The 144179-nt window shown below is 43.4% G+C and overlaps 2 protein-coding genes, 1 long non-coding RNA gene and 2 other non-coding genes across 9 annotated transcripts; 3 read left to right on the forward strand and 2 right to left on the reverse strand.

Annotated features, from left to right (window-relative positions):
* Nucleotides 1-25519: 25519 nt before the first annotated feature.
* On the reverse strand, nucleotides 25520-101118 carry USP12 (ubiquitin specific peptidase 12). Of its 4 annotated transcripts, XM_073340484.1 has the most exons (9): nucleotides 100851-101118; nucleotides 85238-85318; nucleotides 72723-72936; nucleotides 65359-65588; nucleotides 40622-40698; nucleotides 40247-40330; nucleotides 34460-34657; nucleotides 32672-32750; nucleotides 25520-28292 (listed from the first exon to the last, which is right to left on the reverse strand). In XM_073340484.1, the coding sequence occupies exons 1-9, from the start codon at nucleotides 100896-100898 to the stop codon at nucleotides 28191-28193; spliced, it is 1113 nt and encodes a 370-aa protein (XP_073196585.1). In that variant the 5' UTR covers nucleotides 100899-101118; the 3' UTR covers nucleotides 25520-28190. The 4 variants fall into 4 exon arrangements, with proteins under 4 accessions (XP_073196585.1, XP_073196594.1, XP_073196601.1 ...); XM_073340493.1 differs by lacking the exon at nucleotides 85238-85318; XM_073340500.1 differs by lacking the exon at nucleotides 34460-34657.
* Nucleotides 101119-116094: 14976 nt separating this feature from the next.
* Nucleotides 116095-128348, reverse strand: LOC140910181 (uncharacterized). Its single transcript, XR_012158447.1, has 2 exons — nucleotides 128097-128348; nucleotides 116095-116394 (listed from the first exon to the last, which is right to left on the reverse strand). It is a non-coding gene; the product is annotated as an uncharacterized lncRNA (long non-coding RNA).
* A 202-nt stretch (nucleotides 128349-128550) lies between these two features.
* On the forward strand, nucleotides 128551-133403 carry RPL21 (ribosomal protein L21). 2 transcript variants are annotated; one of them, XM_073340530.1, is made up of 6 exons: nucleotides 128551-128611; nucleotides 129515-129593; nucleotides 130263-130324; nucleotides 131318-131430; nucleotides 132343-132493; nucleotides 133276-133403. In XM_073340530.1, exons 2-6 carry the CDS (start codon nucleotides 129527-129529, stop codon nucleotides 133363-133365), a joined length of 483 nt encoding a protein of 160 aa, XP_073196631.1. In that variant the 5' UTR covers nucleotides 128551-128611; nucleotides 129515-129526; the 3' UTR covers nucleotides 133366-133403. The 2 variants fall into 2 exon arrangements, with proteins under 2 accessions (XP_073196631.1, XP_073196641.1); XM_073340540.1 differs by having other exon boundaries at nucleotides 128580-128656.
* Nucleotides 131042-131118, forward strand: LOC140905690 (small nucleolar RNA SNORD102). The gene has a single exon (XR_012156929.1). It is a non-coding gene; the product is annotated as a small nucleolar RNA SNORD102 (small nucleolar RNA).
* On the forward strand, nucleotides 131492-131624 carry LOC140905644 (small nucleolar RNA SNORA27). The gene has a single exon (XR_012156890.1). It is a non-coding gene; the product is annotated as a small nucleolar RNA SNORA27 (small nucleolar RNA).
* Nucleotides 133404-144179: the final 10776 nt, after the last annotated feature.

Raw genomic sequence — 144179 nt, forward strand, 5'->3', positions numbered from 1 at the left:
AGGCCTTCTTGAATGCCTTCAGAGCTCCTCATAGGCTTTTCTCTTTCAATAATACCCTGATTTAACAACCAACTGCTCTAATCAAAATAAAGTCCTCGGAGTCCAAATTTCATCCTTCCCAGCCCTACCTGACTGGACTTTTTTTCTTCACTGGAGTCTGCTCCAGCCCTGAGCTCTCCACCTTGGAGCTGGAGTTGTAATTTAGGCCAGCTAGAGTTTCCAGTTTACTAATTGCACAAAACTGAACACACCTGCCCTGCCCCCTGCTCCGCCCCTTCCCTGAGGCCCTGCCCCTGCTCACTCCATCCTCCGTCTCTTGCTCTCCCCCACCCTCACTCACTTTCACCAGGCTGGGGCAGAGGTGCGGGAGGTGGGTGAGGGCTCCGGCTGTGGGGTATGGGCTCTGGGGTGGGGCTAGGGGGTTGGGGTGCAGGCTCTGGGTAGGGCCAGAAATGAGGGTTCAGGACTGGGGCAGGGGTGCGAGGGGGGGGTCAGGACTCCAGCTGGGGGTGCAGGCTTTGGGGTGGGACTGGGGATGAGGGGCTCAAGGCTGGGGTTGGGGTGTTGGGGGTGTGTGGGCTCTGGGAAGGAGTTTGAGTGCAGGAAGGAACTCTGGGCTGGGGCAGGGATTAGGGTGTAGGAGAGAGTTTAGGGAGGAGGGTCCTGGCCCCACTTCCCACGGCTCCCAAGAAGTAGCTGCCAGGTCCCTGCAGCCCCTAGACACATGGGCTGTGAGGGAGGCTCCACATGCTGCCCTCACGCCTGCAGCCCCCATTGGTCGCGGTTTCCTGGCCAATGGGAGCTGTGGAGCCAGCACTAGGGGCAGGGGCAACACGCAGAGGCTTCCTGGCCACCCATGGACCTAGGAGCTGCAAGGACCTGGCGGCCGCTTCCAGCTGAACTCTGGGTTCCTGCTGCGCCACCAACTGGACTTTTAACAGCCCAGTCGGCGCAACCAACCAGAGCCACCAGGCTCCCTTTTTGACCAGGTGTTCCGGTCGAAAAATGGACCTCTGGCAACCCTAAGGCCAGCTGTAAGACAGCGAGTTTTTCAGCTGGCTCTTTCCCCCAGTTAGCTATTTCACCCTCAGGCTAGGAGCTTCAGCAGACAGACCATCTCCTGCCACTGTCCCCTTTGTTCTGAGGGAAGACACAGAGTTTGTCCCAATTTGCTGAGAGGGGAGCCCTACCCCACCTACTCTACAAGGCTCCTGCGTCCAGGCCCTTAAAGAAACAGGAGACTGGGGTTTCCCCAAGCCTTTAATAGTCCCCTTAGAGCTACCTTCCTCTCTCCCACCACCTAGCTCTGCCTTTCCTAGGTCTTCATCCACTCTTCATAGTCCCAGGACTCAAAAAGGACATACCACAGAACAGCTGTTGACTGACCCCTGGCCTGTACTATTTTTAAGGGGACAGACCCTCTTACAGGTATATATTGCTAGCGTTTGATACTTTAAATATGCTTTATGGAGATTGTTCAACCAGGGGCATGGGAAGTGGAGAAGATTCAGAAGACAGATGGAAAACACATGTGCAGTTACACCCAGGATAAATTTGGCCCAATGTCTTTAGCCATACACTAATAATGTCCCACATGGGACCCAACTGTTTACACAATTTCCTGCCCTTCCATAGAGATTCAAGAGCTCTGTCCCCCAACCACCACCTAGGGGGGAAAGATGCTGATTCGTGCTCCCGTTCCTTTATTGGGGTTTTAGGCAGAGAGCAGGGATAGATTCCCAAGTATTCACTTTGGCACACACTTGCCAGAATGGTACTTGCTGTGATTAAAGAGCACTATATTCCTATTACTTGCTTTTAGTGCTGAAGCTGGGAAGTAAACTTCAGGCACTCATATATTTTTGCCCATTTATTATGAACAGAACATTGGAATGCTAAACAAAATACTTATATGTTTTATGTATCAAGCATTTGAATGTTATTAAAAGTAAATTAATTTTCAACACCTCCCACCCCCAATACCTATATTCTCTAATAGATTTAGGGTGAAATCCTGGCCCATTGGCAGTAGCAAAACTCCCATTGATGTCAGTCGGACCAGGATTTTACCCTGTATCAAGGATCCAATCCTGCAAGATGCTGAATGCCATCATCTCCCAAGGAAATGGGGGGTGAGAGTGCTCAGCACTTCACTGGAGGAGGGGCTAAGCACTTTGTAGGATTGAGCACTACGCAGCATTTGTACCATTTTCTTTTTTTTAGCATAATCCATTAGATATGGACTGTTTAAACTGCTGCATGTAGAGAATCTCTGCACCGCTCCTGCCATCCACCAGTCTTGATTGACTGTCTAGACCCTAACTACAGCATACCTAACACTGCCTGCGGGTATAAGCTGTTTTCATTCATCAGAGAACAACAAAGTCAACTTTTCCTGGTAGGGCTCTGATGACTCATCCTATATTTGGTGGTATAGCAAGCATAGGTATTGTTCTGTGCCCAACACTGTTGGTGATGACCATATAATTAATTTCGGTGACATGAGAAATTCATTAATGTAAGAGATTTTTGACTAAAAGCTTTGGATGACAGCAGGTTTGACATTATAATGCATTTCACAGCAGTATAATGAGAATATGCTATAGTTTCCACAGAATGAGTAATTTACTAGAAAGTAAAATTTGTTTTAAAAAAATGTGGCCAAAACTTTCAAACGTGTGTGTCTAAAGTTAAGCTTCTAAATCTGTGTTGAGGCACCTAAAGTAAAGTGACTGGGTTTCCAGAGGTGTTGAAAACCTTTAACTCCCACTGATTTTAGTGGCATCTATGTTTCTCAGCACTTCTGGAAAAACAATCAGGCAACTTTTATCTAAGTGCCTCGATCTGAATTTAAAACCTAACTTTAGGTACACAGCTTTGAAAAATTTTTACTCTATGTTTTTAAATTGAAAAACATGCTACATGTTTAAACGTAACAGTTATGGGTAGGAATACTTCCATTTTTAGAGATATTAAGACTTTGCAAACTGTTAGCGTATCTCCATTCAACATATCTTGCTAGAAAATGTCAGAATGGTTTTGTTTTTCTTACCCACATCTTAGAAACACCCAAGACATTTTAGAACTGTAGAAATTGTACTACAACTACATAGCCTCAAGATAACTATTAGCAGAGTCAGTGATTTAACCTGTAATCTTCTAGTCATCCACAGTGGACCAATTTGCTAAATAAAACTGTATGCTATTGTCACAGCTGACTTCTAATCTCCAGATCTTCCTTACTATAAATACATTTTAAAAATAACAGCAATAACATGGGCTCAAGATCAACATAATCAGACTTAAAGAAAATGAGTACTTGTGGCACCTTAGAGACTAACCAGTTTATTTGAGCATAAGCTTTCGTGAGCTACAGCTCACTTCATCAGACTTAGAACTTTAATTCAATTTAGATCTTCATATTCCCCTCTGATCATATTTCAGTAACACATTAATTAAACTAAAAAACAATTCTTGACCTTTCTGAAAAGTAAATCTATATCTCCTCTTAAACGGTCACTAACAAGCCATGTTTTCCGTTTATCTTTGTTGAAAACACCAGTATGAACCCAATGGACATTGAACCTATCATGTCTGTCTCCTCACTTCCATTTCCTCCCTATACCTCCTGAAGAATTCTCAGGTGTATAACAGAATCTCACTTTTCCAAACCTTTCTGGTTCTTCAGCTGGAATAGTTTTTGTTTTGGAATGAAAGGTAGTCACTGCCTCAGCAATTTTAACAACTTTTTTTCAGAATGGGGAAAATATTCTATTTGCCACATTACTCTTTATTGATTTGAAGGGTGAAGAGCATATATATTGTAAAAATAACAGAGTAAGCCAGCTGTTCACATGCACTGAATCACCATCACCAGGATGATGTTCAAGAGGTGCTGTTTCTTAAGGATCCAATGGGAGCACTTTAAAATATTGTTTGTTCATTCACAAATCAGTACTTGTGGAAATGGTATACTTTCAGTGCTCCCGGGGCCTAAATGAAAGAATTCCAATTTTTGTGAACTATAGATGGCTCTAAGTGTTAGCTCCAGTCAGCCCCTGAAAATTATCATCTGTTTTATGCAGATCAGCTGAAATGTCACTGGGTTACTAAAAGCAACACGTTGTGCAGGGCAAAGCCATATTTGCCCATTTTTTTCCTACATCCAAGCTGCCAAAGGAACTTTGCAAAGTGGCACATATCAAAGCTACATTACTGTGCACTGAGACTAGAGTATTTTCCATAACTTTGTGTTTAAAAACAAAACTTTTTCTATCTGTGAAACAAACAATGCAGCAATAGATGATCCATGATATCATCATGTAGGGAGGGAATTTCTTAGACTTTCAAGTTTCAGAGTAGCAGCCGTGTTAGTCTGTATCCGCAAAAAGAATAGGAGGACTTGTGGCACCTTAGAGACTAACAAATTTATGAGAGCATAAGCTTTCGTGGGCTACAGCTCACTTCATTGGATGCATAGAATGGAACATATAGTAAGAAGAAATATATATACATACAAATAAGTTGGAAGCTGCCATATCAAACTGTGAGAGGCTAATTAGTTAAGATGAGCTATTACCAGCAGGAGAAAAAAACTAATAAAAATAATTTTAAAAAATAGCTCATCCTAACTAATCAGCCTCTCACAGTTTGTATGGCAGCTTCCAACTTATCTGTATGTATATGTATTTCTTCTTACTATATATTACATTATATGCATACGATGAAGTGGGCTGTAGCCCACGAAAGCTTATGCTCTAATGAATTCGTTAGTCTCTAAGGTGCCACAAGTCCTCCTGATTATTTTTTTTTTTTTTTAGACTTTCAAGTGACCAGTTTGGGTGAGTGTTTGGTTTTGTTTTTTGTTTTTAAATTAGCCAAATACTGTTTTTATTGCTAATTATGTATTGACCAGGCTGTGGAATTAAGGCTGTCTCTCTGTTATGTATCTGGACTTGGTACTGTGATGAGAACCCCAAGAGACATCTCTACCCACCCTAGTGCTTCCACAGCATAGTGCAGCCATTGACTTTAACAGCCTGTGAGCAATTTCCATTACAGTGTTGTTGCTGTAGCAGGGTAGTGTAGAAATGCTATACAAGACTTACTATACCTGTGCACTGTCCTCCTTTTTCGGCGGTATATTTGGATCCAGCAGTGAAGGAGATACAGCTATGTTTAAATCAGCTCCCCCTTATCTGTGGTGCCTTTGTTTCTGTTTGTTGCCAGAATAACCAACTGAAGTGAGGCTGTGCACTGAACACTGTGTGCTCAACCACTTAGAGGGACAGGACACTACATTAGGGATCTAATGTTGATCCTGGGAGCCCTGCCCAAACCCTGAGAGAACTCACTGGGCAAAGCAGAGGTGTTGTCAGTATTAATATTTATATAAATATTGACTGCATACCAGAAGGTGCTCGCCACCTGTGCCTTGGCATGATATTAGCTCAACCTGTGTGCACCCTGTCCGTGAGGTGGAACGTAGGTCTGATGTTGATGCCACTCCTCTCCTTAAAGAAATTATTCCTACTGATATTTTGAATGGCCATGTATCTATTAGATATGACAAGTCGGGGGGCGGGGGGAGGGGAAAGTTGGCCCTTCTAGTAACATTAGGGTTGTGCTTAATGCATTCTTTAAGCCATAGATAGCACCAGCAGCAAACTACATTTAAAAAAATTGAAGCTGGTGCTAATAAAGTTTATTGGGTCCCGACAGATAATACTTAGTCCTGCCATGAGTGTAGGGGACTCAACCAGATGACCTCTCGAGGTCCCCAGTTCTATGATTCTATGGTACGGGCACTAAACTCTAACTGAGGCCATTTCAGTTGATGATTGCTCTTTGTACTCATAAACTATTGCTTAATATCACCAATCTCTCACTGTGCTTCCCCTATCAGAGTACTAGACCCCAGTGCACTGATATAATGTATTCCAGAAGAGGAGGGAGCTGAGGTAACACGTCTTGACTATTGCATGGCCCCAGCAGGCTCAAAGGGTATGTCCTCACTACCCGCCGGATCGGTGGGCAGCGATCGATCCAGCGGGGATCGATTTATTGCGCCTAGTCTAGACACGATAAATCGACCCCCGACTGCTCTCCTGTCAACTGTTCTCCAGCGCCGTGAGCGGCGCTGTCAGAGTCGACGGGGGAGCGGCAGCAGTCGACTCACCGCAGTGGAGGCACCACGGTAAGTCGATCTAAGTACATAACTGCGTAACTTAGATCGATTCCCTCCCCACTATCCCCCCAGTGTAAACCAGGGCTAAGTAATGACAGCTAAAGCCCAACACCTTGGTTTCAAAGAGACCTTTAACCAATGTTCCTCTCCATTTGTTATCCTGTTGATCAATGCATAAGAGAACGCTAGTATTAATATAACAAAGGAGTCCCAGTTAATGCACAAATACTGTCAGCAAAACATTTCTGGGGCAGAGGCTGATGGTCCAGTTGAAAAGGAGAAATGGGTCTTGGATTTTTGCATAGAAGTGTTTGGCTCTTAAGAGGAACAGCAGTAAGGTATTAAAGTGTTGCAATGCAAGGGCAATTTCAACTTCTATTAGCAAAGTATACTGCACAAATAATTAATATATAGGTTTCTTAATTAAAGTAAGTATAATTAGCAACTATGACAGCCCCAGAAGACCTGAGGAAGAGGCCTGCGTAGCTCAACAGCTTGTCTCTTTCACCAACAGAAGTTGGTCCAATAGAAGATATTACCTCATCTATCTTGTCTCTCGAAAACCTCAGAAAGTCAGAGAGTTGTTGGGTGAGCTGTTCATAACATTAACCAACCGTCCCCCAGGCAAAATTGCTAAGTGCACAAATAGCATGCCACAAGAAGAAACCTTAAGGATCAAAGCAGAGCAATGAATGAGTGCAATATAAAGAATGGCATATTCACTGATGGAGAATATGCATTGAATGATGGTATCAGTGGCACCTGCTGCACACCAATGGAATGGAAGAAAAACAGGCATAAGCTTTTATCTCATTTCTACTTTAGATGGTACAAAACTACTTTACAGCATCAATAATGGAATCAAAACAACTAGACAGAAATGCAACAGCTTTTTATATGCATTCGTATATATTTAGGCCAAATTCAAACAGGAGTGCAACTCATCTGACTTCAGTGGAGCTATTGGCATGCATGCTTCATTCAGGGATGACAGACAACTGTCTAAGTTCATGGCAGCTTTTCTTCGCAACTGATTTACCTTCTGAGATTTATAATAACCCTAGTGCCATGGGGTTGGGTTATTCAGAACTCTGTTCTGGAAATCATTCCCCACCTCGCTGTAGTAAAGCCCAAATTTTTCGTTCTTCACGGGTCTTTGTAAGCCAATTGTTTTCTCAGACACTTTCCCTTTGCTGGAAAGAATTTCCAAATTTGAGATTGAATTGTGCGGTGAGAGTGACTTAATGTCTATATCCTGTAAATGATAGTTATCAAGAACATGTTTTCTCCCAAAGTCTTCAGTGAGAAAAAAAAACATTCAATTTCTTTTGATGCATTTTGATTTGTGATTTTTTTTTTAATGCAGTGGTATTAACATTAGGATAGTCCATTGCTGGGGCATCTGGGCACATGAACACAAGTCAACAGTACAGATTGCCCACACCGGAGAGCACAAAAGGCTCCTCAATTTCATAGGCTTCCCATTATTTCTGGAAAATTTGAGCAGTCTTCTCTCTCTAAAAATAAAACCAGCTGGGATATTGAAAGCTGAGGCCTGGGCTACACTAGTGGGGGGGGTGGGGTTTCGAACTAAGATACACAACTTCAGCTATGCTATTCACGTAGCTGAAGTCGAAGTATCTTCATTCAACTTACCTGGCCGGCCTCATGGCGGTGAGTTGACCGCGGTGGCTCCCCCATCGACTCCGCTTACTCCTCCTGCCGAGGTGGAGTACAGGCGTCAATTCGGGGATTGATTTATTGCATCTAGATGAGAAAAATGAGGATTATAAACATTTACCACATTTGACTAAAACCAATCTTTTGGTAGCTCACATTCTCAATTTTGGAAATTCAGCCCTTTTGGGAGACAGTACATTATTCATTGAAGCATAAAATTATCAAGTCACTGTATTTATATCTAGATTCTTCTAGATGGTCCCTATTGTATTCCACTAAGGGTTATTTGCATGTGCCATGCGTCCAGAGCCAGAGCTTTTGAAAGTAGTAGCGTCCCTTGGTCTGTGCATGCTCCCTTGTCTTGCCTCATGGTTTTGTCCAAGGTGATAAAGAGTGGGGCAGACCAACTGTGCCCTCAGTTCCTTCTCACCACCTCACGGCCTCTTCATTTCTCTCATCTCTTGTGATGCACGTCTACAGACTGAGAAAAAATATTTTTATTCCTGTACACAGTTAATGTTTTTGTAGTCGTTTTAGTATAAGTAGCAGTTTTTAGGGTTTTAAGGACTTTGGGGTGCCGTTTTCACTGGTCAACCACCCTCCCACTACCCAGGCCTGGATATTGGATTATGCTGAAGATGCCAGGGTTCAAGATCTGCATTTCCTGCCCTCACAAGTTCTTGGTCAGTGACTAGCACTAACACTGTCTTCACTGCTTGTGGGGGGAAGATACGTCACATCTAGGTTCAGTATCTGTCTCTCCTTTGCTGCCCGTACACAGGAAGGCTGCGCTTTCTGCCTCAGGAAGCACGTCATGGAGGTAGCTGTACTAGGGTGTGGGAGGAGTCAAAGACACCGGGGCATCCAGGGAAGAAGAGGATAATTGCTCGAGATCCAGCGGTACCATTGGAGTCGGGTTCAGTGGTGTGTCATCTAATGGCATATCTGAATACCTGCTGGGTGACAGTTTTCATAGATTCATAGATATTTAGGCCAGAAGGGACCATTATGATCATCTAGTCTGACCTCCTGCACAATGCAGGCCACAGAATTTCACCCACCACTCCTAAAAAAGACCTCACACCTATATCTATGCTATTGAAGTCCTCAAATTGTAGTTTGAAGACCTCAAGGAGCAGAGAATCCTCCAGCAAGTGACCCGTGCCCCATGCTACAGAGGAAGGCGAAAAACCTCCAGGGCCTTCCAATCTGCCCTGGAGGAAAATTCCTTCCCGACCCCAAATATGGCGATCAGCTAAACCCTGAGCATATGGGCAAGATTCATCAGCCAGATACTACAGAAAATTCTTTCCCGGGTAACTTGGATCTTACCCCATCTAAAAACCCATCACAGGCCATTGGGCCTATTTACCATGAATATTTAATTACCAAAACCATGTTATCCCATCATACCATCTCCTCCATAAACTTATCGAGTTTAATCTTAAAGCAAGATAGATCTTTTGCCCCCACTACTTCCCTCGGAAGGCTATTCCAAAACTTCACTCCTCTGATGGTTAGAAACCTTAGTCTAATTTCTAATCTAAATTTCCTAGTGGCCAGTTTATATCCATTTGTTCTTGTGTCCACATTGGTACTGAGTTTAAATAATTCCTCTCCCTCTCTGGTATTTATCCCTCTGATATATTTATAGAGAGCAATCATATCTCCCCTCAACCTTCTTTTAGTTAGGCTAACCAAGCCAAGCTCCCTGAGTCTCCTTTCATAAGACAAGTTTTCCATTCCTCGGATCATCCTAGTAGCCCTTCTCTGTACCTGTTCCAGTTTGAATTCATCCTTCTTAAACATGGGAGACCAGAACTGCACACAGTATTCCAGGTGAGGTCTCACCAGTGCCTTATATAACGGTACTAAAACCTCCTTATCTCTACTGGAAATACCTCTCCTGATGCATCCCAAGACGACATTAGCTTTTTTCACAGCCATATCACATTGGCAGCTCATAGTCATCCTATGATCAACCAATACTCCAAGGTCCTTTTCCTCCTCCGTTACTTCTAGTTGATGCGTCCCTAGCTTATAACTAAAATTCTTGTTATTAATCCCTAAATGCATGACCTTACACTTCTCACTATTAAATTTCATCCTATTCCTATTACTCCAGTTTACAAGGTCATCCAGATCCTCCTGTAGGGTATCCCTGTCCTTCTCTAAATTAGCAATACCTCCCAGCTTTGTATCATCTGCAAACTTTATTAGCACACTCCCACTTTTTGTGCCCAGGTCAGTAATAAAAAGATTAAAGAAGATTGGTCCCAAAACTGATCCTTGAGGAACTCCACTGGTAACCTCCCTCCAACTTGACAGTTCACCTTTCAGTAGGACCCGTTGTAGTCTCCCCTTTAACCAATTCCCTATCCACCTTTCAATTTTCCTATTGATGCCCATCTTATCCAATTTAACTAATAATTCCCCATGTGGCACAGTATCAAACGCCTTACTAAAATCTAAGTAAATTAGATCCACTGCGTTTCCTTTATCTAAAAAATCTGTTACTCTCTCAAAGAAGGAGATCAGGTTGGTTTGGCACGATCTACCTTTTGTAAAACCATGTTGTATTTTGTCCCATTTACCATTGACTTCAATGTCCTTAACTACCTTCTCCTTCAAAATTTTTTCCAAGACCTTGCATACTACAGATGTCAAACTAACAGGCCTATAATTACTTGGATCACAGTTGGAGTGGGAGAGAAAAGAGATCCCTCACAGGAAGAGTGGGAAGGTTCTGACAGTGGGTACTGCGGCCATGAACCCCAGTACAGCTATCCCAGTGCTTCCTGAGGCAGAAAGCCCAGCCTTCCTGTGTACGGGCAGCAAAGGAGAGACAGATACTGAACCTAGATGTGACGTATCTTCCCCCCACAAGCAGTGAAGACAGTGTTAGTGCTAGTCACTGACCAAGAACAGAGTTCTGAATAACCCAACCCCATGGCACTAGGGTTATTATAAATCTCAGAAGGTAAATCAGTTGCGAAGAAAAGCTGCCATGAACTTAGACAGTTGTCTGTCATCCCTGAATGAAGCATGCATGCCAATAGCTCCACTGAAGTCAGATGAGTTGCACTCCTGTTTGAATTTGGCCTAAATATATACGAATGCATATAAAAAGCTGTTGCATTTCTGTCTAGTTGTTTTGATTCCATTATTGATGCTGTAAAGTAGTTTTGTACCATCTAAAGTAGAAATGAGATAAAAGCTTATGCCTGTTTTTCTTCCATTCCATTGGTGTGCAGCAGGTGCCACTGATACCATCATTCAATGCATATTCTCCATCAGTGAATATGCCATTCTTTATATTGCACTCATTCATTGCTCTGCTTTGATCCTTAAGGTTTCTTCTTGTGGCATGCTATTTGTGCACTTAGCAATTTTGCCTGGGGGACGGTTGGTTAATGTTATGAACAGCTCACCCAACAACTCTCTGACTTTCTGAGGTTTTCGAGAGACAAGATAGATGAGGTAATATCTTCTATTGGACCAACTTCTGTTGGTGAAAGAGACAAGCTGTTGAGCTACGCAGACCTCTTCCTCAGGTCTTCTGGGGCTGTCATAGTTGCTAATTATACTTACTTTAATTAAGAAACCTATATATTAATTATTTGTGCAGTATACTTTGCTAATAGAAGTTGAAATTGCCCTTGCATTGCAACACTTTAATACCTTACTGCTGTTCCTCTTAAGAGCCAAACACTTCTATGCAAAAATCCAAGACCCATTTCTCCTTTTCAACTGGACCATCAGCCTCTGCCCCAGAAATGTTTTGCTGACAGTATTTGTGCATTAACTGGGACTCCTTTGTTATATTAATACTAGCGTTCTCTTATGCATTGATCAACAGGATAACAAATGGAGAGGAACATTGGTTAAAGGTCTCTTTGAAACCAAGGTGTTGGGCTTTAGCTGTCATTACTTAGCCCTGGTTTACACTGGGGGGATAGTGGGGAGGGAATCGATCTAAGTTACGCAGTTATGTACTTAGATCGACTTACCGTGGTGCCTCCACTGCGGTGAGTCGACTGCTGCCGCTCCCCCGTCGACTCTGACAGCGCCGCTCACGGCGCTGGAGAACAGTTGACAGGAGAGCAGTCGGGGGTCGATTTATCGTGTCTAGACTAGGCGCAATAAATCGATCCCCGCTGGATCGATCGCTGCCCACCGATCCGGCGGGTAGTGAGGACATACCCTTTGAGCCTGCTGGGGCCATGCAATAGTCAAGACGTGTTACCTCAGCTCCCTCCTCTTCTGGAATACATTATATCAGTGCACTGGGGTCTAGTACTCTGATAGGGGAAGCACAGTGAGAGATTGGTGATATTAAGCAATAGTTTATGAGTACAAAGAGCAATCATCAACTGAAATGGCCTCAGTTAGAGTTTAGTGCCCGTACCATAGAATCATAGAACTGGGGACCTCGAGAGGTCATCTGGTTGAGTCCCCTACACTCATGGCAGGACTAAGTATTATCTGTCGGGACCCAATAAACTTTATTAGCACCAGCTTCAATTTTTTTAAATGTAGTTTGCTGCTGGTGCTATCTATGGCTTAAAGAATGCATTAAGCACAACCCTAATGTTACTAGAAGGGCCAACTTTCCCCTCCCCCCGCCCCCCGACTTGTCATATCTAATAGATACATGGCCATTCAAAATATCAGTAGGAATAATTTCTTTAAGGAGAGGAGTGGCATCAACATCAGACCTACGTTCCACCTCACGGACAGGGTGCACACAGGTTGAGCTAATATCATGCCAAGGCACAGGTGGCGAGCACCTTCTGGTATGCAGTCAATATTTATATAAATATTAATACTGACAACACCTCTGCTTTGCCCAGTGAGTTCTCTCAGGGTTTGGGCAGGGCTCCCAGGATCAACATTAGATCCCTAATGTAGTGTCCTGTCCCTCTAAGTGGTTGAGCACACAGTGTTCAGTGCACAGCCTCACTTCAGTTGGTTATTCTGGCAACAAACAGAAACAAAGGCACCACAGATAAGGGGGAGCTGATTTAAACATAGCTGTATCTCCTTCACTGCTGGATCCAAATATACCGCCGAAAAAGGAGGACAGTGCACAGGTATAGTAAGTCTTGTATAGCATTTCTACACTACCCTGCTACAGCAACAACACTGTAATGGAAATTGCTCACAGGCTGTTAAAGTCAATGGCTGCACTATGCTGTGGAAGCACTAGGGTGGGTAGAGATGTCTCTTGGGGTTCTCATCACAGTACCAAGTCCAGATACATCATGTCCTCATCATGGTGGACAACACTACCACCGTCTACTACATCAACAGGCAGGTGGGCTCGAGGTCTCCCATGCTCTGTGCAGAGGTGATTTGCCTTTGGGATTGGTGGATCACCCAGAAGATCCTGTTGTCAGCGGCGTACCTTCCCAGAATTCAAATAATCACATAATTATAGACTTCCTCGGCAGAAAGTTTGTGACTGATCATGAAAGGGAGCTTCATGGCACTACAGTATCCTTCCAGGCCAACAGCAAGTGCACCGAGTACTACTCCAGGGGTGGTCTTGGAGTCCTTTCCCAGGGCGATGCGCTAGTCCTTCACTGGTTGGATCAGTTCAATTATACCTTTCCTCCCGTACAGCTCCTGACACAATTCCTGCAGAAGTTCAGGCAGGCTTGAGCAATGGTCATTCTGATTGCCCCCTTCTGGCCTTGAAAGTTTTGGTTTCCCCTGCTCCTGCCTCTCCTGGAACTGCTCACACAACATGGCAGACAGATCTGGCATCCCAATCCCCGGACTCTTCACCTCTGAGCTTGGTTTTTGGATGGGCATCTTTGTTAAAGTTCATCAGCAGTGCAGGGCATTCTCTTGAGTAGCCAGGAGTCCATGAGATGCTCCTATGGGGCCAAGTGGATGCATTTCACTTCTTGGTCCCAGTGCAGGAGTCTTGCCTCTGAGGACCCTATTCTGGACTATCTCCTCTCTCTGAAGATGTCTGGCCTCGCTCTCAGCTCAGTCAAGGTGCACATGGCTGCTATCAGTGCACATGGCTGCTATTCCACCCTCCAGAGGAAGGGTACTTTGTCTTTACTCATCCACTGACTTCTGGGTTTTTATATAACCTTCAGTGGAATACAGATAGGGACCACACATCCCAAAGAACGTCTAGTTACAGGTAAGTAACCTCCCCTTCCCAGGCTCTGCTTAATTTTTCATAAACTATTTTTTAGTCAAATGTATATTACTTTCCACATAGGACCCTACAATGAAGAAAGTGAGTAGGACAGAAGTATGGAAGCTACAATTTTTCATCAAATTCACCAAACAAAAGAGAAATTAATGGAAAGCTTAAGTGATGTGTATATATACACTGCCTCCACCCCCATTCAATTATTCTTTGTTTCCTGAAATAAAACAGCTTCCAAACATAGAGGTATTAGACAGCATCTATTTTGTTAAAAGTAACAGAAAATTACAAAAATGAAAAATATCTGTTACTAACTATGGTCAGTTACTTAGCCCTGGTCTACACTAGGAGTTGAGGTCGAATTTAGCAGCATTAAATCGATTTAACCCTGCACCCGTCCACACGACGAAGCCCTTTTTTTCAACTTAAAGGGCTCTTAAAATCGATTTCCTTACTCCACCCCTGACAAAGGGATTAGCGCTGAAATCGGCCTTGCCAGGTCGAATTTGGGGTACTGTGGACGCAATTAGACGGTACTGGGCTCCGGGAGCTAACCCAGAGTGCTCCATTGTGACTGCTCTGGACAGCACTCTCAACTCAGATGCACTAGCCAGATAGACAGGAAAAGGCCCGCCAACTTTCGAATTTCAATTTCCTGTTTGGCCTGCGTGGCAAGCTGCAGGTGACCATGCAGAGCTTATCAGCAGAGGTGACCATGATGGAGTCCCAGAATTGCAAAAGGGCTCCAGCATTGACCGAACGGGAGGTATGGGATCTGATCGCTGTATGGGGAGAGGAATCCGTGTTATCAGAACTATGTTCCAGTTTTAAAATGCCAAAACATTTGTCAAAATCTCCCAGAGCATGAAGGACAGAGGCCATAACAGGGACCCGAAAAAGTGCCACGTGAAACTTAAGGAGCTGAGGCAAGCCTACCAGAAAACCAGAGAAGCAAACGGCCGCTCTGGGTCAGAGCCCAAAACATGCCGCTTCTATGATGAGCTGCATGCCATTTTAGGGGGTTCAGCCACCACTACCCCAGCCGTGTTCTTTGACTCCTTCAATGGAGATGGAGGCAACACAGAAGCAGGTTTTGGGGACGAGGAAGATGATGATGATGAGGTTGTAGATAGCTCACAGCAAGCAAGTGGAGAAACCGGTTTTCCCGACAGCCAGGAACTGTTTATCACCCTGGACCTGGAGCCAGTACCCCCCGAAGCCACCCAAGGCTGCCTCCCGGACCTGCCAGGCAGAGAAGGGACCTCTGGTGAGTGTACCTTTTAAATACTATACATGGTATAAAAGCAAGCATGTTTAATGATTAATTTGCCCTGGCATTTGTGGCTCTCCTGGATGTACTCCCACAGCCTTTGCAAAAGGTTTCTGGGGAGGGCAGCCTTATTCCATCCACCATGGTAGGACACTTTACCACTCCAGGCCAGTAGCACATACTCGGGAATCATTGTACAACAAAGCATTGCAGTGTATGTTTGCTGGCATTCAAACAACATCTGTTCTTTATCTCTCTGTGTTATCCTCAGGAAAGTGATATCATTCATGGTCACCTGGTTGAAATAGGGTGCTTTTCTTAAGGGGACATTCAGAGGTGCCCATTCCTGCTGAGCTGTTTGCCTGTGGCTGAACAGAAATGTTCCCCGCTGTTAGCCACGGGGAGGGGCTAGCCACACGCTGGGGGGAGGCAAAATGTGACCTTGGAATGAAAGCACATGTTCTATGTATGTAATGTTAACAGTAAGGTTTACCGTGAAAGAGTGTGCCCATTGTTCTAGAAAATGTGTCTTTTTAAATACCACTGTCCCTTTTTTTTTTCTCCACCAGCTGCATGTGTTTCAAGGATCACAGGATCTTCTCCTTCCCAGAGGCTAGCGAAGATCAGACGGCAAAAAAAATGCACTGGCGATGAAATGTTCGCTGAGCTCATGCTGTCCTCCCACACTGACAGAGCACAGACGAATGCGTGGAGGCAAACAATGTCAGAGTGCAGGAAAGCACAATATGACCGGGAGGAGAGGTGGTGGGCTGAAGAGAGTAAGTGGCGGGCTGAAGAGAGGGCTGAAGCTGAAAGGTGGCGGCAGCGTGATGAGAGGAGGCAGGATTCAATGCTGAGGCTGCTGGAGGATCAAACTAATATGCTCCAGCGTATGGTTGAGCTGCAGGAAAGGCAGCAGGAGCACAGACCGCAGCTACAGCCCCTGTGTAACCAACCGCCCTCCTCCCCAAATTCCATAGCCTCCTCACCCAGACGCCCAAGAACGCGGTGGGGGGGCCTCCGGCCACCCAGACACTCCACCCCAGAGGGTTGCCCAAGGAACAGAAGGCTGGCATACAATAAGTTTTAAACTTTTAAAGTGCTGTGTGGCCTTGTCCTTCCCTCCTCCACCACCCCTCCTGGCGCTCCTCTCCTCCACCGCCCCTCCTGGGCTACCTTGGTAGTCATCCCCCTATTTGTGTGATGAATTAATAAAGAATGCATATATGTGAAGCAACAATGACTTTATTGCCTCTGCAAGCAGTGATTGAAGGGAGGAAGGTTAGCTTACAGGGGCGGGGGATTTCATCAAGGAGAAACAAACAGAACTTTCACACCGTAGCCTGGCCAGTCATGAAACTGGTTTTCAAAGCTTCTCTGATGCACACAGCGCCCTCCTGTGCTCTTCTAACCGCCCTGGTGTCTGGCTGCACGTAACCAGCAGCCAGGCGATTTGCCTCGATCTCCCACCTCGCCATGAACGTCTCCCCCTTGCTCTCACAGATATTGTGGAGTGCACAGCAAGCAGTAATAACAGTGGGAATATTGGTTTAGCTGAGGTCTAAGCGAGTCAGTAAACTGCGCCAGTGCGCTTTTAAACATCCAAATGCACATTCTACCACCATTCTGCACTTGCTCAGCCTATAGTTGAACAGCTCCTGAGTATTGTCCAGGCTGCCTGCATATGGCTTCATGAGCCATGGCATTAAGGGGTAGGCTGGGTCCCCAAGGATAACTATAGGCATTTCAACATCCCCAATGGTTATTTTCTGGTCTGGGAATAAAGTCCCTTCCTGCAGCTTTTGAAACAGACCAGAGTTCCTGAAGATGCAAGCATCATGTACCTTTCCCGGCCATCCCAGATTGATGTTCGTGAAACGTCCTTTGTGATCCACCAGTGCTTGCAGCACTATTGAAAAGTACCTCTTGCGGTTTATGTACTCCGGTGCCAAGATAGGGATATGGGTTTCGTCTATTGCCCCACCACAGTTAGTGGATGGCTTTGCTGCAATGGGATTCCCTATGACCTGTACATTTCCCAGGGTCACTACCCTTGATATCAGCAGATCTTTGATTGCGTTGGCTACTTGCATCACAACAGCCCCCACAGTAGATTTGCCCACTCCAAATTGATTCCCGACTGACCGGTAGCTGTCTGGCGTTGCAAGCTTCCACAGGGCTATTGCCATTCGCTTCTCAACTGTGAGGGCTGCTCTCATCTTGGTATTTATGCACCTCAGGGCAGGGGAAAGCAAGTCACAAAGTTCCTTACGCATGTGAAAGTTTCGCAGCCACTGGGAATCGTCCCAGACCTGCAACACTATGCGGTCCCAGCAGCCTGTGCTTGTTTCCTGAGCCCAGAATTGTTTCCTGAGCCCAAGGCATGAACCTGCCCCATTAGCACCATGATGCCCACATTGCCAGGGCCCGTGCTTTGAGAGAAGTCTGTGTCCATGTCCTCATCACTCTCGTCACCGCGCTGACGTCACCTACTCGCCCGGTTTCGCTTTGCCAGGTTCTGGTGCTCCATATACTGCTGGATAATGCGTGTGGTGTTTAATGTGCTCCAATTGTCAAAGTGATCTGAGCGGGCTCCATGCTTGCCGTGGTATGGCGTCTGAACAGAAAAAAAGCGCAGAACGATTGTCTGCTGTTACCCTGACGGAGGGAGGGGCGACTGACAACATGGCTTACAGGGTTGGCTTAGGGAATTAAAATCAACAAAGGGGGTGGCTTTGCGAGAAACTGAATGGCCCCCTCAAGGATAGGACTCAAAACCTTAAGAATAGAATTCAAAGCTGGGTTTAGCAGGCCGTTGATTTCACAGAGGGAGGGAGGAGAAAATGAATACAAAACAAATCTGGTCTATTTCTTGTTTTGATCCACTTCATCTACCTTTATACATCTTGCTGGCAGCAGACTATGCAGTACGACCGCTAGCCATCGTAATCTCCTGGGTGCTCAGCAGAAGAAGGTGCAGTATGACTGCTGCCCATCATCTTCTACTGGCTGCTGATTAAAGACAGTGCACTGCTGGTAGGACTCAATTGCCATGAGACGAAACTTAAAAGGGAAATGACCTGGCTGAGTCATCCCATGTTTGCCCAGGTGCCCCTGACCTCATCGAGGTCGGTTAAAAGAGCACCCAGTCATACTGCACTGTCTGCTGCCAAAAGGCAATAAATTGCTGCTGTGTAGCAATGCAGTACCGTGTCTGCCAGCACCCAGGAGACACATGGTGACGGTTAGCTGAGCGGGCTCCATGCTTACCGTGGTATGGCGTCTGCACAGGTAACTCAAGAAAAAAGGTGCAAAACGATTGTCTGCCCTTGCTTTCACGGAAGGAGGGAGGGAAGGGGGGCCTGACGATATGTACCCAGAACCACCCGCGACAATGTTTTAGCCCCATCAGGCACTGGGATTTCCACCCAGAATTCAAATGGGCGGCGGAGACTGCAGGAACTGTGGGATAGCTACCCACAGTGCAACACTCCGAAAGTTGATGGTTGCCTCGGTACTGTGGACACACTCCGCCGACTACATGCACTTAGAGCATTTGTGTGGGGACACACACAATTGACTGTATAAAAACGCTTTCTACAAAACCGACTTCTATAAATTCGACCTAATTTCATAGTGTAGACATACCCTCAGACCTGATTAACCTAAAAATGGTTACATATCATCTGACTGATATTTGAATAATTTAAGGAGGTTTTGTTAGTTTTTTTCAAGGTGCATTTAGACATATTTCCAGTTGACTTTTGTAATTTTGTTAGAGTAAGAAACTGGAAGTCTATTTTTATGTAGATATTTTATTACTCTTAGTTTTGTGTATATATATTTTAAATAGCAAAATAAAAAAGCAAAAGCCAGACCTGTACAAATATTTTATAAATGCACAATAAATCCCTAGTGTTTTGTCCATATTTTATTTCTTTAGAACAGAAAATCTTAATACAAGAGACTCTTTCAAGCAAGCACTTAAATATACCTGCCAAACACCTATAAATCTATATCAAAAGTGCAACATTTTATAATTTAGAATAACACTGTTTTAATGTTAACCAATAATTGGCAAATTACTTACCTGTAATTATTCTCTGAAGTTAGTATGCTACACAGATCCCCACTCTTGGGTTACATGGCCTATAGCATAACATAAGAATGTTACTAAGATCTATATTTTTTTCACCAGGCTCTGTGTTTAAGACTCCCTATTGACATCAATAGTCCTGTGAACAAACAAGATAGATAATGCTCTTAACCTCTCCAGAGTTCTAGGAACCCCTTATGTGGGCAGCAACCACAAGCCATTAGAAGGAAAGTCAGGCTACACTGTGCTGGCACTTAAAAAGTGAGGCTCTCCTGTAATACACAGGAAGTAATCATTCTGCAATCTACTGCAAAGATTTAGCTGGAGCACATTTCAAAACTGTGGGGATGGCTCCAAGCAAACCTGATCATATTTAAGAATTTATTTGGATACAAGTTCTGACATGTTTTGGGGTGGGGTGGTGGATATGGAGATTACTTACCTGTAACTGGAGGTTCTTCAAAGAATTTGCAAGTAGCGTCCAATGGTGCACACCTGCATCCTCATGCGCCTTGTGCTTAGTACAAAGGGTAGACTGATGCCTCTCCAGTTCCTTCTCTACCACAAATCCAAATGTGATCTGAAGCAGAGAGGAAGGAGGGCAGGTAGTAGAATACATATAGGGACCACACATCTCAAACAACCTCCAGTTACAGGTAAGTAACCTCCATTTCTTCTTCAACTGCTGGTCCCTATAGCTATGTCTACACTTATGACAACATGAATAGACACTGCATTGCCAGCTAACATGGGTATAAACAGTGGTGTAGATGATGAGGCATGGCTTAGGCAATTAGAGTGCCTTTCACCTAAATTCTATATGCTCAAGTAGTGCCTCCCAATCTAAACTGCTATTTTTAGCAGTGTAGTGTCCTACTGCCTCCCCCCTGCCAGAGCCTTTCCTCACTGTAGTGAAAGGCTCTGGCAGCAGTAGAAGACTCTGGCAGCCCCCTCCTACCGGAGCCTTTCACTGCCATGATTTCGTTGGGGTTGGTCCTGCTTTGAGCAGGGAGTTGGATTAGATGACCTCCTAAGCTCTCTTCCAACCCTAATCTTCTATGATTCTACAATGTGTAACTACATACCACAGTGAAAAGTTTGAATGCAGCTGCCTTTTACTGCCGCAGGTAGCTATGCACATAGTGCCTATACTCTACATGCCATTGTAAGTGTAGACAAGGCCTATGTGTATTCCACATATGGGCAACTGATAAACAGTATTCAAAGAGGAGGAGGGTGTGAGGATGCAGGTGGTGCAGTTGTCTGTAACTGCTATTCCAACAGCTGTGTCTGTAGAAGAGGCTTGGACTAAACTGTAATGCTTCATAAATGTATGGATGGAACTCCAGGTTGCTGCCCTAAAAATGTTCAATGTAAGTACTTCTTGAAACGAAGATACTGAGTTTGTCTGTGCTCTAATGGAATTGGCCCACACCGCTTCAAGCGGAGGGAGATGCGCTTACTGATAACAAAGGGTAATACAGTAGAGGTCCACTTAGAGTCTTTGAGCAGATAAAGCTTGTCCCAGTGATCACTCTGTTACGGCAACAAATAATCTAGGCATTTTCATAATCGGTTTCATTCTTTGCAGGTAGAACACCAGACCGCATCTGAAGTTGAGGGAATGAAACCTTCTCTCCTTGCTGGAGGCAATAGTTTTTGGAAAAAATACTGATAAGTTCCCTCTAATTTTTTCCACCCATGTGCAGAATGAATTTTATGTGCACCAATATTGAGGTAACGTGCAGATGTGCACCACTAGTAGAAACAAAAAACCTAGATATATATTTTTGAAAAGTTACCACAGGGATAATTACACCAGCCAGGACAGGTTAAGCATTTTACAACTCACTACTCAAATAATTAAATTTAAACATGAGAAAAATAAAATTATGAAATATATAGACCAAACAACTAAAATAACAGCACTTTAAAAGAATTAAATTACAGAGAATATATGTGCATTGCAGGAAGTACCAAGTAAAAACAACACAAGTATGTCTTGGGAGGTGAGTGTGACACAGAGACTGTGTATGTATGTATGTGAGACAGAGTGTGTGTGTGTGCTGGCTCCTGGGGAAGTCTGAGAGACTGCACATTGTCCCTTTAAGCATAGCATCACTCATCAGACGGCTCGTTCACACTGCAGCATTTGTCAGCAGCTCCATCCTGCTCCTGAGCCCTGTCCCCCCACCTCCCACTCCACGGAGATGGGGTATATTGGTGGGAGGGAGGCAGGGGGAAGAGGACACCCTGACATCATTGCCCTTCCCCTGCTGCTCTGCACAGCAAGCGGGAGAGTTCCGGGAGCAGCTGGTCAGGGGCTCCAAGGCAGAAAGCAGGAGCAATGTGGCTGCAGAGCAGTGGGGGGAGGGGCACCTGAACACATTACTGGATTTGTGCAGCTCTGCTAATCAAGTGCACGGCCCTTGATTGACTCTTGGGTGACCATGCAGCTTAGAGGGAACACAGCTGGTAAGTGAATACATTGATTTTTGTGAAACTCAGAAATTACCTCAGGAATGAGTTTTGAACAGAGATGAAGGAAAAACTTCTCTTTGAGAAATGTAGTGTGTGGCCATGAGTGCTCCAAATTCTGGCTTCTGGCTGATGTGATGGCAATAAGGAAGGAGACCTTCATAGTCATGTGGGACATTGAGCACATGGGCAGAAGCTCAAAGGAAAGTCTGGTAAGTATTGAAAGCACAAGACTGAGATCCCATTGTGGTGTTGGCTTAATTACCGGTGTGAACATCCTTGTCACACCCTTTAAGAATATGGTAGTTCCTAGCTGAGTAAAAACACAAGAGTCCTCTGTTGGAGGGCGGAATGCACTGATAGCTGCTAAGTGGACTCATGACAAGCTAACAGAAGGGCCTGACATCTTGAGGGTGAGGAGGTAGTCTACAAAGGCAGCCAATACCTGCTATTTTGGGGAATACAACTGTTTTCTTTTGTGCCCAGTATAGAAATGTCTCCATTTAGCTAGATAGCATATTCTGATGGAGTCTTTTCTGCTTGTGACTGACGACAGTTTGAATGGTCTCTGGAGAGGAACATTCTAGATCTGATGTCCATCCAAATGGCAGTCTGTGAGGTAAAGAGGAAACTGGCTAGGATATCTGATCTCACTGTTCTCCTCAGTTAGCAGATCCAGAAATGGTTGGATGCTGATGGAGAACAAGTTGACATTTGTAGGAGGTGTGAAAACCAGAACTCTCTGGGCCAGGTGAGTGCAATGAGAATGACTTATGTTCGTTCATGACAAATCTTTTGTAGAACCTGTGGTACTAATAGAATGGGAAGGAAAGCATACCTCAGGTGGTCTGTCCAGGCTAGCTGAAGGACATTGCCCTGGGAGCCCTGACCTAGAGTTGCTCTAGAGTAGTGTAGATTGAACTTCTTGTTCGTCTGAGAGACAAAAAGGTCTCAAGAATACTGAGTGAAAATTTTGTTTGGGATTGAATTGTGCATCTCCCACACATAATCTCCTGAGACTGTCCACCAGAGTGTTTTGTGCACCTGAAATGTTTGTTGCCAAGATTGATGTTCCATATACACCAGGTCCATACAGAAGATAGTCGTCATGTTGTCTGACATTACATGGACATGTTGGGATGGTATTAATGTGGGAGGAATGCATTGCAAGCCAGTTGGACTGCCCATAATTTTGAGATTAATGTACATCCTGGCCTCCCAAAGAGATTGCGTGCTTTGTGCCGCATGACTGCCCAGTAGGCTCTCCAGTCTAAGAAAGATGTATCTGGGATTATGGTTGCATCAGGTGTCAGTGAACTGAAAGGGATTCAAGCACACACCTGTTCCAGGTTTGTCCCCCCCCGCAAGGCAAACTGTGAAATTGATGGGAATTGTCACCTTGTCACACAGCTGAACATAATTTGTTGGGGGAAGAGTCAACACGGTTTTTGTAAAGGGAAATCATGCCTCACCAATCTACTAGAATTCTTTGAGGGGGGTCAACAAGCACGTGGACAAGGGGGAATCCAGGGGATATAGTGTACTTAGATTTTCAGAAAGCCTTTGACAACATCCCTCACCAAAGGCTCTTAAGCAAAGTAAGCTGTCATGGGATAAGAGGGAAGGTCCTCATGGATTGGTAACTTGTTAAAAGTTCGGAAACAAAGGGTAGGAATAAATGGTCAGTATTCAGAATGGAGAGTGGTAAATAGTGGTGTACTAGGGTTGCCAACTGTCTAATCCAGGGATTGGCATCCTTTGGCACCCAGCCCGTCAGGGAAATCCGCTGGCAGGCCGGGACGGTTTGTTTACCTGCAGCATCCGCAGGGTCGGGCAGCACATACCTTGGCCCATGCCGCTTCCCGCAGCCCCCATTGGCCTGGAACAGCAAACCGCAGCCAGTAGGAGCTGCGATCGGCCGAACCTGTGGACACTGCAGGTAAACAAACCGTCCCGGCCTGCCAGCGGATTTCCCTGATGGGCCGCATGCCAAAGGTTGCCGATCCCTGCTCTAATCACACAAACACCCTTGCCCCGCCCCTGCCCGTTCTCCGAGGCCCCGCCCCACTCACTCTATCCCTCCGTCACTCATTCTCCCCCACCCTCACTCACTTTCACCAGGCAGGAGGTTGGGATACGGGAGAGGGTCTGAGCTCTGGGCTGGGGCCAAGGGGTTTGGTGTGGGAGGGGGCTCCGGACTGAGCCTGGGGCAGGGGGTTGGGGTGCAGGGTGGAGCTTTTACCCAAGATGGCATCCGTCTAAAAACAGGTATGACATCAGGGGAGGAGCTAGAAAGCTAGAAGCAGATTGGCTGAGAGGAGCTGACCTTGAGAGAGCAACTAGTTTATCAGGCTGAGACTATAGTGGGTTTTGGGTGTTTCTAGAAGAACAGGAGTAGTGAGACACCTCAGCTACCTTGCCAGCAGCAATGGCCACTACATCTGCAGCTCAAAGAGACCGCAGCTGTGCAAGCAACACTCCAGAGATCAGAAGGACCAAATTAGATGGTACAGAGGGAATTCGAACAGAAGTGTAAGTCTGATCTTCTTTTCTACCTATTTAAGAATGTATGGGTCTCTCTGTAAATAAAGCTGGATGCTTGCATCTTGAGTGAAATCTCCCCTATCCGTTCTACAACTGCTTGGCCAATGCTTACAGGATGTTAAATGTTTAGTTTTAAGTGTTAATGTTAGTGTTAAAGTAAATGTTTTATATTAGTCAGTGAAAATGATGATGGTTTCTCGTATGTGTATATAGACACAGCCTATGCCACGATGTATTAAGTATGGGGTTAGATTGTCGCACAGACTAAAAGTCTTTGTGTATATGGGCTCTTTATATGCATATTATATTGAAACTACTGCATTTCCTGTATGTATTAATTATCTTATGCGGTCTGTCTTATTTTGTTGTGCCACTTTAACTATAGGATTCTTTAAATGTAATTCTACGGCATTTTACTATGTTTTATGTATTCTTTTGTGCTTTATTAAATACAATGTAACCACTTTTTTAAAATAAATAATTCTTTTGTTTTCTAAGAATTACTGCTTGTGCATCTATCCTTGAGCCGAAGGCTGTATCCGTGTCCTTTCAGGGGTTAGCAAGACTAACTTGCTCTGGGGAGTCCTCTGTGGTTAAGAGACAAGTCCGTGCGTAACACCCTGGCAATTCCTTTAGGGCAGGCCAAAACCTTGTTATCCTTTGGTTAAATTAGACAAATTTGTGGGTAACATATTTGGCATCCTTTTTTATTGGTGGGCTTGAGGTGCTATTTTAAACCCTGAAGCTTGAAAGTTTTATTTCAAGGTCAAGGAGGGTACAGCACCCCTTATGGGATAAAAGGACGACTGACACCAAGCAGTAATATTTTTTTCTCTCTCTTCTTTCCCCCCCTTTTCTTTTTTTTTGACAAATACACATACACTCTCAATACACACAAGCACACACACAACTTCATTACATACACATACCTGCTTGCATATCTGGCAGCCGTGCGCAGGTCTGAAAGGCAAGTAGGACCTGTCACTTAAAGCAGGAAATTCTAGACATTTTTACAAGTTTTGAGAACATTACAAAAGCACCAGAGGCCATGTGACTCAACAGTAGGGATATACAAAGAATACAGTACTTACCTTCAGAGAACATATTTTATTATTTAATAGACGTTTTTGCTCCAATATACAAAATAGGGGACCTGTCATCCCAATTAACATTTACATAGTTACACAGAAATCATTTCCATCATTTACAAGTGAAGATTCTTCTCACACTCCCCATTGCAATTACAATCAAGAGATAATCCTCTAATGCTTTTTATATTGGTCAGTTACATTTTGTATTTCCTCTGCCTGTAGTTTCTGGTATCAATTTTACCAAGAATTTACTTATATTTTTCAGTTGCACTAGAAGTGAAATTAAATGCATCATTTGGAACCACTATCTCAAAAAACCCTATCCAAAATAAATCACCATTTTATAAAAATATGTTGCAGGAGTAAAGCAAAATATCCTGTGGCTACCAGTGAAACAAAAATGCTTTAAATTTTGTTACTGTATAAAATATGTTTAGCAACTCAGCTTGGCTTTTAACTACATACATTTTTAAAAACTGTAAAATGACTGAGCAAACTTTTATCAGTTAACAAAAACTAATGCGACAATGGTTTTACAAAGCTGTACATTTAATGCAAGGGACTTCATCTTTCTGGCATGTATTATGGTCCAACTGATTCACCCCTCACTCTTTTCCCACTGAAACCTGGAAAATTTAGGTTCTAAAATAATTTGGTATAAGCCCTTAAAAATATCTAATCCATTATATTTTTTATGTCTCTCCCAAAATATTTGTGATGCTTTTCTTTGCAATGCTGGTAGTTTAGCCAAGCTACATAATTTATACAAAAGAATTTTAGCCAAACCAAGGTTTCAGAAACCTTGCATTTATAAAAGCAATCTGTTATAATATGACAAGAATTTTCTTTCATATATGTTAAATAGCCCAATTTACTTAGTGACCCTGTTCACCTATTCATTCAGTTGAACAAATCTTGAAGTCTTTTCCTGAGATAAAAATACAGGTAAGTAAATATATTAGTTATAGCAGCAGACAGGAGACATTCTTTTTAAAGGTTTCAACAGTATCAATAAAATAACCTTAGAAAATTACAATAAAGTAAAAATCACTATCTGAAATGGGATGACAAGGACATCCAAGACCTGATAGCCAGAATCTGAAATATGTATTCCATCATTTTCCAGAAATTACATTCAGCCACTGTCAGACAACAAACTAATGCATGGAAAAGTATCAAATCAAAACATTTCACATATTTCTTATTACATCTATTACTTGGTGGTGCTATTATTTAAATCTTAATGCTGTTTCATAAACCCAAAGCAAGGTAAACTTTAATTTCAGAAAATTCACCTCATATGACTTGAAAAAAATCTCAAAACACTGAACTCCTTTTACATTCCTAGATTATTTCATTTATTATCAACTTCATTTCATATTTAGAGAGTTTTTTGAAAGTCACCCGGCTCTTGGGAGTCTGAATGGATCAATTTTCTGAGAAGGGAATGATATTCTGAAAACTGCTTATTTTGATCCAGGTTTTTCTAACAAATTATTTAGAGTATGAACCCTTAATGAATAAAGAACAGTAAGGATTAGAGTACACCACCAGCATTTCACTATAGTAAGCATTCTTACAATCATCATTCAGACAGCTACAGGAAACATTTTACGGCTTGGCTTTTTCATCAGAGTAAAAACAGATTCATTGTTTAATTATTAAATTAAAATATGAAAGACATTGAGCCAGATACCAGTTCCTCCTGAAAGAGAGAATACAAAAGTGGTAAAACAGAAGGGGTAAAAGACATTTTATGCATTTTATTTAGAATCTGTCTTTCCTAAAAAAACCCATTTAAATGGAACAAGTAAATCTAATTCAAATATATATATAAAATTATGTTCAAGATTTGTTATGCTCAAAGACAATACATAGGACCCTAGTAGTTATAGTAATTCATAAATAAAAATAAACTATTATTGACCTCCCCATCTTTCTCCATAGGGAGATTAAAAGCCATAATTTTTACTGATTGTTCCCGACAGCATAGGTATATATTACTATAATGTCAGCTTCTTCAGAGAAGCAAAACATACTTGGCCTCCTTGACACTAGTTTATATTTTCTGTTAATCTATTACGGTCAAGAAGGCAACTGTGTTGTCCCAAGTATATTTGTTATTTATATATTAAAGAACCCAGGGGAAAAAAAAACCCGAAAAAACCTGTCCACCATATTCTTTCATAATTGAACACAGGCAAATTACTGCACAAAGAATTCTCTGTCTTTTCAAATAAAAAAATCAGTATAAAATACCAGATTTATATTGCTTCTACTGCACTGCCAGATTGTTGCAATTAGCCTTGAACCAAACCCCAGTGAAGTCAATGGGAGTCTTTCCATTGATTTTAAGGGGCCCTGACTCAGGACTTTAAAAAGAGAAAATGTGTTCACTGTTGGAAGGTTGTTCCTACAAGAGTGGCGGGTATCTCTCTTTTCTCTTTGCAGTTGTAGAAGAATTGTGTAGTCAGCATGATACCTGAGTAAATAAAATGAACTTGATATGAAGGGTTAAAAAAAAAAAAATCCAAACTTTCCTTTATTGTGTGCAAACTGCGCTACTGTCCCTGGAGCTCCCTGCATTCCATTTTTTAAATCAGTGCTTGCTCCATTCCATCATAGCCAGAGAAGAAACGAGGCATAAAATCTCTCTTCACCACAGTTCCTATTCAATCCCGAGACTGATAGAAGAGAATGTAACCAGACTCAGAGTTCTTTGAAATGTCTGATGTCAACCCATAGAATTCTTCAATAGCTTGTGCATCTATTTTCTACAGAAAACAAAATACAAACATTAATTGTAAAGGGAAAAAAATCTACAATGACAAATGTATATTCTATTAAATTATACTTTGTGAAACAATGACAAAATATTCTGGTCTCATCTGCTAATTACCTTTCTCGGGATAACCTACGTTATAGAAGGGTTATAAGGCTTTTAGGGTTTTTTTTTTTACTTCCAAATCTTCTTTCCTCCACAGCAGCCCATCTTCTGTCTAATTTAAGTAACTTGAACATCTAATACTAACAAATGGACTAAACATGAATACAACTTAATCATCATCTGATAGGTTCCTCACACAGAAAGGTGATTTATAATGGTAAAGATCTTTCCTGACGAGAGGATATAAAGGATATAAAGATCTTTTCTGATGAGGGGCCAAAACTCACCATGGGCTATGCACATATAAGAACTTACAATCAGCACTGAACTTATAAGTTGGACTAATCAGAATGTAATAAAGTAGACCAACTTAGACAGAGATGGGGGATGAGCATTAAGAGGAGAAAAGGGCACCTGGCTCTTTAAAAAATTATGAGCTACTAGGACGATAGACACTTAAATTGCAAGAAGAGCCTCTAGTTTGTGATATAGAGCAGGATGCAAAGAGCTGCCAGATGCTACCACCATCATGATGATTTTGGGGAACACAACAGAAATTGAAGCCAAATTAAAGGCAATAAAAGAACTCTTGATTCAGAACAAGCCACAGATATATTTCATACAGCAGGATTGTGGAAATAAGCACTCTTTTCCCTCAGATCAATTAGATTTAATCTAATCTTTTGCCTCCACTGATGTGATGACTAATTGGATCATTTCCATCTTGAAGCACCAAATACAGCTACTTAAGATCTAGTATCAGCCAGCCTTCTTTGGGAATGCAAACTCTAGTAAATTCCTGAAAAGCATTCTCGCTCCGGTTCTAGTGAGATACACTGATGTTTGAGAGGTTGCAAGGCCTGTCCTAGCACCATCCACTTTACTAGTGGGAGAGTGAACCTTTAACTCTGTTGCAGTATCTTAAAATCCACTGACTATCCTGTCAGGACAACTGACACCACTCATCAATCATCTTTGAGCCCCCCCAGGAAGAAGTCTTCAGTAGCCTGATTGGTTCTGGCAACTGAAAGGGAAGACTAACCTCTTGGTATCTCAGGCAAAACGTTCTTTTTCATTATGCAGTTCTTGCACATTGTAGAGAAAAATATGTACTACTAATACACCTTATAGGTTCTAAATGAACTCTATGAACTCAAGGAAGTGACTGGGGCATCACTGTGGGCAGTTCAATTAAGACCTCTATTGAGTGTAGCTATGGTTAAAAAAAAAAGCAATCAAGATGATAGGGTGCATAAGGAGAATAATGAAGTCATAAAACTATATAAATCAACACAATGGCCTCATATGAAATACTATATGCAATACAAGTTATACCATCTCAAAAAAAGGATATTGTAAAATTAGAGGGAGTTCAGAAGGCTGACAAGAATTATTTAGGTGCACAAGAAAACTCCTATAAGAGACAAAAGACTGGGACAGTTTACCTTAGAAAAGAAAGGAGACAAAATAAGAGGAGACGTGATAGAAGCATACAAAACATAAGAATGGCCATACTGGGTCAGACCGATGGTCCACCTAGCCCAATATCCTGTCTTCCAATAGTGGCCAGTGCCAATTGCTTCAGAGGGAATGAACAGAACAGGCAATCATGAAGTGATCCATCCCCGGCCATCCACTCCCAGCTTCTGGCAATCAGAGGCTAGCGACACCATCCCTGCCCATCCTGGCTAATAGCCATTGATGGACCTATCTCCATGAACATATCTAATTCTTTTTTGAACCCCATAATAGTTTTGGCCTTCACAACATCCTCTGGGAACAAGTACCACAGGTTGTGTGAAAAAGTACTTCCTTTTGTCATTTAAACCTGCTGTCTAATAATTTCACTGGATGACTCCTGGCGCTTGTGCTATGTGAAGGAGTAAATAACACTTCCTTATTCACTTTCTCCACACCATTCACAAATTTTATAGATTTTTATCACATTCCCCTTTTAGTAGTCTCTTTTCCAAGCTGAAATGTTCCAGTCTTTTTAATCTCTCCTCACACAGAAGCAGATTCGTATCCTTAATCATTTTTGTTGTATGAACAGAATAGAGAACGGACATTAGGAGCTTCTGTTGTCTCTGCCTCACAATGCAAGAATAAGGGACTATCCAATGAAACTAAAAGGTGGCAAAGTCAAAACTGATGACAGAAAAGACTTTTTCCACCCATTTAATTCGACTGTGGAACTCATTTACATAGGATGTTATTGAGGCCAAGGATTTAGCAGGATTTAAAGAGTTTATATGGATAACAATAATATCCAGAATTACTGGAGTTAACACTAACGAAAAGATTATTGGAAAGGAAATAAAACCTAATACTTCAACATTAAACCAATCTCCAGCTATTAGGGATTAGGATTAAACCTTCCTGAGGGGCAAGTGACTCTATATCTTTCTACTGTGGGATTTCTTGCACCTTTCTCTGAAGCATCTGGTAATGGCCACAGTCAAGAACAGGGTACTGGACTAGTTGGACCATGGCTCTGATCCAGTATGTCAACTCCGGCATCCCTAAAGGGCTTGGAGTAATGCTTGTCCAAAAAGTTTCTTGCCCTTAAAGAAAGCAGTAGTAAGCATCCATTTTATCTACCTCTCTACCTGCCATGTCTTTTGCCACAGGATCCACCAGTGACATTAATGACCAGAAGAGAAAAGCAGGATGACCTTATCCAAAAAGAAATTGTAAAAAAAGTAGGAAAACAAGCAAAGATTCATGCAGGCCTTTATCATCTGCCTGGAACACACTGATACTTCAGCAGCTGAGGGTTTGAAAACAAATGCCCAAGCACTTAAGACTACAAGAATATGGCAGAGTCAGCTGATGACACGCACATGGTTTTCAAGTCCTCGCTGCATCTCAAGTTGGACTCCAGTTTCCTGTCATACTACTATTTCTGGAACATTATGCTAGCCATTGAAGGGTTTACTTCTTCACTGACAAGAAGAATACTGTCAAAGTGCTTCCTAGCAGAATCAGTGCATTGCACTGGAGGTTGCATCGCTTTTGAGAGTGCAGTGTCAGAATCTGGATTCTTCCGTGATTCAATTTCCTTCGCTTTCCTTATGGAAAAGGAAACAGAAGGATTCACTTACGACTTAACATCTCTTCCTATGAGCCTTTTGATTCTAAGAATCACTCCACAGTAAATCCAAGACTGAAGACTCCACTTACACAGTGTATTAAAATCTTGTGGCAAAAAAATTATGCTCTGGTACAGGAGTTTCTCTTTCTTTATATGAACTACAGAGAGCCCTTTGGTGACATAACAGTACAGAGAGAGATGGTCCCAAAAGCTTCACAAGCTGGTTCCACACAGGGCTTGGGAAAGGGGAAAGCAGCATCCTTCAAAGAACCATCTCCCAAAAGCCTCCAATGAAGAAAGTTATATGATCTCTATCATAAGTCAAGGTAGGGATTAGAGAAGACAGTGTGGAATCTTAGTCTCCTTAAAGAAAACTTGGACAAGCAGGCCCTACTACTACCTGGCACTAACAACCAGGGTAATGGAGTTTAGATCAAGGGGTGATGGGAGAGAAGGAAAACAAATAAAAGAAGGATTGGCTGTCCCACCTGGCCTCATCAAAGGTTTAGTTAAGCAGACTCACTACAGAGGGATATATGACCATATTTTCCAATGTTATGTGACCTCCACTTTGGCCCTGGCATCTCTCATATGGGAAGAGTGGTTTTGTTTTAGAGAGTTTTCCCTCCCTGCCAGGAAAAGGTGAAGGTCACAGGTGGCAAAAGCAGCAAAAGAGATCTGCCATTAATCATCATGCTTGATTCAGAGTTGCAGAGTCTCAGGTACTTCTCTGAAAGACTCTAATCTACCCATAAGGTTGACATTGCAAAGAAGACTGCCATGGAGGATAGCCATAAAAACTTAGCAATTCCTTCGGGCAGAGTTACCTCTATCTAAGCTATGACTATTAGTCTCCCTAGCACAGATTTTTCTTCTTTTGGTAAAAAGCAATGCCTCTGGAAAGTGATCCAAAAAGATATACATTTTGAACAAACAGCTCTACTTTATCTTCCTCCAATAAATATCTAAACATGACTGTACTCAAAGAACAAGGATTGAATCTATCTAGTTTAGGAAAGAAAGGAAATGTAGCTGAAGATATTTCTTCAAAGTATCAGCACACTATTCCTTTTAATCTTTAAGTGATCATAAATGGGGTGTTGGGATGGCGGGGGCAGGGGGAGACTTTTGTTTAAAAGGAGTAAAAACACCAGGGTTACAGCAACACTTACCTCTACAATATCATCATCAAAGAGCAACCAAAAATCATGACTCTTCACTATTGCAATATAATGTCCTCGATTAGGGCCACTGTATTAAAAAAACAAAACAAAACATAGAACATTAACATTATGAATGTCTATTTTATTAAAGAGCTGCTTTTTTCCACAAGAAAAAACATTTAGTAAAAATTAAGCTGATTATTTGTATTTCTATTTGTATATTCATTCCCCTTTATGTTACCAAGGACATTTACATGAAAACAAGACATTAGTCATCATGACGCCAAATATTATACTAAACAGAGGCTTAAATAAGGAATAAGTAGGACAAGCTATGACAACATAAATGAGAGACTTTCATGCTAAGGCTTTATTGACAGAACTAGGGAAAAAAAATATAGAACATTTTTTATTTTAAAAAAAGGGGGGTGGCGGTTGAATGGGCGTGGGGGGGTGATCAAACTTTCCACACCAGATTGGATTCTGGGTGAGACCAATACCAAGAAGTTTCATACCAAAAACATAACTTTGAAGAATATTCAAAACCCATGACAATAGGGGAACTTGGAAGAGTCGTTCCATCAGTATTATTGATCTGTCTCTTATCTATAATGCTGTCCCAAATTTTATGTGAGGCAACAGAAGGTCATGGACTTGACCAGCCAGGATGGACAGAGGTTCAACTCAAAATGTGTAACCTGAAGCACGCTAGCACAGCCAGGACCTCAATGAGGCACACAAACTCAAGCAGAGACAATTGCGTATGCCTGTTCTCATAAGAAATTGCTTTGAAAGTAGACAGAGTTGGTTAAGATGAGTAATTTTATCCACAAAGCAATATGAAAACTCCTCATAGGAACAACTTGACCAATCAATACAATGCAGGCCACCTACAACAGTTCCACTGTGCAATACCTTGTAGATTAAGGCAGAGACAAAAACATTCTTTACCTTCTGAGCAGACACAGCAGAAGATGTTAAAACATGTCTCTAAGGTGCCACAAGTACTCCTTTTCTTTTTGCGAATACAGACTAACACGGTTGTTACTCTGAAAAAATGTCTTGCATCTCAAACAGTCAGGCTTGGAACTGAATTTGAACTATGAATACTCTAACAGTCTCCTTTCTCATTTGTCTATTGCAAATCATCTGTAAATCACACTGACTTATGAGATGAAAGGTCTGAGGAAGGGGACATCTAGAGGTCACTGAGTTGATGTTTGCAGACAAAAAGGTCCACCCAGGATTTTGTTACATTATTCTATCAACAAAACAGCACACTCCCTCAGAGCCAGCTAAAAACTGGCAGGTCCCATTAACCAATTAAGCAGATTAATAAAGCAGGAGCAGCATTGCCTTTACTGAATAATGGCACCCCAACCTCCAACCATAGGAGGCAATCTTATGGTAGATTTGTGATCGGTGTTCCATTTGGGGCTCCTGTGCTTGAAAAGTAAAATTAGAACACAAGTGCACAAACTTTAAGAATAGAATATACTTCTTAAACATCCATCCACTAACATAATACTTTGAACTTGAAAGCCGGGAGAAGAGATCAAATCAGCCTATTTAAAAAAATTGTACAAAACTGTTCTAGGAAAAATTCTGTTAAAATCTGAAGGTATCTTTTGTTGAAGAACTTACTTAACAAGGTCAAATACATTCTGCAATGTTTCCTTCTGTGCTACATACTTTCTTAAATCACTTTAGAGATTACTTAAATTAAGTGATACTGGATTTCTGTCACAATGTTAATAATGTCATACAAGAACCCCAATGTGACAAACTTCTTATTACCTCCCACAGTGAACTACTACAGCAACAAGGTCGTACATTCTGTCAGGATTGGTGGCATCTCCCGAAGTGTTAAAAAGTCTAAGTTCTAAAGGAAACACTACTCTATAAGAGAGTTTTGTATATCGATGTAGCTGATCCATGTATTTAAATCTCTTCAGATGGAGAGCTAGAATCATAGGCAGTTTTTTTACTTTCATCCTGAAATGATAAAATGAAATATATATCATATCTCAGATTCCAAGATTTCAAAATTTTAGGTTGACATTGTCAGAAATGAAAAAAACAGTCTTTTGAATACTATTAAAATACACTCAAGTATTAAAGATGCTCAGCTTGTCAGTTTCCTGAATTTTCTCTATTAAAACCACATGATCAGTCATCTTTTCTTCAGCATGTCTTAATGCTGCAACACCTAAACAATAAAACAAGTTATGAACAACTGCAGTAAGTTACACATGGAGATTAACCCTAAAAGAGAACTGCAAATGTGTGTTTGAAAAACATGTTAAATAAAAGCTTATGTTGTTTGGGGCATAAGGCACATAAGTAAAAGGGACATGCAGCACAGAAGTGAATCTAAATACACTTTCCCTCATCCTTCTTGTTTAGGTCCCTAAAAGCAAAACCCAACTCTTTCCTGATACTTCTATGCACAGACCAATTTGTTTTAGAACTACTGTGGAATCCAACTGGAATACAGAGTTATCCTCAAGGTAGAGGGAGTCAAGCTAAATGTTTTCATTTTAAAATATGTGGCTTATTTTTCAAAATATATATATGTAAAAATTAGTTTTATGTCTGCAAGGGACACAAATGTCAATATACTGCTATTTAACTGATGTAACCCCACCCAAACAAGTCAACACCGTACTCCAGAGAGTGCCATGATAGCATGATCTGCCTGTTACTTTGGAGGACAAAAAACAAGGCAGCAGCAGATGGAAAATACAATCCTAGATTCACCAATGTGTTCAATAACCCCCTTACCCTGTTTGAGCCATTCAGGACAGAATCTCAAATAATTTGCAGTGACTACAAAACTTTATCAGCTGACCACAGAAAGCCTGGTGGTGAGCTAACAGTTCTGCTTAATGTACAGTAAATTTACTCACTTAACTCACCTCATCCTCTCCCTCCCCACAAACATCCATTTGTCTAGCTCATCCATCACTGCATCTTGTCATAACCTATGCTATAAACTCTTTAAAGGCAGGAATTGTCTTTTTATTGCTTATTAGTAGGGCTCTGTGTCTGTCACGGAGGTCGCAGAAGTCACAGATTCCATGACTTTCCGTGACCTCCATGACTTCTGCAGCGGCCATTGTGGGTGGCCCAGGGACAGCCACACTGGCCACTGCTGGAGCAGCTCTGCAGCCAGCTGCACTGGCTGCTACTGGAGTGGCCCCAGGGCTGGTCCCGGGGACCGCCCGAACAGTGGCCAGTGCAACTGGCCTGGAGACTACCTGAGCAGCAGTCCCAGGGTGGCCAGAACAGCAGCAGGTGGGGCTGCCCTGGGGGCGGCCGGAGCAGGCACTGATCGGCAGCCCCTGACAGCTGGTGCGGCTGGCCCTGGGTCCCCACCCCACTCCATGCTTGAGCCCCGCGGCCTCCCAGCTAAGATTTAGTCAGGGGTATTTATAGTACAAGTCTGGACCATTGATTTTTGTTTATTGCCAGTGACCTGTCCATGATTTTTACTAAAAATACCTATAACTAAATCATAGCCTTACTTATTAGTACAGCACCAGCACAATGAGTCACGACCCTCAATTGGTGCCTCTTGACATTACTGCAATACAGATAAATCAATAAAAAACAAAAAGCTACCCAGGACTACAAAGAGACAACTTTAGGAAGACAGCCTTTGTGCACCACAACAGTGGCTTTCAACCTTTCCAGACTACTGTACCCCTTTCAGCAGTCTGATTTGTCTTGTGTACACCCAGGTTTCACCTCAATTAAAAAACTACTTGCTTACAAAATTAGACACAAAAATACAAAAGTGACACAGCACGTTATTACTGAATAATTGCTTACTTTCTAATTTTTACCATCAAATTATAAAATAAATCAACTGGAATATAAATGTACTTATATTTCAATGTATAGTATATAGAGCAGTATAAACAAGTCACTGTCTGTATGAAATTTTAGTTTGTACTAACTTCGCTAGTGCTTCTTAAGTAGCCTGTTGTAAAACTAGGCATATATCTAGAGAAGCTCATGTATCCCCTGGAAGACCACTGTGTACCCCAGGGATACGTGTACCCCTGGTTGAGAACCAGTGCACCACAATACTAAATCTCTGTTGTGCCAGCACTTAAAAAAATAAATTAAAAGTACCAGAGAAACACCTAATGCCTTCTGCAACCCTACTCAGTGAACATTTTGAATTTGGAATAAAATAAAAAGGAAAAAGTCTGAATCACCTCTAAGTCTCTGATGTATATCAGAACATTAGAATGAAGCTACATTAAAGAAAGGCATGAACAGTTTCAGAAAACACTCCAAAAGATGTACATCATAGTAAGTAGCATCTCCAAACTTCCATCCTCAGTGATATCCTCCCCCAAGTGGAACATTCTACAGCAGCACCACAGCAACTAATATACCACTATCTAAAAGTGCAGTTAATACACCACTACATAAAAGTACAACACAAACTCAGTACAACAAAAATATCCTGCCTCCTCCTCTTGTGCAAAGACATGAAGGGTCTCAGCTCTCCCTAAAATTCAGCCCATCATAGAATTCAAAAGCAGCACATGGATCAAAAATAAACTGTATAATTTCAAACAACCTCAAAAGCTAATCAGGGCAAAGATATGGAAAGTGTTGACTGTTGACCCTGACTTGATCTTGGAGGCTTCACAATCTTTGGGCTATGATTCCTTTGGTAAGCATGTTTAATGGAAGTTATGAAAGCTGTAAAAGCAAGTAGGAGAGCACACATAATTGGGTTATTAGGCTAAAATCTGCTGGGCCCAAGAAATAACCCAGGTCATAAATTCTGCACTCATTCTGAAAAGACACAGAAGTATCCACAAGAGGACAGCACACAGCAGTTATGTAAGAATGGAGTTTGCGGGGAGGCTTTAGCGATCTGGCTGCTATACAATAACTAGGCAGTTAAACTGTATTTATGTATAAGAATGATTAAGAAATGTGTGATGCAGTTAATTAATATTAATAATTAGGGGTTTGGCTAGGGACACCCAAAAGGCTACGCATGGATAATAGACCGGTATCAATCTTGTTATGGTCACATAAGGTGGTCGGTGTGGTTAGATATCCAACAGGATACAAAAAGTGGGATATAAAAGGCTCTGGTTCTGGTTCTAAGCTGCGCACTTGTGTGGCCGCCCAGGAGCAACCCAAGTGCCATGCACGTGATTAGCAGAGCTGCACATAGCGGTATGTGTTCAGGTGCCCCTCTCCCCACCTCTCTGCAGCCATGTTGCTCCTGCCCTCTGCCTTGGAGCCCCTGGCCAGCTGCTCCTGGGATCCTCCTGCTTGCTGTGCAGAGCAACGGGGCAGGGGGACGCTGATGTCAGGGTGTCCCCCTATCCCCTCTGCCATGTACCCCATCTCCGCAGAGCAGGGGAGAGAGGACAGGGCTCAAGAGCAGGAGAGCTCAGCCGCTGTGGTCTGAACCTTCTGGTGTGAGTGCCTTAAAGAGACAGTGCATGGTCTCTCAGACTGCCCCAGTAGCCAGCACACTCACTCTCTCTCACACACACACACTGTCTCTCCCCCTCCCCACGTACTCCATCTCCGCAGAGCTGGGGAGGGGACACAGGCTTCAGGAGCAGAAAAGCTGTTGGCAGCTGCTGCTCTGAGCTTTCTGATAAGTACCTTAAAGAAACAGCACATGGTCTCTCATAGACTTCCCCAACAGCCAGCGCACGCACACGCACACAGTGTCTCTTTCACACTCACCTCCCAACACATACTTGCGTTGTTGTTGTTACTTCTTGCTACTTCCTGCAATGCACATATAATCTCTGTAATTTTATTCTTTCAAAGTGCTGTTATTTTAGTTGTTTGATTGGTCTATGCATTTCATAATTTTATTTCTCTCTTATGCTTAAATTTAATTCTTTGAGTAGTGAGTTCTAGAATGCCTATCCTGTCCTGGCTTGTGTAACTACCCCTATGGTAACTTTAAAAATATATATATATACCTAGGTTTTTTTGTTTCTACTGATGGCACACATCCGCACATTACCTCAATATTGGTGCACATAAAATTCATTCCGCACATAGATGGAAAAAATTAGAGGGAACATTGCTCTGGTTCCCTATTTTTGGGTTCACTGGGTCCTCAAGATGCCTAAATCAGAATCCCTTCTGATGGGCTCCACTTATTATTCCTTCTATCTTTGTTTCCAATGGTCTCTATAAAGCTGAAAGTACGTACAAAGCACATTGTACTGGTCTTATACTTCTGTATAATGTTTTTTCTATTATTTCAGTTACAGTTGTCTGTATTAACTAAAGCTAAAGTTTCTGTGTGAGCTTCACTAACTTTCATTTTTAGTAGCTGCCTGAAAAAGAATCTGTGACAAATGTATGTTGCACCCCAATAAATAATCTTACAATTGTTAAGGCTAAAACAGTTTTTAGAAGTACGGATCAGGGTAGATGTTTAGCATTTTTGCCAAGTCCATATCAAATTCAGGAAATAAAATTAAAAATTCAGTCTTAACTTTGTGAGCCCAGTCTTCTTCAAATTAAAAACCATTCAGCATCCTCATGATTGTGCTTTCCTAATCTCCATAAAATTACAAGTGTCCTTTATGGAGAGACAAGAAACCAAATAGTTATTTGACCTCCATAATCTACTCTTAACTTGGCCAGATATTGGACCACTTCAGGAATATCCAAACTCTCAGTTGTCTTAACTTAAACAAGTGCTCTTTTCTTATCTTAACCGTGTTCAGATACAGTTAAGACTGATCGTCACACATAGTATCTTGAACACAAACTTCTCCGAAGATCTTGCTGTCTTAAGTATTCTATTTCTACTGAAACATGCACAAATAATTAGGGTAGTTCTTGAGACTGCAGCCACAGAAATTATCCTTAAAAGCAATCTTTTGACAACCAAAATATATACAGGACACACAAAACCAGATAGACAAGGTAGCCACAAACGGTCTTTCTCTGCAAGGAAAAATGTCAGTTCACACAAATCAAGCTTCTTTGGGGAAACAAATACTATGAAAGCTCATAATTTTAGGATTGTGAGGCCCCACTTTCACGGTCTGTATTCTAAAGAACTAACTTAATAAACCACACTTTAAAAAAATCAAAACATAATTTTTGTGATAAACTGACATGCCCACTTTTCAGAAACCCCTCACCAATCTTGACAGCAGTCTCTCTAGCACTCTCTCTCATCTTTATCAGTAGTTATGCTTGATGTTGAAATTCATCCCTGATAAAAGGGAAGTGACACTGGTTGGTTGAGGGAGCAACTAGAAGATATGGCAAGAATATCACTGGTCCCCATAACTGAGGTGTGTATCTGCAGTGCGCCATGGGCAGATACCCCAGTGTACAATCTACCACCATCTGGCACATTGCCTTTTGGAAAGTTTTGGCAATGCATGGTGGTGCAGAAACAAGTCATGCGGGGGTGACTGGGAGCAAGGGGTGAGCTTCTCAGGGTGCAACTATCTCTATCCCATAATGTCATCAGTATGCCATCATTTTCGCACCTTTTGAAAAAAATCATTAACAAGTTCCAAAAATGGAAATATATATTCTCTAAGTACACTATACCTTTTATGTGCTTCCTGTTTACTGCGACATTCTTCACAGTAATATTTGTATTCACTGCACAGAGTTTCTGTATTGCTGAAACCCCTGAATATAACAGAAAGGAAAATGCAAGATGTAGAAGAAACTACTCCTTGATTTTGAAATATGTACTGATTTTTAAACAAAACAAAAATCACACTGTTTTACATCATATGTTTACATGTCTCATTTTAAATAAACAGGGACAATAAGCATGTAAAATAAACATTTGGACTATCAAATTAACCTGAGATATTTTGCTTTACTTCCTCCATTTTCATCTTCATCAATTTATTATTAGTTAACATGGTGACAGATGAAAGACTAAAATGTATAAGCATTTGTTTGTGCATGTACCTTAAGCAGTGAGTAATTGATGTATTTTGCTCTACATCAACAGAAAGGTCTAAAAAATCTTCATCTTTGCTGCTTATCTGCAGGAAAAAAAAGACTGATTATTAAAATAAATCTGCAATAAATTATAACCAAAATTGATTGTAGTGATTAACCTCACCATTACTGACAATTTCCACTGCTGGATACTAGATCTTATCCTTGAACGAGAAGAAAAGAGGATGCATTCACCTCAATCTTCCTAATTTAAGTACATACTTAAGTCCTTTTGAAATCTAAGGTGTGGTAGACTTTTCCCTTCCTGATTTAGGATCAGGACAGAAGCTTGGAAAGTGGTACCGTGGTTAGGTGAAAGGGAGACAGGGATTTGGGCAAAAACTAAGGTAAGTGTTGAAGATCATCTTGTCACTAGGGAATAGCAAATACGGAGGACTAAAGGGAAGTACAAGAATTCTAATTTTCTTGGCCAACCTGATTGCTATCCAGAACTAATGTCAGAAGGCAGAACCACAAATCTACCAAATGGAAAATCTTGAAGGGAAGTTTGCACAACCCTAAGGGGACTAAGTACAGTTGCCATAGAACCAGTGAGGGGCTATCTGAAAGGAAGAGGAGAAGATTCCACTGTACACCACCGCTGCAAGACTGCTGAAGATTCTGAAGTGCAGAGCCTTTTATGTAAAGGGGCCTTCAATGGAAAATCTTCTGTAGAAAATCTAAGATGGGGGGATTCTGATTCTTCTCTTTCTAAAAAAAGCCTATCCTGTACCATGTGGAAAGTGCCACCTTCACCTCATTGTACCTCTTTCATTTTCTCTTTTTTGTGGGTGCAGCACGGTAAATAAGGAAGTATTATTTACTCCTTCTCATAACACAGGAACTAGGGAAATTAATTGGCAGCAGGTTTAAGACAAACAAAAGGAAGTACTTCTTCACACAACACACAGTTGTGTGCAGTCAATCTGTGTAACTCTTTGCCAGAGGATATTACGAAGGCCAAGACTATCACAGGGTTCAAAAAAGAACTAGATAAATTCATGGAGGATAGGTCCATCAATGGCTATTAGCCAGAATTGGCAGGGATGGTGACCCTATCCTCTGTCTGCCAGAAGCTGGGAATGAGTGATAGGGAATGGCTCACTTGATGATTACCTGTTCTGTTCATTCCCTCTGAAGCACCAGGCATTGGCCACTGTTGGAAGACAGGATATTGGGCTAGATGAACCTTTGGTCTGACTCAGTATGGCCGTTCTTATGGTCAGGGCACCTGGAGATGCTTTACCACTGCAGGAGTGCCCTGTTGTGGACCAATGCAAGAGATTTAATACACTTGGGTTCTAGGCATTACTGGACCCAAGATGGTTTCAGCATGAGGGCAGAGGGATTTATACCCCTTGGGAAAGCATCAGCAGGTCTAGGCAACACCTTCCCTTGGCCAGTCTGGGGAAATTAGGATTAAAGGAGTTACAGGATGACTAGTGCTCTTTAAGACAATCAACTGCCTATCAAGCTGACCAATACTGTCTCACTGTTTTCTTGTACTCCCAGATCTGTGTGTCTGTATTCATCTGTTGTCTCTTGTCTTATACTTAGACTGTAATCTCTTTGGGGCAAAAACAGTTTTTTTTGTTCTGTGTTTGTACAACACCTAGCACAATGCGGTGCTGCTCCATGACTAGGGCTCTTAAGTGCTACAGTAATACAAAATAATATTATTATTAATATGACCAGGAAGGGAGGAAATGTATGAGCCAAGGAAAATTCCTTGGAACAGTAAAGCATTCCTTTAGCTAGTGTTTCTATGTCCAGATACATTTAAAAAAAGGAGAGAGTTTGTCATGGAAATATATTGCCAACAGGTCAACAATGGAGATACACAATTTCTTGAGGATTTGCTGGAATATCTCTGCCTTTAGTGACCACTCCCCTGGAAGAAACTTTATCAGATCAGCAAGTTCACTGTGCATTTAAGGTGACCCAGATTAAATACGGCTCTACTGAAAGCAGAACTGCAAAAGAGGCAGACTCCCTAAGCAGAGTGGGTTTTTTCATGTCATACTGCTGATTCAAGTATGCAACTATTGCTGTGTGTGCCTCACTTTATGAGGGTGTATTTTCCTTGAATTAACCTTCTGAACACCAAGAAATGCTAACCCAATTACATTAGGTGTTTTTGTGCTGTGCGGAGAAGGCATCCTTGTGTGCTCCCTATCCCAAGAAGCTCATGACCAATGCTATGTGTATTCTGGCTGGGACAAGAGGAGGGATAGTATCAGGCTGCCTTATCTCCTGCAGAATCAAGAAACCTTGAAGTATGTGGAGATGTAGATGAGAACCCTAATCCACACTGAAGCAAATGTGAATAATAGTGAAGCGACAAAGGAGTGTGAAGGGAATTATCTAACAGATGTATTCTTCCTTCAAACCCATAGGATCGGCCAAGGCATACTGGCCTAGATGTCCATGACTCTGAGGTGGTACACCTTCCATAAGGATAAGTTACTCACCATGTAGTAACTTCAGTTCAAGATGTGCTGTCCCTTTGTGTAGTGCACTTCTGGGTTGCACATGTGCTCCATACACCCAGGACTGGAGATTTTTCCTTAGCACTGTCTGCCTGATCCATATTCATGTGCCACCACTCTCCTTGCACTCTGCATTTAGGGGATAAAGGAGGCTGCCAGACCACCAGCAACTTTGTTCCTTCACTACCGTCAGTCCCCGGTAGGGGGAACCAGGCAGTGGGGAATGAGGGCAGGCAGTACACTAGACCATGGGTCTCAAACACGTATGCAGCCCACGGAGTTATTTCCTGCCGCCCGCCATAGCTCCTCTCACCCCCCACCCCTGCACCTCCGAGTGCACCACATCCCCAGTCCTCTGCCTACCTCCCCGCACTTCCTGCTGCCAAACAGTTGTTTGGCAGCTCTTGGGGCTTTCCGGGAGGGAGGGGGGAGGAGCAGGGATGAGGCATGCTCAGGAGAGAAGGTGGAGAAGAGGCGGGGCTGGGGTGGGGATTTGGGGAAGGGGCTGGAATTGGGGCAGGGAGGGCAGTGGAGTTGGGGTGGGGACTCTGGGGAAGGGGTTGGAAGAGGCTGGGCTGGGGTGGGGCGAGGTGAGGCTGGACGCAGAGCTGGGGGCTTTTGTATCTTTGTATGAAAAGGTGTCAGTGATGTGGCTCTTGGGCCAATGTCCTCATGTGGCCCTCATGGTGATTTGAGTTTGAGATCCCTGGACTATGACATTTGAAGTAATTTCATCCTTTGCAGGTGAAAGGTAAGAGCCCTACACACATCTAGTAAGTGCCATGCCACCTCTTCCCTGCTAGAAAGAGGTTTACTATTAAAAATGGTAGCTGGATACTTTAGTTCATGTGAAAATCTGACACCACCTTAGGAATGAATTTCAGATGTAGTCTTATGGATACCTTGGCCTAGTGGAGAACTCTATCAGGGAGGTGCGGAGGGGTGGGAGTAGAAGAGGGAAGGAGGTATAAGCCATGAGCACTCCCTAGCTCTTAGACTCTGACATGATAGTGACCAAAAATGCTACCTTCATGGAGATACGTAGTAGAGAGCAGGATTCCTGGGGCTTGAACAGTGACTTAGTAAGGGCTGATAAAACAAGGTTCAAGTCCCAGGCTGGTACACATTTTGCCACCGGAGGGAAGTCTAGAATTACACCTTTCAGGAAGTGGGCAATGACTGGGTGGGAAAATACAGAGTAAGTGTACATCTATGCTGCACACTCTTCACGGCGGCATGTAGAATACATACACTATACCTCCCTAGCATGGGTATAAACAGCAATGTAGATGGTACTGCACTACTTTGGCATATAAAGACAGCCCTGAACCCTTAAAGTATGCACACTTTTCAGCCTTTTACACGCTGAAACAGTGGCTCCCATGTTTACACTGCTATTTTTAGCAGTATAGTTTCCTGCTGCCTCCTCATTGATACAGCTTTTCCCCATCACAGAGAGCTGCCAAAGCTCGTCCCCACCGCAGGGAAACACTCGGAAAGCAAGGAGGCAGTGGGGACACTGCTGGAAACTCTCCCTGCTACCTCTCCTTTGCTAGAGAGTCTTTCACTGACGCACGTAGCTATACACTACAGTGTGGATGCAGCCTGCCTTTACTTGTGCATGTAGCTACTCATATACAGCACGCTGTCACCAGTATAGCCTACGTGTCTACTAGTGGATGACAAGCACAGATGGCCTCCAGGTGTATCCTGAGAGACCCAAATGACAGCCCCGAAGATTTAAGTAGAAGAGGTAGTTCAGTACTCATTGATTCTTTGCTCAAAAGGAGGAAATTCCTTGTCTATTAAAACAACAAAATGCAAATCTTCTCCATTTTGATTTGTAACATTTCCCAGTATAGTCCCTTTCTACTGCTGCTCAGAATAGCTTGTACATCAGCTAAACAGGCCTTTTCTAACACTGACATCCAACCAAATACCATCCCCTCAGGTGAAGCATGGCTGATTTGGGTTGGTAAGTCCGTCCTTTGCCCTGGGTTAATACCCAGGGGGACGGCAGTGAGGAGGTCAGGAGGACAGTTGCAAAAGAATAGGGTACCAGAAATGATGGCCCCAACCTGATGCTATGAGGGTGACTTGCACCTTGTGCATTCTGATTTTCTTCAACACCTAAAATAATAAGGTAATTTGGAGGGGAACGCGTATTTCAGGGCTCCTGACCATTACATGAGAAAAACATCTCCCAGATCACCTGGCACTTGTTTACATGGGACATGAAGAGATCTGTGGATGCAAGATCCCACACCCATAGCACCTCCCACAAAGTTGGTTCATGCTGGTCCCATTCAAGTTCTGTGGAGAAATGTCTGCTTATAGAATCTATCAAAATGTTTTGGATTCCTGGCAGGTGGACAGCAGTCAGGATAATATACATGGGAATGCTATAGTTCCAAGGGCAACGGATCCACACAAAACTGAGGAGTGTGCTCCTCCTTGCTTGTTGATGCAATAGGCTGCCATCACATCCAATAACACCCAGATTAACTGGCCACAGATACGAGGGAGAATTGTTCGTAGGCTAGTCCAGCTGCTCTTAGCTCCAACACATTGATGTGAAGCACAGATTCCTGAGAAGACCATACAACTCAACCAACCTGTCCCTCCAAGCGTGTTCCCCAACCTAAAACGTGTGCATCTGTGGTTATAGTCTTTGCTGAAAGTGGGGAGTTGAACAGCACTACCACACATACTTTTCCTCTGTCCTCCCACCAACTACGGGAGGTTAAGACCCTTTTGGGAATCAGGACTAACAAGTCGAGACTGTGTTTGCCCAGAGTGTAAACAGTCCACAACCAGGCTTGCAGACATCAGAGATAAAGTTTTGCCAACAGGATAAGTACTTGTGTCCGTATGACCCAATAGCGCCAAGCAGGACCATGTGGATGCCCTGGGACTTGTCTAGCTTCACTGAACTAGTCAGATGATGGAGAGGAAGTGGTCGTGTAGTACGTATGCCCTGGTTGTAACAGCATCCAGCCTTGCTCTGATAAATTCTATCGATTGTGAGGTTTACAGGGTAGACATCTCCAGGTTAATTTTAAAACCCAACCTATCAGAGAACGTAGATGTTTGGTGGTTGCTTCTTGTGTTTCCTGGCAAGATTGTCCCTTTAGGAGCCAAATCATTTAAGTAAGGATAAACTGTCCCTCCTTCATTGATGAAAGTGAGCCGCTACTACTGACAGCACTTTGATCAACACTTCAGCACTGTCAAGAGTACAAAGACGAGAACGCTGTACCACTTTTGGCTGGCCACAAATCTCAGGAATTCCCTGGGTGCCCAATGAATGTCCATGTGAAAGTAGGCATCTTTGAAAATTAGGGCTGTAAAGAGATGGGATAATTGATGGCAGGGTCACCACTCTGAACTTTTGGTGGTGTATTAATTTGTTCAATTCCCTGAGAATGGGTTTCCATCCTCCTGCCTTTTGGGGGATAAGGAAGTACCCCAAGTAAAACCCCTTTCTCCTTGCTGTCGAAGGCACTAGTTCCAGTGCCCTCAAAAGCAACTCTACCTCTTACAGAAGCCTCCTCTCATGAAAAGTGTCCCAGAAAACAGATGGAGGTTGGGGAAGGAAGCAGACTGCTGGTGTATCCTAAGGAGATATCCTCTACTACCCAGCTTTCCATTGTGAATTCTGTCCAGACAGATAGGTAATGGGAAAGTTAGCCTTCAAAGGGAGGGGTAAAACCAGAGGGGATGTGTAGATATGGAGGGACAGTTGGTGTGTGCTTTTGAAGGTCCTGCCAAAACACCAATTTCCAATGGCCGTAGCTGTGAAGTAAAGGACAAGTGTCCCTGTGGTAGATGGTAAAATCATACTTGGCCATCAATGCTTGTCAATTTGACACACAAAACTGCAGGGAAACCAAGGATATGCCTTTTTCCGAAAGAGGTCAAGACTCTTTACTTCTTTCTTATGTGGCGTAGTCCTGGTTTGTCTCTGTCTGTTATGCTTGGCGGCCAATGACACTACCAACAAGTTGGGAGGAGGGAGAAAGAATAGGTACTCTGACCCTTTCACAGGTACAAAATGCCTGTTTTCAGCCCATAGGTATACTGGTGGGATCATGGTAAGCATCTGCCAAGTGTGCTACTAGTTTAGAGGGTCTTAATAGGGAGCACAACTCAGACTCATGCTATGCAAGATATCCAGCAGTTTGTGTGGTGCTTTCTGGACCTCTTCCATGGGGATTTGTAGCGACTCTGTCACCCTCTTAAGTAAGTCCTGGAAGGTCTTTGTGTAATCAGGATGTGGTGGTGAAGCTGGAATCACCGCCTTGTCTGGGGAAGAGGAGGGTAAGGTCACTAGTATAGAATCCTCCCGCTCCTGGTACTCTTCTCTTCTTCCTTATGCTGCTATAATTGCATGTCTTCAGGAGGCTGACAAAGCTCTTCCTTTTCTCTCAGGACCCTGGATCTCCTTTATCCTCTTGTTAGACAAGAGACCTTACCGGGCAGCAGTTTCACAGATCTTCCAGGCCCCAATACTACCATTGTGGGATCTCATACCTCCTTGGTGCAGGGCCTTGGTACAGAACAAGGTACCAGAAGGCATAGTGGGGTACTCTTTCATATAAGAGTAGTGAGATACCTTGGAGACACCCAATGTTCTGTCTGGGCTCAGTCCTCTCAAAGGACCCCTCAAGACACAGTCCAGAGTGGGTGTCTGTCATAGTTCTCTTGTGACTCTGAAGTTGTGAAGCTCAGATCCAGTGTGAGCACCCTGTTGTTAATAGTACCGTGTTTCAACAACTACTTTTACATGAGGATAGAGAGGAATACCATAGGGATACTGATACCAGCTGCCATTCTGGCATCACATGTTGGGGTCTGGAAAGGAGTGGAACATGTATTCCGAGAACACTGGAGTCGAGAAGTGAGCCAAAAATCTATGGAGTAGTTTCCATACCTCAAGCTAAAAGTAGATTTTTCAGTTAAACAATAAAAGGTTGTTTTAAGAGAAAGGATGGTCTTGTGGTTAAGGTAGTGGACTGAGTCTTTTGATACTTGGCTTCAGTTCTTGGCTCTGCCACTGAATTGCTGTGTGACTTGGGGCAAGTCACTTGATTTCTCTGTGCCTCACTTCCCCATCTGCAAAATACTTCTGTTCTCGAGCACCGTGGTGTTTGTTTGAACTGTTAGTTCTTTCGGGAGGAGCAGTCACTTATGTGTGTACAGTGTCTAGCACAGTAGCGCAAAAACTTGTACCTTCCACCAACAGAAATTGGTCCAATAAAAGATATTACCTCACCTCTCTTGTCTCTCTCAAAGTTCTATCATGCCAATGAGAAATTAACAGCTCAGCAAAGTCTAAAAATATTGTTTTCAGTTTTGTTCCCAAAATGCTGCCCAAATCAGACAAATTTAAAACAAATCTGCCCATCCCAATAACCAAAAGACAAACTCTTGAATACTACATTAAAATAAATAAATTTTGCTTTTGGCAAAGCTATCTTTTTACCAGAAAGAAGTCATGGGGGAAAAAATTAGTTCTAATACCCAGAAGTGAATTCAACATCTCTTATTACCCACATTATATAGTATATAACTGCTGAAAATCATGTGGTACATCCCAGTTAATTGAGCTGGAAGATGGACTTGTGGATCAATAACTTCCTTTAAAAGAAAGAAGGCAAAACACCCTAAAAAGTCAGGGATATGACTAGGATTACGCTACAACCCAGGGATCCCCCTCTGCTGCCCAAAAAGGCATTGTATGTTAGCATTATTCTCCAGCTATAATTAAGTTTTATCCAGAGCCCTAAAAACATGAGTCTCCCACCATACATTTTCTACCTCTACGCATTCCCTTCTACTTGCATAGTCCCCTATATATCTATGCATGCTACTTATTTGAGTGCCTAACAATCTAAGAAGAAAGTACTTACCTTGTGCAAGTAATGACAACTCTTTGAGATGTTTCAGAGGAACAGCCGTGTTAGTCTGTATTCGCAAAAAGAAAAGGAGTACTTGTGGCACCTTAGAGACTAACCAATTTATTTGAGCATGAGCTTTCGTGAGCTACAGCTCACTTCATCAGATGTTTACCGTGGAAACTGCAGCAGACTTTATATACACACAGAAATCATGAAACGATGTGTGTCCCCATGGGTGCTCCACTGTAGGTGTGCTTGCATCCCTGCACTGCTGATCATAGAACTTTGATAGTAGTGTCCGTTAAGCCCACACATGCACTGTTTGTCCTTGTGCCCCGCCACAAGACTAGCCACTGTAGGCAGGCTAACCCCCCTCAGTTCCTTCTCTACCAAAGTCACTGACAAGAACTCTGAGGTGGAGGGGAGGAGGGTAAGTTGTGGAGCACCTATAGGGACACACATCTCAAAGAACCACTGTTACTGCACAAGGTGAGTAACTTCTTCGAATAGTGTCCCTAAGCCCTGGTCTACACTAGGACTTTAGGTCGAATTTAGCAGCATTAAATCGATGTAAACCTGCACCCGTCCACACGATGAAGCCCTTTATTTCGACTTAAAGGGCTCTTAAAATCGATTTCCTTACTCCACCCCTGACAAGTGGATTACCACTTAAATCAGCCTTGCCAGCTCGAATTTGGGGTACTGTGGACACAATTCGACGGTATTGGCCTCCGGGAGCTATCCCAGAGTGCTCCATTGTGACCGCTCTGGACAGCACTCTCAACTCAGATACACTGGCCAGGTAGACAGGAAAAGAACCGCGAACTTTTGAATCTCACTTCCTGTTTGGCCTGTGTGGCAAGCTGCAGGTGACCATGCAGAGCTCATCAGCAGAGATGACCATGATGGAGTCCCAGAATCGCAAAAGAGCTCCAGCATGGACCGAACGGGAGGTACGGGATCCGATCGCTGTATGGGGAGAGGAATCCGTGCTATCAGAACTCCGTTCCAGTTTTCGAAATGCCAAAACCTTTGTCAAAATCTCCCAGGGCATGAAGGACGGAGGCCATAACAGGGACCCGAAGCAGTGCCGCGTGAAACTGAAGGAGCTGAGGCAAGCCTACCAGAAAACCAGAGAGGCGAACGGCCGCTCTGGGTCAGAGCCCCAAACATGCCGCTTCTATGATGAGCTGCATGCCATTTTAGGGGGTTCAGCCACCACTACCCAGCCATGTTGTTTGACTCCTTCAATGGAAATGGAGGCAATACGGAAGCAGGTTTTGGGGACGAAGAAGATGATGATGAGGTTGTAGATAGCTCACAGCAAGCAAGCGGAGAAACCGGTTTTCCCGACAGCCAGGAACTGTTTCTCACCCTGGACCTGGAGCCAGTACCCCCCGAACCCACCCAAGGCTGCCTCCTGGACCCAGCAGGCGGAGAAGGGACCTCCGGTGAGTGTACCTTTTAAAATACTATACATCGTTTAAAAGCAAGCATGTGAAAGGATTACTTTGCCCTGGCATTCGCGGCTCTCCTGGATGTACTCCCAAAGCCTTTGCAAAAGGTTTCTGGGGAGGGCAGCCTTATTGCGTCCTTCATGGTAGGACACTTTACCACTCCAGGCCAGTAACACGTACTCGGGAATCATTGTACAACAAAGCATTGCAGTGTATGTTTGCTGGCGTTCAAACAACATCCGTTCTTTATCTCTCTGTGTTATCCTCAGGAGAGTGAGATATAATTCATGGTCACCTGGTTGAAATAGAGTGCTTTTCTTCAGGGGACACTCAGAGGAGCCCATTCCTGCTGGGCTGTTTGCCTGTGGCTAAACAGAAATGTACCCCGCTGTTAGCTACAGGGAGGGGGGAAGGTTGAGGGGGTAACCACGAGGTGGGGGGAGGCAAAATGCGACCTTGGAACGAAAGCACATGTGCTATGTATGTAATGTTAACAGCAAGGTTTACCCTGAAAGAGTGTACCCACTGTTTTATAAAATGTGTCTTTTTAAATACCGCTGTCCCTTTTTTTTTCTCCACCAGCTGCATGTGTTTCAATGATCACAGGATCTTCTCCTTCCCAAAGGCTAGTGAAGCTTAGAAAGAAAAAAAACGCACTCGAGATGAAATGTTCTCCGAGCTCATGCTGTCCTCCCACACTGACAGAGCACAGACGAATGCGTGGAGGCAAATAATGTCAGAGTGCAGGAAAGCACAAAATGACCGGGAGGAGAGGTGGTGGGCTGAAGAGAGTAAGTGGCGGGCTGAAGAGAGGGCTGAAGCTCAAATGTGGCGGTAGCGTGATGAGAGGAGGCAGGATTCAATGCTGAGGCTGCTGGAGGACAAAACCAGTATGCTCCAGTGTATGGTTGAGCTGCAGCAAAGGCAGCTGGAGCACAGACTGCCACTACAGCCCCTGTGTAACCAACCGCCCTCCTCCCCAAGTTCCATAGCCTCCACACCCAGATGCCCAAGAATGCGGTGGGGGGGCCACCGGCCAACCAGCCACTCCGCCACAGAGGATTGCCCATAAAAAAGAAGGCTGGCATTCAATAAATTTTAAAGTTGTAAACTTTTGAAGTGCTGTGTGGCGTTTTCCTTCCCTCCTCCACCACCCCTCCTGGGCTACCTTGGTAGTCATCCCCCTATTTGTGTAATGAATGAATAAAGAATGCATGAATGTGAAGCAACAATGACTTTATTGCCTCTGCAAGTGGTGATCGAAGGAAGGAGGGGAGGGTGGTTAGCTTACAGGGAAGTAGAGTGAACCAAGGGGCGGGGGGTTTCATCAAGGAGAAACAAACAGAACTTTCACACCGTAGCATGGCCAGTCATGAAACTGGTTTTCAAAGCTTCTCTGATGCGTACCACGCCCTCCTGTGCTCTTCTAACCGCCCTGGTGTCTGGCTGCACGTAACCAGCAGCCAGGCGATTTGCCTCAACCACCCACCCCGTCATAAACGTCTCTCCCTTACTCTCACAGATATTGTGGTGCACACAGCAAGCAGTAATAACAGTGGGAATATTGGTTTCGTTGAGGTCTAAGCGAGTCAGTAAACTGTGCCAGCGCGCCTTTAAACGTCCAAATGCACATTCTACCACCATTCTGCACTTGCTCAGCCTGTAGTTGAACAGCTCCTGACTACTGTCCAGGCTGCCTGTGTACGGCTTCATGAGCCATGGCATTAAGGGGTAGGCTGGGTCCCCAAGGATACATATAGGCATTTCAACATCCCCAACGGTTATTTTCTGGTCTGGGAATAAAGTCCCTTCCTGCAGCTTTTGAAACAGACCAGAGTTCCTGAAGATGCGAGCGTCATGTACCTTTCCCGGCCATCCCACGTTGATGTTGGTGAAACGTCCCTTGTGATCCACCAGAGCTTGCAGCACTATTGAAAAGTACCCCTTGCGGTTTATGTACTTGGCAGCTTGGTGCTCCGGTGCCAAGATAGGGATATGGGTTCCGTCTATGGCCCCATCACAGTTAGAGAATCCCATTGCAGCAAAGCCATCCACTATGACCTGCACATTTCCCAGGGTCACTACCCTTGATATCAGCAGATCTTTGATTGCGTGGGCTACTTGCATCACAGCAGCCCCAACAGCAGATTTGCCCACTCCAAATTGATTCCCGACTGACCGGTAGCTGTCTGGCGTTGCAAGCTTCCACAGGGCTATCGCCACTCACTTCTCAACTGTGAGGGCTGCTCTCATCTTGGTATTCATGCGCTTCAGGGCAGGGGAAAGCAAGTCACAAAGTTCCATGAAAGTGCCCTTACGCATGCGAAAGTTTTGCAGCCACTGGGAATCGTCCCAGATCTGCAACACTATGCGGTCCCACCAGTCTGTGCTTGTTTCCCGAGCCCAGAATCGGCGTTCCACAGCATGAACCTGCCCCATTAGCACCATGATGCATGCATTGGCAGGGCCCATGCTTTCAGAGAAATCTGTGTCCATGTCCTGATCACTCACGTGACCGCGCTGACGTCGCCTCCTCGCCCGGTATCGCTTTGCCAGGTTCTCGTGCTGCATATACTGCTGGATAATGCGTGTGGTGTTTAATGTGCTCCTAATTGCCAAAGTGAGCTGAGCGGCCTCCATGCTTGCCTTGGTATCGCGTCCGCACAGAAAAAAGGCGCGGAACTATTGTCTGCCGTTGGTCTGACGGAGGGAGGGGCGACTGACGACACGGCCTACAGGGTTGGCTTCAGGGAGCTAAAATCAACAAAGGGGGTGGCTTTACATCAAAGAGTATTTCAGGCAGGACTTCACGGAGGGTTCCAATAAGAAATGGTGCACCTAAGTTATTGTTCTTATTGGAACAAGGAGGTTAGCCTGGCCTCTGATTGATATATGGCTAGATTTACCTCGCTGCACCTTCTCTGTGAGTGACTGCAGTGTGACCTAGAGGAATGAGTCCCCTAGACAGGGGAGGGGGGGAAGCAAATGAGTACAAAACAAATCTGGTCTATTTCTTGTTTTGATCCACTCCATCTATCTTTTACATCTTTGGCTGGCAGCAGACGGTGCAGAAGGACTGCATGCCATCCACATCTCATGGCTGCTCGGCAGAAGATGGTACAGTACGACTGCTACCCATCCTCATCTCTTGCCTGCCCGGCAGAAGATGGTACAATACGACTGCTAGCAATCCGTATCGCCTGCCTGCTCACCATAAGACGGTTCAATAGGACTGACTGCAGGACTAAAGAGATTGACCTGGTCAAGTCACTCCAAATTTAGTCCCTGCGCCCATGTCTGCCCAGGCGCTCCCAGCCGACGTGGCCAGGAGCACCTCGGACACGACAAGGACGGCTACCAGTCGTACTGCACCGTCTGCTGCCAGAAGGCAATGGGTTGCTGCTACTGTGTAGCAATGCCGTACCGCATCTGCCAGCACCCAGGAGACATACGGTGACGGTTACCTGAGCGGGCTCCATGCTTGCCGTGGTATGGCGTCCGCACAGGTAACTCAGGAAAAAAGGCGCGAAACGATTGTTTGCCCTTGTTTTCACGGAGGGACGGAGGGCCTGACGATATGTACCCAAAACCAACCGCGACAATGTTTTAGCCCCATCGGGCATTGGGATCTCAAACCAGAATTCCAATGGGCAGCGGAGACTGCGGGAACTGTGGGATAGCTATCCACAGTGCAACGCTCTGGAAGTCGACTCTAGCCTCGGTACTGTGGAAGCACTCCGCCGAGTTAATGCACTTAGAGCATTTTCTGTGGGGACACATACACTCGAATATATAAAACTGATTTCTAAAAAACCGACTTCTATAAATTCAACCTTATTCCGTAGTGTAGACATACCCTAAGGGTGCTCCTCTGTAGGCCACTCATGAGCAGTATCCCTGCTGGAGGGCTGGGGCTTTGGAGTTGGGTCAGTTACAGATCTCACAACTGTGGAGCTGAAAATGGAATTGGATGGGGAGTCCCCAGTGATTGCAAAATGTTCTGCGAAGGCGTGGACTGACGCCCAAGTCACCGGTCTACAGATCACTGAGATAAGGACATTGTTGAAGAAGGCAACAGAAGAGGAGATTGATCTTGTGGAGCATGTACCAACAGTTTGGAGGTGTCATATTGTGAACTTGGTAACACTGTTTAATGCAGTTTGAGACCCACTTGGAGAGTCTCTGGGCTGATATTGCCGAGCCCTTTGAACTTTCCACAATGGAGAAGAAAAACATAGGGACTTCTTAAAAAGTAGACGGTAGAAGGCTAGGCTCTCCTGACATCTCGAGTGTGTAATATACCCTCTCTGTTGTCTTGGTGAGGCTTGGGTAGAAGATTGGAAAGTGAATCAATTAGTTCATGTGAAACTGGGAGATTACCTTAGGAATGAAGTTTTATGTAGTCCGAGAGTAACCTGGTCCCGAAAGAATACCGTGTAGGGATAACGTGTCATTAGGGCCACTATTTCCCCTATTCTCGAAGCAGAGGCGATTGCTATCAGGAAGGCTGTTTTCACTGATAGGTATGTACAGTAACTCCTCGCTTAAAGTTGTAGTTATGTTCCTGAAAAATGCAACTTTAAGCAAAACTATGTTAAGCGAACCCAATTTCCCCATAAGAATCAATGTAAATGGGGGGGTTAGGTTCCAGGGAAACATTTTATATATATATATATATATATATATATATATATAACACACACACACACACACACAGTATAAGTTTTAAATAAACAATTTAATACTGGAACACAGCGATGATGATTGTGAAGCTTGGCTGAGGTGGTTAAGTCAGAGGGTGGGATGCCTTACTGCTAAATGATGAACTAGCACTTGGCTGAGTCCTCAAGGGTTAACTCATTTTTGTTCATGTAGCCTCACACTCTACAAGGCAGCACAAACGGAGGAAGGGGAGACAACATAGCAGACAGAGACACACACCCTGTGTGTGAGAGAAAGATGTGCATTGCTCCTTTCAGTACACTGACCCCACTCTAAGTACATTGCCTTTTTAAGTTAATCAGCAAGCTGAGATGGCAGCTGCTGCCAGGAAGCTCCCTCTGTCCTGAGCCCTGTCATGTGTCCCCTCTGCTCTATGGAAGATGGGGTAAGCGGGACACCCTGACATTAGCCTCCCTCTTCTGCCCAACCCCTGCACAGCAAAAAGGAGGCTCTGGGGAGCAGCTTCAAGGCAGAGCGCAGGAGCAGCACATAGCAGTGGGGGGAGGGACAGCTGAACTGCCGGCAGTTGATAGCCTGCTGGGCAGCTGCCGCACAGGGAACTTAGTGGAACGGGGAGCTGTTAGGGGGGCTGCCTGTCCACCTGGGTTCCAAGACCCCACCAGCTAGCTGCAATGGGCTGCTCTTCCTGCAAGCAGTGGACAAAGCAGGCGACTGCCAAATGACGTTATAAGGGAGACCTGCACAACTTTAAACGAGCATGTTCCCTAATTAATCAGCAACGTAACAATGAAACAACATTAACCAGGATGACTTTAAGTGAGGAGTTACTTTAAGTGAACAGCTAGCCATGGGTCTGAAGGGAGACCTGGTCAGTCCTTTCAGTACCAGGTTTAGGTCCCGTGAAGGGGTTGGGAGTCAGGGCTCTGAGGAGGCAATCATCCAGAGAGGGGTAAATCATGATCCCTTGGGAGACTTAAGTGGACAGCCACTACTGAGAGAACCTTGGAGAATATTGTCGGGGCAGATGATAGTCTGAAAGGGAGTAACGTGTATTGGTAGTGGTCTTGTCCCATGAGCACGCACGGGGAAAAAGTGGTGGGTGCTGAACACCCACCGGCAACTTCTTATCAGCTCCCCTCTTCCACCGCAGCGCCTCCCGTGCACTGCGATCAGCTGTATCGCGGCATGTGGGAGGCTTTGGGGGAGGAGCGAGGGTGCAGCATGCTCAAGGAAGGGAGCGGAACAGGGTGGGAAGAGGCGGGTGGGGGCGGGCATTTGGGAGAACGGGTGGAGTGGGGGCTGGATCTGGGGCAGAGCCAGGGATCGAGCACCCCATAGCACATTGCAACATTGGTGCCTGTGTCTTGTCCTAGGATGAATCTGATAAATCATCTATGAGAGGGTAGGATTGAGATACGAAAGTAGGAATCCTGAAGGTCAAGAGTCAAAAAAAAGTCTCCCTGTTTCAATGCTGGAATGATCATTGCTAGAGAGTGACCATCATGAATTTGAGCTTTGACAAACTTGTTGAGAGCTCTGACGTCTAGTACGGGTCTCCAACCACCCTTCCTGATGGGTATTAGGAAATAGTGAGAGTAGAACCCTTTGCATCGTAGATGGTGAAGTACTGGTTCTATGGCTCCTAACTGGAGGAGATGATCTACCTCTTGTCGTTGTAAACTCTTGTGAGAAGGATCCCTAAAGAGGCATGGGGAAGGCTGTTGTGGAGGGGTCAGGGAGGTAAAATGAATAGAGTACCCATTGCAAATGATCTCTAAGACCCATTGATCCAAATGTTATGCATTCCCAGGTGCTGCAGAACATTGCTAGCCAGTGGCCAAATGTCTAGTGGCCAAAATGGTCACCTGTAGCAGTTGGGGGGAGTGGTCTATCGAAGCCTCAACCAACACCTCAAAATTGGTGCTTGAAATTGACAGCTGGAATGAGGAAGACTGTGGGCCAGATGGTTTACACCTTGAGAACTTATTTTTCCTTTCTCTGTGGCTCATAGTAGTACTGAGCTGGGTATTGGGAGGTGTGGTTTGCGCTGAGGCTGCGGACTAAATTTCCTCTTTTGTCCTGGCGTGTAGATGTCCAACGAACAAAGAGTTGCCCTAGAATCCTTCAGGGTGTGAAGAGAGGCATCCATCAAAAGGAAAGATCTTCAAAGGTCGACTGTACCTCCTTCGGAAAAGCTGACAGATGTAACCATGATGGACATCACATAACCGTGGAGATGGACCTTATGCTGTGTCAGGGGCAGACTGTAATGTTGTCTTGGCCACTAACTGTCTCTCTTGGATAATGGCTTTAAATTGGTCACAGTGAGACTCAGGCAACTGTTAAATAAAATTGTTGTTCTGAATAGTTTACATAGTCGTAACTTGCCATCAGGGCTTGGTAACTGGCAATTCAAAACTGAAGCATGGCCAAGGAGTATGCTTTCCTCCCAAAAAGGGACTGGAAGCGTTTGGACCTATTGTAGGGAATAGACCTCATCTGGTGTTGCTGGCCACGGGAATTAACTGCATCCACCATGGTGGAGATGGGTGGAGGGTGGGAAAAGAGGAATTCAGTCTCTCTCACTAGGACATAATATTTTTTGTCCACCTACTTGCAGGTAGGTGTCACTGATACTGGGGTCTGCCAAATGGTTTTTGTGGGGTCCAGAACAGTCTCACTAATCAATTTTTGAGGATGAATGGAATAGGTCAGAATCGATGATGGGTGTCCTTGACTTCTTCTAGTGGTATTTGGAGAGTATCTGTCACTCTCTTTGCTAGGTCCTGGAAGAGGTGAAAATCATCAGCCGGAGATGGTGGGGGAGGCATGACAGCCTCATCCGGGGAGGAGAAGGATATGGTCCTTGTCAGGGTTCGTTCCCCACTCTGCACTCTGGGGTACAGATGTGGGGACCTGCATGAAAGACCCTCTAAGCTTATTTTTACCAGCTTAGGTTAAAAACTTTCCCAAGGCAGAAATTCCGCCTTGTCCTTGAACAGTATCCTGCCACCACCAAGTGATTTAGACAAAGAACCAGGAAAAGGACCACTTGGAGTCCTATTCCTCCAAAATATTCCCCAAAGCCCTACACCTCCTTTCCCAGGGAAGGCTTGAGAATAATCACCTCTACCAATTGGTGAGGATAACAGACCCAAACTCTTGGATCTTAAGAACAATGAAAAAATCAATCAGGTTCTTAAAAGAAGAATTTTATTTAAAGAAAAGGTAACAGAATCACCTCTGTAAAATCAGGATGGTAAATACTTTACAAGGTAAACAGATTCAAAACACAGAGGATTCCCCTCTAGGCAAAACTTTAAAGTTACAAAAAAACGGGATAAACCTCCCTCTCGCAAAGGGAAAATTCACAAGTGGAAAACAAAAGGTAATCTAACGCGCCTTGCCTTATTTACTTACTCTTTTTGTAATATCAGAGACTTGTACAGGATGGTTTATAGGAGAAGGAGTTTTTTGACCTGATGCTTCTCTGCTTTCCCCAGAGAACACACCAACAAAATCTTTGCTCCCTCCCCACCCCCGCCGATTTGGAAGTATCTTCTTTCCCCACTGGTCCTTTTGGTCAGCTGCCAAGCAGGTTATTTGAGCTTCTTAATTCCTTACAGGTAAGGAGGAATTCTAGGCTACCCTTAGCTGTTTGGTTATGACAGTCCTCAAGGTCACCTCTTCCTCAACACCGCCCTATGGTTCCTTCCTGATTCCTTCTGGAAGTTATGAAGCTCTGGACGCCGCAGTGGAAGGGGTGCATCTCAAGGATTCTTGGGTGGGGCTTAAAGCCTGAGAAGCATGGTGGTGATAAGCAGTACAAGGGTCTCAGTATGGCCGTAGTGATTGTGGTGGTGCCCATGGTTGGCCATACCATGATGGTGGTGGTGGGCCAGCTGAGGGTACGCTCAGTGGCCCGGTTGATATCGGGCACCATACGGAGCTTGAGATGAGTACTGTGATACCGCCTCCTCTGGTTCGCTATCCAAGTCTGCACTAGAGAGTGGGGGAGCATGATAGGGCAGCAAGGAAAACTCCCATGCCAAATGAAGACTCGGTATGGAAATCCTGGTACCAACAAGAGGAGACTCTGCAATGTCTGATACACGGAGGTCCCTTGAGTGCCAGAATGCTGGCAGTACTGACCAACTCGGTGCCACTGTCAGTACCAGGGAGGACGGAGATCTTGCCCGCACCTATCGTTCTGGTGTGGGATGGGGTGTCGATGATGGTACCGATGGAGAACTGCACACCAGCAGTGCCTTCTTAGTGGAGTGCTTACTCCTGTCCTTGTCCCTCAGTGCTGTTGACTTGGTGCCTGAGCCCATTGAATCCATAGGCTTGCTCACAGTACCTACCGCTGTTGAAATCTGTGAGCAGTGGGTACCGGGCTGGGATTGTCTTGGTGCTGATGGTACCAAGGATACTGAGCATGTCAGAGATTGTTTGCAGCTATCTCAGGGCTCACTGTGGGGACTTCCTGCTCTCTTTTTTGATGATTTATGAGAGGGGTCAACGCCTGGTTTCTTCAATCTACAGTCTTTAGATGTTGAAGATTGTGGGGAAGACTCATGACTGCCAGGTGACTTGTTGCATGGGTCCAGAGAAGGCTGGAGGACCGCCTCCATTAAAATGATCATCTGTCTCAGCTCCCTATCCTTGCGAGACCTGGGCCTGAGTTGCTAGTACAGACCACACTTTCATTGAATGTGACCTTCCCCCAAGGCAGCATATGCTCTGAGAGTGTTTGGAAAGAGGTTATCCCTGTTGCATACAAGAAAGGCACTTCTTGAATTCCTGTGAACTGGGCATACCCTGTTAGGGGAAGGGTCCCCAAAGAAAAAAGATGGGAATTTTTTATTTTTTTTTCAGGCAGAAAAGATAAGATAAAAAGGAAAGAACTACAACTACATACTAGGAGATCAACTAACTACAGAAATGCAGAACAAAAGGAATGGTCGTAATGCACTGTGAATAGCTCAGTCTCCAGCCAGGGACAATTGAGAAGGAACTGAAGGCAGTTAGCCTGTGTGCTGGCTAGCCTCTTGGCGGGGCACGAGGACAGACAGCACGTGGGTGGGCCTACCGGACACTGCTACCAAAGCTCTTCAGCAGGGAGCATGGTACCTACAGTGGAGCACCCATAGGGACACTACTCAAAGAAGAATATTTTTATCCTCACAACACCCTTGTGACATAAGAAAATATTTTTATACTTTTATTTTAGAGATGGGAAATTGAGGAATGGAAACACTAAGTGACTTGCCCAATGTCATACAGAAAGTCTGTGATGCAGCAGGGATTTGAATTTCGTCCTCCCCAATCCCAGCCTAGCACACTAATAACTGGACCATACTTCTTCTCATTCTGCCCTCATCACCATAGCGTCCAAGTACTTTAAAAACATTAATTAATTTATTCTTCTAATACTCCTTCTGAGGAAGAAAAGTATTATCCCCATTTTACAGAAGTGGAACCAAGGCACAGAAGAGATAAAGGACTTGCCAAAGTCACACTGGGAATTTGTGGAAGATCCAGGAATTCAAACCTGAACTCTGGAACATTAGCCTAATGTCTTAATCACAAGACCATTCTTCTTCCTTTTCCTGAAATTTTCCCCACATCTTTTAACTATTTCAAGTTATAATCAGAAAACTTTATACTATCTTCACTCAACCATATTCACTGAATTGAGACTATTTGCGGGTTTGCCATCACCCTTCCCTTATATCTTAGGGGAAATTCTGTATGATCCAAGAATCAATTAATATTACTTTTATTTTCAAAGAGCAGCAAATTCGTAACATGAGCACATACTACCAACATCCCCACCTTCCAAGCCAAAATCCTGATAAAATCTCTATTGAAGGAAATATACAGATAATGGTTCTGTTACAGCGTAGCTGGTCCCAGAAAACTAATCTTTGCTTAAGAGCAGCCATTTTACGTCCTCACAATCACCTTCCATTTGTACTACACAAAAGCCAAAAAACAACTCAACATCTTCCTGAATAGACACACTCTGGCCCACGACCAAAGTGTGTGTCTAGGACAGCGGTTTTCAAACTGTGGGTTGGGACTAGTAGACACTCAGCTTAATGAAGTCAGGCACATAACAACAGGTACCAAGTAGGGATGTCAATTAATTGCAGTTAACTCACGCAATTAACTCACAAAAAATTAATCGCAACTAATTGCAGTTTTAATTGCACTGTTAAATAGAATACCAATTGAAATTAATTAAATATTTTGGATGTTTTTCTACCTTTTCATATAGATTGTAGTCTGTGTTGTAATTGAAATCAAAGTGTATATTATTTTTATTATACATATTTTCACTATAAAAATGATAAACCTCATACAAGTACTGTAGTGCAATCTCTTTGTTGTGAAAGTGCAATTTACAAATGTAGATTTTTTTTTGTTATATAACTGCACTCAAAAACAAAACCATGTAAAACTTCAGAGCCTACAAGACCACTCAGTCCTACTTCCTGTGCAGCCAATCACTAAGACAAACGAGTTTGTTTACATTTACAGGAGATAATGCTGTCCTCTGTCTTATTTACAATGTCACCATAAAATGAGAACAGGCAATTTGCATGGCACTTTTGTTGCTGGCATTGCAACGTCTTTACATCTCAGATATGCTAAATATTCATATGCCCCTTCATGCTTCGGCCACCATTCCAGAGGACATGCTTCCATGCTGATGACGCTTGTTAAAAAAATAATGCGTTAATTAAATTTGTGACTGAACTCCTCAGGGGAGAATTGTATGACTTTTGCTCTATTTTACCCACGTTCTGCCATATATTTCATGTTATAGCAGTCTCAGATGATGACCCAGCACATGTTATTCATTTTAAGAACACTTTCACTGCAGATTTAACAAAACGCAAAGAAGGTACCAATGTGAGATTTCTAAAGATTTAAGAATCTGAAGTGCCTTCCAAAATCTGAGAGGGATGAGGTGTGGAGCATGCTTTCAAAAGTCTTAAAAGAACAACACTCCGACGTGGAAACTACAGAACCCGAACCACCAAAAAAGAAAATTAACCTTTTGCTGGTGGCATCTGACGCAGATAATGAAAATGAACATGCATCAGTCCTCACTGCTTTGCATTGTTATCAAGCAGAACCCGTCCTCAGCAAGAAGACATGTGTCTTCTGGAATGGTGGCTGAAGCATGAAGGGACATATGAATCTTTAGCGCATCTGGCACATAAATATGTTGTGACGCCGGCTACAACAGTGCCATGAGAATGCCTGTTCTCACTTTCAGGTGACATTGTAAACAAGAAGCGGGCAACATTATCTCCTGCAAATGTAAACAAACTTGTTTGAGCTATTGGCTGAATCAGAAGTAGGACTGAGTGGACTTGCAGGTTCTAAAATTTTACATTGTTTTATTTTCGAATGCATTATTTTGTACATAATTCTACATTTTTAAGTTCAACTTTCATGATTAAGAGATTACACTATAATACTTGTATTAGGTGAATTGAAAAATACTATTTCTTTTGTTTTTTTACAGGGCAAATACTTGTAATAAAAAATAATTATTAAGTGAGCACTGTACACTTTGTATTCTGTGTTGTAATTAAAATAAATATATTTGAAAATGTAGAAAACATCCAAAAATATTTAAATAAATGGTAGTCTATTATTACTTAATTGCACGATTAATTCTTTTAATTGCTTGACAGCCCTAGTACCAAAAGAATGATTAACCTGGCCTGGCTGCTGGTCCTGTGCAACAGCGTCACCTTGCAGAATCTGCTCCTTAAGGAGCAAAACAGGCCACATCTATCCCTGCTTACAGATTAGTTTAATCCATTGAGCCATCATCTCAGCTCAGTTTCCCTAAGGAACCTTGATATCACCTCCAGGTGGCACTGTAGCTGGCAAGAGCAAGCTTCCAACATTGACAGTGCCTATCTTGTGACAGATCCAACAGTCCAGCCCCTAGTTTTGACATTCCATGCCATTTTTGGGTAAAGCTCAAACACTTATAGAATGATCAGATGTGCTGACCATGACTATAAGTGGCCTGACCTTAAGAGCCTCTCCATGCCAACTGGCAGAGACCCACTATTTTGTAACTCCTATCAGACCTGACAAACTCACTCCACCTAACATATTGCTATCATTTATCTGTAAAGAGTACTGTGTGAAGTATCAAATGAAAGCTGAAAACTGGTGACACATCTGTCATTAATATCATTGCATGATGTATGTACACATGGCGTGTAAAGAGTTGTACGTGTGCCAGAAATATGTTCCTAAAATGTGTTTTGAGGGCAGAGTTGATAAACAAATTTCTCTTAGACAAAGGAATGTTGATTTACCTATTTACATGTGTGTCTAATGTAAATTGAATGTGGTGATGCCAGAGACATTGGGCAGTTCCTTTACATCAGAGGTTAACGTCTGTTATCAGGAGGATAAGTCGTCAGCACACCAGAAGATACATCACAGGTCATCCTGACTCTTGAGACAATGAACTTTGGGAAATGTAAGGAGAAGCAAAAGGGCATTTTGTTTTCATCACTGGGGGAGGAGAGGAGGAAAGAAGTCAGTGTTCTTTACATTCTATGAACGGTGGATCCCCAACTACATAGGGTTGGTGATGTTAAAACTGGCTGTAGGTGAGAAAACTGCCTTGGACAAGGATTGTAAGCTGTTAAGTTTTAGTCACTAGAAAGCGTGATTATATTATGGTTTATTTGTAACCATTTTCTGTTATCTCTGCTTAGAATCACTTTAATCTGTTTTTTACTAATAAAACTTACTCTTGTTTTACTATAAATTCATCTCAGTGCTGTTAAGTGAGGTGTGGATCCTCAGCTAAGCCAACAGGCTGGTATATATTCCTTCTCTTTAGAAACACGGGCATCCAGTGGCTGGATGCTGCACAGAGATGCTTCTGGACAGTTAGGGAACTAAAGTACATCAAGGGTTAACCTGCAGAGAAAAGTTAGGACTGATAGAGTGAGAAGGAGTTTGTTTGGCTGGCTAACAGGCTGGGGTGGCAGAGAGCACCAAAAATGTGTACACAGAGTGTAGTACCAAAAATGTATCTTTTGCTAAAGCAGAAGGGTGACAGTGAGTTACAGTTCCGGATGCCCTAAAAAAAGTGTCAAAATGGAGCCTTTGTAACTCCCCCATGTTGTTGCTGTGGCCAGTTAGAAGATGTAGGCCACATATTAGTAGGCTGCATGCATCAGCAAGGGCTGCCCGGTTCCATCATGGTCTGGCATAATGCCCTCCCATCAACTATTGAATGGTTAAGACATTTAAATTAATGCACCTGACTTGATCATCTATCCAGATGCAATGTTTAAGTTATATATTTTACAGTCATCATCCTAATATCTTATTTTAAGTAGGGACCTATTTTAGACTTGAGCTGATCCTCTAGACCAGAGCTGGAATAGTATCCTGTGGAGAAACAGCACTTGATAGTATCCTGTGGAGAAACATCTCTCTATATTCAAGACTTGGCTATCTAAATAAATGAGGAAAAATGGGCCAATTCTGACAATGGAATTCTGCTATACTGATTTTAGCACTGTTAAGCAAATTTGGCCAATTAAAAACTGATCAAGCTCACCTGGGAAGATGTACTTAATTATAGAACATAAATGTGCATGTTGAATGATAGCAATGTTTTAAATCTAAATCTGAAATAGGTTAGATTTAATAGTTTACTATTAGAAGAAAAGGATTAACAACGAAAACAAAAAAGGTGGATTTACATATAACTATCTATAGTCAAGCCCGTCTAAACTTTTAATCCTTGTTTTTAAAACATTATCTAAATTCTCTAGCTGATTATGGAGGGCACAATTCAAAAATCCAAATGCAGATTTTTCATGCAACAGTTTGCTCAGTACTCTCACTGACCAAGAACTCATTCAGTGATTGCTCATTTAAAAAAAAAATTTCATCACTCACTAATATTTAGTGGAACATACAGATAGTCACATTTAAAGCTTACAGAAATAAACCAATTAGTCTAATACACTTACCATCTGCATGAATCTTGAAACTAACAGAGTAAAAAAAATTAAAATAATTTGAACTGCATATTTAAATTACAAAGAAAAATGGATTCCTGAAAGTATTAAATAAGAATTTCTTCTATAAAACAAATACAAACTTACAGTTTCACAAGTAAGACATCTGGTTTCATTAGTTAATGTTCCCTGAAAGATCTCATGAACCCAGGTCGGGTCTGGGGTGCTGTTATTGTTTTCGTTGTCAATACTGCCATTAGGTAGACGGCCATTTTGTTTTTCCTGTTTTCTCTCTTCTTGTAAAATATCAGCAATTGTGTTTAAAAGATAGTTTAAGAACTCATGCGCATCCTGCTGCATGTAGTTGTCAAAGAGCTCTAAAACATGAAGATAAAATAAAATAACCAACTAATTAAAATTTAGAATAAAAAGTCCAATGAATGTAAAACTTTCAAAATATAAGTCAAAAATATGGCATCAGCAGAACTTATTTCATAGACATATGCAATCAATTTTAACCTTAAAAAAAAAACAGTGAAAGCAATCAAATTAAAAAACTTTGGCAGAACAAGGTACTGTATATATATTTGGATAAATAATACAGATAAGAAGGGATTCTAAGATGAATTTTATGATGTAAACATGTATGGAAAAGAGAAAAGTGTACTTATGGAAAAGGTATTAAGTCCAATACAATGCCTTGAAATATAGGAAAATATTGATTAGGATGCTTTCTCAAAATTTCCACCTCCCACCCATATGTACTTGTTACAAACACAAATAAAGTAAAATTACATTAAATGATTGCAGAGCACAATCTAAAGAAGAGGACACCATATAACAGTGGCTCTCAAACTTTTTTACTGTTGACCCTTTTCACATAGCAAGTCTCTGAGTGCGATCCCCCCTTATAAATTAAAAACCATTTTTATACAGTAACTCCTCACTTAACGTTGTAGTTAACTTAACATTATGTTCCTGAAAAATGCAACTTTAAGTGAAACGAGGTTAAACAAATCCAATTTTCCCATAAGATTTAATGTAAATGCAGGGGGTTAGGTTCCAAGGAAATTTTGGGGGGCAGACAAAAGGCATTATATATATATTGTACAGTACTGTACTGTACTGTGGTTGGGAAGTGCCCCTGGCTTACCCTATACAGGCACTGCGCTTCCTCACTCCTCCTCCTCCCTCCCAGAAAGTCCTAAGCACTGCCAAACAGCTGTCTGGCGGTGGGGGAAGAGCTGGGAGGGAGCGGGAGGAGGTGGAGAAAAGGAACTTGCTCAATGCTCCCTTGTAAAGTTGCTGCTCTTCCAAAAAATCTTACATGCAGTGTACAGAGCAGGCAGCCAAACAACATTATAAGGGAGCATTGCACAACTTTAAACGAGCACATTTCCTAATTGAGCAGCGACATAACTTTGAAACAACATTAAGCGGGAGGACACTGAGTCAGGAGTCACTGTACATTTAACACCATTATAAATGCTGGAGGCAAAGCAGGGTTTGGGGTGGAGGTTGACAGCTCGCGACCCCCCCAGGTAATAACCTCAGGACCCCCTGAGGGGTCCCGACCCCCAGTTTGAGAACCCCTGCCAAATAATATAGTTCAATACCACCATTTACATTCAAACATGTCCTAAGACGTCAGGCAAAAGTTGACATTGGTCTATGTCAAGAATCATGCATGACTGTAAGTACTTCTATAACATTACCCATAAAACCTATATTCCACAAACTTTACGTCTGGGGATGAGAAAGTGCAGTGGTATATAAGAACAGTCTTTTTATCCCATGTGCTTCGAAACTACTTACAGAGTGAACAGGCTCAAAAGAAAGCCTTAAACAACAGGCTTATGCATAGGTTGGTTCAGTCAAAGCAGACACACAGCTTTGAACAGAGAAACATTTCCTGATTCTACCTTCATCAGAGGAAGAATATGACCACTATGGCCTCAAAGGCCAAATCTACAAAAGTGCAAGGTTTTTGTTTTTAATTACTATCACAAGTGCGACTCCATAAATGCTAGCAATAATGAAAACATTATAATAAACAAGGCCCCTACAGATGTCAGTATTTTTAATGAATATCATCTAACTATTAAAAATATAAAACTATTTTAAAAATGGTGGTAGCCGCAGGTCCCTTGTCTACATATGGCTAAAAGGACTTAGCCCAAGACTCAAAGTGGACAGGAGCAGTGACAGCCAACCACCAAATTTGTTCTCCCTTTTTGAGCAGTAGTTGACTCAAAGGAATTGCACATTCACCTTAATTACCAAATCAAAAATATTCTATGCCTGCATAACTAATCATGCAATTCCTCCAATGGGGCTCTATATATTGGTTACATAGCAGAAATTGTGTTTCTACCTAACAAATTACAAGTTGCAACTTGTTCTTAGTCCAAGAATATAGAGCAAATGTTAGCCCATAAGTGAAGGAATGGTACCATAAATAGAAAGACGAACAAAAATGTGTCATCAGTTTAATATGGTGCTACTACAATCAAGTCTACATCTGAGGAGAGTATATTTGAAGATACATGGAAATTTGGCTAGCCTATTTTAGGGAGTCTGAAAAGAAAAAAAACAACAACAACATTTGGAATAGGGAAAAATTGCTAGTTTGATTCTAGATCACTAAGAGGGTCTAAAGTAAAAAGTGTCACAGATCATCTACAAACCAAGCAGCTTCCAGGACAAGACACAACTATACTTTTCAGAGTTGAAAATAAACTAGATCCCAGATCAAACCAGCCCAAATGTCTCTATTTAATTGAATATTTTAATGAGGTGGCATAACAAGTATTTCAAGTCCCCTGAAGGTAAAAGGCTTGTCTCAGAGGTTCTTAGCAGTATTGCATCCAGATTCCAGTGTAGTTAATGTCCAGTCAACAGTCTGATATTAAGCACAGTGGATCTAATCCCACAGATGATCTTGCCATTATTTAATTCAAGGATTAGGAGTGATCGAAACAAAAGGAAATAGAACACTTCCACTTGGTTAATGAGAAACTGCAAACTTGAAGCATGTCAGGTTTTAAACTCTTATTACCATATACTGTACAGTATGTATTTTAATGTAATAGAGTCTAGAAATGATATAGAGGTAAGAGATTCTGAGCACAGAAAGAGTCTTGATATGACAGCTGTGAGGATATAAAACTCCTCATGAGTGATTGGTCTTACTTAATGAGAATAGAATCCAGACTGGGTTTTTCTTTGTGTTTATCCTCTTTCCTGTATTGTATATCAATACAAACATAAATCTACTATTCCTAGGAGACATATTTTTATAAAGAATTCTCCATTGTAGCTATCAAGAAAGTTATTCATGGATGTACTTTTTAAAAAAGTTAATTCATCAGAGTAGTTAATACTTCAGTGCACATAATCAGCCACCTGGCAATTCAGCAATTGTCTCCTATAAGTCTATACCAGGGATGGCCAAACTTACTGAATCTCTGAGCTGCATACAACAATCTTCAGAAGTTTGAGAACCGGGACGTGCCTGTCGGGGCTTCAGCAGGCGCTGGGCTGAAGCCCCGAGCCCCAGCAGGCACCTCCCATGGAATATAGAGTCTTTTTTACTTCTAAATCCCCATTTGAATAAATCCCAAAGTCAGCAGTGATTAAAGTTGATGTGTTTGATGAGTGAGATGATGGTGTTTTATGATACGTACATTTAAAATACCATTATAGTTATCACCTTTGATGGCAGTCTCAGCAGAATTGCCAAGAGCTAAATGGCATGGAGATTGAACTATTCTCTCACCTCTAAAAACAGTCACCCTTCTTCAGATTTAAGACTCACTGGTGTGAGAAAGCTTGCACAACACTACTACCTATGCTATAAACTGCTCTATTGATAAACAGATCATCTTCCAGGTCTGAAAAATCTAGCATCTTTCATGAGCAGTAAATTCACTCAAGGCTTGAAATAAATTGTTATGCTATCCTAGAGTAGTTTGTCTTTATTATGCATCTTCATAATATTTGAATACATTTTAATTTTAAACGTTTAATTTGAAAACATTTGGAAATATGATCCAGGATGGATTATACAGGTATGAAAATTTCTACTATATGAAAGTGTTGCCATATTTAACTTGTGTAAACCAAGCACGGAAGTTTTTATTGAAAGACAACCTGTAATTAATTTAAATAAAATGTACAATTTACAAGCATTATTTTATATTTCCTCCAAATCAAGTAGCAGATCTATTAAAGGATATAATTATATTTTACTACACGGAATTATTTCATGAACCGTCCTAATCAACAAGCATTACAAATACCAAATAGGAAGTGTTAAATATATGAAATTAGGCGTGTCCATGGCACTAGGATAATTACTGGAAGGGTTACTAATTTTTAAAGAAGAGTATATTAATCCTGAATAGAAATGTTAAGTCCTAAGTGTTATATAAACATGAACTGAACTAAATTTAAGCTATAATTTTCCAGTCAAAGCCTTAACATGGAAAGACAGACCTTCAGGGCTCACTTCACACTTTAATTATTTCATTTAATTAGTAATATTCTTACTAATAAGCACTAACATTCTGGAACAACAGAAAGTTTCAGATTATTTGATTTTAACATATGAACTGAGACAAAAGAATGGCCATTCTGGGTCCAACCAAAGGTCCATCTAGCCCAGTATCCTGTCTTCCGACAGTGACCAACACCAGATGCTTCAGAGGGAATGAACAAAACAGGTAATCATCAAGTGATCCATCCTGTCACCCATTCCCAGCTTCTGGCAAAAGAAAAGGAGTACTTGTGGCACCTTAGAGACTAACCAATTTATTTGAGCATGAGCTTTCGTGAGCTACAGCTCACTTCATCGGATGCATACCGTGGAAACTGCAGAAGACATTATATACACACAGAGACCATGAAACAATACCTCCTCCCACCCCACTGTCCTGCTGGTAATAGCTTATCTAAAGTGATCATCAGGTTGGGCCATTTCCAGCACAAATCCAGGTTTTCTCACCCTCCGCCTCCCCTCCCCCCACACAAACTCACTCTCCTGCTGGTAACAGCCCATCCAAAGTGACAACTCTCTTCACAATGTGTATGATAATCAAGGTGGGCCATTTCCTGCACAAATCAAGGTTCTCTCACTCCCTCACCCCCCTCCAAAAACCACACACACAAAAACTCACTCTCCTGCTGGTAATAGCTTGTCCAAAGTGACCACTCTCCCTACAATGTGCATGATAATCAAGGTGGGCCATTTCCAGCACAAATCCAGGCTCTCTCACCCCCCCCCCCCCGGAAACACACACACACACACAAACACAAACAGGAGAGTGAGTTTGTGTGTGTGTGTTTCCGGGGGGGGGGGGGGGTGACAGAGCCTGGATTTGTGCTGGACATGGCCCACCTTGATTACCATGCATTGTAGACATGTAGGGAGAGTGGTCACTTTGGATGAGCTATTACCAGCATGAGAGTGAGTTTGTGTGTGTGTGGTTTCTGGAGGGGGGTGAGAGAACCTGGATTTGTGCAGGAAATGGCCCACCTTGATTATCATACACATTGTGAAGAGAGTGGTCACTTTGGATGGGCTATTACCAGCAGGAGAGTGAGTTTGTGTGTGTGGGGGGGGGGGGCGGCGGAGGGTGAGAAAACCTGGATTTGTGCTGGAAATGGCCCAACTTGATGATCACTTTAGATAAGCTATTACCAGCAGGACAGTGGGGTGGGAGGAGGTATTGTTTCATGGTCTCTGTGTGTATATAATGTCTTCTGCAGTTTCCACGGTATGCATCCGATGAAGTGAGCTGTAGCTCACGAAAGCTCATGCTCAAATAAATTGGTTAGTCTCTAAGGTGCTCCTTTTCTTTTTGCGAATACAGACTAACACGGCTGTTACTCTGAAACCTGGCAAAAGAAACTGTGCCTCTGCCCAGTTTCGAAGCAGGGCCCTTTTGTGTGTTAGCCAAACATGATAACCACTATACTACAGAAACAAACACAGATGTGAGACAAATAGCAAGAACAAAAGCTTTAAAACAGCGATTTTTGACAAAAATCTACAAATTCCACACTGCCTCCCATATTTGCTAAGCACTGCCTGGGCTCAGTTCTGTATGAGACGGGGGAAGGGGGTGGGGGGGGAAGACATTGCCTCAAGAAGGCCAAAGTATTTCTCAAATGTGGCCACCGGGGCTTTTCTTGTGGCCAGGCTTCTGGGCAGTGATGGGGGAAGGGGCAAAGCAGCGGCCCCTCCTCTGGGGCTGCCAGGAGGGGTTGGGCCCTGACCCTCTCAGGATCCACAACTGCCGGAGGAGCAGACAGAGGTTGTGAGTTCTCCGCCTTCCTGGGGGTGGTGGGGCTCAGGCTTCCAGCTTTAGCCCTGGATTGGTGTGGGCAGGCTCCAAACCCTGATCACAGGGCTTCGGGCTCACCACTCCCCCGGCGCACCCCCTGGCTTGAAGGGTTTCTATCATGTACAGGATTTCAATGGTTCTCAGCACGACCACTATAAAAATTGTTCCAGAGCCCCTGCCCACTGCCTCCCTTCCCACCTCACCATCCAAGGTTTAATTTGTCCCCTGGCTTGACAGGGCTGAGTAAGTCTGCTGTGAAAAGCAATATTTGTATGTTTGATAATATCACTTTTCACTGCCTCCCAGCTAGCTAACCAGGCTGCTGCTGTGAAAAGTGATATCAACAAGCATACGAATATCTCTTTTCACAGAAGCAGATTTATAAGCTATCAAATCTAAAAAACAAGAACAACCAAAACAGCAAAACAACAACATGCAAAACACCTTATTTGTGTTTCTATTCTGTTTAGGTCCAGTAAAGAATAGACACAACTGTACATTATTTTTAGTATTGAGTCTGCAGAAAACCAAACCTACATAAATTACCGTATATACTCGCTCATTAGCCCATTTGTTTATAAGCCGACCCCCCAAGATGGAGACGTAAAAATAGTAAAAACTGTATGACCCTTTCATAAGCCGACCCTATATTTCAGGGGTTGGCAAACTTTGGCTCCTGGCCCGTCAGGGTAAGCTACTGGCGGGTCGAGACGTTTTGTTTACCTGGAGCATTCACAGGCACAGAGCTCCTCAGCTCCCAGTGGCCGCGGTTTGCCATTCCCAGCCAATGGGAGCTGCAGAAAGTGGTGCCACTTCCCAAAAATATTCGGCTTATGAACGAGTATATACGGTACTGTGATTTGGACATGTATATGTGCATATTTATTTGTTTTTCCTAAAGTTAATTAAGTATTTTAGGGAAAAAATGTCATAGCGGCCACCAGCAAGAGTTGGTGGCCGCACTCTGAGGCCACCAAAAAATGTGTTGTGAGAACTTATTCAGCATGTGTGTCGTCTTTTCTGTCTTTTACAGCATCAAGCGTTCCTGTTGTACTTAGCAAATATATTTTACGTATAAAAAAAATGTCAACCTTTCAATTTCAGTATTAAATCACAATTGATGTAATTAGTATACACAGAATAAAAGAAAAATTAAGAAGGTACCATTTTCTTTCCGTAATCTTGTTATAAACTTCTTCGGAGGTATTACTCCAACTTTTTTCTTCTGTGTAGCTATGCTGTGGAAGAGATCAGCTAAGCATGTAAGAAGGGTCTCTTTTTTTCGGGGTTGACTCTTGTATGCTAGGACTTTTTCTCGAAATGGTCGACAAAAATAAAGTGCCTGAAGAACTGAATTGCAGTAGCATGTGTTCCCAAACTATAAAATAAGAAAAAAAAATATTACCTTGTATTGTATTTCTACAGTGATGCAAGGTTAAAAAAAAACAAAACTAAATATAAACGCACAAGCAAGGGCAAATTTTCTGGAAGGCATTTCTTGTTGATTTTCAGACAGTAAAGAATCTCAGGTGGCAACATAAATAATGGGGAGCACTCCAGATATTTTTAACTGATACTAGATTGTGTTTTCCTGTTTGTAATAACTGGGGTATGTATGTGTTATCAATGCTTTACAGTGCTGTAGAACTGTAAAAGTATTCAGTAAGTGCTCAGTATTTACCTAGTGCCAAAAATGTATACAACACAGTATAAAGAGTAAACTGAAAAAATGAGATTCTCTGCCACATATATCAGTCAAAACACCACTCAGTACAATGAAGAACAGAGTGTAATGTCGTGTTTATAGCTGAAATTCTTCATGGTAAAGGTAGGTGGGTCTTCGAGAAAAATGCATGGTCCTGGGCAAGTCTCCCCATCTGTAAAAAGGGAACATCATATATCTGCCACACATAGATTCTGTGAAATGCAGTCAATATTTGTACAGCATTTTAAAAATGCAAAATGCTATTTTCATCATATAAATTGTAGAATCATAGAAATGTAGGGCTGGGAAGGGTCCTCAAGTTCATCCTCCTGAGCTGAAGCAGGACCATGAATACCTAAGCCCTGGTCTACACTAGGAGTTGAGGTCGAATTTAGCAGCGTTAAATCGATTTAACCCTGCACCCGTCCACATGACGAAGCCCTTTTTTTCGACTTAAAGGGCTCTTAAAATAGATTTCCTTACTCCACCCCCGACAAGGGGATTAGCGCTGAAATCGGCCCTGCCAGGTTGAATTTGGGGTACTGTGTACGCAATTAAACGGTATTGGGGTCCAGGAGCTATCCCAGAGTGCTCCTTTGTGACCGCTCTGGACAGCACTCTCAACTCAGATGTACTGGCCAGGTAAACAGGAAAAGGCCCGCCAACTTTCGAATTTCAATTTCCTGTTTGGCCAGCGTGGCAAGCTCCAGGTGAGTGCAGAGCTCATCAGCAGAGGTGACCATGATGGAGTCCCAGAATCGCAGAAGAGCTCCAGCATGGACCGAACGGGAGGTACGGGATCTGATCGCTGTATGGGGAGAGGAATCCGTGCTATCAGAACTCCGTTCCAGTTTTCGAAATGCCAAAACCTTTGTCAAAATCTCCCAGGGCATGAAGGACAGAGGCCATAACAGGGACCCGAAGCAGTGCCGCGTGAAACTGAAGGAGCTGAGGCAAGCCTACCAGAAAACCAGAGAGGTGAACGGCCGCTCCGGGTCAGAGCCCCAAACATGCCGCTTCTATGACGAGCTGCATGCCATTTTAGGGGGTTCGGCCACCACTACCCCAGCCATGTTCTTTGACTTCTTCAATGGAGATGGAGGCAACAGGGAAGCAGGTTTTGGGGACAAGGAAGAAGATGATGATGAAGAAGTTGTAGACAGCTCACAGCAAGCAAGCGGAGAAACTGGTTATCCCGAAAGCCAGGAACTGTTTATCACCCTGGACCTGGAGCCAGTACCCCCCCGAACCCACCCAAGGCTACCTCCCGGACCCGCCAGGCAGACAAGGGACCTCCGGTGAGTGTACCTTTTAAAATATTATACATGGTTTAAAAGCAAGCATGTTTAATGATTAATTTGCCCCGGCATTTGCGGCTCTCCTGGATGTACTCCCACAGCCTTTGCTAAAGGTTTCTGGGGAGGGCAGCCTTATTCCATCCACCATGGTAGGACACTTTACCACACCAGGAGAGTAGCACGTACTCTGGAATCATTGTAGAACAAAGCATTGCAGTGTATGGTTGTTGGCATTTAAACAACATCCGTTCTTTATCTCTCTGTGTTATCCTCAGGAGAGTGATATCATTCATGGTCACCTGGTTGAAATAGGGTGCTTTTCTTAAGGGGACGTTCCTGCTCGGCTGTTTGCCTGTGGCTGAACAGAAATGTTCCCCGCTCTTAGCCACGGGGAGGGGGGGTGGGGCTAGCCACGTGGTGTGGGGAGGCAAAATGTGACCTTGGAACGAAAGCACATGTGCTATGTATGTAATGTTAACAGCAAGGTTTACCGTGAAAGAGTGTACCCACTGTTCTAGAAAATGTGTCTTTTTAAATACCACTGTCCCTTTTTTTTCTCCACCAGCTGCATGTGTTTCAAGGATCGCAGGATCTTCCCCTTCCCAGAGGTTAGTGAAGATTAGAAGGCAAAAAAAAAGCACTCGTGATGAAATGTTCTCTGAGCTCATGCTGTCCTCCCACACTGACAGAGCACAGACGAATGCGTGGAGGCAGACAACGTCAGAGTGCAGGAAAGCACAAAATGACCGGGAGGAGAAGTGGCGGGCTGAAGAGAGAGCTGAAGCTGAAAGGTGGCAGCAGTGTGATGAGAGGAGGCAGGATTCAATGCTGAGGCTGCTGGAGGATCAAACTAATATGCTCCAGTGTATGGTTGAGCTGCAGGAAAGGCAGCTGGAGCACAGACCGCCGCTACAGCCCCTGTGTAATCAACCGCCCTCCTCCCCAAATTCCATAGCCTCCTCACCCCAATGCCCAAGAACGCAGTGGGGGGGACTCCGGCCACCCATCACTCCACCCCAGAGGATTGCCCAAGCAACAGAAGGCTGGCATTCAATAAGTTTGAAACTTTTAAAGTGCTGTGTGGCCTTGTCCTTCCCTCCTCCACCACCCTTCCTGGCGCTCCTCTCCTCCACCACCCCTCCTGGGCTACCTTGGTAGTTATCCCCCTATTTGTGTGATGAATTAATAAAGAATGCATATATGTGAAGCAACAATGACTTTATTGCCTCTGCAAGCAGTGATCAAAGGGACGAGGGGAGGGTGGTTAGCTTACAGGGAAGTAGAGTGAACCAAGGGGCGGGGGGTTTCATCAAGGAGAAACAAACAGAACTTTCACACTGTAGCATGGCCAGTCATGAAACTGGTTTTCAAAGCTTCTCGGATACGCACCACGCCCTCCTGTGCTCTTCTAACCGCCCTGGTGTCTGGCTGCATGTGATCAGCGGCCAGGCGATTTGCCTCAATCTCCCACCCCACCATAAACGTCTCCCCCTTACTCTCACAGATATTGTGGTGCACACAGCAAGCAGTAATAACAGTGGGAATATTGGTTTCGCTGAGGTCTAAGCGAGTCAGTAAACTGCGCCAGCGCGCCTTTAAACGTCCAAATGCGCATTCTACCACCATTCTGCACTTGCTCAGCCTGTAGTTGAACAGCTCCTGACTACTGTCCAGGCTGCCTGTGTACGGCTTCATGAGCCATGGCATTAAGGGGTAGGCTGGGTCCCCAAGGATACATATAGGCATTTCAACATCCCCAACGGTTATTTTCTGGTCTGGGAATAAAGTCCCTTCCTGCAGCTTTTGAAACAGACCAGAGTTCCTGAAGATGCGAGCGTCATGTACCTTTCCCGGCCATCCCACGTTGATGTTGGTGAAACGTCCCTTGTGATCCACCAGAGCTTGCAGCACTATTGAAAAGTACCCCTTGCGGTTTATGTACTTGGCAGCTTGGTGCTCCGGTGCCAAGATAGGGATATGGGTTCCGTCTATGGCCCCATCACAGTTAGGGAATCCCATTGCAGCAAAGCCATCCACTATGACCTGCACATTTCCCAGGGTCACTACCCTAGATATCGGCAGATCTTTGATTGCGTGGGCTACTTGCATCACAGCAGCCCCAACAGTAGATTTGCCCATTCCAAATTGATTCCCGACTGACCGGTAGCTGTCTGGCGTTGCAAGCTTCCACAGGGCTATTGCCACTCGCTTCTCAACTGTGAGGGCTGCTCTCATCTTGGTATTCATGTGCTTCAGGGCAGGGGAAAACAAGTCACAAAGTTCCATGGGAGTATCCTTACGCATACGAAAGTTTCGCAGCCACTGGGAATCGTCCCAGACCTGCAACACTGTGCGATTCCACCAGCCTGTGCTTGCTTCCCGGGTCCAGAATCGGCGTTCCACCGCATGAACCTGCCCCATTAGCACCATGATGCCTGCATTGCCAGGGCCCGTGCTTTGAGAGAAGTCTGTGTCCATGTTGTCATCACTCTCGTCACCGCGCTGCCATCGCCTACTCGTCCGGTTTCGCTTTGCCAGGTTCTGGTGCTGCATATACAGCTGGATAACGTGCGTGGTGTTTAATGTGTTCCTAATTGCCAAAGTGATCTGAGCGGGCTCCATGCTTGCTGTGGTATGGCGTCTGCACAGAAAAAAGGCACGGAACGATTGTCTGCCGTTGCTCTGATGGAGGGAGGGGCGACTGACGACATGGCTTACAGGGAATTAAAATCAACAAAGGGGGTGGCTTTACACCAAGGAGAAACAAAAACAGGGGTCACACAGAATGGTCCCCTCAAGGACTGAACTCAAAACCCTGGGTTTAGCAGGCCAATGCTCAACCCACTAAGCTATCCCTCCCTCTGGTATTTCAAGCAGGACTTCACGGAGGGAGGCAGGGAGGGGGGAGCAAATGAATACAAAACAAATCTGGTCTATTTCTTGTTTTGATCCACTCCATCTATCTTTTACATCTTTGGCTGGCAGCAGACGGTGCAGAAGGACTGCAAGCCATCCACATCTCCCGGCTGCTCGGCAGAAGATGGTGCAATAGGACTGCTAGCCATCCACATCTCCTGCCTTCTCACCATAAGATGGTACAATAGGACTGCCTGTTGGACTGAAGAGAATGACCTGGTCGAGTCACTCCTAATTTAGTCCCTGCACCCGTATCTGCCCAGGCGCTCCTGACGGACCTTACCGAGGCGGCCAGGAGCACCTCGGACATGAGGAGGATGGTTTTCAGGCCTATTGCACAGTCTGCTGCCACAAGGCAATGGGTTGCTGCTGCTGTGTAGCAATGCAGTACCGCGTCTGCCAGCACCCAGGAGACATACGGTGACAGTGAGCTGAGCGGGCTCCATGCTTGCCGTGGTATGGCGTCTGCACAGGTAACTCAGGAAAAAAGGCGTGAAACCATTGTCTGTCGTTGCTTTCACAGAGAGAGGGAGGGAGGGAGGGCCTGATGACATGTACCCAGAACCACCCGCAACAATGTTTTTTGCCCCATCAGGCATTGGGATCTCAACCCAGAATTCCAATCGGCAGCGGAGACTGCGGGAACTGTTGGATAGCTACCCACAGTGCAACACTCTGGAAGTCGACGCTAGCCTCAGTACTGTGGAAGCACTCCACCAAGTTAATGCACTTAATGCACTTAGAGCATTTTGTGTGGGGACAAACACAATCGACTATGTAAAAGCTATTTCTAAAAAACCGATGTCTATAAATTCGACCTAATTTCGTAGTGTAGACATACCCTAAGACTACCCCTGATAGGCATTGTCTAACATGCTCTTAAAAACCTCTAATGAGAAGGATTCCACAAACTGTCTGGGCAACCTATTCCAGTAGTTAACTATCCTTATCGTTAGAAAGGCTTTTCTAATATCTAACCTAAACCTCCTTTGCTGCACATTAAGCCAGAAACTTCTTGTCCTACCTTCTGTGGACATAGAGAAAAATTGATCATCGTCATTATAACAGCCCTTACCATAACTGAAGACTTATCAGCAACCCCCACCTACCTCCTTTTTTCCTAAAGGATAAATATACTCTATTTTTTTAATCTTTTCTCATAGGTCATGCTTTCTAAACCTTTTATCATTTTTGTTGCTCTCCTCTGGACTCTTTTCAGTTAGTTCACCTCTTTCCTAAAGTGTGGTACCCAAAACTGGATACACTATTCCAGCTGTCTTACCAGTGCCAAGTACAGCACAACAATTACCTCCCATGTCTTACATACAATACTCCTGCTAATAGATCACAGAATATTAGCCTTTTTTTTTTTTTGCAATGGCATCATACTGATGACTCTCATTCTATTTGTGATCCACTATAACCCCTAGACCCTTTTCTGCAGTGCTACTGCCTAGCCAGCTATTCCCCATTTTGTATTTGTGCATTTGAATACTTTGCACGTTTTTATTGAATTTCATCTTGTTTATTTCAGACAAATTCTTCAATTTATCAAGGTTCTTTGGAATTCTAATCCTGTTCTCTGAAGTGCTTGTGATCCCTCTCAGCTTCATGTCATCTACAAATTTTATAAACATATTCTCCACTCCATTATCAAAGTAATTCATGAAAATGTTATGTATTAGTGCACGTTAGTAGCTGGTTTCAAACTATAGGGATGTACTATATCATAAAGCCACTAATACAAACAGTTATCTAGGGACAAGTTGAGACCATGTTCTCAACCGAGAATGGTCTAAAAGTTCCTTAGTCATTGCTTTGGGAGTATGGGGAAAGTGACTGCCTTTGGCAGCTCTCCTTTGGGACTGCATGATCAACAAAACCACCATATACAATGCAGTCAAAAAATTGGAGACCAAAGACAGACATCTGGTTTCCAGATTTTCAGTTGATTTCAAGTACAATTATTCATAGAATACATATCTATTGCTAAATGCTTTAAAGAGTCACAGCTCCTACAATTTAGAATATAGGTAATCAGGATGAACACAGCCCATTTAAAAAAACGAAAACAAAACCAAACCCAGTTTCCACCCCCAAGATTATTCTCCAGGAAAGGCTGCTTGCAATAGCTCAAAGTTTTTAATATTACATGAAATATACTGATCACATTATAATCAAGAATATCCAAGACAACTGAATTTTTGTTTAAATATAAAATTAACATTTTTAATTAAAACAGTGAATTTCAAATATGCCTTTCAAAATTTCCTACAGAAATCAGGGCAACAAAGTTGTAGATAAAAGGTTTCACAATTTTCAGATCGAAAAAGCATACAGACTGGTGACATATTAATTGGGAGAGTAAAACATGTAGAAGGACAGAGAACCAAAATGCAGAGTGACATTAAAGCTCTGGGCCAAACTGAAAGAGATGAAATTCAATATAAATTAATGTAAAATTATACATTTATGGAAGGAAATAAAAGCAGACTGACTCTCAGCTTTTCAGAGTCTCTCTCTCCAATCCATTTTGAGAGACAAGGAGACAACTGTAAGTAGCAAGCTAAATGTTAATTATTCATATTATTATTTGTATTATCATAGCACCTAGGAATGCCAGTTATGAACTAGGACCTCACTATGCAGCTGTGCTATTTACAAAGACCACCACATTTGGGGAACCACACGTACAGGTAGAGAAGACAGACAATAAGACCATACCTATGCTACTGGCTATACGTTTGACCTCCCATTTTTGGGAGATGCTAAGAAACTATAAGCAGGATAACAAAGTGATATATGGATTAGATTGCCCACTTGGTAAAGCAACTCCCATCTTTTCATGTACTGTGTATCTATATCGGCCTATTGTATTTTCCACTCCATGCATCTGATGAAGTGGGTTTTAGCCCACGAAAGCTTATGCCCAAATAAATTTGTTAGTCTCTAAGGTGCCACAAGTACTCCTCGTTGTTTTTGCTAATAAAGACTAACTCAGCTACCACTCTGAAACAGAGCACACTAAGTTTATCTAGTCTGAAAAAGATCACCATATGCGAGTAATACCTTCAAAGTAACAGTTTAAATGAAGGTATGGAACTGTTTCATCTAAGGCCAGATATACACTAAAGAGTTAAGTCATACAGCTACATCCCTCAGGGGTATGAAAAATCCACACCCCTGAGCAACTCAGTTAAGATGACCCAAGTAGACAGTGCTAGGTTGATACAATAATTCTTCCGTTGCCCTAGCTACTGCCTTTCAGCGAGGTGGATTACTTATGTCAAAGGGAGAACCCCTCCTATCAGCATAGGTAACATCTACACTGAAGCGCTACAGCGGTGCAACTCGGCAGCTGTGCCACTGTAGAGTTCCAAAAGTAGACAAGCCCTCAGATGATATCAGGAATCTAAAACTAAGAAAAAGTTTAGCCAAGGTATTATGAAAAACTTTACTGGACAAAGACTATCAAGATTTCCTCAGACAGAACCATGAAAATTATTTACAGTTTTATTGTTCATCACAGAGTTCTGAATATCAGCAATGAAACTAACTAGTCTTAGGCCAGGTCTACACTTAAAAATTTGATCATTCTAGCTACATTGCTCAGGGCTGTGAAAAGTTTCACGCCTTGTGCAATATAGTTAGGTTGACCTAACCGCCTGTGCAGATCAATGGAAGAATTCTTCCATTGACCTCTCTACTACCTCCAGGAGACGTGAATTAACTACATTGATGGAAAACTCCCTTCTGTCGATGTAGGAAGTAGCTATGCTACAGCTCCATAATTGTGTCACGGTAGCAACTGTAGTGTAGTCATACCATTAGTCTCAACTTGCTCGTATTTGGCAAACCTATGAGTAGCAGCGGAGGCACTAAGGCTATGTCTACACTACAGCTTATGTCGGCATAACTTACGTTGCACAGGGGTGTGAATAAACCACCCCCCTCCTGAGCAACGTAAGTTACACTGACAAAAGTGCAAGTGTGGACAGGACTATGTTGGCGGGAAAGTTTCTCCCACCGACATAGCTTCTGTTGCTCACAGAGGTGGTTTTATTATGCCACAGGAGAGCTCTCCTGTTGGCATAGAGCCAGCTTTTTTGTTCTGTGGTGGGACATAGCCTGGGGTCGCTGTGGGATACTTTCCCCCTGAATTGGTCAAAACATCTGCTGTCTGCCTTCCCTCCAATTCTGCTCCTGCCCAAGGTCTTGTCCAAGATCAAACAAGATGGTGCTCACATCATACTAAAAGCCCCAGCATGGTCTCACCAACACTGGTTTTTGTCTCTACTAATCCTATCAGTCCGAATCCCTATGATGCTCCTGAGAAATGCGGATGTGGTCTCCCAGGACAACAGCTGCTCCTCCATCTGACAGCATGGATGCTACGTGGCTAACTTCCTTGGAAAGTCTTTGCTTTAAAGAAGAATGCCATACAAGCCAAATGGATGGGCCCAGACTTCTTTGATATTTATATGGAGAGTGAGGTCCTATGATGACCAAAGCCTCTGAGTCTGATGGGGGACTAAATGAGCCACAAACACTCGTGGGTTGTTACGAGACAATGTCAGGAGAGGAAAAGGCCCATGTACACTACAGCACAAAAGAACTGTGGCCGGTTTAATCAGAAATGCTCAAGAGAGAAAGGAAAGAGTTGTTTGGAAAAACCTGATTGAGACAGGACCCACTGAAGTCAGGCCTGCCTAGGTTACCATCAGAGGCAGTATGCCTCCAGTATGCACGTAGACTGTCATTTTAAAATCTTTTTTCTCTAGATCCTTTGCTCCCATTGCAAAATAAACAATATTTTTGTTTTAAGAGGACTGTTTTATCACCAGATACCACTGGTCACAGACTCCTGAAATGAAGAACCACAGGTTTCCAAATTCAGTCAGACCTGCTGGGTAAGATTAGTTGGTACATACAGAATCATAGAAAAGAACATCTGAAAGGGACCTCAAAAGGTCATCTAGTTCATCCCCCACATGCTAAAGCAGGACCAAGTACAACTCGACCATCCTTAGACATTATACTATACAGCCCAGGTCTCGGAAGAACTGCAGAATTCCACCCCAAAATAGGTAAAGGTAGAAAAGCCATTAGTCAAAAGCCACTTGATGGACTGCATTCAGAGAGACAAGAAAGGGGACAGAGGTGCAGCTGGCCCTGTAATCATGACATATTAACCAAAACTTCTGGACACAAGTTAAGGTTATTGAGTGTTGCATGTATGAAAAATAACTGGGTCATCACAACAGAATCAATTCTGAGCTATTGGTAAACAAGCAATGACATAAACCCTCTCTGTGCAGAGAAGCAGAATAAAGACTATGAAACAGTTCTATTTGTCAATACAATGGTACCCCGAGATAAAGATGAGAATATTTTTTAAAACTTTGAAGGAAAGAAGTTTACAAATGTAAGATTGTGTTGTCAGTTCTACAAGCTAGCACCAATACTTCACTATAATTGTGTTTCATTATTTCCCAACTAAACTAATACCAAACTGAAAGGAAACTGTTTCATCCTTCTACATGAAATAGGAAAAATGGTGATTTAAACTTATGCATGGTCTGAACACAACTAGATTACATTTAATCAACAGGCATTCTTGTTGGCCTATGAATAGGGCCCTACTAAACTCATGGCCGTAAAAAAACACGTCACAGGCCATGAAATCAGACCTCCTTCATGAAATGTAGCTATTGGAGGAAAGAGGAAGGGGCAGGGAGAGGGGTGTGCCAGCCAGGGGCTCCTACCATTCAGTGGGCTCCAACTGCTAGTCCACCAGGCTGGAGAAGAACAGGACTTCCTCTTCCCCTGCACAGCCCCTCATGAGGGGGAGATCAGACCCACCTCCAGGTACCTCTCATGGCTGCAGAAAGCTCCATGCCTGCGCTGCCCTCAGAGCTGGGCTCTAAAGGTAGCAGCCACAGCGCTTCCTGCAGCTGGGGAAGGTTCCTGGGGGTGGAGGCTTCTTCCCCTGCACAGCCACTCTCGGTGGGGGGGGGGGGAGGGGGGGGAAGAGATCAGACCCACCTCCAGGTACTTTCTCCAGTTGCAGGAAGCGCCGCAGCTGAACAAGCCCAGCTCTGAAGGCAGTGCAGCTGTGGAGCTTCCTGCCCTCAGGGGAAGTACCCAGAGGTGGGTATGATTTCCCTCCCAAGCAGCCATGCAGGGGAAGAGGAAGTCCTGGTCCCCCCCAGCCTGGCCCAGACTAGCAGCTAAGAACCCCCAGCTGCGGTACGCCCAGCAGCACAGGGGAGATCAGACCCATCTCCACCTCCAGGAAACTTCCCCAGCCACAGGAAGCTCCACAGCTGCTGCCTTCAGAGCCTACCTCTGACGGCAGCACAGAAGTGAGGGTGGCAATCCCCCAACAACAGCTTTGCAACCCCTATGACCCTCTTTTGGGTCAGGACAATACCGTGAAATTTCAGATGTAAACATGTGAAAATGTGAAGTTGAACAATTTTAAAACCCTGAGGCTGTGAAATTGAACAAAAAGGACCATGAATTTGGTAAGGCCCTACTGTCAGACTCACTTTCTTAAAGTGTAGCATATCTATGGAACATATCCTAACAAGAGGCAGAAGATTACACTACAGTAGCAATTCCTGTTAACAGCAATTAAAAATAAACTTATTTCTTTAAGAAACAAAGCATTGTGGCCTATGTTTATTCATCTGTTTTTTACTACTGTATATTCTGAAACCCACAACGATTTTAAAATATCTCTAACCTGTTCAGTTGCAACTAGAGAACTAAAAATACCCGCTATGTTTTCAGATCTGTGTGATTTAAATGCTCTCCCCCAAATCTCTCTCACCTACCCCGCTGTCAGACCAACAGTTTTAAAACTGCAGCAACGCTTAGTCTCACACAGAATGTTTCCAAGATGGTAGCAATTCCATTTGGAATGATCAGAAGCATTTCAATGTATTATTTTTCCCCCTTTGCTTTTTTGGAGGGCATATTTAAACATAATCGATTGTGCTTTCATTTAAATATGCTTCTTTTCCAATCTGAGATTCTGCCACCAGCTTAGAACAGCTGTGCGGTGGATTCCTGCAGCTCATGCAGAAACGAGCAGCACTTGTCGCTCTGGTCCATCCAAAGTGAAGGTGCTATATTATATTACTGTTTGTCTTTACAATACCCTCATCACCAAGAAACAAAATTTAAAAACTCTTATATCACTTCAGGCAGTGCTACAGAAGTTCTTCTAATGAGATGCAGTTTTCACAATTTGCCAACTGTCAGTTATGTAATTAAATTTTATTATTGAATAGAATATGCTGAAATTTTCCAGTCTGGCTCTCTTTTTTGGGCTGAACATATTTTGAAAGTTTCAACAAAAACTGCAACCTCTATTCTGGCATTTCCACACTTCTGAGTGTTTTAACACTGCAACCATGTGTTAAGGTTTTTTGTATAAAATTATTTATATAGACTGTGATAACCACCACAACATGCTATGTACTTTTCTGCTTTAGAGTATAGTAATCTGAAGAAGTAAAAGTTTACAGAGGAGTAAAACGCAAGAAACATGAGAAATAGTTCTATATTTATTCTAACATATATATATATACTGTACCTTTATGAGAGTCTTAACTTTTAACATTAAGTTTACAGCAAGTCAGATTTCAATAATTTCTTTCCAATGGCATTATATTAGTGTTGTACACAATTTGCTCCACCCCAGTTCTATCACTTAGTATTTCAAAGCAATTAAATTATTAATTGAAACTTACGTTAACTAAACCAAAATAGTGCTCATTGACTGGAAACTGTTCCGGACCAATCTCTTTCTCTAAAGCTGAGGCATTGGCGCCCTGGAAAATAAAACAATGCAATCTTAATATTCATAGGTTCTATGGTTCTATCTATTTATAGTTCTATCTACGTCCACAGTGTAGACATGTAGTGTAACTAAAGAAGGAAAAATTAATTAAATGGCAGTTTCTACCAGGATACAAGGCCAGCTCTGCAATGGTCAATGTGAATAACTGCACACACAAATGGCCAGTTACACATCTAACTGGCAGTGTATGCACAAATGAGGCATGCAAATACATACCCACCGTTCTCAAAATCTGTCCCAAATGTCCAATATGAACAACAGTCACTTGTTAAAAAGAAAAACAGGTGCTCAATTGCTTTTGAAGTAGCATGTATTAATGTGGAGGACTATATGCTTGGAATTAGCTGCCTATATTCCACAGTGCACATTTATTCTACCAAAATTAAGTAATTGTTTAAGGCAATTTTAAACCAAACAAATTGAAAATACCAGAAAAGCATGTCTGACTGAGTTTGAACTTTCTGAGCCATCAAAATAAAACAAAAACAAACAAACAAACAACAGGTTTGGTCAGGATTTGGTACTTATTCCTAGGCACTCCATAACATGGGGCTGATCCAGCCAAAACAAGCATGCACAGCTTTCAGGACATAAATGCTCTGGATTTCCTAGACTCTGTAACAACAGTTACACCCTAGTCAGATGAAGAAAGGCAAAGATATGCAAAAAATTAATCTGACTGTAAATCTGCAGAACAATGGATTAGGCGTCTGTCCTGCCTCCTTCCCAGGGGGTGTTTTTATGACCCAGCCCAGTCATTATACATGGCAATTAAAATCTTGGCAATGATTAGAGAAAGAACTAACTGAGTATGCTTAGCTAGTCCTAATTAGTCAGCAATACAGAAAAAAGTAGCCATTTTAATTGTTGGTGTTTTTCCGGATGACACCTCCAGAATGGAACTTATTTTTTTTTCATACAGCTCTTAAAGAAGGCAGAACATCTACCAAGTGTTCCTCAGACTAAACCCCATTCATATTTTTAAAACTTCCAAAATATTGCCTCACCTAACCTCTCTTGCACCAAGACAGACAGGATTATGTTAAATCATTTTACAATCCCCTAAAAGATGTTTTTATTTCTGTGTATGTTCTGGTTACTTCACTTTTAGTATGATATTTACTGACCTGCAAAAGTTACAAGTATTTTTGCATAACTATAAATAAAGCACACCAAAACAATAAGACATTAGTTCTTTTCTGAGCAACATTTGCACGCGCATCTAGCATTGCAAAGCAATGGACCTCAGGCCACATGATTTGTAACAATTTCAGAAATAATGATCTCCAGGAATGAAATGCCTGGAATGTACTATTATACCAGGATTACATTTTACAGAAGTTAGGGAATTGAGATCATCTACAAGGAGCAGAGAGGCTTGTTTGTTTTATTAATATTAATATTAACATTAGAATTCTGCAATCTTCAAGTTGGTTTTCTATACAGTTATATCATCTTGGCCTAATGACAGCCATTTCAGCACTAACATGTAGGAGACGTTACGGTATAATATGAAGCAGTAAAGGCTGGAACTGCTGCAAACTTCGTAAAATAAGGACAGAATATAATGATGTTGCTTATTTTGATGTTTTGGTGATGTTTTTATCTGGCACACTTTTCTATTGGACTGTCACCCTACTGCTTCCCTCACCTCCAGTACACCACTTCCCCAGTCAACAAAGGAAGTTAGGTTTGTTTAGCACAATTTGTTCTTAAAGCCATTTTGGCTATTACTTATCACCTTATCCTCTAAGTCAGTGGTTCTCAAACTTTTGTACTGGTGACCCCTTTCACATAGCAAGCCTCTGAGTGCAACCCCCTTACAAATTAAAAACACTTTTTTATGTATTTAACGCCATTATAAATACTGGATGCAAAGCACGGTTTGGGGTGGAGGCTGACAGCTCATGGCCCCCCATGTAATAACCTCGCGAGCCCCAAGAAGTCCCGACTGCCAGTTTGAGAACCTGTGCTCTAGGTGCTTGCAATTTAATAATTTGTTTCAGTATCTTTCTGGGTAATGAAGTTATGACGATTGTGCTTTAATGGCCTGAGTCTTCCTTTTTTCCTGCTTTAAAGATTCTTGCAGAGCTCTGCTATACTTAGGGTGACCAGATGTCCTGATTTTATAGGGACAGTCCCGATTTTTGGGTCTTTTTCTTATATAGGCTCCTATTACCCCCCCACCCCATCCCGATTTTTCGCATTTGCTGTCTGGTCACCCTAGCTATACTTACGGTTAAGACCAGCTTCCTGTTTAAAGCCTGACTGTTCCAAGTGCTCTAAAATCCTTACAGTTACTCAGATTACCTTGAAATCTGTGCACCTCATGTGGGTTCAGTGTAGGGTCAGTGATCCAAATTTGGGGCCACTTGGATAAACTCTCTTTTTGGGAGAGCTGTTTCTTAAAGTTGACCTATTCTGGCACACAGAGATCAAACCAGTACTCAGATCATCACATCAGGATCTCTGAAGCCCAAGGGTTACCCCAACAGAGTGTATGGCACCCACCAGCCCTTCAGGGGAAATCTAATTGGAATGTGATCTAAAAAAAGAAAGAGTTTGCTTCTCCAGATGGGCCCACTCCAAGCAGTTCTACTGCTCGCACATCAAATGGATTACACTGTGCACAGGTAGAGAGAGCAGCTAACAATCTGAAAAACTCTCTCTACATCACAGAACCTGTGTGGCTCTGATGGTATGTTACAGTCATCAAATCTGACCACCACCACAGGCACTGAGAGTATGAATCCAAAATAGGACAGAAATCTGAAACTGAAAGAAGGGATAACGTTACTGTGATCTGGCTCTGTAAAAGGTTTTTTTTCATTCTGGGGAAATGTAATCAAAGTACAACAAAAATTTCAGAAGGCACTGAAACTACTTTTTGAAAAGAAAAACTACACAAGCAAATGCTTGCTCAGAGGGCAGGATGACTAGGGTGAAAGTAGGTGGGAATAAGGGGAGAGGACCTGGGGGATGGAGGCTAGTGGGGGAGGAGGGGTGCACTGGGAAGGGAATATGGGGGTGAGTGACAGGGGGACTGGGAAAGAATACGAATAGGAGTGCCTGTCAGCTCTACATTCCCCATCTGAGTGTGCTACAATACAGGAGCCCCCAGCCCACCTACAGGGATGTAATCTCCCCCTTCTCCAAGTGATCTGGAAAGGCTTGCCTTTCTGGGGAGGGTCTGAGCCCCTCTCCCAACCCCTTCATATGAGCTGGGATTTGGGGGTCCCTGCCCTCCAAATGTATCTGAGCCTCACTCCCTGCCCTGCTGGGTGAAGGACAGAAACTCAGGGGTTCGATTTTCCCCCACCCCCTTCCTGCCACCACTCATGTAAGCTGGGATGTTGGGATGTCTTGTCCCTCTAATGGCTTCAGGACCCATCTCACTACCCCCTCACATATAAGTCAGGATCTGGGAAAGCCCTGCTCCTCTGGTGGGGAGCTTAGAACAGGCATGCTCAGAGCATGCACCAAGAACACATTGCTGACGCTGGGGTGAGGGGTTGAGAACAGACATGCTTGACGCATATCACAGCCTCTCCAGTATTGGACAGAGAGGATGGGAACACTCATAGGTATAAATGGAGCAGTTCATATGTTTAGAGCTATTACTACAGGCTACACTCATCTCACTGAGATGTTCTCACCTCTCCGAGCCTCTCTCACCTGCCTTGTTAGTAACTACACATTGCAAACATTTCAAAGCATGACCATTATCCCCATTCCACTATAACAAAATATACAGGACACAGGAGAAGCACTCAGAAATCATATAGCAATTGTGTAGCTTAGTGGAAATACCACTAGACTGGCCTGGATGATCTTGGGCAAGCCACATCACCTCTCTGTGCCTCAGTTTCCCATATGTAAAATGGAGATAAGAAGAACATAAGAACGGCCATACTAGGTCAGACCAAAGGTCCATCTAGCCCTGTATCCTGTCTTCCGACAATCGCCAATGCCATGTGCCCCAGAGGGAATGAACAGAACAGGTAATCATCAAGTGATCCATTCCCTGTCACTCATTCCCAACTTCTGGCAAACAGAGGCTAGGGACACCATCCCTGCCCATCCTGGCTAATAGCCATTGATAGACCTATCCTCCATTAACTTATCTAGCTCTTTTTTGAACCCTGTTATACTCTTGGCCTTCACAACATCCTCTGACAAAGACTTCCACAGACTGGAAGTTGTGTGAAGAAATACTTCCTTTTATTTGTTTTAAACTTGCTGATTATTAATTTCATTTGGTGACCCCTAGTTCTTGTGTTATGAGAAGGAGTAAATAACACTTCCTTATTCGCTTTCTCCACACCAGTCATGATTTTATAGACCTCTATCATATCCCCCCTTAGTCGGCTCTCTTCCAAGTTGAAAAGTCCTAGTCTTATTATTCTCTCCTCATAAGGAAGGCCTTCCATACCCCTAATCATTTTTGTTGCCCTTTTCTGAACCTTTTCCAATTCCAATATTTTTTGAGATGGGGCGATCACATCTGCACGCAGTATTCAAGATGTGGGTGTACCATGGATTTATATAGAGGCAATATGACACTTTCTGTCTTACTATCTATCCCTTTCTTAATGATGCCCAACATTCTGTTGGCTTTTTTGACTGCTGCTGCACATTGAGTGGATGATTTCAGGGAACTATCCACAATGACTCCAAGATCTTTTTCTTGAGTGGTAACAGCTAATTTAGACCCCATCATTTTATATGTATAGCTGGAATTGTGTTTTCTAATGTGTATTACTTTACATTTATCAACATTGAATTTCATCTGCCATTTTGTTGCCCAGTCACCTAGTTTTGAGAGATACTTTTGTATCTCTTCGCAGTCAGCCTGGGACTTAACTATTTGAGTAGTTTTGTATCATCTGCAAATTTTGCCACCTCACTGCTTACCCCTTTTCCATATCATTTATGGATAGGTTGAATTCAGACCCCTGGGGAACACCACTATTTACCGCTCTCCATTCTGAAAACTGACTATTTATTCCTACCCTTTGTTTCCGATCTTTTAACAAGTTACCAATCCATGAGAGGACCTTCCCTCTTATCTGATGACAGCTTACTTTGCCTTGGTGAGGGACCCTGTCAAAGCCTTTTGGAAAATCTAAGTACACTGTATCTACTGGATCCCCCTCGTCCACATGCTTGTTGAGCACATCAAAGAATTCTAGCAGATTGGTGAGGCATGATTTCCCTTTACAAAAACCATGTTGACTCTTCCCTAACAAATTGGGTTAATCGATGTGTATGACAGTGTTGTTCTTTACTATAGTTTCAACCAGTTTGCCGGGTACTGAAGTCAGGCTTACCGGCCTGTAATTGCCGGGATCATCTCTGGAGCCCTTTTTAAAAATTGGCATCACATTAGCTATCCTCCCGTCATTTGGTACAGAAGCTGATTTAAATGATAGGTTACAGTTAGTAGTTCTGCAATTTCACGTAAGTTCCTTCAGAACTCTTGGGTGAATACCATCAGGTCCTGGTGACTTATTACTTCTAAAACCTCCTCTAATGACACCTCAATCTGGGACAGTTCCTCAGATTTGTCACCTAAAAAGAATGGTTCAGGTTTGGGACTCTCCCTCACATCCTCAGCCATGAAGACCGGGCAAAGAATTCATTTAGTTTCTCTGCAATGGCCTTATCATCCTGGAGTGCTCCTTTAGCAAGCTTTCTGCTTCTGATGTACTTAAAAAAAACAAAAACTGCTATTACTTTTTGATCTTTGGCTAGCTGTTCTTCAAATTCTTTTTTGGCCTTCCTAATTATATTTTTACACTTTATTTGCCAGAGTTTATGCTCCTTTCTATTTTCCTTGCTAGGATTTAACTTCTTCTTAAAGGATGCCTTTTTGCCTCTCACTGCTTCTTTTACTTTGTTGTTTAGCCACAGTAGCACTTCTTTGGATCTCTGTTTTTTTAATTTGGGATATACATTTAAGTTGAACCTCTATTATGAAGTCTTTAAAAAGTTTCCATGCAGCTTGCATGGATTTCACTTTTTGAGCTGTACCTTTAATTTCTGTTTCACTATCTTCCTCATTTTTGTGTAATCCCCCTTTCTGAAATTAAATGCTACAGTGTTGGGCTGTTGAGGTGTTTTCCCCACCACAGGGATGTTAAATTTAATTATATTATGGTCAGTATTACCAAGCGGTCCAGCTATATTCACCTCTTGGACCAGATCCTGTGCTCCACTTAGGACTAAATCAAGAATTGCCTCTCCTCTTGTGGATTCCAGGACTAGCTGCTCCAAGAAGCATCCATTTAAGATGTCAAGAAACTTCATCTCTGCTTCCCATCCTGAGGCGACATGTACCCAGTCAATATGAGGATAGTTGAAATCCCCTATTATTATTGAGTTTTTTATTTTAATAGCCTCTCTAATCTCCTTGAGCATTTCACAGACACTATCACCATCCTGGTCAGGTGGTTGGTAATATATCCTTACTGCTATATTCTTATTATTAGAGCTTGGAATTACTATCCATAGAGATTCTATGGTACAGTTTGGTTCATTTAAGATTTTTTAAGTATTCATTTGATTCTACGCTTTCTTTCACATACAGTGCCACTCCCCCATCAGCATGACCTGTTCTGTCCTTCCGATATATTTTGTACCCTGACATTACTGTGTCCCATTGATTATCCTCATTCCACCAAGTTTCTGTGATGCCTATTATATCAATATCCTCATTTAATAAGAGGCAGTCTAGTTCACCCATTTTATTATTTAGACTTCTAGCATTGGTATAGAAGCACTTTAAAAACTCATCACTTTTTAGCAGTCTGCCATTACATGATGTAATTGAATGGGACTTTTTCCATTTGACTGTTTCTCATCAGATCCTACCTGTATTTTATCATCTACCATCCTCTCCTCACTAGGACATAGAGAATCTCCATTAATAGATCCTCCCCTAAGAGATGTCTCTGTACGAATGATACGCCCACATCTTGAATACAGCGTACAGCCTATAGGGAAACAATAATCTCTGTGGAAACTAGCGCCGCATCCTGCTGATTTCCCCAGGTGCAGATAGCTACAAACTTTTCCTGTAGTAAGAACAGGAGTACTTGTGGCACCTTAGAGACTAACAAATTTATTAGAGCATAAGCTTTCGTGGGCTACAGCCCACTTCATCGGATGCATAGAATGGAACATATAGTAAGAAGATATATATACACATACAGATAAGTTGGAAGTTGCCATACAAACTATGAGAGGCTAATTAGTTAAGATGAGCAATTATCTGCAGGAGAAAAAAACTTTTGTAAGGATAATCAAGATGGCCCATTTAGACAGTTGACAAGAAGGTGTGAGGATACTTAACTTAGGGAAACAGATTCAATATGTGCAATGACCCAACCACTCCCAGTCTCTATTCAAACCCAAGTTAATGGTATCTAGTTTGCATATTAATCCAAGCTCAGCAGTTTCTCGTTGGAGTCTGTTTTTGAAGCTTTTCTGTTGCAAAATTGCCACCCTTAAATCTTTTACTGAGTGGCCAGAGAGGTTGAAGTGTTCTCCTACCAGTTTTTGAATGTTATGATTCCTGATGTCAGATGTGTGTCCATTTATTCCTTTGCGTAGGGACTGTCCAGTTTTGCCAATGTACATGGCAGAGGGGCATTGCTGGCACATGATGGCATAGATCACATTGGTAGATGTGCAGGTGAACGAGCCCCTGATGGCGTGGCTAATGTGATTAAGTCCTACAATGGTATGATAGTAGGAACTCAACACACATCTGGCTTGCCATCAGTAACTTGGAACAGAATATCCCTTTGCCATTCAGAAATCTCCCAAATTGTTATGTCCTCCCAAATGCCTAAAAGGATAATAAAACCATAGGTAGCAAACTATGGAAAGTGGCACTTACCCCCCAAGGCTAAAGTGGACTGCAATTTTTAACAATATATCACTAAATGAATTTTGTAAATTTCACCTTACCATTATGTGTGAAGGCTTTACGCTCTGAAGTGGTGCTTAACTCTAAGTGGTGTACAAGCAACATTTAGAAACTAAAAAACTGTTGGTCTCAGATATACTGAAGCACAAAATTATACAAAATATCATGTTTTGGCCTTGAGATCCTAAAGAAATTTCTGCTGATGATATAATAAAATTCTTCTGAAATACTGAGACAGTGTACTGTTTCATTTCTATTTTCAGGCCCTTCTACTTCTACCCTTGCAGGCCAACCACAATCAAGCAGGAGCCTGGCAGGGCAGGATCGTGCTGTCATGATGCAGTAAAACATTGTGAAGAGCACAGCAAGCCACAATAATGCAGACAGCATTGTAACACTTACATCCAAACGGTTCTGTAAACAGCACCAGCAAGATTTTAATTGGCCAAATGCGCATTCAGCCACCATTCTGTACCTATTGAGAGTGTAATTAAACCTTCCTTTGCCAGGGCTTCTGAAATCAGGTACAATCTCGTAACACAAGGGTGGGGTCTCCTAGAATAAAAGTGGGGACAGTTACTCCATTTATGACAATGTCATTTGATGAGAATAGCATCCCAGTATGTCCATGAAGGAAAACTACCAATCAGCTGAAAAGTCTGTCATCATGCACTTTTCTAGCAGTCCATGTTGGCATCCATGAATCAGCCTCTGTGGTTGACAAGGTCCAGCACAGCAACGGAGTAGTAGCCTTTGTGGTTTATGTACTCTGGTGCTCCTCGAGGGAGGACAAGCTTTGGGCACAAATATTATCATGGCCCCAGTGCAGTTGGGAAACCCCATTCTCTCAAAACCAGCAATTACGGCAAGGATATTTTTTATGCTTGCCAGGTTTGAGTAAATCACTTGCCTCATTGCCTCTGAAACCTCCACCACCACAACCATCCCACTCAAATTGCCAACACTGAACTGGTTAGCAGTGGACTTGTAGAAGTCAGAAGTATCCAGCTTCCAGATGGTTATACAACCAGCTTCTGGACCAGCATGGCCACCCTCTCTCAAATTGGAGGTTCGTGAAAAGCTGCTCCCAAAGCTCCAGAAATGTCACTTTCTTCATGCAAAACTTCTGGAGCCACTGCTGATCATCCCAGGTCCACATGATGATACAATCCCACCAGTCTGTACTTGTGATCCTGCTCAGGAAGCACTGGTCTACACAGAGGACATCAGCAGCTATACTGAGAGTTGTGAGCAGCATTAGCCAGTTAGCATCTCATTCTCCTCCTCCGCTGAGAGGTGCCTTCAGTAGGTCAGAAAATGCCATCAAAACATCCACCAGCATCTCATGGATGCTCTGCCCATTTCCTGAAATGGGAACAAAAGAACAAGCAGAACAAGTTCTTCTATCTATGTTGTTGGCTCTGGTTGCTGAGAGCATGAAGACCGAAAAGATGGCTTGGCTGAATGTGTTGGTGGGCTGAAACAACTTCCAATATGGTTCTGAAGGATGGATAGTCAAGTTTTCCCACAATGCACCAGGAACCAAGGACTAGAGCAGCTATAGCTACAGAGGGAGCCAGGAAGTCTGGGATATATGCAGGTTTGACTCAGGTCTGCATAGTGCAGAGTGGATGCGGAACAGCAGGTGTGAGACCCAGGTCCAAAAATTGTAAACCCAGGGTCATTAATCAGTGTGGATATTCAAGTGCAGACTTATAAACACCAAGTCTCTGGACTCAAATCCAAAAGACCCTTGGCTTACATTGCAGCGCAGATATCCCCTAACTTAGGTAAATATTCTTTAACCTGTTCTTTCCCTCTTCTAGCCTATGTTCCTTCCCTTTGTTGCTAATATTATATGTGTTAAGCATATGGTTACACACAACCTTTTTAGTTAAGACCAACAAAAAAAGGCATTAACAACTTCATCTCCTAGCCTCAAAGTAAAGCACAAGGCATCCCTGACATATAGCTTTAACCATTTGCTGTAGTGTTCAGAGGCAGCCGCTCTGGCTGTTCACAATGTTCTGAAAGTCTCTGCACCTCTGCCAATCAGTGAGGCTCTCTCCCATTGAAAAAGTTATCCCATTAGGCGGATATTGCTCATCAGACTCCAGCCTTGTTATCAGACACCAGCATATCCCTTTCAGCCTTCTGAATACACATTCCACTGTTATTCTCCAGCTACTCAGGATATAGTTGAACAGCCCCTTTCTCTATCCAAATGTCCAGTTAAAGGCTTCATACACCAGGGAAGCCAAGGGCAATCTAGGTCTCCCAGAAGGACCGTGGGAATCATACCATCATTAACATCCAAAGTAGTCCTGGGAGGACACGTGTTCATTAAAGAAAACAGTTCTGAGTTTCTAATGATCCTAGCAACATGGATCTTTCCAGACCACCTCACATCAATATTGGCAAACCTTCCACGGTGATCAACCATTCATCAACATTATCTGAAGCACCATTCAGATATACCCATTTCTGTTTATGAACTCTGGTGTGGGAGGCAAAAGAATATGCACAAGGGTCTCATCAATCGCCCCAATATAATTCAGGAACCCCAACCATGCAAATCCATCAATAATCTCCTGTGCACTACCAAGTGTTATCACCTGGGGGATCAACACTTTAATGCACTGAACATCTCCATGACAACAGCTGCAACAGCACCAAACTGATTAGCTACTGACCAACTGGGAGATAGTTAGCTTCGAGATGGTGATGGCCACAAACATATCCATGGTAAGAGGAACTCTCATGTTCATACTCTACTGCAGCAGCTCAGGGGTTAGTAGCATACAGATCTCTGGTAAAGTGGCCTATATCCTGAAATTCTATCACAACTATTGGTCATCCCAGGTCTGCAGCACTATCCTTTCACACCACTCAATTTGTTTCTCAAGCCCAGACATGGTGCTCCTCCAAGTGAAGCTGCCCCAGGAAAAGTTCATCCACAGGTAGTTGCTCAGTTTCCCCCTCCTCCTCTTCCCAAATTGGCTCAGCAGCGCAGTAGCTGACTCCCAAAGCCATTTGGCTGCATGACTACAAATACAGCATTAATTACTGTGACAGATATAACAATATCCTGCAATACTCTACACAAATTTTATGGAATTAAGTTAAACCTTATTGAACTAAGGATTTCAGGAGTCAATTGAATTAAAAATGTCATTGTTTATGTGCTATTTTGGAACTGTATGTAATTTCTCTAGGAGATGTGACTAATGCAATCTCTGGGAAGCATTAGGAACTTCAAAGGACTTTTTCGGAAAATACATGTGAAATGGAATCCCTTGGGTTCACCAAAAGGGGTCATATAAGGTCTCTTATGATATGCAAGTATGGAAAATGTGCAAGAAGTTCTGAATATATGCTGAAAATTATATTCTGTAGGCCTTGTAAAGACAGGGTATGCTACTTTTGGATGACTTGAGACAAACTTGTCCAGACAAAGTGGAAGACACTTATCTCTCCAGCGGACCATTGTATATTGTGTTTCTTATTATAGAAATCTATTAGCATACTAAGTCAAATGCTAATGAAGAGCTTGCAGAGACTTCAAAAGGAAACTAACAGGAAGAGGTAAACAGCAGGGGGCAGCGGGGAGAGACGCTGTTTTCAGGTGAAGATAAAAGCTCTGGTCTGGTCTATCTGGGATGCAGAGAGATACGCTGGCATCCTTCAATCTATAAAGACAAGTGCCAGCAGGCTTCATCTTATGAAAGGGGGATCTCAGCCATCCTGGTTGAAAATGCTGAGGAAAGGACTTAAAATAAGCTATCTTGCTGGAGACAGGAATGTTTTGAGAGTTAAATTTCAGCTCTAGAAAGACTGTTATGATTTTGTTTTATATGTAATCATTTGTTTCCAATATTCTTACTTTCCATCATCTAAATCTCTGTTCTTTGGTAATAGATATATTTACAGTGAAAACAAGAATAAGTTTAAGTGTTTGTTAAGAAAAATGGCAATCCTGAATTAAAACTAGTAAATTTTTGTGTACTATTCCTCTGAGAGCAGCAAATCTGAGACTTCTGTGAGTGTTCGGTGGACCAGGGGCTGGGTGCTCAAGAGGGATGCTTGGTGTGCCTATCGTTAACCTTCACAGACAAAGCAAGGCCTGCCGAGGCCTGGAAGTTAGTGCTCATGTTGCTAGAGGATGTTGGAGTCAGGGAGCTGATCCACAGCAGGCACAGACAAGACTTCCTCATGCTAAGGGCAGGTGGAAGTGAGGTGCCTCACAACTCTGGATGCCTTTGGGAAGCATCACAGTAGAACACTCAGGGCTGACCCCTGTTGGAGCCCATTAGATAAGCCCTCCCAGTTAGACAACGAATCATTGATAACTACTCTTTGAGTACGATCTTTCAACCAGTTGTGCACCCACCTTATAGTAATGTCATCTGAACCAGATTTCCCTAGTCTGCTTATGAGAATGTCATGTGGAACTGTGTCAAAAGCCTTACTAAAAATCAAGATATATCATGTCTATTGCTTTCCCCCATCCACTAGGTTTGTGACCCTGTTCTTGACAAATCCATACTGACTATTCCTTATAATCCTATTATCCTCTAGGTGCTTACGAATTGAATATTTATTCCGGTATCTTTCCAGGTACTGAAGTTAAGTTGACTGATTTATGATTGCCCAGGTCCTCTTTGTCCCCCTTTTTAAAGAAAGGTAGTAGGTTTGCCCTTTTCCAGTTCTCTGGGACCGCACCTGTCCTCTGAGTTCTCAAAGATAATCACTAACAGTTCCAAGATTGCTTTGGCTAGCTCCTTAAGTACTCGAGTGAATTTCATCAGGCCCTGCTGACTTGAATATACCTAACTTATCTAAACATTATTTAAACTAGTTTTTCCCTATTTTGGAATGTGCTCCTTTCCCCTTGTTAATATTGTGCTGAGTATCCAATCACCATTAATTTTCTAGTGAAGATTACTGAGCTTGGCAAAATAGGCATTAAACACCTCAGCCTTCTTGCTGTTATAGTTATTAGTGTGTCTTCTCCAGGAAGTAGAGTACCTACACTTTTCTTTGTCTTTCTTTCAATCCTAATGTATTTAAGGAACCTCTTACTGCCTTTTATGTCCTTTGCTAGGTGTAATTCATTTTGTGCCCTTACGTTTTTGGATTTTGTCCCTACATGCTTGTGCTAATGTTCTGTACTCCTGAGCCATTTGTCCACATTTCCACTTTTTGTGGAATTTCTTTTTGATTTTCAGGTCATTAAAGAGCTCCTGAGAGAGCCTTCCTATTCTTCCTATCTTACTTCCGCATCAGAATAGTTTGAAATTATGCCTTCACTACTGTCCCATTGAGAAACAGCCAGCTCTCCTTAACTCCTTTATCCCTTATTCTCTCTGTACCAACCCAATTTTCATCAAGCCACCATGAGAGAGTCAAGTTGTAAACGTAAATTTTGAATACTTTTAATTTTTTTTAACAAAACAAATATTTAAAACACCACTTAAATTAAGAACTTTTATCTCAGCATGATAACTATACTGTTGGGACCAGCTTCAGCATAATGTGTGCATTAATTTACACTACGATTGTAAATAAGATCCTAGATTACCTATTAAATTTAAACACTGCAGCTTTACAATGGGTATCTTCATCTAGCTGTCCTATCCCAAGATCCTAGTAAAGCACAGACATTTTGAAATTCATTTTAAATTTTATAATGGCTTTATCCCAGAGCACATCGTGAGTTAATACACCATAAGACTGACCATAATATGTACCTGATGTAAAAATGTCTTAGTTATATATAGACATATTTTAGTTCATCACAAAAGAGATATAACTGAAACAAAATGCCTTAGGTGACAACACAGAATGTAGAGACCTCTCCTAAGTCACTTATTCAAATCCAACCCATACCTGATGACTATTCAGTAGCTTACCTGAAAGCACTTTGGGTGCTCTCTCATACCACAAACATGTCACTACAGTAGACTAGCAACGTTACTGGCAATTTTAGCTGGCATGCTATAGAAAGTTATTCATTTAGAAGTGTTTGGGCCTCCTTTGAAACTTTTGCTTGATATATTCAGACAATACAAAAAGAAAAGGAGTACTTGTGGCACCTTAGAGACTAACCAATTTATTAGAGCATAAGCTTATGCTCTAATAAATTGGTTAGTCTCTAAGGTGCCACAAGTACTCCTTTTCTTTTTGCGAATACAGACTAACACGGCTGTTACTCTGAAACCTGTCAGACAATACAGAAATTCCTAAAAACTGCAGAACAGTCTCCCATGGGAAGTGGAGGAAGCCCCACTGCTTGAGAAGTTTATAACTAGACAGAGAAAAAAGCCTAGAGAAAGTACTGTAGGGAATGATCCAATAGGTCTCTCCCCACTTCTGCAGTCTCTAAATTCACATTTTTGTGCTCTCAGAAGGTGTGTAGATAGCTCCTTCATTCATAGTACAGTTTTACAGAGAAGTGGAATGCAAGATTCCCTACAATGGTCTGCCAACGTGCCTCATCTGTGAGGAGAGGCAATTTCTACAGGTTAGAGGATAGCTTGGTCTCAAAGTTCAGCACTCTCAAAGAGCACTAAATTCCCAGTTTTTTAAAATTAGAGACAGAAAAGTTCTATTACACCAATTAGTGTGGTCATAACTCTTTCTTCACAAATAATTAAGGATGAAGTTCAATTAAAAATAAACACTGACAGCTGTGTTCCAATCCGGACTTGGACCGATGCAAACCTTTCAGACTACATACCAGTATGTGTACCATACTGCACAAGACTAACTACACTGGCTGCTAATGCAGCTTTTAAGGGTAACCAAGAGTGCACCAGATTACCACTGTGACATGACAGCCATGCCCACATAACATTAGTGAGGCATTATGTACTAACTACTACTGACAAAAATTTATGATGTGGAGTTGGGGGGGGGAGGGGGAAATCAAGATTTCTAGAAATCCTATAGTCAGTAAAAACCAGCTTGAGCAAATATTTTAAAGCATCTGCAAGATTTCCAATACAATTTTGATAAAGACTTTACTGGTTAACTAATGATTCCTAGTTTCCTGTGTCGTTATTTAAACCAAGTTTCACCTTATGTCCATATTACGCTTCCCCACCCCCCACTGCCATTTGCGCTTGCCTCAGTACTGCATTCTCTAAAGCCGATTAACTACACCCAGTTTTTGATTCCCACCCTCGCTCCCTCCCACGGCGAGCGGCACGCTCTTCTACGGGAGCCGCACAAAAGCCGGGCGGAGAGGAGGCACCGCTCCGAGGAGCTTGGTTTTCGAGCCCAACATAACCCGCGTCACCTGTTTGCAAGGGAAGGAAGCGCCCCCCTCACGCCCTTTCCCAGCACCCGCTCCGCGCGCGATGCTGCAGGCCGCGCAAGCGCCGCCTCCCGTCCCCATTCCAAACCCACCCCCGACTCAGTGCTTCGCTCACACCCCAACCCCCCCGCAGCACGCCCAGCCGCCCCAGGACCCGCCCCGCCAGGAGGCTCCCCCTCACACCCGGCCCCCTTCGATCACCTCCCTCCCCCACAGGCCCCGCGGGTGCCCAGCCGGCCGCCCCCCCCTCACCATGGTACAGATAGAGGCGATTTTGGAGACCGTCATTAGGATTTCCATCCGCCCAGCGCCATCTTCCGCCCACTCACAGCGCCGAGCCGGGGAGGGGGCAGCCCCCACCAGCCGCTGCAGCGGGACACGTACCCCGCGCGCCAGACCCGCCGCCCCAACCGCCGGGCGCGCGGCTCCGAGAGGCAGAGGCTAGAGCGCGAAACCCTCCTCCTCCTCCCCGCCCCGCGCGCGGGCACAGACCGCGAGCCCACCCCGCCTTACGCCGGCTCCCTCTGGGCCCTAGCGCCGCCCCACAGCTGCCCTCTGCTTCCTCTCGGGCCTTTGCACCGCCCACTCTAAGCGGCTCCCAGCACGGGGCTGTAGCGCCGCCCCACATTGGCTCTCTCCGGGCGCTAGCCCTACTGTGCCATTCAGCCCCCTCCCCACCGGCCCGGCTGCCCACGCCACCTGGAGTCCTGCCGGCCTGGGGCCCCTCCACCACCCGCGCCTGGAGGGGACGGGCCCCACCTGCAGGGTGGCAGCGCAGCACATGGCGGCAGTAACCTGCCGCACCTGGCCGAAGTCAGGCCCTCCCCCCCGCGGCCACAAAGCGTGTGCCTGGCTGACACAGCAGGGGCCCCTGGAGCCTGACCAGGGGCGGGCTCTTGCTGTTTGGGGCCTCTTCCCGTTGCTGGGGGGGTCAGAAACTTAATTCTCCATACAGGGGAGAGTGGTGGGCAAACCCCAGAGTCCAGGAGCCCAGGCGTTGAGAACAACACCCCAGCGTACCTGCAGTCAGGCCCTGCCCTGCCACTATTAAACACTGGCAAAGCTCCAGAACTGGTAAAACATTGTGGTACCATTCACAAACAGGAGCCTGATTTGCCTAGGGTGACCAGATGCTAAATACAAAATATTGGGACTGCCGCAAGGGGAACACCTTTTCACCCGACACTCACCCGGCACCTTCAGCAGTGGGAAATAAATCTTGCCACTGAAGAAGGAAGTACCCGCCGCCGAAATCCGTCAGCAACTGAAGGGCCCGCCGTCAAAGTGCCGCTGAAGACCCAGACGTGCCGGGTCAGTGTAACAATGAAAAAGGCGCGCCCGCTGCCCATCATCACCGCCTAAGGGAGGGGAAAAGAAAAAAAATGCACCCGAAACAAAATATCGGGACAAATGGTGTCCCGACCGTACTTTGGTCAGGACACGGGACAAACTGCTCAATATCGGGACGTCTGGTCACCCTAGATTTGCCACTGTTTTACTTCAGCTTTAAACAGCTGTAACACCATTGACGTGGATGGGGTTACACCAGCATAGTGTAACTAGGGTGACCAGATGCCCTGATTTTATAGGGACAGTCCCGATTTTTGGGTCTTTTTCTTATATAGGCTCCTATTACCCGCCCACCCCATCCCGATTTTTCACACTTACTCTCTGGTCACCCTTAGTGTAACACACACGCCTCCTGGGTGTGATGTTCTTTCCCATCTAGTGGCACTGAGACCACTTAGAGAGAGAGATAAAATGAGTCTGTTCTACAGCCTTAGCTAACAGCCAGTTGGCTTTTACCGCATGAGTAGAGGCTCATGCACTAAGCTCCAGAGGGCCCCGGTTTGATCCTGCCCGCTGACCGGTGTTACAAGTGGGGGCTTGTATGGCATTTCAACTAGGAAGACTGAAGCTTGGGACACACTTCCTCAGCTGGAGGAAGTATGTAACCCACACACCTCCTTGGTGTGGTGTTCTGTTCCTTCTGGTGGCACCAAGACCACTTAGAGAGAGTTAAATGAGTCATGCTGAGGGAATTGATTGATTGTTGGGATGATGAAAAGACAAGGTGAGAAGGGATTTTTAATGAGTTTTTTTATTATGTTTTTTAAGGTGGGGAGGCATACCCCTGACTCAACGCCAGAGCCTGTTCCAGGAAGAGACAGGCTAAACCTGCAGCTGCTGAAGGGATAGGGATTATCAGAGTGGTCAGTTTATACATATATATTTTTCAAACAACAGATCTAGAACTAGAACTAACAAGACCTGTGTCCATTCATCTTAATCACTTTATATGAGACTCCCTTTCCTCCATCCTTTGTCCTTTTAGATTACAATGTCTTTGAGGCAGTGACTGTCTCTTCCTACACATATGGAAAGTGCTGAGCACATTTTAATAAATACTAATAAATACATAAATAAACAAACAGTGTTTAGAAACAAGTGGCCAAAACTCATAAGGGCTTTTTTTTTCCACTGTGAAAACCATAGATTTTTGAATCTTTACTATATAAACAATTGTGATTCTTCACTTCTGAAGGTCATTAGAAAAATCCTACTTAACACTAACATTAGACCCAAAAAAATGCAGCTCAATAGCTCTTTCAACTAAAAATTGGGGGGGCAGAGGTGTATTTTCAAAATGAGCATTATAACAGAACTATTTGTTGCAACCTTAATTTTGGAGTTGCAAGCACTCCATAATATTAACTACTTGATGGATCATTTGATGATTACCTGTTCTGTTCATTGCCTCTGAAGCACCTGGCATTAGCCACTGTCAGAAGACAGAATACTGGGCTAGATGGAAAGTCCCTGGAAAAATCATGGAGCAGGTCCTCAAAGAATCAATCCTGAAGCACTTGCATGAGAGGAAAGTGATCAGGAACAGCCAGCATGGATTCACCAAGGGAAGGTCATGCCTGACTAATCTAATCGCCTTTTATGATGAGATTACTGGTTCTGTGGATGAAGGGAAAGCAGTGGATGTATTGTTTCTTGACTTTAGCAAAGCTTTTGACACGGTCTCCCACAGTATTCTTGTCAGCAAGTTAAGGAAGTATGGGCTGGATGAATGCACTATAAGGTGGGTAGAAAGCTGGCTAGATTGTCGGGCTCAACGGGTAGTGATCAATGGCTCCATGTCTAGTTGGCAGCCGGTATCAAGTGGAGTGCCCCAAGGGTCGGTCCTGGGGCCGGTTTTATTCAATATCTTCATAAATGATCTGGAGGATGGTGTGGATTGCACTCTCAGCAAATTTGCGGATGATACTAAACTGGGAGGAGTGGTAGATACGTTGGAGGGGAGGGATAGGATACAGAAGGACCTAGACCAATTGGAAGATTGGGCCAAAAGAAATCTGATGAGGTTCAATAAGGATAAGTGCAGGGTCCTGCACTTAGGACGGAAGAACCCAATGCACAGCTACAGACTAGGGACCGAATGGCTAGGCAGCAGTTCTGCGGAAAAGGACCTAGGGGTGACAGTGGACGAGAAGCTGGATATGAGTCAGCAGTGTGCCCTTGTTGCCAAGAAGGCCAATGGCATTTTGGGATGTAGAAGTAGGGGCATAGCGAGCAGATCGAGGGACGTGATCGTTCCCCTCTATTCAACATTGGTGAGGCCTCATCTGGAGTACTGTGTCCAGTTTTGGGCCCCACACTTCAAGAAGGATGTGGATAAATTGGAGAGAGTCCAGCGAAGGGCAACAAAAATGATTAGGGGACTGGAACACATGAGTTATGAGGAGAGGCTGAGGGAGCTGGGATTGTTTAGCCTGCAGAAGAGAAGAATGAGGGGGGATTTGATAGCTGCTTTCAACTACCTGAAAGGGGGTTCCAAAGAGGATGGCTCTAGACTGTTCTCAATGGTAGCAGATGACAGAACGAGGAGTAATGGTCTCAAGTTGCAGTGGGGGAGGTTTAGATTGGATATTAGGAAAAACTTTTTCACTAAGAGGGTGGTGAAACACTGGAATGCGTTACCTAGGGAGGTGGTAGAATCTCCTTCCTTAGAGGTTTTTACGGTCAGGCTTGACAAAGCCCTGGCTGGGATGATTTAACTGGGAATTGGTCCTGCTTTGAGCAGGGGGTTGGACTGGATGACCTTCTGGGGTCCCTTCCAGCCCTGATATTCTATGATTCTATGATTCTATGGATCTTTGGTCTGATCCAGTATGGCTGTTCTTATGCTCTCCTCCCTGCTCTATAGATCATACAGGTCCTCGCCCATTCTCACAATTTTCCCTCACCTCTTTCTGTCAAGAGCATATTTTTCACACTGATGGTAATTCACATTAAGACCTCTTAGGCCTTGCTCAGTATTATCCCTCCACCTTCTCCTGGGTCAACCACAAGGTCAAGCATCAATAGGATGTCTGTCCAAAAGACACTTAGCTCATCTGTCTTTCATCATTCTAACAACATGCCCAGCCCACTGAAGACAAGTTTTGACCGCTAGGCAAGGTCAACACTATACCTTCCAACTGTGGTTGACCTCATCTACCCACATTACAGTAAAATATAGAGAGCCTTGTCTCCACTAGGATTTTACAGCAAGATAATTAATGTGCATTAGTATCTCACTGTAAAAACACACCTCTTTTGGCAGTGAAGACATAGGCACAGGTTGAGGTGCATTTGTGTTGTAGCTCATTGTGCTATTAGTCAGGTGTGTGTCCTTGGGTGGAGGAACAGATGGTATATACTGTTGGTTTCCTTAAATTTTAATTTCTTTGCTTTTTAGGTTCTGTGTTAAGTATATTATAGGTAAATCTAATTTAACTGACACCAAGAATAGTGTTTTTATGTTATTTTATATATAGTACAGTGGGATTAATCTAAAGGCAGCAACTCTGTACCTAACTCCTAATTTATCAGGAGTCATTCAAGTACAATTCTAAGTCAGTTTTATCTCCATAATCTCAACACCTGAAGGAGAAGAAAATTAAAATAGTTTATAAATATTTACAGTAGTTATAGGAGCAGGGGGAAAATAACCGGATCCTTTGCCAAATAAAGAAAAACTAGATGAGATTTTAGCAGAGATTTTTTTAGTGTAGTCTCTGTGTTTATAGAGGATAAAGATATAGAAGGATATAGAAGAGCCTTCCTTCTTTCCTATATTTTGGAATCTATAAGAGTCCTATTGTTAAAAACTTGTTACTCCGTCTCTTGTTTAAGAGTTCTCAGGTGGCATTTAAGAAATGTCATCTCACTATCCTCAATAACCCTCTTTGAATCCTGTAATTGCTCTACCTTATCTTATCCCATTGTGAACCAGGGTATACATAGTTAGGTTATTTGTAAAAACAAAAGGAGTACTTAGAGAGTAACAAATTTATTAGCTGTAGCTCACGAAAGCTTATGCGCTAATAAATTTGTTGGTCTCTTAGGTGCCACAAGTACTCCTTTTCTTTTTACGGATACAGAATAACATGGCTGCTACTCTGAAACCTTAGGTTATTTGATGATTGAAAGAAATGATATCAGTTAATGGATTTTTACAGACTCTCTTATACTACCTGAAGCATTTATTTAAGGTAATTCTCAAACGATAAACAGTTAATAAGGAACTTCCCTTTTTTTCTGTCCTCATGTGATTGATTGGCGATCCCTCAATTCGAGGATGATCTCTACCACGGATTTACATATGGGTCCTGAGATGACTCAGGAGTCCCATCCTGGAACCCCAAATCCGCCCACAGTAGATAAGGACATTTTGTGGTAGGCCAGCAGCCTGCTGGGAGAAAGTTATTTCTTTTTCCTTCCTCCTCTCTCTTTTCAGCTTCGAGGGCAAGGCACTTCTTCTCGAAGCGGGCTACTGCCCGATGGAGGATATGGCACCACTGGGGTCGGTTGGTGGCTTGCTCTTCCCAGTTTGTGATGTCCACATCAGTTTTCTTAAGATACACTTTCATTGTAGCGTTTCCTCTTTCCACCACGGGATCTCTGACCGGGGTGAGCTGAGAGTAGAGGACCTGTTTTGGGACGCAAGAGTCTGGCATCTGCACACAATGTCTGGCCCAGCAAGGCTGGTGCATGAGGATCATTGCTTCAATGCTGGTAACATTGGCTACAGCGAGGATGCTGGTGTTAGTGATGTGATTTTACCACTTGATGCAAAGGAGCTTCCGGAGGCATTGTTGGTGATACCTCTCCAAACTTTTGAGGTGCTGTCAATAGGCCACCCAGGTTTCACATCCATAGAGACGTTTAGGAAAAACAACTGTCTTTTAGACCTGTATCTTGGTGTCCTGCCATAGGTCACGATCTATGAAAATGCATCAGAGTAATTTCCCAAAGGAAGCACTTGCACACTGGATCCTGTGCTGGATCTCACTGTCGATTTTTGCATTTTGAGAAGGTTGGCTACCGAGGTAGCTAAAGTGCTCAACTGTCTCCAAAGTCGGACCCTCGATGGTGATTTGTGGTGGGTCATGTGCAAGGCCTGAAGCAGGTTGTCCTCATGTAAGCAGGGTCTGAATGAACTCTCCTATGACAGCTAGTTGGGGGGGGGGAAAGAGACTTCAGGAGCAAATTGTATTTACATGAACACACCTACTCTGCCAAGATATCCAGCAGATAGAGCTGTGTTGCTCGAAGTGATCAACTTTGGCTGGTGTTTGGATACAAATCACTTTAGTACTGAATGTAGGGTAGTGAAATGTTATCATCAGTGTTGTCTTTACTGTATGAATAAAGGGGAGTAGAACTGTGCTTAACCTATCCCAAATGAGGGGGTCACCCTCAGCTGAAAGGATCTTGTTAAGCCAGGGGCTTGAATGCCAGACCCCTGTGAAAGTAAGAGAGGGGGGGATAGGTGTCCCAGTTAGGAGGTGTGGACCGTCCCTAAAGGTGGTCTGCTTTAACCTGTTCCTCCCCACTTTTCAAAGATAGAGCTAAATAGGCTTCATTAGGAGTCTTATGTTATTTCAAGTACTTAATAATGGCTGAAATCACTTGTAGTGGGGCAGTGTTTCTGGCCAGCCTGCTGAGAGCTTAAAAATCACTAAGAGGCTGATCTGCAGAGGTTACAGCAGAGAGGCAGGTGGCAGCCAAAGGTAACTGACGGATAGCCGGCTGGCGAAAGTGGCAAGCAGTCAGCTGGCGGGGCAGCTGGGTGGTGAGGAACAGCAGCTGGCGGAGTGGCCAGCAGAGAGGAACCATGGCTGGCGGGGTGGTCAACCAGAGAAACTGCTCAGATGGCAGAGCAAGCAAGGTGTCTTCTTCACTGGATGGGAGGTGAGCTCACACAGATGCACCTCTGAACCCTGGGTCCTCACTGACCAAGGACAGCCACTGTGAGTTGGGTGTGATGAGGGAGCAGAGGGGGGAACAGTAAAGGAATTTTTGGTTGTAGAACTCAAGAACATGAGGCAGAAGGCACTGTCCCAAGCACTCTGGGGTGGGTGACCTGCTCACAGTTTTATGATTATGAATTCCTGCTTGTGGCATTTTCCCTAATTAATATCGGGTGACGTCTCTCCTTTCATTAAAAGTTTCTTTTCTACACTCAGACTGCTTGCAAGTGGGGAAGTATTGCCTCTCAGAGGTGCCCAGGGGCAGTGTGTAATTTTCCCAGGTTATGTTGTGGGGGCTTGGGCCGGTTCTGTGTTGTATTGTTGAAAAGGAACTCCTACATATTGAATCGGGCCCTGGTTGCTGCTGACTCCACCTGGCACAAGGGTTACACTCACATATATTTTCCTAATTATTTTAACTATACATTCTCAGGCATTGTTTGAGATCTGACAACTGTTGCATCAAACATGATGCTTTTCTGCAATACCATAATGAAGAGATAATGAGTCAAATTATACTTTCAGTTACAACCACATAATCCCATTGACGCTTATTAAGTGAACAGGACCATTTCAGAGAGTACAGAAGCAGATGCAGTGCTTACAAATAAAGTGATAGCATGTGTTTGGTCTGTCTGTTTGTTTGTTTCCATGTGGCTGGCGGTTTGAGCCACTATACAAGCCAGGCAAAGAGATCTTCTTGTTCATATTTTTATGTGGTGGGCATAGGTGCCAACTCTGTGGGTGGTCCAGGGCTCAAACACCCACAGAAAAAAATAGGGGGTGCTTAAAACCCACAGCCACAGTGGTTCCAAGTTCCAGGGCTGGCCACTGATCAGCTGTTCTGTGGGCCCCAGGCTGGACACTGATCAGAAAATGGCTGGCAGGAGGTGCTGGGGGTGGGCAGAGGGGTCTTGGGGGAGGAGATGCAGAGGAGCAAGCGGTGGGGCCTTGCAGGAGAGGGTGGAGCATTGGGCTGGTTGGGGGGGCCCTGAGGGGAGGGGCCAGAGCGGAGGCAGGAAGAGGCAGAGTGAGGGCAGGGCTCCAGGGAAAGAGACGGAGTGGGAGCTGGGCCTTGGGGTGGAGCATCCACTGGGAAAAACAAAAGGCAGTGCCTGTGACTGGGGGTTTGAGCCACTAAATAGGCCAGGCAACATCTGCTTGTTCATGTCTCTGTGAGGAAGGCATGGCTTTAACCCAGTGTTTCAAGTCTGAGTGATTAATCCCTCTTTGTTAGCGAAGGGGTGGATCTGAACACTGAGATTTAGGGTACGTCTACAGTACGAAATTATTCTATTTGAATTTTCAGAAGCTATTTTATACATTCGGTCTTCTGTGTCCCCACTAAAGCACGTGAATTCAGCGGATTGCATCCACAGTACCAAAGCTAGCATCGAAAGTCGGAGCGGTGCACTGTTGGTAGCTATCCCACAGTTCCCGCAGTCCCCGCCGCCCATTGGAATTCTGGGTTAAGCTCCCAGTGCATGGTGGGGCAAAAACATTCTTGCAGGTGTTTCTGGGTGTGTGTCATCAGAAAGCTAAGGAAGACAATCGTTTCGCACCTTTTTGGCGTGCAGACGCCATAGTGCTTTCAGCAGATGGTGCACCGCTCCTCTCCTGCTACTATGAATCCACCTCTCATTTCCTCTCATCTTCCTATGTAATCTCTACTATCTACTCTTTCTCTTCCTCATCGAACGCTTCTGCTGCCAACTCTGCTCAGCTATTGTGAACCGAGCAGCACAGCTTCCACCGCCAACTCTGCTCTCCCACTATTGCCACGCTTCCGAGCTTCTCCATGTTGTCTGTCCTGGGCTCCCACCTCTGTGAAAGCCACAAAAGGCAACCATTTTTGGCCATTGTTCGGTTATCATGAACCGAACAGCACAGCTTCCGCTGCCTCTCTACCATCCTACGTTTTGAGCACTTTTTCCAGGATTACCCGGGCAGGCGCCATAGCCATGGAGCCCGATCAGATCTCCACTGCAGTTTTGACCATTGTAAATACCTCGTGCATTATCCAGCAGTATGTGCAGTACCTGTAAAACTGGATGAGGAAGTGACGACAGCATGATTACTATACGGATGAGGACATGGACACAAACGGCACAGCATGTGGCAATTGGGAGATCATGGTGCTGTTGGGCCAGGTTCATGCCGTGGAATGTCGATTCTGGGCCCGGGAAACAAGCACAGACTGGTGGGACCGCATAGTGTTGTGAGTATGGGATGATTCCCAGTGGCTGAGAAACTTTCGTATGCATAGGGCCACTTTCATGGAACTTTGTGACTTGCTGTCCCCTGCCCTGAAGCACAAAGACACCAAAATGAGAGCAGCCCTCACAGTTGAGAAGCGAGTGGCAATAGCCCTGTGGAAGCTTGCAACAACCAACAGCTACCGGTCAGTCGGGAATCAGTTTGGAGTGGACAAATCTATGGTGGGGGCTGCTGTGCTGCAAGTAGCCAACGCAATCATTGACCAGCTGCTATCAAGGGTAGTGACTTTGGGAAATGTGCAGACCGTTGTGGATAGCTTTAAAGCACTGGGGTTTTCTAACTGCGGCGGGGCGATAGATGGAACGAGTATCCCTGTCTTGGCCCTGGAACACCGGGGCAGCCAGTACATAAACTGCAAGGGGTACTTTTCCATGCTGCTGCAAGCTCTGGTGGATCACAAGGGACATTTCACTGACATCAATGTGGGATGGCTGGGAAAGGTGCACAACACTCGCATCTTCAGGAACTCTGGTCTGTTTGAACAGCTGCAGGAAGGAACTCACTTCCCAGACCAGAAAATTACTGTTGGGGATGTTGAAATGCCTATAGTTATCCTTGGGGACCCAGCCTACCCCTTAATGCCATGGCTCATGAAGCCGTACACAGGCAGTCTGGACAGTAGTAAGGAGCAGTTCAACTATAGGCTGAGCAAGTGCAGAATGGTGGTAGAATGTGCGTTTAGACGTTTGAAAGTGCGCTGGCGCAGTTTACTGACTCGGTTAGATCTCAGCACAACCAATATTCCAATTGTAATTGCTGCTTGTTGTGTGCAGCACAATATCTGTGAGAGTAAGGGGGAGACATTTATGGCGGGGTGGGAGGTTGAGGCAACTCACCTGGTGGCCAGTTTCACACAGCCAGACAATAGGATGATTAGAAGAGCGCAGCAGGGTGCGCTGCACATCAGAGAAGCTTTGAAAGCCAGTTTCATGACTGGCCAGGGTACGGTGTGAGAGTTGCATTTGTTTCTCTTAAAGTTACTCGCCCCATATATATATATATATATATATATATATATATATATGAAAGGAAATAAAGTCACAATTATTTAAAAAATGTTCTTTATTATTTGTTGCACAAAACACTGAAAGAAATCAGAAGCTAGATGTCGTGGGGGGGCGGTATTGGGTTATGGGGGTGAAGGAGGAGGGAAGGACAAGTCCAGGAACCAAATGAAAATTTAGGATATGCCAGCTTTCTGCTGCTTGTGCAGTCCTCAGGGGTTGACTGTGTGGGTCCCCGTAGCCTCCTCCCCCCCCCCCCCCCGTTCTTGGGCGTCTGGGTGAGGAGGCTATGGAACTTGAGGAGGAGGGAGGGCGGTTATTCAGGGGCTGCAGCAGCAGTCTGTGGTCTTGCTGCCTTTCCCGCATTAGATCCACCATACAGCGGAGCTCCCCCATGAGCTTGACCATAGCATCCTGCCTGCTCTCATCGTGCACATCCCTCCTCTCTTTGTATTCATGTAACGCTTTACCCAACTCCACAATTGTTTGCCTCCACGCATTCAACTGGGCCCTATCAGTGCGGGAGGACTGCATGAGCTCGGCAAACATGTTGTCCCGAGTTCATTTTTTCTGTCTTCTAATCTGGACCAGCCTCTGGGACGGAGTAGATAGGGGCCACGTTGAAACATTTGCACCTGCTGCGGGAGGAGAAAAAAGGGAGGGTAGTATTTTAAAAAATACATTTTAGAGAACAAAGGGGATACTGTTTCTCAGTGAAACAGGCAATTCACAGTACACAGCATATGTTCTTTCTGTACAAGGTCTCATTTTGCCTTTTATACTGACGTGCCTGCCACATGTGGCCAGGCAACAGAATTCAGCTTGCAGGCTCTCTGGAATGATCGCTTCACACCCCCCCACCATGGGGCTCCGATGAGGCTCTGAGCAAGGATGAGCTCTTTAAACTAAACGTGAACAGCCCAGCGCGGCTGGGTTTCCCTCCACCATGTGGCTCCAATCAAGCTCTCACTCACCAGAAGTGCCTTCTCCAGGGTCATGGTCTGGAAGCAGGGTTTGGGAATAGGGGGAGACTATTGGCTCCAGCATTAAGAATAGTTCCTGGCTAGGCGGGGAAACAGATTCCCCACTTGCCGCCTGTGCACTGTCCTCCTCCTCCTCTTCGTCCTCCAAAAACTCATCCTCCTCGCTCCGTGCTACTCCCCCCTTGCAGGTGTCCACGGACAGTGGTGGGGTAGTGGTGTTGTCACCCCCCATAATTGCATGCAGCTCCTGGTAGAAGCGGCATGTATGGGGCTGTGACCCAGAGCTCCTGTTTGCCTCCCTGGCTTTTTGGTACGCTTGCCTGAGCTCCTTGATTTTTGTATGGTACTGCACTGTACGTATTTGTATTCCTTTTTTTGGAACATAGTTCTGCCATAACAGATTCATCTCCCCAACATGCAATGAAATCCAGTACCTCCCGTTCGGACCAGGCTGGAGCTCGTCTGCGAATCCGGGACCGCGTGGTCTCTTGAGATGGTGGACTCTGCATGGTCGCCTTTTATGGTGGACTATGCTGTTGGTCACCTGGGCTGATGGTGACCAAACAGGAAATTCAAAAGTTCCCAGGGCTTTTACTGCCTACCTGGCTAGTGCATCAGAGTTCAGAGTGTTGTCCAGAGTGGTCACAAGGGAGCATTCGTCAAATTGCGTCCACAGTACCTGTAACCCGGAACTGCGATCTCGATTTTAGCGCTACTCCACTTGCCGAGGTGGCATACAGAAATCGGAATAAAGAGCCCTTTAAATCGAAAAAACTAGTTTGGTTGTGTGGACGGAACCAGTTTTATTTTGAGGTAACTCGGCTAATTCCGAAATAACCGCGTACTGTAGACCAGGCCTAAGTATATAAATCAGTTGCCAAGTGATCTGAGCAGGCAAACTGGGGAGGTTTCAGATGAAGCTTGCAGAGAGAGTGTGGTTCTTTTAATTTAGGTATGGCTCTATGCCACACAGCAGATATGAAAGGAACAACCTCTGTTACCTGCCTTGGAAGTGGTATATTTTCCTTTCTGGAGAAGGGGGAAAAAAAAGAAAACCCTGGTGCATGCAGTGCAAGCTGGTGGACATAATGGAGAAGATATATGATTTGGAAGTGCAAATTTCAGCTCTGCATAGCATCTAAGAAAGTGAAGTCTTCTTAGATGACCAGATTCCAAAATGCATTGCCACATACACTACAAGGGGAAGGATCTGCAGTAAGAGAACTGGAGAGCATAGAAACCAAAGAAGTAAACTGGTGATTTGTGACTCAGAGGGGAAGAGAACCAGGAGTCATCCAACCAGAATAGACATAATGGTTGGCATGTTAATATTTGAACTTGCTGTTCAGTTGTAGAGAAGGCACAGGGGAATACGTTGATCGTTTTACTTTTAGAGCATAAATGATGCTGTGCATCTTGTCATGTATGCAACTGGTAAAGAATAAAACTTTTGATATCCCAATATCAAAAAAAAAAAAAAATTAGGGGAGAAAAAGGTTACTGAATATTGAACTGAAAAGAGTATTTCAGCTAACAATTTTTTGTCAAATATATCAGCAGCAAACAAAAGACTAAAGAGAAAATATGTCCAATAAAAAATTAAAATAGGAATTTGGAGTTGAGAACAACAGAACAATAGATTTTTAAATCATTACTGCTTTTTGTCTTTAGACAGCTAAAAGAAGATGGAGAGCTGGATGCGAAGGAGATCATATTTCTTGAGGGAGTCAATGTATGCATATAAGAATGTATATCATGATGAAAAGATAGGTTTCAGAGTAGCAGCTGTGTTAGTCTGTATCTGCAAAAAGAACATGAGTACTTGTGGCACCTTAGAGACTAACGAATTTATTAAAGCATAAGCTTTCGTGGGCTACAGCCCACTTCACTGGATGCACAAAATGGAACCTATAATAAGAAGATATATATATATACATATACACCTACAGAGAAGGTGGAAGTTGCCATACAAACTGTAAGAGGCTACTCAGTTTAAGATGAGCTATTATCAGCAGGAGAAAAAAAACTTTTGTAGTGATAATCAAGATGGCCCAGTTGTCAACTATCTAAATGGGCCATCTTCATAACACAACCCATGAGCCAAAACCCACGCCAAGCAAATTGGGCCGTGTCCTTTCCCTTTGGTTCTTGAGTCCAGCAACCCAAAAGTCACCCAAAGTCTCAAAAGTCTCTGTCCCTAGTCAGTGCAGCCCCAGATTTCAAAAGTTTATCTGCAGAGTTTTTCCTCCCAACCTGGGTGGAAATGGGTGGGGTTAACGGGCACCTTACATGATCCAAAGCCGACTGCCCAAACACTCCGTGGGGCTCCGCTCTACCAGCTGTCCCACGAACTGCTCCACAATATATCTTCGGGCCCCCCCACTACTTAACACAACAGTCAATAATTTCAGCTCTTCAGTGATTTCAGCTTGTAGTAGAGGAGCCTCAGTGCTGGTACACCACGGGCCCAAAATGAATTCAGCTCAGCAACCTGTAACTAGACTCGTAGTGGAATCAAAACTAGCTCTGATATTCCACCATGGAGAGAGTGCAATTGGCACATAGGGCCCTCATCAGGGACCCATAGCACCAAGTATTAACACCTATCCCCAACCTCTCTCAATTCGCTGGGTTTTGGAACCCATGTCCCTTACCTAGCAAGTGCTGCTTAGTTGATGGTGAGTCCCTCCATCATAACAAAAGGCCAAGTACAGTTCCACTGTCCTTAATTCACATAATCAGGATAACAACAGTTTATTCTTCCTGCCCCAATAACAGAGTAACTGGGGCTCCTACAGCAGCCAAAGTGACCATCTAGGCAGGGTGGGTGTGCCAATGCAAATGAGATCAGCCCCTAAAGTGCTTTTCCATAACCCACCACGACTCACCACCAGATGTCAGGGTAGAGCTCATCCTGACTCTGCTTACACAAGTAAAGTAATTAAAAAATGCTTACCATTGATTTCTGATATGTCTCACATGGTGCTAATGTTTGGTTTATTACTTTTGCTGTGATTGAAACCTATGTCACTGTTAGCCATATTTTGTTCTTTTGCTGATTGTAAAGCTATTGTTCATGTGCAGGTGGCAATCAGTTCTTAAACACTGCTGTCTTTGTTGTCAACAAAAAAGTAAAATCATTTTGATTCACTCTCTTGAAAGATTTCTACCCTGGAAAATTAGTAGCCTCCCCGATGAGCTTGCAGATGGCCAGCTAGTTTAATAGTCCCATCTGGTTATACTTATAATTTTGTTTTTTTAAAAAGCCACATACATGTATGATAATAACTGTGAACTTACCACTAAGGAGTAAATTCACTGAGAACAGTGTTGCTGACACTCAGGGCTCATGTATGAGAGAAGGGGCAAATCTTGAAATTCTTGCTTAGGTTTTATTGAGTCCTTATTTAGACCTAAGTCGTGATGCCAGCTCTCATGAATTTCTTGCCAGTCTCAATGTTTGTTGCTTTTCTTCAAGCCTCCAGTTTAATTCTTAGAATTATTTGAGAATCTCCACTTTAATTAAAAAAACAAATATGCTTCTAGCCCTCCTGGTTGCTGAAAAAAGCTTGAAAATGTGAACCCTGAAGGCAATGACACTAGAAAACAAATAAAAAGAACCCACATATTATTTAAAAAAAAATCACATGATTTTTAAGCCAATCTCATGGTTTCTAGTGACCGGACTCTTGATTTTTAAAGGCTTGCGATTGGCAACACTGTTAATGAGAATGTGGTGTAAGGACTTCAGGATTTGGGACAGAAATGTCATAGTATTAACATTTACATTACTTAGAATGCCTTCCATTAAAGGATTTCACAGCACTTTGTAAGCACTGATGAATTAATCAATTACAACTGCCAGTGAGGTAAGCGAGCATTATCATCCCCATTTCACAGATAGAAAAACTGAGGCACACAGGGATCAAGGGGTAGATCACTGTCCTTTATTAATTTTCACTTTTACTTCTTTTTAATCCACCATTATTACTTTCTCTCTCTCTCTCGTAGTGAAAAGAAGTGGCATGTCTGTAGTGAAAAGAAGTGCGGCCAATTCTCGCTGTTTTATCGCAAGTCTTCTGATAACTGATGTTTTACTTAAGGCCCCAGTTACTAGATACAAGTGATTATTATTTGAGAATTTAATCTTTCATTCATTTTTAAAAATAAGTTTCTAGATCACATTGTTGCAGTCCAAAGCTTGAAAACGTAGTCTGAGCACACCCTAAAGTTTAAAAAAAAATAGAAGACAAATAAAAAGAAAAGAATTCAATGTATTTTTACATATAAGTATTGTAAAGCCAATCTTATGATATTTTGAAATCTGGTTTATGATCTTTTAATAATTCAAGTTGTCAATACTGGGTATAGCTTCAGAGACCAAAAGTCACCCTTCATTTTGGAAGGTGAGACTCTGGACTGCAAGGGTATGTCTGCATAGCACATTAAGCCCAGGCTCTGATTCAGGTTTAAGTCCAAGCCCTCCCAGCTGTCCACACAGAAGTTAATTTGATTTGGTCAGGAATCCCTCTGGACTCAGGTCTGCAAACCCTGGTAGGGGTCAGAGCCACTGTGACTGCAGAGTAATGCACACTGGAAAACATAATCACAACTACACATACAAAATAATGGGGCCTAATTAGCTGTTACCACTCAGGAAAGAGATATTGGAGTCATTGTGGATAGTTCTCTGAAAAAAATCTGCTCAATGTGCAGTGGCAGTCAAAAAAGCTAACAGAATGTTAGGAACCATTAGGAAAGGGATAGATAAAACAGAAAATATCATAATGCCGCTATATAAATCCATGGTACACTCACATCTTGAATACTGTGTGCAGTTCAGGTCACCCCATCTCAAAAAAGATACATTAGAATTGGAAAAGGTACAGAAAAGGGCAACAAAAATAATTAAGGATATAGAACAGTGTCCGTATGAGGAGAGTTTAAAAAAACTGGAACTTTTCAGCTTGGAAAAGAGACCACTAAAAGGGGATATGATAGAGGTATATAAAATCGTGAATGATGTGGAGAGAGTGAATAAGGGAGTGTTATTTATTCCTTCACATAACACAAGAACCAGGGGTTACCCCATGAAATTAATAGGTAGCAGGTTTAAAACAAACAAAAGGAAGTACTTTTTTAAACACTGCACAGTCAACCTGTGGAACTCATTGCCAGGGGATGTTGTGAAGGTCAAAAGTATAACGGGGTTCAAAAAAGAACTAGATAAATTCAGAGGATAGGTCTATCAACGGTTGTTAGCCAAGATGGTCAAGGATCTAACCCCATGCTCTGGATGTCCCTAGCCTCTGACTGCCAAGAAGCTGGGAGTGGATAATAGGGGATGGATCATTCAATGATTGCCTGTTCTGTTCATTCCCTCTGAAGTACCTGACATTAGCCACTGTTGGAAGACAGGATATTGGGCTACATGGACCATTGGTCTGACCCATTATGGCCATTCTTATGTTTACGTTCTTATATGATGCAGGTGAAAGCCCAGGCATTTTGCAACATGGCCGCAGCTCAAGTTTGGGTTTTTGCCAGATTCAGGACTGGCAAGTGCAGCAACATTGTATCACAATTTCCTGGGATTTGGTTCCCAGTCCTTCCATCCCAAAACTTCCCACTCACTTCCCAGGAACCAGAAGCAACTTCCTGGTTCAAATGCGGCTGTTTAGCATTTACCCATGTCCATAGAGACTGCTCAACTAGAATCACAGTTAACCCTCACATGTATTAATATGGCCAGCACTAAGAAGTCGTCCTGCATCTAGAGGAACACAACAGAATTCTGATTAACCTCTGGTGCAAGGTGAGCAAGACATTCAACTTCAGCAAGAGCACCTAGGAGATACTTGGGAGGCCTTTTGAAGTTATATCCTGGGAAGAGACCCATTGTCTCCTAATTACCTGCTCCTGGAAATTCCAGATCAAAGGCCCCTGAACTATATAAAGGGTGGACTAAACATGCCATGTGTGTGCTTGTTCTGAGAGGAAGCTGATGATCCTGAAACCACAAGCAGACCTACAGGGTGGGGTTATGAAGGACTGCTCCTACCAGAGCTCATGTTAGGGCTGAGTGATCTCTGGTATGCTTATTAGCATGTGTGTAGATTCCTTTGTTGTTTTAAATGTTTTCTCTGTAGTGCTTTTTCCTTCAGACTAAAATAGGATTTTATAGGAAGTGGTGTTTGGTAACTTACAACTGTCGGCAATCACTCTGTTGTTAGTATCTGAAGAGAAAGCAAGAGAAGCTTGCCTAGGTAGCCTGTCTTTTGCTGGGAACAACACAGTGAAGGCAGGGAACTGTTTAGCCTGGAGATACCCTGGCCAGGAGGGAGAGACACATGGGTCTCCACCCGAGAAACTGGTAGGGAGCTAGAAGCCTGAAAGTGGGTGTCACGCTGTTTGGAGTGGTTTACAAACAAGAGTGCCAATCTCAGGGAAGACTGTCAAAAAGCAAGGGAGAAACCCCAAACCGGTTGTATGATCTATAATTAGATTTTACCAAACCAGTAACAAGTGTGAACTGCTAAAGCTCTAGAACAATCTTACCATGGAGTCACAGACAGCCCCCTTGGACATTTGGATCTATCTTGCTCCCCATGCAAGCTTGATTCTGTGATTGCAAAGTAAGCAAAATAAGCTGTCATAGGATAAGGGGGAAAGGTCCTCTCATGGATTGGTAACTGGTTAAAAGATTGAAAACAAAGGGTAGGAATAAATGGTCAGTGTGACAGAGTCTGCTTACGCCGCACTAGCCCAGACAGGGTTAAGCCCATATTATTGACAGCAGAAGTCCCACCTCCCCGGCAGGACTGGGCATGCTCCAGATGCTCTAGCAGTATAAAAGGAGGGAGCCCAGCTAATTCTGGGCTAGAGGCTGTAGGGGAAGGACCTGTCTGGGAAGTGCCTGCAGAGGGCTAGCTACAGCCCCTGACTATGCCAGGGATCAGAACCTTCCTGGGCCTGCTTGAACTCTGGTGACTGGAGGAGCCATAGGAGGTGACTGGCCCAGCTGACCATGGAGAATCTGAAGTCTCATGAGAGACCCCAGCACAGACTGTAGTAGAAAGTGATGCAGGGAGGGTGACCAAGTGGTACGTCCCACCTGGGAAACCTCAGTGTGTTCTGGTAGGACCCCCCTGCTGAGTCAGTGGCTAGTTGCTATGCCACTGCTAGGGCCCTGATTTGGGGCCTGGTGGAGTTGGGAGGCCCTGAGCCCCTGTACTGGGGCTGCCACACCCTTTGGTAGGTGCCCCACCCCCATAGGCTTTGGCTGCTAGGCCATGCTGCTCTGCACCTAAGGGTGGCTCTGTGGACTCTGGCTGCTAGGCTGTGCTGCCCTGACCTTAGGGCTGTAAATGTCACAGTCCATTTACAGAATGGAGAGAGGTAAATAGTGGTGTCCCTCATAGGTCTGTACTGGGCCCAGTATTATTCAACGTATTCATAAATAATTTGGAAAAAGGGGTAAACAGTGAGGTGGCAAATTTTGCTGATGATACAAAACTACTTAAGATAGTTAAGCCCAAAGCAGACTGAAAAGAGCTACAAAGGGATCTCACAAACTGGGTGACTGGTCTACAAAATGGCAGATGAAATTCACTGTCAATAAATGCAAAGTAATGCACATTAGAAAACATAATCCCAACTATGCATATAAAATGATGGGGTCTAAATTAGCTGTTACCACTTAAGAAAGATCTTGGAGTCATTGTGGATAGTTCTCTGAAAACAGCCACTCAATGTGCAGCGACAGTCAAAAAAGGTAACAGAATGTTGGGAATAATTAAAAAGGAATAGATAATAAGACAGAAAATATTCTATTGCCTCTGAATAAATCTATGGCATGCCCACATCTTGAGCACTGTGTGCAGATGTGGTCACCCCATCTCAAAAAAATATACATTGGAATTGGAAAAGGTTCAGAAAAGGGCAACAAAAATGAGTAGGGGCATGGGTGGCTGGTATCCCAGGCTTTGAGGAGGCTAACCCCTAGCTCCTCCCTCGTGCCTGAAGCCGCTCCCCTGCCCTCCCATCTAACCCCCCTCCACCTGCAGGAGCCCAGAGCAGCCCCACCTTGGCCCCCAGCCCCGGGCGGCACAGCTGCAGCATCCCCAGCGGTGCAGTCACAGCATCCCCAATACACCAGGTGACCAGCCCCAGAGTGCTGGGCGGCCAGGCAGCATAGGCACATTGCTCTGAGCCCCAGTGCGCCAGGTGGCCACCCAGGGCATTACTTATGAACATCAAAATGTTTGTGATCAAAATATAACTAGTATATTATTTTGTTGTATTTATCAATTACATTTTTACTGTTGGACTTCTGAATATTTTTTTATTGCAATCAGCCAGGGCAGAGCACTGGGAACTGCAAGACTCTGAGTGGGCCTGGGGATAGAGTGTGGGCAGGCATGCCAGGCTGTTTGGGGAGGCACAGTCCCCCATTGATAATTGGCCCCACTCCAATCCCCTCCTTTCCTTCCCTGATTATGGGCACTCCTAGTTTTGTTTCACTTGGGAGGGTAAGGAATTCAGAATTTGTCAAGGTTTATAAATATGGCAGAATAGGACATTTTACTGTATTAAGGGCTTGATCCTGTGGAGGACCCAAGGGTTGTGCTACTGATAGAGAGGCCACCCATCCCTTATTTTATTGATTTGTCCCTCAGAGTGACCACCTGTCTGTCATTTTAAGATGTATTGACATGTATTAAGACTGATAAGAGCATTTAAACATAAGTATCAAACTTCCATTTAATACTTGAGGGCAGTAGAAATGTACATTGAAGAGGAAATACATGATATGCTAAGGGAAATGGTGTTTTCCTTAAAATAAAGCATTGTCCCTTATTTTTCATGTGGTTTCCCCTTACTTCCATCTAACAAAGGTGGTCACCCTAGCTACTGGAAGCAACAGATGCCCATGTCATCATAGGCATTGGGACCTGGCCTCGGACTCCAGGAAACAGCATCACATCTCATCAGGATCACACACTGAGCCACCTGGGAGGTCTCATACTCCTATTTTATAACTTCTCCCTATCTGAGCTTTGATTGGCTCAGTCCTCAAATTATGAATATTTTTGGCTCCACCCACCATGGAAACTTACTCTCCCAGATCATAGAAAAACACTGATCTGCACAGTATCTACCAGCTCTTGCTTCCGGGAACTTAAAGTAAATGGCCTTGCTCTGTCTCCTTGTGTGTGTATAAACACAAACAGAGATTCAAACAGAAATCCACTAATTCCTCAGCTGCCTCCCTCTGTCTCCAAACAAACAAACTACTGCAGTGCAAAAAAGTCATGTGGGTGACATGACCAGAAGTCTTGGACTGTTAGTTCTTTTGTTTTTCTGAAACTAGCAATGACAGTTATGTAACAAGGGAGAAGGAGTGTGCAACCAGAAAGGAGCAACACTGATATCAAAGCAGGACACTGTGGGAAGAAGAGAACACTTTTCAGAGTGTAGTCTCTAATGCTGATTTCAACACCTGGGAATTGTGGCCGGGGGGGCCAGGCTACAGGTTGTAAGGAAGACCTTATTTGGGAATGTTTTCAAGAAACTCCTATATCTATTGGTAAAAATAGGAACATACACCAAATGTGAACAGTGCAACAAAGAAATGCAAGGCATAGCTGTCATTATGACAAATGTTCCTCCAAAGACAATGAATTTGGAGATGATGTGGCCATGTTTAAACAATTTGGATCAACTGGTTAGTAAACTTATATATGCACCTCTCTTATGGACTGCCTATCATGTTTTACTATGCTAGAAAATGATACATTTGTGTTTTGAGTGGATTACTTATGACTGTCAAAATGTTTGATCAAAATATAAGTGGTTTATTTTGTTAGAGTATTTATCCATTATATTTTTACTGTTGGACTTCTGAGATTTTTTATTGCTAAATATTATCAAATATCCTAGGTGAAGATTTCCTGTGTAAAACTAAAATTTTATTAGGCATTTATGAACTTGTACATTTAAAAAGTGATTTTGTTTACAATCTGTTTAGTATGGCACTAGAGACAAGGGTTTAAATAGATAATCCTTATGATTTTTCCTATAAAACTAGGTTTAGAATAAGTCATTTAAATAGTGGTAAAAACAGCTGCAACAGGAGGAATATTTCATTAACAATTTTTTTTGTAAAGCAGTGCACCGAGTAACAGTCAGTGACTTTTAACCATTTTGTTTGAGTCCAGCTTAGATATAACGAGTTTTGAACATCCATCATCTGCAATGTCTACAACTTCAGAGCTATCTGTTGGTACCACAAGCACTGCTGCAACTAACATACGTTTGTTTTTTGATACAGGTAATTTTATTTTCTAACAGACTCTTCTTTATCCAGTAAAACCATAGATGAGTATCAGGACCAGCAAATTCCTGCAAGACTCTAAAGATGAAAAGATTGCTTGGATCATTTATGCAACTAATTTCCCACTTCATCTCGTTCAGAACAAACATTTCATTGACACAGGCTACACTCCACCCAGCAGAGTGGACATTGCTAGATACCATCTATGAGAAGGAAATTGAATAGTGTGGGGAAAAAAACCACAAAACCCATTGACAGGAAATCCATTAATCTGTGTCTTGATAGGCAGTGCAATGTACACAATGATCCAGTAATATCTGCTTCTGTGACAACAGAAGATGGGGTTGTTTATCTTACAGAAAATTGATACATCAGAAAATGCTCATACAACAGAATACTTAAAAGAAGTAGCAGTAAGAGCTATAACAAAACATGATCAAAAATTCAAGTGTCAAGTACATAGGCAAAGCTGCAAATGTAGTAAAGATGAGCATTATCTCGTAGATTTCTTAAGGGGAACCTGAAACTTACAACATATGGGTAAGTGCTCATTTGATGAATGTTTTAACCAAAGACGTAAGTGCAACCCCAGGGATAAAGGAAAATGTTGAAATTGTTATAGCAGCATTTTGCAATCACTTTGCTTCAGCTTCACTGAAGAGAGCAGGAGGATCCAGACTAATTCTTCCTCAAGATGCACAATGGAATTCAGCAGTTGACTGGCCTGATCTGATAAAATACAAGCAGTCCTCAGACTTACAACACAATTGGTTCCTGAAAATTGCATTGTAAGTCGTAACTGAGAACCACAATCCACTCCATTGTGGGACCAAGCATTGTAAAGTCTAAACCAACTGTCATAAGTCAAATCAGTGTGTCAATTCAGAAATGTCGTAAGTCAAACATCATAAAATCAAGGACAGCCTGTAGATGGAACTATCGTAGCCAAAGCAGACACACCGACTTTCTGGTTTCCCTGGGGGTGCTCAACCCCTGCTTCACTCCCTGCCTCTTCCCATACCTGCTCCGTCCCCTCCCCTGAACACCCTGCCCTTGCTATGCCTCTTCCTTCCCCTCCCCGCCCAGGCCTCCTACACGCCACTGAACAGCTGATTACTGGCAGGTAGGAGGTGCTAGGAGGAAGAACTGATCAACAGGGCTGCCAGTGGGTGCCAAGCACCCACTATTTTCTTTCCCCCCCCCATGGGTGCTCAAGCCACGGAGTCTACTTATGAGCCAAAGTATTCAATATTGGACTAAAGAGAAACATAGAAGATATGCTAAATATAATGGAACCTCCTTTTTATAGCCTTGGACAAACTTTGGGGAGATTGCTACTGTATTGTTGAAGCTGTTTAAATCTGGAAAGCACTTCAAGAGACACTGAAGAAAGAATGCTTTCCTGCCTACAAAGTTAAATTTGTACACAGGAAAAGCCCCAGGAACTTTTGAATTTAATTTCCTGTTTGGTCAGCATGGCAAGCTCAGCAGCACAGGTGACCATGCAGTCCCCCCCAGAATTGCAAACAAGCTCCAGCATGGAACAAACAGGAGAGACTGGATCTGACTGCTGTATGGGGAGAAGAATCTGTGCAGGCAGAACTCTGATCAAAAAGAAGAAATGCTAATATATGTCAATCTCACAGGGCATGGTGGAGAGAGGCTACACCAGGGACACACAGCAGTGCCGTGTGAAAGTCAAGGAGCTCAGGCAAGCCTACCAAAAGATAAAGGAGGCAAATGGTCATTCTGGGTCAGAGCCCCACACATGCCACTTCTATGATCAGCTGCATGGCATTCTGGGGGGGACCCTACCACTACCCCACCACTGTCCATGGACACCAGCAAGGGGGGAGTCTCCTGCAACATGGAGGAGGATTCTGTGGATGAGGAGGAGGAGAATGCACAGCAGGCAAGCAGTGAAGCAGTTCTCCCCGGCAGCCAGGACCTTTTCATCACCCTGGAGCCAATACACTCCCAAAGCAGGATCCCCAACCCTGAAGGCAGAGAAGACACCTCTAGTGAGTGCATATTTGTAACTACAGTACAGGGTTTAAAAGCAACAGAGTTTAATGTTTGGGGGGGAGGGACAGCACAGTGGTTTCAGCATTAGCCTGCTAAACCCAGGGTTGTGAGTTCAATCCTTGAGGGGCCCATTTAGGGATCTGGGGCAAACACTAGAAACTGGCCCTGCTTTGAGCAGGGGGTTGGATGAGATGACCTCCTAAGGTCCCTTCCAACCCTGATATTTTGTGACTTGCCCTGAAGACTTAGGATGCATTTATGGTCAGTACAGCTACTGGAAAAGTCTGGGGATGGAGTGGGAATCCACCAGGGACATCTCCGTGAAGCTCTACTGCAAAAGCCTTTGCAGAAGGTTTCTGGGGAGGGCTGCCTTATTTCATTCTCCACTTTACAATGCCTAGCAAGTAGTCTGGAATCATTGCAGCACAAAGCATAGCAGCAAATGATCCTAGGTTTTGGCTGCATTCAAGCAACATTTGATCTTTATCTTTCTGTGTTAGCCTCAGGAGAGTGATACCATTCATAGTCACCTGCTTGAAATAGGGGAATTTTTGTAAGGGAACAGTAAAAGGACCCCATTCATGCTGGGCTGTTTGCTTGGCTAAAAGGGATCATCCCATAGCCATGTAGCAGGGGGAGGGGTGAAGGGATTATCCCAAATAGCCATGCAGACTGGGGGTGGGAGGTGTGTGCTGCACATCCACCTGAAAACCACAGCCTCTCCTTTTAAATGGCAAACCCAACCAGCATTGCTTACTATAGGAAAGAAGGACGCTGCAGTTTGAAAACATTCCCACCTGTTATGAAGGCGTTAGAAGCCAAACCAGCATACCCTTTGGCTCACCATGGCTGCTTGGAAACTGAATTCTGTTGCCCAGCCGTGTGTGATGTCACCATACCAGCAGGCGCTCAATATAAAAGGCAAAATGCGATCTTGTACCTAAAGCACATGTGCTGTCCTCTGTGAATTGCTTGATTCACTGAAAGTCTCCCTTTTGTTCTCAAATGTATCATCTTAAATTTTACTCCCCTTTTTTTATCCCCCTGCAGGTGCAAATGTTTCTATACTCCCCTATCCTCTCTGTCCCTGAGGTTATTGCAGATTAGAAGGCCAAAAAAAAAAAAAAGCACTCACGATGACATGTTTTCTGAGCTCATGCAGTCCTCCTCCACTGATAGGGCATAGCTGAATGCCAAAAACATCTTCCCCCTTACTCTCTCTCATTATGGAGCAAGCAGTAATAACAATGGGAATATTGGTTGTGCTGAAGTCTAACCTAGTCAGCAAACAGCGCAAGCGAGCTTTTAAACATCCAAATGCACATTCTATCACCCTTCTGCACTTGTTCAGCCTATAGTTCAACTACTCCTTACTGCTGTCCAGGGTGCCTGTGTAAGGCTTCATGAGTCATGGGAGCAAGGGGTAGGCTGGATCCCCAAGGATAACTACTGGCATTTCAACATCCCCAACGGTAATTTTCTAGTCGGGGAAGTAAGTCCCTTCTTGCAGCTGCTCAAACAGCCCAGAGTTCCTAAAGATGTGAGCATCATGCACCTTTCCTAGCCATCCCATGTTGATGGTGGTGAAACATCCCTTGTGATCCACCAGTGCTTGCAGCACCATTGAGAAGTACCCCTTGCGGTTTATATACTAGTTGGCAAGGTGGTCCAGTGCCAAGATAGGGATGTGTGTTCCGTCTATCACCCCACCACAGTTAAGGAAACCCATTGCAGCAAAGCCATCCACTATGACCTGCACACTTCCCAGAGTCACTACCCTTGATACAGAACACCAATGAGTGCATTGGCTACTTGAAACACAGCAATCCCCACAGTAGATTTGCCCACTCCAAATTGATTCCCAACTGACCGGTAGCAGTCAGGTGTTGCAAGGTTCCACAGGGCTATCACCACTCGCTTCTCAACTGTCAGGGCAGCTCTCATCTTGATATTCCTGCACTTCAGGGCAGGGGAAAGCAACTCACAGAGTTCCAGGAAAGTAGCTTTACACATGCAAGTTTCACAGCCACTGGAAATCATCCCATACCCACAAGACTATGCGGTCCCACCAGTCTGTGCTTATTTGCGGGTCCCAGAATCAGCATTCCACTATATCTACCAGTCCCACTGCCACCAGGATGACCCAGTTGCCCCATCCTATGCTTTCAGGAACATCTGTGTCCATGTCCTCCTCACAATCTTCCTCGTGCTGCAGTCTCTTAGCCAGGTACTGCACATACTGCAGTATAATGCATGAGGTGTTTACAATGCTCGCAACAGCAGCGGTGAGCTGAGCGGGCTCCATGCTATGGCATCTGCACAGATAAGCCAGGAAAAAAGGCACAAAATGAGAGTCTGCAGTTGCTTTCACGGAGGGAGGAAGGGAGGGGAGACTGCCAAAACCACCCATGACAATGTTTTTGCCCCATCAGGCATTGAGAGCTTAACCCAAAATTCCAATGGGCAGTAGAGACTGGGGGGAACCGTGGGATAGCTTCCCACAGTGCAACGCTCTGTGAGTCGATGCTAGCCATGGTATTGAGGACGCACTCCACCAACTTAATGCGCTTAGTGGGGACATACACAATAGACTGTATAAAATAGATTTCTAAAAATTGACTTCTATAAGATCAATCTAATTTCATAGTGTAGACATACCCTTACTCTTCCAGTCTATGATAAAAACACGGACAGAGAGAATGAAATCTACTAGTTTTTAAAGTTTGAAGGACAGCTTAATAGTTTAGCGGACTGTCTCATTTGCAAGATTTAGGCCAGGATCTACATTCACAAGTTAAATCAACCCAGCTATGTTGCTCAGAAGTTGAAAAATACACAACATAGTTAAACTGATCTCACTTCTGGTGTAGATAGCATTAGGTTGACAAAATTCTTCTGCTGACCTACCCATTACCTCTCAGAGAGGTAGATTAGCTACTGATGGGAGAACTCCTCCCATTGCTGTAGTGAATGTCTACACTGAAGCAAGAAGTACTGCAGTGGCATAGACAAGCCCATAGGCAAGTGCAAACTTAAATGCCAGTCACTTTCACTTTGGCATATTTGAAAATTTTCCCAGGCTAACCTGAAATAATCCTTCTGACTACAGTTAATCCCTCTGTTTAATAAATCTTTTACCTGTAAATATGAAACATGTCTTGATAAGAGAACTTTATCCAAAACATTTAAGGTTGCTTTTTTTTAAATGAACGTGAGTTTTACATGCGGTTTTGTGTATTTAATTAAATTCAGTTACCACCCTAATGCAGCTTGACACAACTCCTGAGCAAAAAGTTAATTATCTAGTAAATAAGCAATATCCTTTACCATTCTCTAACATACTAAAAAAATACAATTAATAACAACCTGCAACTATTAAGCTCTACAATTACTTAAATAAATGCATCAAGTGTACCCTTCTAGCTAACAAAACGACATACCAGATCCCACGTAAAGGCGCTATTGAGGTGTAAATCAATACATTTTCATGGTTATATCAACTAATGAGAATACACTTTAAAGATCCGAAATATAAACGGAAAAGTTGATTAAAATTGATTATTTACATCGAGGCTTTTCCGCGGGGTGACAGAACTCGCAGGCTTCACTGGAGCCACCCTGACACGGTGCACAGAGCGCAGCGCCTGCCCTGACTTTCAACCCACAGACTCATAACGAACCATCCACACAGGGCGACAGCGGGCCGCTGTTTTCTCCCACGGGTGCTAGAGCGCCCAGCGTCCTGCGGCGACAGGACAAGCTGGCCCCGCCCGCGAGACGGACGATGGACGGAGACTAGCACCCCCACCCGCCACGTCACGTGGCCCTCCTAAGCCCACTTCCCGGGCTGTCCATCCATGTGCCTGTTTGCAATCGATGGCGCGGCCCCCCTCCCCCGTCGGGCGCTGCAGGGCCAGTATGTCGCACAGTGAATTCCTAGCCGCTAGTGTTGTCCTGCCCCTACCCCCCGCCCTCGATTGCTTTATAGTCAGGCAGTGCGCGGGCAGCCCCTGAGGTCCCCCGTTAAGAGAGCCCGGGAGGCGCCGCCTCCTTCCTTTCGGCCTGAGCCGCCATTTTGTAGGTATGTGTGAGAAGTAGTGCTCTTGTCACGCTGCGATAACAGCGGGTAGGGAACTCCGCGGCCGCGGTACCGCTGGGTGGCGGGGAGGGCAGCGGATGGGGGCCGGGCTGGGCCTGGAAGGCGGCAGCAGGGCGGGGAGGGTGGCTGCATGGGCCCGGGAGGCCGCTCCACGTGCCAGCCCGAGCCGGGACAGAGAAGGGAGGCGGCTGCACAGGCCCAGGGGCGAGTTGGCGGGGGACCGGGGAGGCCGCTGCACAGGCCTGAAAGGGGCCCGGGGGTGGCTGCACGGGTTGGTGTGGGGGAGCTGCCGGCGGGGCGGGACGGGGCTGGGCTGGGGCCAGGGAGCGAGCCCTGCCTCCGCCAGCGGCCGCTGTTCAGCCGCCCCGTTCTCGTGCAGGGGGCGCGCAGGTCTCCCGCCTGTGTCCTAGTAGGTCTGCCAAGGGGCCACGTACCTGTACGTCCACTTCATTCAACTGTTAGTGTGACGCCAGGGCAAGCTGCCTGTCTGCACGGGGTGAAGTGTCTCTAAGTGATCGGATAGCGAATATCTCTCCCTCTGCCACCGTTGTGCTTAGTTTAAAATATTTTTTTGACCTAGTTCATTTAGACAAAGCTGTCACTTTTTTCCCCTAGTAACTTTTATAAAGCTCTTATTGGAAGTATTAAGCAACACGCAGGATTTTGTCAGGGGTTTCAGTAATTTGGAGTATAGTCTGAAAACAATGGGATGACTTAGTCGGGGATCGATCCTGCTTTGAGCAGGGGGTTGGACTAGATGACCTCCTGAGGTCCCTTCCAACCCTGATATTCTATGAACAACACTAGATCTAAGCATGCTGCAAGACCTGAATAGCACTGGGTGGCAAATACATGAGGATAATCTGAGTTGTCTTTTTTTAATAGCTGTTTGCCAAAATGACAAACACAAAGGGGAAAAGGAGAGGGACACGTTATATGTTCTCGAGGCCATTTCGCAAACATGGTAAGTACAGCTTGTGTTAGGGATACCTGCATTCATAGCAATAATGAGTTTAGCCAATTCTAAAAAGACATTCAAGCATTGTGTTAACCATTTCTCCTCAACATTGCACTAAGAACGTATTTAAGGAGACAACTAAAAATGCAGAACAAAATACTGTCATAGCCACTGCTTTTATTTGATAAACTTTTTTTCCCTATGGGGTAGCTGCCTTTTTATCTTGTACTTCAAATTTTGATTACCTTATCTTTTGACTGCTTGAAAATAGGTTACAGTACTTGTCATTTTTAGTAAAGATAGGATAAGAACTGCTTTGAAGGGGGAAGTGAGTTATAAGTATTAGGAGTACTGGCTTAAAACTATATAATTAAATTGACAAGTTCAAACTGCTCTTACCAAAAGGCAATGGCAACACCAATTACCCAGCTAACAATTGGGGGGTGGGGGGGAGAGAGAATCTTACTGTGTAATATCTTATAACTTCTACACTGATCAGGTTAAAACCAAACTTGAATTAGCTGTAGTGTCTTAAAGTGCACTTTTTTAAATGTGAAAAGATGGCTGGCTTTTCCATTTCTAGTCACCTAAGCTTTTTCAGATGAGTTTGAGAAATACCACTTTTTAGTAAAAATGATTCTCTTATGAAACAACTTTGTATTTTCCTCCTCCCAGGAGTTGTCCCTCTGGCCACCTATATGCGAATCTACAAGAAGGGTGATATTGTGGACATCAAGGTATCTAATAGTATAATATAATTCAAAGATGAAATAAGAGTCTATAACAAATTCAGTGCCAGAACAGTAATGTAGTATATATTTTAAAAACATGGCTGAGAATGTAAACATTAATTAAGGGACTGTTTTGGTTGCTGTAGCAGCTGTCTCTTCCATTCTGCATGTTCATTGGGAATTGATGTCTGGAAGCTGGACATCTTCAGGAGAAGACTTTACTCTTTTGTACAGTGTCTGACACAATGGACCCAGGTTAATGTTTGCAGGCTCCCCTGGATGTTATTGATATACAAATAGCAGTAACAACTCAGTCTGCATCTCTCTATTGGCCTAACAGAGCCAAAATTTTACTTCTAGGTTATTGTGCAAAGCAGATCTGTTTTAGCTCCTACCTGCAATCCTAGATACAGGTAGAGTTGCTTGGGGAGTCTATATATTAAAAGTATATGCACAGAGACGGAAGCAGTGAATGTTTTAAAATCTGGGAAATAAACTAAGGGATGTACTTGATTGCATATATAATAAGTGCAGTGTGACTTTCAGTTCTGAACTTGTGCTCCAAAAGTCAACCGTAGTGTTAATTTAAATTATCTTTTGCATTGGATATTGAATTTCTCCATAGAAGAATTCTACTTTTATCTTCCAGTATACAAACTTTTGAGAAGACTTGCCTTTTTGAGAAAGCTAAGGATGCAAAGTCTAAGCTTCTTGACATTCTGGAGCTTGATGATGACTGTCTCATGCGATTGCTTTGGTAATAACAAAATGAGCAAATCATTTCACCGGCACTGAAAGCAAGCCAGGATTGTCAGAGAAGTTTAATAGATTTCAGATATCTTGTGATGATTTCAGTAGCTCAAAGCAAACTTGTAAACATCTTCCAAGATATCCATAAAATTAAGAATGTCAGATTTATACTCTATTCTCCACATTAAAGCTTAGAGTGGAATGGCTTCACTTTATTTTAATGGTCTTACTCTTGTATGTTTTTAACAGGGCATGGGTACTGTTCAACAAGGTATGCCCCACAAGTGTTACCATGGCAAGACTGGAAGGGTATTTAACATTACTCAGCATGCTGTTGGCATTATTGTAAACAAACAGGTTAAGTAAGTGTTTTTTAAACTTTCCTCTGGGTGAAACTTGATTTTAAAAATAAACTGTAGTGACACCCCCTCTTTCACTTTGCCAAGTAGACATTTCTTGTCATCTTGGTCATTCAGTTGGGGTAAAATAAGTCCTTTTAAAACCCAAGCAAGCAAACAATGATTGTTTGGCTTGGATCCTGTCAGGGGAAACACTGGACTGTTAAACAAGATTATGAAGAGTTCAGCAAGCTAGCATATTTATACTAAATTCGTTTTAAAGGTCATTATGTTTTCTTAATTTTATTCAACTGGGCATAATATAGTATAGTCACTAAAATAAGGTACAGCGCTTACTTATCCCTGGACCAACTGACTGTGTGGATTGACCTACAACAGTGGTAGATGATACAACTGTTTGTCCCTGTATTACAGAGGAGAGAATCATTAGTCTTCAAGAGTATTAGTCTTGAGGTATTAGAACATGGTTAAGAGTTATTTCTTCATGTTAAGTATCCTCACACCTTGTCAACTGTCTAATTGGGCCATCTTGATTATCACTACAAAAGTTTTTTTGTTCCTGAAAATAGCTCATCTTAGCCTCTTCCTCCACCTTTTCATATTTTTGTGTGTATGTATCTGTTCCATTCTATGCATCCAATGAAGTGGGCCGTAGCCCACGAAAGCTTATGCTCAAATTAAGTCTAAGGTGCCACAAGTACTCCTGGTTTTGTGGATACAGACTAACATGGCTGCTACTGACACCCTGTTGTAGAAACTGAAAAATCTGAGTACAGTTCCGTGTGTTTTGAGCAACAGCCCTTTTAAGAAAAATGCTATGTAGTCATGCTTCTGGGACTTTTTAAAATGAGCTTCAGTATTTGTCTTACACATTTTTATAATTACAATAGATTCAAAATAGGCTTCTTCCCTTAGGGGCAAGATTCTTGCCAAGAGAATTAATGTGCGTATTGAGCATATTAAGCATTCTAAGAGCAGAGACAGCTTCCTGCAGCGTGTGACAGAAAATGAAAGGAAGAAAAAGGAAGCGAAGGAAAAAGGCACTTGGTTTGAACTGAAACGCCAGGTATTGTTTGTTAACTGAACTAATACACCTATGACATAAGACTCAAACTGCCTTACCATGTAAATGAGTGTTGTTGTTCCTCAGACACTAGTGAAGGAGGGGGACAAGCTACTAATGGTTTCTGTGCCTATACTAGACAGGCTTAAGTGGGAGAAAGACGATAAACACTGATTTGTTTAAGGTAGATCGATACTAGAAAAAATTAGGTTAACCCAGCTGCATTGCTCTGAGGCAATGGTCCCCAACCTCTGTTGCAATAGCATATTCATGTTCCCAGAAGAGTGTGGCGGGCACTAGACTACCACCTGCCAAAATGCCGCCAAGAAGCAGCGGCATTCTGATGGCAGGTTGTCCAGTGGAAGCACTTCCTTGTCAGTAGGTGGGCACACAAATGCCCCAGCAGGCACCATGGTGCCCATGGGCAGTGTTGGACCACTGCTCTGAGATATGAAAAATCCATAACCCCCTAAATGATGTAGTTAAGATGACCTAATGCCCAGTAGGTTGATAAAATAATTCTGTTGACTTGACTACTCCCTCTCACTACAAGGGGGGGAGCCCCTTCTATAACTACTCAGTAGCACCGAAAATATTTTCATTAAAGCAGTCAGATTGGAAATACATTTAGCTTAATAGAATCATATGAAAAGAAACTTTACATTACACAATAGAATTGGTTTACACATTGCTAATGTAACTGCAAACTAAACATTTTAAAAAATTTAAATCAGGTTTACTTTGAGTGTGTCATATTAATGGTTATTGCCTTTTTTTGCTTACAGCCTGCTCCACCCAGGGAAGCACACTTTGTGAGAACCAATGGCAAAGAGCCAGAGCTGCTGGAGCCAATTCCCTATGAATTCATGGCATAGGGAAACAAAAAAAATAAAGCTGTCTCTTTAAGACAAAATGTGAGTGATGGTTGATTGATCTTCCTTCATTAAATTATACTTTTTGGATTATAGATCAGTTTTGGGTAATGAAGGAAAAATTCTGTATATCACTTGTACTGTTAAACAGGTGTATCTTAACCATTATGCTTTGTATATGCCAATGATTAAGGTTAAGATTGTCACAGGTATTAATAAGTTGGGTTGCAAGCACACAAATTCCTGGAAGCCTATGACATGTCTCTGACTTTTACTAAATACACAAGGGGGGGGAATCAGGGGCCTGTTAGTCTGAATTAGTGACCACTGTATCCTTACCAAGGATTATTCACCTTTGATGGCACTCATGTTGCCTTATTAGGCACTGTCAAACAGCAAGTAGTATTTAATGTCATACTACAATCTTTAGCTGTTTACTTGATTATCATTAGGTGTTTTCTAGCTTATTTACTTGATTATCTTAAAGTGACTCAGCTGTATGAGAGTTGATAGAAGCCAGTTTAGGTGTAGTTAGCTGACTGTTATGGACATCTTAATCTATTGAGTTGTATGTAAACTGTTAAGTGTTTCAACATTGTCAGAACAAGGTTTGTAAAACAAAGCTGTATGCATACATGAAAGGTGAGATGCTCTCCAAGAGCAGATCTCTCCTGTAAGCCTTAAGTTCTGTGAGGTCTGCCTTTGCTCAAACTTAGGTGTTCCAGAGTCCTTGCTTTAGTGGCTTTCACAATGTTCAAGGAAGATAGTATATGGTATTCAGATATACTAAGGCATAGGAATAGAATTTCCTTCCTGTGCTAGTCAGATCCACAGCACTGAAGATTCCTATATACATAAGGTCCCCAGAAACTAGTAAAATTAAAATGAAGTTTGTATAGGAAATAAGCCTTGCACCAAAAAAAATCTTCCAAAATAACCAGCCTCCAATTTTCACCTGCAAGCCAGCTTTCAATTTATATCTAAAATCAGCTACCTTATACTCCTTTTCCTTGTGCGCTTACATACCTTACAAGTGTGATAACAGTTCTACTACTACTTGCAGCCTAATTCACCCATTAGGGAAGCTTCCCTTGAGTCAAATACTTGTACTCTTAAGGTCTGGTCTACACCTAAATTACATTGATCTAGCTATATCATTTAGCAGTGAAAGATTTCATGCTGTGTGAGGTAGTTAGATCAGCTGGTCAGACTAACCACTTGTGTTTAGACAGTTGGGTTGATGGAAGAATTCTTTTTGTAGTTAGAGAAGTGGATTAATTACTTTGATAGCATCTACCCTCTAGTGCTACACCTGCAGTGCCACAGCTGTGCTACTGAGTAGACACCTTAAATACAACTAAAAATAGCACCTTTAGCCATCTGCTTCTTGTGGGATCAGCACTGACATTAAATCTATATTGCTTCAAGGGAAGTGCTGGAGGAATTCTATCCTGATGCTCTCTAGTTCAGGCAATATACCCCCAACCCCTCAAGGGGCAGTAGTGTATATCCTTGTGGGGTAAATGGTGATGGCCCTGCTTTCTTCCACACCATCTTCAGGATTTGCACTGTAGGAGTTGCACAGAGGAATCACAATTGTACAACTAGTGCCATATCATCCCCCCTCTGAAGCAGTGCTTAACAGGCAAAATGTTAGAGAAACAGGAAGTTTCTGAAGAATTGAATTGGCCTCTGGAACAGCTCACCTTCAATCCTTTTGTTCCCACACCCAAATTTCATCTGCTTGCATCCTTCCATATCTTGTCAGTGCCTTTACCCACACCACTCACAGCCTTGCTTCACCTATTCATACAGTACTCTTCCTCTGGCCTCCACCAGCTCAGCTTCTGCCTTTGTTTCACTTTGTTCCACTTTGTTCAAATTCCCATTTCTATCCACCATTGTTCTTTTATCCTTACTCCTCCATTTCTACTGCTCATCCACCATTGCCCCCAACCCATCTGCCCTCTTACCTATTCTTCCTATCCATGCACCCTTTCCTCTCTGTCCTTCTTTTCCTCTGCCACATGTCTCCATCCACTGAGTACAAGTCACTTGGCTCAAAATACAGTGATAGACCTAGTGCAGCAGTTCTCAAACTGGGTCCAGACCCCATTTTAATGGGGTCACCAGGGCTGGCTTAGATGTGCTGTAGCCTAGGGCCAAAGCTTGAGGGTTTCAGCCCTGCATGTTGGGACTCAGGTTACAGGCCTGCTGCCTGGGGCTGATGCCCTTGGGCTTCAGCTTTATCCCCACCTCTGGTTCAGGGGGGCTTAGGCTTCAGTCCCCCATTCTGGGGTCATGTAATAATTTTTATTGTCAGAAGGGGATCACGGTGCAATGAAGTTGGAGAACCCCTGTCCCAGTGTATTCTACAATTGTGAATCGCATGTTAATTCTGTCCAGTTCCCCCCACCCACTACACACACCCAGCGGTTACAGATTTCAAAGCTCAAGGCTGACAAGGGCTTCTTTTAAGTCATACTTCTACTTTCTGGTCTCCACTTATCTGGATACATTACCTCACTTTCAATTAAAAAAGTATGATTCACATTTGCACTGGTGGAAATACACAAATCTTAAAATATCAATGCATGCCAGCATAAGTAAAGTGTTTTGATTACAAATGTAACTATAAAAAGAGTCACTTCCAAGCCAGAGGAGTATGACTTGATTATATTGGTCTGCATGTGTCAGTACCTGTAATATTCACTGGCCTGGTTTCTCCCCTGCTTTGTACCTATAGCATTAAAAAAAAAAGACAGCTGTAAATAAGTAGAATTTGGTCCATTAAAGGGAAGGCTGATCACTGACCTTTCTTTGTAATTAGGAGATTATATCTATATCATATCTATCTATTTCAAATTTATTTGTCAGCTAAATATCAAGACAGTATTGTTCCAAAGTTATTTAGGTGTCAAAGACCATAGAAAAGTACTAGTACTCCATTTGAAAGAATGAACAAAATATACACATACCTTTAAGCTTTTGCTAGTAGGTTACACAGCTTTAGCAGTATAATGGACAACTTGTTAGCCAAATATTAACCTATAAAGTATATTTATCAATCATATGCCTATGTAGTTTTCTCTGTGATAGTGCTGCTCCCTAACTCTAATAGGACTAACCAAACCTACAGATCTGAACATCCCCAACCCAGGAAGTTTGGCTATTACCCAAGCTGCAGTGGTCAGAAGATTGTGTTTTCTACATGTACCAAATTTCTATTTATGATCAAGTTGATCATCCTTTTCCACCATGTGTCCTTCAGTCTTGTGAGATATATCCTAGTATTGCAACAGAACCGGCTTATTGTACCTGTGGTAGTAGTAAGCTTTCCAGACCAATGCCAACTCCAGTTTGCCTCTGATGGGTCCCATAAGCATCATATCCTTCGGTAAATGAAACAGACAAAATAAAATACAAGTCAGTAAGGTGGGGTAAAGCCCTTCTTTTTTTTAAAAAAAGAAGTGCAGATCACATGTCTCCCTTCCCATTCTCATTTGCACATTTCCATCATCTCCTTTTGGGGACCAAATAGTCCTAAGGCAACTGCAGTGATTGCATTTAAAAAAAAAACCCACCACAACTGCTAAATACTATGTGAAATACTTTCCTAATTTACTTTTCCATTTAAGCAGTTTAATAGATGGAGACAAGGAAGGGAAACCAAGCATCTGGAATAGTGGTACCACAGTTTGGGAATCATTGCCCTCTGAAAATTGATAAGGGATATCAGGTTATTGTTTTCATTTTAGCATAAGGGACACAATTCTTAAGCAGCATATTGCACCTGTTCATTTGGTACAAAATAGTACAGTGTTCACTAAACAATGTGAAGAGAACACAACTTGCTTAAATCATTTCGACAACTATTAAAGTAAATTTTATTTTAAAAAAGTATTAAGAGTCAGGACAGCAGTAGATTGATGATATTGGCCCATGACTAGGGAGAAGGCTAATTGGCAGGTTTTTGTAGTCACTGCAGAGGTGGAACACAAGGAAGAATAAATTTTGAAAGGAAGAAAATAAATACTGACAATTATCTTCACTTACAGTCACAACAGTAATAGATTGTTTTGATAGATTCTGAACTGAACATGAAAGGTAGCCCTTAAAATTCAGACCCAGAACCCCCCAGAATATAGTCAGATCTATGTAGATGCAGAGCCTTAAAAGCTAAGATTGTAAACGGACCATTTCTGCTAAGTCAAAAGAGGCTAAGGTTTGCACGAGAGCTCTCTTTTTCTATATACAAAAAATACCTTGAGCATGCTGTTGTGCTTTAAGTGGAGTCCATTAAAAGCAGCAACATACTTCAGGAAGTATGCAATCTTGTGTCTCTGTTTGTGTCAGTCTTGTTATGTGTATGGAATTTTCTTCTCTATAATGAAGGTATGTTTGTGACCAATGGGAGCTGAAGTCAGGTAACGGTGTAGTTGTGTGAACCTAAAATATGGGCAAAAGGAAAGATGGCTTTTTGCTTGTAGGAATCCACTATAACACGAAGTTAAAGAAATATATGAACTAAAGTGATAAGCAGGACAGCGGAGGACAACCTGATTTTGCAGAGAGTGCTGCAGTGTGGCCATAAAGTTAGTGCAGGCTAATAGTAAGAGTACAGCTGTTACCCGGCACCTCACTGGTTTGCCAAAGTCTCCCCGTACACAGCCAGTGATGGGAATGCCAAACTAAAAACCTCATTTGCAATCTAAGAATAGCATTTAAACCCATAACCGCTCACTCTGATTTGACTATTCCCCCATATTCTGCTCCTTTTTTACCTCATGATATTGAGAAGGGAGAAGACACATAACGGAGTTAACACATGTTTTTGCTCAGTGAAGACGACTATGTCTAAGGTTTAACCTTGCCTCCCCCCCGCCCCAGCCTGTGCTTACCCTTGTGCTGGAGTGCAGCAACCTTGCTCATCCTGACACAGCTTGCAAATACTTGCAAGATTAAGGCTTGAGAGACAACAGACTTAGCCATTGCAACAATTGTATCCCTCCTGCACATGCTTCCCTGCTTCTTGTTTTCCTTCTCTCCTTCCTGGATATACTGCTCCCTTGTATATGCTGCCAGACTGCCTCATTCCTCTTGAGAGGCAAGGGGACTGGGACTGACACAGCTACAACTACATTCCATTCCTCTTCTGCAGGTGGCTGGCAGCTCCAGTCCCAAGGACTCCAGTCACTGAGGGGACTTCTGTTTCCCCTATTCTTAAGGGACAGCAGTCCGTAATAAAGGAGTTCAACAGCCTCACTTTCAGCTTCTTAAACCTCTGAGCCTGGAAACAGAAGTCCACACAATCTAATCAGCTGTCTTTCTATGGACCTCCAGTGGGCCACAATCCACAGTTCATGAACTATTGCTGTATCATTTAACAGCCATGACAGGCATTTAGAGCTCACGGTGTTTCCAGTTCAGGCTAGGTACAGCTATCTAAGAGATCAGCGATACTTCTCTTTCACAGATTGCCTCTGTAGATAGAAACGGAGACAGGATGACTAGCTCAACACAGCAATACAAACACCCCCGCTTGGTATAAAACAAGGGGATGCGAAGTCTTGGGGCTGCAATTTGTTAATTCTCCTATTTATCAGGCATGGAAGGGACACATTTTGATAATGTTCTGTCAAGGGGCACTTTGAATGAACACCCTTAAATAGCACACTTCAAAAAGGTTATAGAAAAATAGTGCAAACAAATGCTATGTGCAAGGCCAAAGACAAGATGGAATATGACAACAGAAGTGGATGACAACAACATGAATTACTGGAAAAAAAAACCTAAAAAGCTTTAGCAATAGAACAGAAATCTTGGTACAAAAGTAAAAGGTCTGCTTGGGTGATGGTAAAGCTTTGATGACATTTCAAATTAAAAAGAGACCATAATTCTGCTACTTTGGAAATAGCTGAATACTTGAAGTACCCAATTCCCTATTGTATTTCTTAGGCAGCCTAATTTAACTTTGTGCAATGTTAATTACAATGGACTGGATTATACCTTGAGGCAGCAGTAATCAATGGGTGGACCACAGGCCAAATCTGAACCGCCAGATGCTTTTGAACAGACCCTGAAATCTTATTTACTTATCATGGTTATTTTTCTCTGGAGTCAGGACCTTGACCAATAAATTTGGACTTTGACCAAAAATAATTGACCACCACTGCCTTGAGGAAATGGCTCTGCACTGGGGGACAGTGTGGAACAATGGAGGCAACCTGATAGCCACACAAAGCCTCCCAGAGCCGTCAGGGTACAGGAGGAACACAAACAGATACTCTTGAAGGGGTGCAGAATCCTCATCAGTGTGCAGCAGACACATTCTGCTGGCTGGTGCATGGACACCTAGCCAGGGATCTGCCAACTCCCTTCCCCACCCTGCCCCTTTGGGGTACCATGCATCCCTTGGGTAGTAGTTAGAGAACAGCTCCTGGGTGCAACAGCAGCAATGCTGCCCAGCCCTGACCCTACAGTGCCTGAGCATTCTCCTACACAGGGGGAAATCTTCCACTGCTTTGGTAATTGATTGTGGGACAACTTTCCACTGCTGAATGGTATTAAGTTTCCCCACCACTCCTGAGGACTGTGGCCATGGCCCCTCTGAAGCCTCCTCCACACCTGTGCATTTGACCTCTGATGGAGAGAAAGGGCAGAGAGCAAACATGAGTTCATGCACCCTTCATGCTCTGGCATTCTCTGAGAATTTCCATACAACTCAGTTGACACTGATCAGACTTCCCATACTAGTTTAAATTTAAAATTAGTTCTATTTGGGATCCATCCAATTGGGTACTTGGCATATTTTAGTTAGATTAAAAGGCAGTTTGTCTACTCACTGCTGGGAGTCAAACAACCCTTTGTTCAAGAACTGCAATCTTAATCTTGTCTGACTCCCACTGCATTTTTAACATTGTCATCACTGCAAACTAAGTCTATTATTGGTATATTATATTTTTGTTAAGTGGCAACAGTATGCTTGGCATTGTACAAGACAGAATGCTACAGTGCTACCCTCCTCTCACCCCAAGAAATGTATAATCTAAATAGTGCAAAATTAATTGAGAGCATCTGCATTTTCTGATGTAATGGGGTGACTGAATTTTTATATTTATTAGCTTTATCGCCAATTGACTTTCCACACCACATTGTGGGTCATTAGCCTGGCTTAGTCAGGGTCTGACTTTTTGCAAACCCTTAGTTGCACACAGTCATTACCCATTCAAGTAATGTTATTGACTTCAAAGAGGAATAACTAGGAGTAATGGGATGTTAAGAAAGGGAAAATTAGCCCTGAATAAAGATAACCTTTCCAACAGTGGAACAGACTGTGAAAGTCTCCCAAGCAAAGCAATAAAAGCCCTATTACTTAAGACATTTAAAGCTAGCCCAGGTAAAGGATGAGAACATATAGTGTGTAGAGAATAATCCTGCCCTGGCAGAGGGAAGGACTAGATGAGTTAATAGGGTTCTCTCTCAACTTCTATAAAAGTGCCATTCAATGTGGGAGTCTTGTTGGGTATCACTTCGCCTGTCTTTATAGGCCTTCTTGTCATTCCTCCAGTCCCCTTTCCTACTAAAGGGATGGACATATTTTCTACAGCCAGCAAGGGGAAGAGAACTCAAAGATATGGTATTGGCAAGAGAGAAATAGACAATTTTTTTTCCCCTCTCATTCTGCAACAAAATGTAAATTGGTTATGCAGTGTGGTGTTTCTGTAATGTGATTTCAACAAAGCAATATAGTTCAATATACTTCCATAAGGTATCTCATTCAAAAGTATCAAGGAATGAGTCAACGTTTATTACATAGCTTGTATTATTTTATACATATGCAATACAGTATATACTTATATGGCTATGAGTGGAAGGCTAAAGATAAAATAATAATGGAGACAGAGCATGAAACAAAACCTTGCATCTCAACACTCCTGAACTCGGGGAACATATACATCCCAATTGGATCTTAGACCAATCTCCAATTTTATAATATTAGTATTCATAAATACTTTGCCTTGAGATAGCATTTCATCTGTTTGCCTTGACCTGACATTTGAACAGAGAAGAAAGATTTACACTGTGTGACAAGGCTATATGGTTGTGACAGATCTGGCAATTTCCTGACCTAGACAAACCTTGAATTAAGTTTAAGTATCTTCAGAGTTCACTGTACTAACAATGCAAATGTCTATGTATTATTGTGGGATCGTATTTAACATCTAAAACCATGGGAAGTGTCATGAGCTTCAAAGGACTATTTGAAGCACTGGGTCAAGACAATGAACTTTTCAAGTTAAGGTGTCACAGATCCACAGGATCTGTACTACGCTTCAGCTTTAAAATAGTCTCTTAGAGGAACAGCTTTGTGTGGCATCCCTCCTTCCCAAGTGGTTTCACCCTTTCTTAAGGATAGGCCATTTGGTCTCAATACGGAGACTAAGGGCTGGTCTACACTACGGGGTGGGGGGAGAAATCTATCCCAGTTACGCAACTTCAGCTACATTATTCACAGAGCTGAAGTTGACATACTTAGATCTACTTACTGCAGTGTCTTCACTGCAGGATGTCAACAGGAGATGCTCTCCCATCAATTCCCCTTGCGCTTCTCATTGAGGTGGAATACTGGAGTCAACGCTAGAGTGATGGGCGGTTGATTTATCGCATCTATACTAAACACGATAAATCATCCCCCACTGGATCGATGGCTGGCCGTCAATCCGGCTGGTAGTGTAGACAAGCCCTGAGCCTCTCAACTCTAGCCCTCCTGCTTCACACAGTGACCTCTTCCGAGCAAGTCCAGCTAAGGTAGGCTCCTGGTCAGAGACTTCTACAATCTTCAAGGACCAAAAATGCTCCTCAGCAAGTATTTTCAGTGACACCAAGGTGCCTTTTCAAAGTAGAGTAGGATGTGTGTGTCAACTGGGACACAGCATCAGGAAGTCTTTAGGTAAACAGAGACAAAGGCTAAGACACAGTATTTTATTCTGGCCAAACCAGTGCAATTAGCCAGCCAAGTTGCTATGGAATCTATTTCTGGCTCTTCATCTCTGTCAGTCCCATGTGAGAGCTGCTGTCTCTTCCAAAAGCCAACCCTTTCTCCAGCCACCTTTCTCCTTTGTTCTTGAGCTGGAGCCCTTGCTCTGCTTCCCTGCCTCTCTCAGCTATTGTTGGTTGCCAGGTATGAACATCTTGGTTACTGGGGTTCCCATTATCTTTGCAGATTCTCCATTAATATGGGTCGGTTTCAGCCAGTCCTTTAATGATCCATTCATTCCACCCCAGACAGCTATGTGACCCAACTCATGTCTCTTGTGCCCTAAAAGCAGATTTTGCGTTGTTACTCAGTGATTGGAAAATGCTAACTAGAGCAGGAAGCTTAAGCACACATACAAATCAAAGACATTACAGAAAATCCACCCTTCATCTCAGTAGGTTTCCCAGGAAATCTTGGGGGCACATTATGCAAACACACTTACTCCGGTTATGCAAGAACTCAGCCTTTTAAAGCTTCACCCTGAGAGGGGGACCTATTGTAACAAGTGACCAGCAGGCAGGCAGGACAGAAAAAAAAACAAACCCAAACTGTCTAATGAAGGGACTCTCAGAGTCATGCAGGAGGAGGGGCTTGTTCTGAGCCAAGACAGTTATGAACTTGTGACCACAGGAAACCCTTTGTGTGGTGTTTGAAGGGCCATTCACCAGCCAGAGCCTTTACTGGAGTCAAGGTGATCTCTGGTAAGCTTATAGAATCTTTATTGTTTAATAGGTTCTCTCTTTAATGCTTTCATCCATAGGTGCTGGAACTAGGGGTGATGTGGGTGCTGCCACCCCCTGGCTTGAAGTGGTTTCCATCATATACAGAGTTAACAGTTAGATTCAGTGGCTCTCCTCACGCCCATTATACAAGTTTTTCCTGCTCCCCTGCTTTCACCTTAAGAATAAAGGTGCTTGCTTAGAAAGAGCTGTGTAGTTCCTTAACCGTGGGCAATTACACTGTTTTCGGTCTCTAAAGAGAAAGAGAAGCACAGATGCTGGCCTGTTTAGGCACTCATTTTCTTGGGATATCAGTGTAGGCAGCGAGCTGTGCAACCTGGAATACCCTGGTCAGGAGGAAGAAAAACATGTCTCCACCCAGGAGACCTGACAGCTGGGGAGCCAGGAGTCTGACAGTGGATCATAGAGGGGGAGTGCAGATGCAGTTGCCCTGAACTTTGTCACTATCACAAATGAAAGTAGGGGGGTTGATAAGTTTTACTTTGATCCCTCTCTTGTATTGTAATAGTTGCATCAAACACAACCTATAGGTGGTTAACAAAGACACAAACTTGATTTTTTCAATTTACTACTTTTTTTTTTAAAGTCATGTTCTGACAGAGAACCTTCTAGCATTTTAGTTCTACATGTTAGCTTTTGCTGGTTTGTGTCATAACCCTTAATGGTAAAATTATATATAACACACACACACACTTTTATGAATTCTTTAAGGCCCAGATCAGCAAACTCTTACCTGCTGGCAGAAATGAACATGCATAAGTAATTTCATTGAAGCCAGTGCAACTCCTCACATGAATAAAAATGAGGATGTGCACAATTGCTCGCAGGATTGGGACTTGAGTGCTACAGTAATTGTGTTATCTATTTCTAGTAATAGAAGCATTTCATTTTTAATATTTGCCTCACTTTTTAAAAAAGTCTATTTTAAACCCGTGGCTTCCCCCCGCCCCCGAGCACTTTCAGATTCCTCCCAGATGAACCTTAATTAACGTGAGCCTGGATTTCCAATATTGGTTATTGGATGACATATCTGGATA

The sequence above is a fragment of the Lepidochelys kempii genome, chromosome 1 (assembly GCF_965140265.1).
Source record: "Lepidochelys kempii isolate rLepKem1 chromosome 1, rLepKem1.hap2, whole genome shotgun sequence".
Taxonomy (NCBI): Eukaryota; Metazoa; Chordata; order Testudines; family Cheloniidae; genus Lepidochelys; species Lepidochelys kempii.

What these genes read in the sequence shown, in the direction of transcription:
- RPL21 (XM_073340530.1), top strand. Translation starts at nt 129,527, where the DNA reads ATGACAAACACAAAGGGGAAAAGGAGAGGGACACGTTATATGTTCTCG. An exon ending in GTGATATTGTGGACATCAAG is followed by an intron (nt 130,325 to 131,317) that starts GTATCTAATAGT and finishes TGTTTTTAACAG; the next exon opens with GGCATGGGTACTGTTCAACA. An exon ending in ATTGTAAACAAACAGGTTAA is followed by an intron (nt 131,431 to 132,342) that starts GTAAGTGTTTTT and finishes TTCTTCCCTTAG; the next exon opens with GGGCAAGATTCTTGCCAAGA.
- USP12 (XM_073340484.1), bottom strand. Translation starts at nt 100,898, where the DNA reads ATGGAAATCCTAATGACGGTCTCCAAAATCGCCTCTATCTGTACCATG. An exon ending in GTAGTAGTTCACTGTGGGAG is followed by an intron (nt 32,751 to 34,459) that starts GTAATAAGAAGT and finishes TTTTTAATACAG; the next exon opens with TGGCCCTAATCGAGGACATT. An exon ending in TTGATGATGATATTGTAGAG is followed by an intron (nt 28,293 to 32,671) that starts GTAAGTGTTGCT and finishes TGTTTTCTGTAG; the next exon opens with AAAATAGATGCACAAGCTAT.